The following is a 144,179-nucleotide window of genomic DNA, read 5'->3' as shown; positions in this document are numbered from 1 at the left end:
TATAGAAAACTCTGATAAAGCTATGCTGGAGACTCTAGGCTTGCGGTTGCTTCGGTGTACTGAGCAAAAGACTAAAACAAAGGGGGTCGCTAACCTGTCAAGTAATACCAAATGTATAGTCACCCGGTGGAAGGTGGATCAGTTTGGAAGATGGGTGGTAGTAGAATGTTTGTTGGGTAAAGTAAGGTTTACGCTATGTTCATTGTATGGCTCGGTGGACGATGATCCATCATTATTTGATTTTATTTCAGCAGAATTAGCAGTATGGCCTGCCCCGTACATTGTATGCAGTGATTTGAATTTTAATGGGTCATGGGATGAACTGCAGAATTTAAGTGATGCTAGGAATAAAAGCTACTCGGGACGCAAACCTAAAGTCTATCAGGCCCTTAAGAACTTGCAAAGGGAAGTTGGATTGGTAGATGTATGGCCAACACTGAAACAGCCAAACCCGGGATATACATACTTTTCAGCTCCCCACCGGAAGTTTGCATGGTTAGATTACTTTCTTATTTCATCTGTAATCCTAGAGGGTTTGGAAATAAAGCTATACCCCCGATTCATGGAAGATCACAACCCTCTACTTCTGGAGGTTAAGATAAAGGACCTAGGAAGGGTTGGATGTTTGAGAGAGCTCTGCTGAACGACCCTCTGTATATTCAGCATATGAGTATATGGTTGAAGGAATTTTTGGAATTCAATATGGGGACTGCTTTAGTTGAGATAGTGTGGGATACAATAAAAGCTGTGATAAGAGGCGAAACACTTGGCTTTAGTGTTAGACTCAGGAATTAATGGGAAAGCTGCACACAGCAGAAGAGCAACTCATTAGAGCGGTTGAGTATGGCATGGGCATTGAGTATGCTTTATATCAGATAGCGATAGCCAACATTTTAATAGATAAGTGCTTAGTGGAAAGGGTTGTGGAAAAATACCTGGCAAGGCGGATGGAGTGTTACGAATTCAGTGAGAAAGTGGGGCATATTTTAGCAGTGCGGGCCTGTCAAATGGCCTCTATTAGCTCAGTCTTGAAGGTTCAGAATAAGGCAAGAGCGATAGTTACAGGCTCAGGCGCAATCAGGGAAGCCTTTCGGGAGTACTATGCAGAACTATATAGAGCCACCCCTACTGGTATGGAACAGTCCGATGGTAGGTGGGTGAGCGAGATTATGGGTGGTAGGATTACCTCAGAGGAGCAAGCAGAACTAGGACATGAGGTTATAATGGAGGAGTTGGAGGACGCGCTCTGAGGGCTCCCGAATGGGAAGGATGCAGGTACAGATGGTATTGAATTATATAAATATTTTAAGAACATGCTTTCACCAGTTCTATTGAAGGTGTTAATTCAAGTACAGCAAGGGGGTAATCCTCCACCATCTTGAGGCACCGCTAATATAGTAGTGTTCTTAAAGAAAGGCAATGACCCGCTCAGCTTAAGCTCAAACCGCCCAATTACCCTTATAAATAGTGATGCAAGAATTTACTCTAAAATACTTGCAACTCGCTTGACCTCCTGTATTAGCAAATTGGTAACTCAGAATCAGCATGGGTTTGTCAAATCAAATCAAATCATTAACATTTATAAAGCGCGCTACTCACCCGTGCGGGTCTCAAGGCGCTAGGGGGGAAAGGGGGGGTTATCGCTGCTCGAACAGCCAAGTCTTTAGGAGTCTCCGGAAAGCGGAGTGGTCCTGGGTGGTCCTGAGGCTGGTGGGGAGGGAGTTCCAGGTCTTGGCCGCCAGGAAGGAGAAAGATCTCCCACCCGCCGTGGAGCGGCGGGTGCGAGGGACGGCAGCAAGTGCGAGGCCAGCGGAGCGGAGGGGGCGGGTGGGGACGTAGAAGCTGAGGCGTCTGTTGAGGTATTCCGGTCCCTTGTTGTGGAGGGCTTTGTGTGCGTGGGTGAGAAGACGGAAGGTGATCCTTTTGCTGACTGGGAGCCAATGCAGGTGTCTCAGGTGTGCGGAGATGTGGCTGTTGCGGGGTACGTCGAGGATGAGGCGGGCCGAGGCGTTTTGGATGCGTTGCAGGCGGTTGTGGAGTTTGGCTGTGGTCCCGGCGTAGAGGGTGTTGCCGTAGTCCAGGCGGCTCGTGACGAGGGCGTGGGTCACGGTTTTTCTGGTGTCGGCGGGGATCCAGCGGAAGATCTTACGGAGCATGCGGAGAGTGAGGAAGCAGGCGGAGGACACGGCGTTGACTTGCTTGGTCATGGTGAGAAGAGGGTCCAAGATGAAGCCGAGGTTGCGGGCGTGGTCTGCGGGGGTCGGTGCGGTGCCGAGGGCCGTGGGCCACCAGGAGTCGTCCCAGGCGGACGGGGTGTTGCCGAGGATGAGGACTTCCGTTTTTTCAGAGTTCAGCTTTAGGCGGCTGAGCCTCATCCAATCTGCAACGTCCTTCATACCCTCTTGTAGGTTGGTCTTGGCGCTGGCGGGGTCCTTGGTGAGGGAGAGTACAAGTTGGGTGTCGTCGGCGTAGGAGGTGATGATGATGTCGTGCTTGCGTACGATGTCGGCGAGGGGGCTCATGTAGACATTGAAGAGTGTCGGGCTGAGCGATGAGCCTTGAGGTACGCCGCAGATGATCTTGGTGGGTTCTGAGCGAAACGGAGGGAGGTAAACTCTTTGGGAGCGGTTAGCGAGGAAGGAGGCGATCCAGTCCAGGGCCTGGCCTTGGATCCCGGTGGAGCGTAGGCGGGTGATTAGGGTGCGGTGACAGACGGTGTCAAAGGCAGCCGAGAGGTCGAGGAGAATGAGGGCGACTGTTTCACCGTTGTCCATCCTGTTTGTTCCTGGGAGGGACACAACTGATCATATCAGAAGAGTTATAGCTTTATTTGATGCCACACATGTGGCAGAGGAGCCCGTTGCTATGGTTCTGCTGGACACTGAGAAAGCATTCAACAGAGTTAACTGGGAATATCTGTGGGAAACTTTGTGGGTATATGGTCTAGGGGACAGATTTATCACAGCTGTTAAGGCGCTGTATAAACATCCAAGTGCTAGAATACAAATGTGTGGTGACACCTCAAATGATCTCAGGATTGAGCGTGGTACGCGGCAAAGATGCCCGTGCTCGCCTATATTATTTGCATTATATTTAGATCATTTCCTGCAATATTTAGAAAAGAATATGATTATTCAACTGGTGATTCGCAATGGGTGGGGTACAAAAATGTTGGCTTACGCGGATGATGTTGCAGTTTTTACCACCAACCCAGATTTGGCCCTCAAGGAAATTGAAAAGGCTGCAGAAAGCTTTGGGATAGTGTCTGGCTATTCACTCAATAAAGATGAGACCCAAATCGTATTAAACGAGTATTGAGGGTCAATAGATATATGAAGGGTTGACCATGCATTTTATTTAGGGATCGATATTAGACCGCAAGTAGAGCAAATAGTCCGGTATAATCTTACGCCGATTGTCAAGAGAGCTAGACATAATTTCGGTAGATGGAACAATTTACATATGACAATTAAGGGGCGGTGTAACATGATAAAGATGATGTTTTTCCCTAAGGGTTTATATTTATTTCGGGCCATTCCACTAGAGTTTGAGAAATCTTGGTTTAATATGCTGGATCAACTGATAATGAGTTTTATTTGGTCATTTGGAAAGATTAGGAGGGCCAGTAAATATATGACACTGCCCAGGGAGAAGGGAGGTTGGTCTCTTCCTAATTTTAAGTTATACCAGATGGCAGCCGCACTACAGTATATGCATCCATTGTTTAATATTAGCGGTCCGGTGAGGGGTGAAGGGTATGTTCCGAATATTTATGAATTATTAATTGGTCCTGCTGCTAATGGGGAATTGCTGGTATTTTTGGAACCCAGCTACTATAAGAAGGTTCAGTTTAAAGTCCTAAATGCCGCTTTTAGATGCTGGGACCCCCGGCGGAAGAGAATAGGGCTTGGCAGTTATAATTACTATACCCTGATTGCGAATAACACTTTGCTCCCTGAGATATTTAGAGATAATTATATGGTGAGCTGGAATCGACAGGGGATACAAAGATTAGGAGATTTTTTTGTAGGATCCACAATCGCTACATTTGAGAATCTACGTGAGAAATTTGGTTTGGCTCAAAGAGGATTTTTTAAATACCTACAAGTAAGGGATTTTATTCATAGGAAAACTGGGGGGGGGCGGTAGGATTTTCAAAGTGTTCTTTGCTGGAGATGGTGATAACTAGCGACAAGATTACTATAAGGTCAGTCTATGCCAGATTGAATGATGAATTGCCAGAAGATTTGGCGAAGCATAGCAAGAAGTGGGGCATCAAACTTAATATGAAAGAGTCTGATTTTTATGAATCCCTTGGGTTAAGGTATAATACCCTGATCTCTGCGTCCCTCCAGGCACAGCATTATAAAACGATCTTTGATCTGTATTTTACTCCGGGGAAGATACTAAAGTGGGGTAGGGTAGAGGGGATACACTGCCCAAGATGTCAGCTATATGGAGCTGATTTAATACACATGTTTGCTACATGCACAAAGTTGTCGACTCTGAGGAAGAAGGTTGAACGGTTTATCAAAGATGTCGCTAGTCAAGATGTTGAACTAACCCCCGGAGTTGTAATACTTGGGGTACCGGATTTAATTGAGCCACGTGTTTCTAAGTTTAGTTTTGCAATTATGGCTGTGTATCGACTCAGCATCTCTACTGTATGGCTGGATCAACAACTCCCCACATTCCAACACTGGCTAGATCACCTCCTTTTGATGTATCAGCTGGAGTATGCATTGTATGAGCGGAAAGGGAGGGAAGGGAGACAAAAGGGACAAGCCACGTGGGGAGTATTGGGTAGATGGTTAGCTAACTGATAATGTAATGGCAGAGGTGATGTAGATCTGGATGAATGTTCTTTTGTATATTGTAATATGAATGCTGGAAATGATGAATTTGTGTATGTATTCTCTTGGGTAAATAAAAAAAAATTTAATGTGTTGATTCCTTCTGCAGGTCACTGGATGGTTGGGTGAAGGGCAGTAAGGTGACAATGTATGACGGGCTTTACAATTTGATTGCTTGGGAGCACTTGTACAGTTTATGTTTTGCAGAGCTGTGCCAGCACCTATTTGACAGCATTATGACTGACCCCAGGAAGCTTGCGCAGGAAGTGGACCACTAGGAGAGCACCAGGGTCCAGAAGAGGTATGGGGGAGACCACACCAAGGTTGGGCAAGGTCCCTCTCAGAAGAAAGGGGGTAAGGGTAAACAGCGTGAGTTCTCTAAAGGGCCCCAACCTATTTCCCAGGGTAAGGATTCCCAGCCCCCCAGTGAAACGAAGCCATGGTTCTCCAAAGGGAAACCTGTGGCAGGGGGTCCCCCACGTAAGTGTTATACATGTGACCAGCTGAGTCATGTGAGGGGGACACCAAATGACCCAAGAGTACATTGGCACCCACTGGTGCGCATTCCCAGGGTTTGGCTAGGAGAGAAGTTGATTCCAGGTGGGTGGGAGCCAGCTGAGATGACCCTTGTCTCACTTTGGGACAGTGAGATGGTCCAGAGAACCCTAGTGCCTGAGAACACTAAAACGTACAGGCAGTGGGTGATCATCAATGGACAGTGGGTGAAGGCTCTGAGAGACAGAGGAGACAGTGTGTTTACAGTGAGGAGTCACCTAGTGCCTGAAGAGCAGATAGATCCCAACGTACTTCACCAAGTAGCTGTAGTGGGCAACTCAGAGCGCCTGTGCAGAGTGGTGCAGTTTCCCTTTGAATGGGGGAGGGGAGGTCTCAGGTTCCTTGCAGGTAGTTGTGAGTCCAACCATGCCTGTGCATTTGTTGCTTGACAATGACCTTGAGTATTCCCCTCCGTCGGGAGGTGGAACACAGGTCACACTTGGAGATATTGGGTCTGCCTTGGTGGGTATGCGTATCTATCAGTCAATAGAAGCCTGTCAGGGTGGTCAGGAGCCCCTGGAGCCTGAAGCAGTATCCCAGGGGACCACCAAAAAGAGTAAGGGCAGGGGGCATGGGGCATAGGAAACCAGCCCCAGAAGTTCCCACGGTCCTGGAGAAGGCAGAGCCTGAGGGTGACCATAAGGAGCCTACAGGGGAACAGTTGGCTGAACTGGGGGATGTCCCTGAGCTGTCACAGTGGCATCAGGAAGGGGGACCCACCAGGGAGGCATTCTGTGAGGCACAGAATACATGCCCTACTCTAGTGGGTTTGCAGCAGCAGGATGCAGACCACACGGCTGGCAAGGAGCCAGGATCTCACCTGATCTGCCGGGAGGACGGCCTCTTGTATACTGATCCTAAGGTTCCTGAGCATGGGTCAACCCATGTGCTGGTGTTACCCCAGTGCTTCAGGGCCTTTCTACTGGGGTTGGCTCATGATGTGCCTTTAGCAGGACATTTGGGACAGGACAAGACCTTTGAATGGCTTTTCACCCACTTCCATTGGCCCTTAATGCGCAGGCACTCAGATGCTCATTGTAGGTCTTGCCAAACTTGTCAGGCAAGTGGCAATAGTAGGAGGAAATGTAAGGCTCCCCTATAACCTTTTTCTTGTCAGGCAAGTGGCAAGAGTAGGAGGAAATGTAAGGCTCCCCTATAAACCTTTTCTGCAGTTAGTACCCCCTTTGAAAGGTTCGGTATTGACATTGTGGGGCTTTTGGATCCCAAGACAGCCATGGGCAACAGGTTCATCCTGGTCTTGGTGCCCAGAAGCCATTTCTCTGAGGTCAATCACTTCCCCTGTGGTGGGTTGGGCATTGTTGGTGGATTTTACTCGCATGGGGTTCCCCAAGGAAGGGGTATCTGATAGGGGTATCAACTTCATATCTACTTCTATGACGTTTCTGTGGCAGGAGTGTGGGGTCACATACAAGTTCACCACTCCTTACCATCCCAAAAGCAATGGTCTGGTTGAGAGTTTCAACCGCACCTTGAAAGGCATGATCATGGGCCTGTCAGAGCCCTTGAGGCATAAGTGGGATGTCCTCTTGCTATGCCTTCTGTTCGCCTATAGGTAGGTGCCTCAAAAAGTGCTAGGATTTAGTCCTTTTGAGCTGTAATATGGCCACCCTGTAAGGGGACCTTTGAGTCTGGTTAAGGAGGATTTGAAGAAAGCCCCTAGTAAACCCCCAGGATGTCTTCAGTTCATGCTGGCTCTGAGAAACCAGACTGCCCACTTCTGGGGTCTCGCACAGGAGAACCTAGAAGGAAGCCAGGAAGACAAGAAACGCTGGTATGACCAGAATGCCACTCCAGTCGAGTTTTAGCTGGGACAAAAAGTGTGAGTAATGGTGCCAGTGGAGCCTGGAGCACTCCAGGACAAGTAGACTGGCCCATTTGAGGTGGTGGACTGCACAAGAGTGAAGTCACCTACCTGGTGGACTTGTGGACTCCCAGGAACCCTTTAAGGGTCCTGCATGTGAACCAGCTCAAACCCCACTTTGAGTGGACTGAATTGTCCATGCTCCTAGCAACAGATGATAGGGTGTAGGAAGAGAGTGAGCATCTTCCTGACCTTCCGTCTGCTGGAGAAAAAGATGGGTCTGTGGAGGGAGTGATACTCTCCCCCTCCCTGACCCCAGAACAACAGAGGGACTGTCGCCACATGTTGGGTCAGTTCGTCTCACTGTTCTCTCTGATCCCAGGGATCACATAATTGTGTACACATGATGTGGACACTGGGGACAGTCCTCCTCTTAAACACAAAGTTTACAGAGTGACTGACAGAGTAAGGGCTACCATTAAAGACGAAGTCTGTAAAATGTTAGCTTTGGGGGTGATTGACTTTTCCAGCCGCCCCTGGACAAACCCTGTGGTGTTGGTCCCAAAGACTGCTGCTCCAGGCTTTGGGACTCTCCAGAACTCAGATTCTGGCCCTCATTACGAACATGGCGATCCGTTCCGCTACTCCGGCGGTGGCTGTAGAAACCACCAATTGAGGAGCGGTCCAGACCACCAAATAATGAAGCAAACGAAACACACGCATCCCGCGAACCACCCACTGCCAGGAGAGGAGTCCCACCGACGACGGCAGAGTCCTCCCACAGGCCGTTGGAAAGGCCTAACCCGCCCATCAAATAATGAACCACGATTCCACCGCCAGTTCCGGGGCGGGAACCACCGCCACACAAAGCAAGGCGGAAATGAACCAAATATAAGGAACCACGTACCGGAGTCCCACAGAACGTGCAGCAGCAGCCATGGAAAGAGAGCTGCAGATCACGCCAGCCCTGCTCCTTACCATATACCTACATGACTGATACCGCCGACGAGGACGAAGATGGTAAGTACCGCAACCTATGACACAAGGAAGGAAAGGGCACAGTTACATACCCACCCACTCCACCCATCAGGCAATGCCCCCCCAACCCTTCCCAGCAGCACAAGTCATACACCCCACACCAAGAGGTACGTACCCGACCGAAGGCTAATGCAACTTGACCATAGTAAATACAAAAGCCCCACACCCATAAAAAAAGTAAAACAAACACCAGGGTGTAACTGTGTGCAGCCCATACACAGGCAACACAGAAACTTTAATAAGAAGCTCACTGAGCCAAACACTGCAAACAGGGCCAATGGCCAGTCCATAAAATCCCAATCGTCATGGGCCACAACGGGCCCCACCTGACTCCCACAAGTGCTGGGTACTCCACAGAATGGGGCACCATATGGGGATCCAGGCACCTCACGGAAGGGGGGCAGGGGTTGGTGGGGGTGGGGATTTACGACGGGGTGGGCCTTTGACTTCCTTGTGGAGGGTGAAGGGGGGGTGGGCTTCTCCTTTGAAGGGGGTGGGGCTGTTTGGCTCGGGTGGAGCTGGATGGCCTAGGCTCTGACCAGGCCTTCTTCTTCTCTGGGGAAAGGCCACGAGAATGTGAAGGGTGGACCGGGATGGGCTGTGATGTGGAAGGAGTGGAAAGGGCAAGGAGGTGGGCACATCTGGGGACAAGCGTGGTGGGCCAGTGGGTTGGAAGAGGTCAGCACAGGAGGGGAAAAGTTTCTTGGGAGCAATTGGGGTGGGCCTGGATGAGGGCGTGGGAGTGGAGGCAGAGGGAGTGGATGTATGGGGTGTAGGGGTGTGTGTAGTGGGTGCAGGTGACTGCTCAGTATGCTGTTGTGTGGTGGATGTCTGATGGGTGGGTGTTGGTGCGTTTGGGTGTCTTGGGAGGTGGGGGGTGGACAAAGTGGGAGAAGACAGACAGCTAGTGTGGATGTATGTTGTGTGGGTGTCTGCAAGTCTGGTGAGTGTGCTGCATGTGTCAAATACAGTAGAGGTAGTGAGTGCAGGTGTGGCATATGGGGTGCATGAATGGCTGTCTGAGATTGTGGTGAGTGCAGGAGGAGGAGCAGTAACAGTGAGTGAAGGTGCAGTGCATGAGGGTGTGGATGTAGAGGGGACAGACAGGGAGTTGGAAGAGGTGTGCACACTGGGGGAAGTGGACGTTGTTGTGTGTACAGGTTTCTGTTGGCTGTGTGAATGCTTGTGGTGGGAGGTGTGGTGCTTGTGTTTTGCAGTGTGCTTCTTCTGTGTTGATGTGCCTGTCAGCGGGTCTGATTGAGTGCTTTGGACGGGTGAAGGGAGTGGGGTGCTAGAAGGGGTAGAGGAGGTTGGAGTGGGGACGGAATGGCCAGGGAACCAGGCTGCCGTCCAAGAGGTGGCCAGAGCCTAAAACGATCTCTGTAGGGCAGACACGGCACCGTGAATGCCATCCAGATAGGCATTTGTCTGCTGCATCTCTGATGCTAGCCCCTGGATGGCACTGACGATGGTTGTCTGCCCTACAGAGATGGTTCTCAGGAGGTCAATAACCTCCTCTGTGAGGGCAGCAGGGCTGACTGGGACAGGGGAAGAGGTGCCTGGGGCGAAGGAGATGCCCACCTTTCTGGGTGGGTGGGTACGGGCAACTCGTGGAGAGCAGAAGGGAGGGTGGTGAAGGTATGGGGGTGGTGGAAGATCTCACGGTAGTGGTGTGTGCACTAGGGTCCGCCACCGCCAGGGAACCCCCATCGGAGGAGGTCTCAGAGTCACTACCTCCTGTGGTAGTAGCCTCCCCCGTGGAAGTCACCTCACCCTCCCACCCACTGGTCCCCTGGGAGTCATTGTCTCTGCCTCTGAGGATCCGTGGGCCACTGCCTCCCCACTTGCTGATGCCGCAGCTCCCTCAGCTGATGTTGATTCTGTACCAAACCAACACAAGAGAACAGGGATGGGGAGACAAAACAGGAGAGGCACTTGTAAATAGCTGAAGGCAGATACAGAATGGCCAGACATACACCCACCCAGCAAACCCACCCAACAGGCAGCACCATACTCTATGCCCATGGCCACGCCCCTGACTACTGACCAGAATACTGCTCTACACCCATCCCCTGAAATACTTTTGGAGCTGAGGTTAGTGAAACCTGACAGGGATACCCCTACACCCTTTGGGGAACATACTGTAGATGGACACCAGTCAAATTCCCTGTCCTAAGCAGCATGAGCCCTATTGCACGCCCAGACATCCTTCCAGACTGACGTATGGTCAATGAGTACTCACCCCTGTGTGACTGCTGTGCAGCCTTCAAGTGCCCACCCAGATCTGGGTACGCCACCGCCTGGAGCTGTCGCATGAGGGGGGTCAGTGCCCGATGGGCACCCCTTCCACGTTGGGACGACTTCCCCAGCTGGGCCTCACTGATCTTTCACGCCCAGCGCCGCAGGTCCTCCCACCTCTTTCGACAGTGGGTGCTCCGCCGGTTGTAGTGCCCCAGGGTCCGCACCTCCTTGGCGATGGCATGCCAATGTGCCCTCTTCTGGTGGGCACTGACCTAGAAGGGCGACACAGAAATGGAACAAAGAGGTCAGGCACTTGCACGATAGGAACAGCTGGCAAATTGTTCAACATTGGACGGCAGTACTCTCAGACATACTGGACAGTCGCACGCAGCATTCCATGCCCCATGGCCCATGCATGCTCAGAGGAGCACACATATGTCCAATCCACACCATCCATTACACACACAGTGCCCTCCAAACCCAGACTCACCTGTACCTCTGGCCGTCCGTAGAGTCTGCCATGCAGGGGCAGGACCCCGTCCACTAGCTTCTCCAGTTCTTCCTGGGTGAAGGCTGGGGCCCTTTCACCTGCACCACATGGCACATCCATAGCCAGTGGCAGGCCATAGCAGTACACAGAGTGGCGTACCTGTCCGCATGAGATCATGGAGTCAAGTGATCAACTGATGACGAACGCGTGTACGTTCTGCGGCAGTATGCACCGTCAGCGGCGGCGGCGAACATGATACGCCAGGATTCACCATTGGCATCCATGTTAGCCAATGAGGGTGTGAACAGCGGTCAACACCGCTTCACGCTGTGACGTCAACCGCTAGCAGTATGAGGTCACTTCACAACAAAGGGGCAGATCTACAGTGGGCAGTCATTTTGCCATCACCTATGCATCTAGCATTTCCTACTACTCACAATGCAGGGCCTACTAGCCACATGAAGCACATAGGCCTCTATCCATTCCGTATAGTTGCACACATGAATTACTCTGTTCCCTCCTAGTATGGTACATGTACATCTGTCGGATAGCAGTTACTGTCAGGGCACTCCAATGAACAATGAAGTGCAGAAATGATAAGAAGTGTGCCTATGTATGTGTCTTCATCACACCTTTTTGTAACCCCTCGTAGGTACTGACCCTTGTGGAGAGGAAGGGCACCATCGGTGTACAGACCACTTGTGGATATGCAGACCATGGTGGAGCTCAGATCATAATCACCTACAGACTCACACATGCAACTATTCAGGACCTTTGTACATTACTGGATCCTGCACTAACTATGGGAAATCGTAATCAGCCTGCCATTCCAACTGAGGTGCAAGTGCTCTCCGCACTCCATTTCCTGTCCACAGGCTCATTTCAAGTGACAGTGGGCATGGGTGCTGGTTTCTCACAGCCAATGTTCAGACAGGTACTGACAAGATTTCTGAATGCATTTGTGCAACATCTGCAATCCTATGTGCGGTTCCCCAAAGTACTGACCTCCCTGCCATCAAATCTGACTTCTATGCCTTTGCAAACATTCCCCAAGTCATAGGTGCCATAGATGGCACAAACATACCCATCATCCCCCCAAGAGTGAATGAACAGGTGTACAGAAACAGGAAGAACTTTCACTCCATGAACATCCAATTGGTATGTACTGCAGACCAGTACATTTCCCATGTGAATGCCATGTTTCCAGATTCAGTCCATGATTCATTTGTGTTGAGGAACAGTAGTGTGCTACAGAAGATAGAACAACTACAAGAGGACAGAGGGTGGATCATAGGTAAGTTTGCCTGTCAATAACTGACACATTGCAGAAAACCAGCCTGTCTGACTAAGGGACATAACAATGACGAGTCTGTATTGAACCATTTTGTAGGTGATTCTGGCTACCCAAACTTGCGTTGGCTCCTGACACCAGTGTGGAATCCCAGGATGGATGCAGAGAGGAAATACAATGAGGCCCATGGACGTACTAGGAGGGTAATAGAGCATACTATAGGTCTCCTGAAGGCTAGATTCTGGAGTCTACATATATCTGGGGGTTCCTTGGCCTATAGGCCTGATAAGGTGTGTAGAATAGTGGTGGCTTGCTGCATGCTGCACAACGTGGCAGTGAGATATGCTATCCCCCTCTTGGAGGTGGAGGGTGCTATAGGTCCTGATCAGCTACCTCAGAGAGGTGAGGAGAGTGATGGTGAGGATGAGGAAGTGGAAGATGTCCATTCCAGGAACCAACTGATACAACTCTACTTCCAATAACTGTGTGGGACTTAAGCCTGTCATTGGGGTTAGTGACTAATAATGTCAATGTGCTCTGTCATATAGGGGGTGTTGGTCATGATAGGCGATACATGGACCACTTCTGCATGGTACTGACAGAAAATATATGCATTCCCTCCTTGCCACCATTTGGGCACACAGTACCACCATCATGCACAAATTGACTATAAATGTATTCTCTGCCAGTTGCATCCATACTCCACTTTGTTCACAATTTAAGACAGGGGACAGTGTTACAGGTGTGAAATGTGTTTTATTGGTAGAATTGAGTGAATTGTGCTATATACAGTTATGGGAGTCATAAGGGTAGGGTGTCCTCAAAACCAACTTGGTGGCAGCCTTGTTGGATGGTTTAGATGGGTCCATTTTGTTAAATAGTGCTTCATATTGCCCTCAGCTAAGTGTTGTTGGTGAATAAGTGGGATGGTTGCTTTGCATTAGTAGCAGAGTCAATTTTTTGGAGGGGGCCTTGTTCCTAGATGGGTTTCCAGTGCCATATCTTGGCCTAAGAGTACGTTTGGGCGCCTGCTGTGGAGCTTCTTGGGGTGGCATGGTTTTCCCTTGGGTTTCCTGGGAGGGTAATTCCTGGGATGTTTCTGCTGCTTGGGTCATCAGATGCTGGTTGTCCTGGCCTGTAGTGGGGGCCTCTTGTCCTGTGTGAGTGTCAGACTGTTTTTTTACCAACTGCAGCAGTGCTCCAGCAATGGTAGCCATTGTGGCATTGTGCTCTTTCTACTGCTCCATGGCCTGTTGGTGTTGTTGCTGCTGCATCCTCTGACTTTGCTCCAGGGTGGACACAATCTGTGCCAACCTGTCTTGGGTACGTTGGGAGGCCCCCAATACCTCTGCAATAACGTCCTGGTCTGCTGCATCCATCCTGTGGCCTCCCCCCTGGCCCACTGGGACACTTGAACTTGCCCTGGCTCCCTGTGCCTGTGTGCCCTGCACAGGTCTGGACATGCCACTTGTACTGGGGCACTTGCCTTCCTGCATGTTGGGAGTGGGAGACTGTGGTCTTTGTAGCTGTGTTCCACCAGTCTGTGCCCTGGGTACACTGGTGTGGGTACGCCTCCCCTGGCCTACTGGTCTTGACTGGGTGTTAGGGGTGACAGTGGTTTCCTGGGTGGGGCTGCTGCATGATGAAAATCCTGGACTGTGTGAGGGGCCTGCCTGCTCATCAGTGTCCAGGGATCCTTTGCAAAGGTCTTGTGAGGTGGTTCTGTCTCCCTGGAGGGCAGTAGCACTCTTTGTCCCATCTGTTAGGGTTGCATGAGTGGTGGTGCCTGTTGGGGAACATACACATGTCTGTTACATATGCATGTAGGCTTGAGGTGTACAGGACTGTGCTATTTTGTGCTGGTGTTCATTTCAGTGGCCTTCCAGGGTGCCTTTGTTAGGTTGACATAGCAGTTAGCGCCAGTGGTGGGGTTGCATTGTGTTGGGGGGTATTGTTCCATGTGGGTACGTGCAGGGGTGGGTGGCTGTGCACAGCGGGAGTGATGTGGGCCTGTTAGTGGGTTGTAGGTCATGCAGGGTGGTAGATGTTGTGGGTAATGGCTGGGTGGGGTGTAGGTCCAGGTGAGTGTGGGTAGGGTTAGGTGGTGCATGCATTGCAGCTGTGGTGTATATGGGGTAATTGTAGATGACTTACCCGAGTCCATTCCTCCAGTGAGTCCAGTGAGTCCCTCTGGGTGCAGGATGGTGAGGACCTTCTCCTCCCAGTCGGTGTAGTCGGGTGGTGGTGGTGGCGGCCCTCCCTAGGCTTCTGCACTGCGATGTGGTATGTAGATGCCATGGCCCTGACCTTCCCCCCGCAGGTCGTTCCATCTCTTCCGGATGTCGTCCTTGGTGCGTGGATGGTGTCCCACTGCATTCACTCTGTTGACAATGGTCTGCCACAGCTCCAATTTCTGGGCGATGGGTGTGTGCTGCACCTCAGCCCCGAATATTTGTGGCTCCACCTTCAGGATCTCGTCCACCATGGTCCTTAGCTCCCTTTCGGTAAAGCGTGGATTTTTAGGGGGGGACATGGTGAGTGTGGTGGATGGTGTCGGGACTGGGGACGGGATAAGGGTGCTCCTCTGCGGGCCGATGTGCGTCTCCTGTATGCTACCATTCGCTGTCTGGCTCTGGTGCTCTCAGTCTTCTTGGCCTACTTTCATTGCAAGGGATTGTGGGGCATGTCTGGGGGTGTTTTATGGGGTTCTGGATGTGTGTTAGGTGTGTGGGTGATACACCTATCCATTGTGTGCACTTGTTGCTGTTGAGCCCACTTGCCGCCCATGGCGGTCGCAGCCGCCAATGGTCGTCCGGCCTTCGCTGTCCGGCGAGGTGATTTGTCCATCATTATTTGGAGGGTGGGATGTGGGTGTGCTTGGCGGTGGCGGGGTGGGGTGGGCCGGGATTCCTGCCGACAGAGTCCTGGTGGGGAGTGGTGGTCTGGGAATTTTTGTCAGGGTTGGGTTTTTCGTTCATTATATGGCTGGTTTCCATTCACCGCCAACGGCAGAATTCTGTTCACCGTCAACACGGCGGTCTTTCCTGCCATGTTCCTAATGACCACCTCTGTGTGGATTACTGGTGACGCAATGCGGTCACCAAGACTGACGCGCATCCTATTCCCTGAGCTGATGAGCTCATTGACTGGTTGGGAGCTTCCAAATACCTAAATACATTTGATCTTACCTCTGGGTTTCGGGAGATCACCCTGACTGAGAGGGTTCAGGAGAGGTCGGCATTCTCCACCCCAGATGGGCACTACCAGTTTAAGGTGATGCCCTTTGGAATGAAGAATGCCCCTGCCACCTTTCACAGATTGGTCAACCAGGTTTTGGCTGGACTGGATGAGTTCAGTGCCGCCTACCTGGATGACATTGCTGTCTTTAGTTCCACATGGGAGGAACATTTGAACCACCTCTGCAAAGTGTTTGAGACCCTGCAAAAGGCAGGCCTCACTATTAAGGCAAGCAAGTGCCAAATAGGGTAGGGCTCTGCAGTGTATTTGGGACACTAGGTGGAGAGTGGCCAGGTGGCACCCCTACAGCCAAAGTTTGACACCATTCTGGCTTGGGAAGCTCCCAAGTCCCAGACTGAGGTGAAAGCCCCTTTAGGCCTTACTGGCTATTACAGGAGGTTTGTCAAGGGGTATAGCACCATTGTTACCCCCTTGACTGAGTTGACTTCCAAGAAGCAACCAAAGAAGGTGATGTGGACCGTGGCTTGCCAGACTGCTTTTGATGCCCTGAAGGATGCCAAGTGCCCAACACCTGTGCTGAAGGCACCTTACTATTCCAAGGAGTTTGTTGTGCAAACAGACACCTCAGAGCATGGTATAGGAGCAGTACTCTCATAGCTTAATGAAGAGGGTGTAGATCAACCTGTAGCCTTCATTAGCAGGAGGTTACTTCCCAGGGAATGTAGGTTGAGTGCCTCAGAGCGTGAAGCTTTTGCTGTGGTCTAGACGCTGAAGAAGCTAAGACCCTACTTGTTTGGGACTCATTCCAGGTTGAGGCTGACCACAGGCCCCCCAGATGGATAATGCAGATAAGGTTTGAGTATCCAAAACTGCTGAGGTGTTCCATTTCTCTACAGGGTATGGACTTTATAGTGGAACACCACCCTGGTGCAGAGCATGCCAATGCTGATGGTCTGTCCAGATTTTTCTGCCTTAGTGATGAGAACTCCCATGAGTTTGGGTAGTTTCTCTCCACTTTCAGCTCGGGGGACTTATGTTAGACTTGGCATCCTTGGCGTGGTCATCCCTAACTTTTTGCCTCTGTTTCCCAGCTGGTGATGTGTGCTGGACTCTGTTTGCTGTTTATGTTACTCCGGGCACTTTACCACTGCCATCCAGTGCTAAGGTACACCTATGTAAAATATATCTGCAATTGGATTTCAATGATTTGCGTATTTGATTTACTGGTAAGTCCTTAATACAGTGCACTAGAGGTGCCCAGGGCCTGTAAATCAAATGCTACTAGTGGGCTGCAGCACTGGTTGTGCCACCCACATTAGTAGCCCTGTAAACATGGCTCAGACGTGCCACTGCAGTGTCTGTCTGTACAGTTTTAAACTGCCAATGCGACCTGGCAAGTGTACCCACTTGCTTGGCCTAAAACCTTCCTTTTCTTACATGTAAGACATCCCTAAGGTAAGCCCTAGGTAGCCCCATGGGCAGGGTGCAGTGTATGTTTAAGGTAGGATATATACTAATGTGTTTTTTATTTCCTGACAGTGAAATACTGCTAAATTCGTTTTTCACCGTTGCAAGGCCTATTTCTCTCATAGGTTAACATGGGGCTGCCTTTAAATATTATTAAAGCACAGATTCCCTTTGGGAGTAGATGGGCATGTGGAGTTTGAGGTCTCTGAACTCACAATTTAAATATAAATATTTTAGTGAAGCTGGTTTTGAGAATGTGTGTTTAAAAATGCCACTTTTAGAAAGTAGGCACTTTCTTGCTTAAACCACTCTGTGACTGTGCCTGTTTGTGGATTCCCTGTCTGGGTTAGTTTGACAGTTTGGCTGTTTGCACCTCTCTCTAGACAGTGACACAAAGGGAGCAGGGGTGTAGCCTGAATATCCTGATGAGCCATCTGTGTTAGTAGGGAGGGGAGGAGTGGTCACTTACACCTGAAAGGGCTGTGCCTGCCCTCACACAATGCAATCTCTTACCCCCTGGTGTGTGTCTGGGGCCTGGGCAAGGCAGGATCTCACAAACAGGACATACTTTCCTTTGAAGTAGGCCTACTTCAAAGGCAGAAAGAGGGTATAAGAAGAGCACCCAAACCCCTAAAAATTAGATCACTTCTGGAATCAAGAGGAACCTCTGCAAGGAGAACATCTGAAGAGCTGAGGAGAGGTGCTGCCCTGCCTGTGACTGTGCTTTGTGGAGCTATCCTTCCATTGCTGCTTCTGCCTGTGAAAGGGGACAAAGACTGAACTTTGTTGTGCATTCCTGCTTGTGAATAATCTCCAAGGGCTTAAACTGAGCTTGCCTCCTGTGGTTGAAGTCTCACTGCCATCAAAGACTTCCCCTGCCAGCACCTGGACTCTCTGCTGAGACTCTTGCCCTGTCAAGTGGTGCCCTATCCAGTTCCTGGGCCCTTGGTAGGTGAAGCTGGCATACCAAGACTGATATATGGCCACCCTGTAAGGGGGCTTAGAGTCTGGTCAAGGAAGCTTTGGAGAAAGCCGCTAGTAAACCCTCCCAGGATGTATTCAGTTACATGCTGACTCTGAGAAACCAGATTGCCCGCTTCAGGGGTCTCGCACAGGAGAACCTAGAAGCAGGCCAGGAAGATATGAAACACTGGTATGACCAGAATGCCACTCTGGCCAAGTTCCAGCCTGGACAAAAAGTGTGGGTAATGGCGCCAGTGGAACCTAGGGTTCTCCAGGACAAGTGGACTGGCCCATTTGAGGAGCTGGAGTGCAAGAGTGAAGTCACCTACCTGGTGGGCTTGCGGCCTCCCAGGAACCCTTCAAGGTCCTGCATGTGAACCGGCTCAAGCCCCACTTTGAGTGGACTGAATTGTCCATGCTCCTAGCAACAGATGATGGGGTTGAGGAAGAGAGTGATCCTCTTCCTGACTTTCTGTTTGCTGGAGAAAAAGATGGGTCTGTGGAGGGAGTGATCCTCTCCCCCTCCCAGGCCCCAGAGCAACAGAGGGACTGTTGCCAAGTGTTGGGTCAGTTCTCCTCACTGTTCTCTCTGATCCCATGGGTCACACACTTGTGAACACATGATGTGTACAATGGGAATAGTCCTCCTGTTAAACTCAAAGTTTACTGAGTGACTGACAGAGTAAGGGCTACCGTTGAAGACAAAGGCCCTCATTATGACATTGGCGGTAAGTTCCGCTCACCACCATGCCGACTGCCCCCAACATAACGCTGCCGCAGCATTTTACCGCTACCCATATGATGACCCACACATAGCAATCCGTCACTATACAGCCACACTCACAAGTCCGCCAGACCAAAGGTCAGTGATAAACTGGCGGTAGCAAAACCCACACCGTTATGCCTACAGCATTAAGACCCACAAATCACCACAGTGGACATTCAACTGCGGTAAACCATTGGCGGCACATACCACTGCGCTCAAAATACCCACAACCTAACAAAACTACACTACATTGGACAATTCAAACTACACACACCTGGCACACATACACACACCAAATATCCACACCAATATAAAACACACACACTACCACAACCCTTTACGACTCAATTTTTTTTACAACAGAGAGAGAGAGACACCAAGAGCAGCCACAGAACTAGAGCCACAGACCACCATCACCCATACACCATCCACACACCTTACAGCACACACCTAACACACCACCTCACACACCCTCACACACACCACACACACTACACCCATGGCACCACAAAGACATCCTAGGTTCTCAGAGGAGGAGCTAAGAGTCATGGTGGAGGAAATCATCCGGGTTGAGCCACAGCTATTCGGATCACAGGTGCATCAGACATCCATTGCTAGGAAGATGGAGCTATGGTGGAGAATCATGGACAGGGTCAACACCGTGCGACAGCACCCCAGAACAAGGGATGACATCAGGAAGAGGTGGAACGACCTATGGGGGAAGGTACGTTCCGTGGTAGCAAGACACCAGATAGCTGTAGAGAGAACTGGTGGTGGACCCCCACCTCCTCCCCCACACCTAACAACATAGGAGGAGCAAGTCTTGACAATACTGCATCCTGAGGGCCTGGCAGGAGTAGCAGGAGGACTGGACTCTGGTAAGTCAACTCTTCACTACTTTCACCCTCCCCACCTGCATGCCATCACAGACCCCCATCCCTACCCTCACCACGATCACCCCACCACCTCACATGCACCCCACCATCACAACCCACCCATCCCAATACCAAGCGCTGCATACACCACCAATGCATAGACATCACTCACAGCCCTGCATGGGCACCCATCACTAAAGCAGGCACATTGGAGAAAATCACCTAGCCCACAAAATCACTACTCACACAAGGCAAAGCTGACAGGGCAATCACAACCATACAGGGCAACACACCAATGCACAAGATGTCACACGCAGAAACAATAACACTGCATTCACATCCCGACAGGTCCCCCACCCAACATCACCGGAGAGGAGGTGCCAGCAACATCCAGTCCCCCTCCAGAAGAGGCCAACAGTGATGACAGCAGCTCTGGATGCCTGGATCTGGATGACCAACCTGGCCCATCAGGGACCTCCGTACAGTCGGTTACCCCAGGCACAGTCCCATACCACCACAAAGCCTCCCCCCTCAGGAAACACCAGCACAGTACCCACCGAGTGGGCCTATACCTCTTTCCCCAGGACACGTCAATCAGCAGTGTGTCCACCACTACAGGGACCCCAGGCAACCCCACTAACACAGGACGATCAGGGACCTGGGGTCAGTGGCAGTGGGCATACGGTTCAGGGGACAGAGGCACAGGGAAGCTGGGAGGACTGCTGTTCGACGGGGGGAGGACAGGCCCAGGGAACTAACTCTCCACGAGGCACTCACCAACATCCTGGGAGCATACCACCATTCCCAGGAAAAGATGGGCCAGATACTGGACAAGTTGCAGGAGACCCAGCGGCTGCAGGATGGACAATACCTGAGGAACAGGGAGGACCTGAAGGACATCCACACCACCCTGGTCACCATTGCAGGGGTCCTGGCAGACATGGCAAACACCATGAGAGAGGCAGTGGCACACCACCGGGCCCCTGACATTAGCCACACCGCTGAACAGCCCTCCACATCCGCTGCCGCTAGTGGACAAGAGGCCCAGCCACAGGACCAACATGCCACCAGCAGCCCTCTGCCTGCAGAAGGAGAACCACCCCGCAAACGGTCCCTGTGATCCAGGCAGAAGCCAGAGAACATTGTCAAGACCCCTGCCAGGAAATAAGACTCTCCTAAATGTCACCCTTGCATCCCACTCTGTCACCCTGTCCACCTTGAACTGCCATTGCTCCACTTCCTATGCCCCCTTGGACAATGCACCTGTGATACAAATAGACTAGACTCTATCCTGGACTTTCCTCCACATCACCCCAGCCCATTGCACATACCCCTCTACTTATTAGCACTTAAATAAACACCATTTGAATAAATACAAGTATGGAGTCTGTCAAATGATTTAACTATGTATTTGTTTAACAAGGTTTAAACACTGCAATACAACCGAACAGTAATGTATACATAGGAATGACCTGTAGTTGGCTGCAGTCAACACAGGAGGTGCCAGAGTGGGACACAGATATCTGAAAATAGAGATACCAAAGGGTACAGTAAGTGGCCATAGAATTGGGAGAATATGCCTGCCATGTACAATGTCAAATACAAAACTGTCAATGCAAAGTGAGGTTACAGTGTCTTACCTGTGTGTCACTGGAAGTACTGTTAAATAATAGCTGTTCTGTTGTCCTCATCCTCATCCTCTGCCTCCCCATCTTCACTGTCCACAGGGTCCACTGCTGCCACAAGCCCATCTCCAGCCTCATCCTCCTGCAGAAAAGGCACCTGGCAACGTAAGGCAAGGTTATGCAACATGAAGCATGCCATGATTATCTGGCAGACCTTCTTGGGTGAGTAGTACAGGGATCCACCAGTTAGATAGAGGCAACAAAACCTGGCCTTCAGGAGGCCGAATGTCCTTTCTATGATTCTGCTTGTCCGCACATGTGCCTCATTGCAACAATCCTCTGCCCTCGTCCTTGGATTCCTCACAGGGGTCAGTAGCCATGAGAGGTTGTGGTAACCAGAGTCACCTGCAAATATCGAGGGATACCTGTTAGCCAAACACTAACCCTTAGGGCCAACACCATACCCATACACCAACTGAGTGGGAACCATGGGCTCACCTATTAGCCACACCCTGTGCCTCTGGAGTTGAGCCATCACATATGCGATGCTGCTATTCCTCAGGATATAGGCATCACGCACAGACCCAGGATACTTAGCATTGACATGGGAGATGTACTGGTCTGCCAGGCACACTCATCGAGTGAAAGATCTTTTGATTTCTGAACACCTGTTCATTTCTCCACTGGGGGACAAATGCAATATGTGTACCATCAATAGCCCCAATAATGTTGGGGATATGTCCCATTGCATAGAAGTCAGCTTTCACTGTGGCCAAATCTTCTACCTGGGGTAAAACAATGTAGCTGAGCATGTGTTTAATCAGGGCAGCCAGCACTCTGGTCAGCACTATTGAGAAGATTGGCTGAGACACTCCTGCTGCCAAGCCCACTGTCACCTGGAAGGAGCTAGTTGCCTAGAAATGGAGCACAGATAGGACTTGCACAAGAGAGGGGATCCCGATGGGGTGACTGATAGCAGATATGTGATTGTGACCCTGTCCAGTCTATAGGTGAGGATAATGTACCTGTATTCCATTGTTGCCAAGTCCACCAGTGTCTGGAATCGACCGTGGCTTGTGTCACTGGGGAAAGGGCCCCTTCCTTCACCGCTGTGGAATTGGAGAGACTGGTGGATGGGGTCCTACCTTAGTTCCGAATGCTGTTTGGGCCTCCAGACAAAAAGGTGAGTACACTGGGAGCATGATGCAAGGGGCATGAATGTATGGAGGGCTGTGTGTGAGGGCCTCATGTGGGGGGGTTGGTGGGAGGGTTCTGGACAGCATACTGCATGTATGGTGGGCATAAGGGGATGGGAGGGCTATGGTGGGCCATTAGTATACCAGGCCGGACTGTATGACTGATACCTTTTTCTATGTTTCTTTACCTGCAGGTCAGTGCCCATCAGAAAAAGGGTATATGGTGTGCATTCGCCAAGGACGTGAGGACCCTGGGGGTCTACGACAGGTGGAGCACCCACTGTTGCAAATGATGGGAGGACCTGAAATGCTGGGCAAGGAAGACGGTGGAGGCCCAGCTGGAGATGGCCTCCCAATGAGGAAGGGATGCCCGTCGAAACCTGACCACCCTGATGGCCTGCATACTGCCAGTGGCCTATCCAGAGTTAGATGGGCACTTGAGGGCATCACAGCAGCCACAAGGGTGTGTGTACAGTTTCACAATTTACTACTTGCGCATGGTGGAGTGGTCTCCGGGTGGGGGATGTGGGGCTGTGGGTGCCCCTAGGCCAAGCTGGACATTGCAGGGTAGGTCCCATGATGGGCATGGGCTGATGAACACCACTTCCTACCAAGCTAGCAGGCATCCACTACTGGGCAGGGGTCTGTGGGTGTCAGGTATACTGCTACTGGCATTACGTATTCCTGTTCATGGCCTAGTGACCTGTATTGTGACTAGTAGTGCTTTGCCTAGTGTGCAGGGCTGCTCCCTGTGCGTGTGTGTGTCGTGTACACCAGCGGTGGTGTTGTTGCTGCCATTGACCAAGTGTATCCTTTGTCTATCCCCCCTTTTTGTTTTGTCACCCTGTCCTTATGTGCATTAGTATCATCTGGCAGAGGAGAAGAGGCACCGGCACTGGAGGGAGCTGCATCCCACAGTGTCCAGGAGGCTGAATCCACTGACGGTGAGGGCACCAGTGGGACTTAGGGCGAGCGGGGCACCATGGCGGAGACTAGAGGGGACAGTTCTGACAGTGATACCTCCTCCAATGGAAGCTCCCTGGTGGTGGCAGACACCTCTGTGCCCAACCCAACTACAGGTACAGCTGCCACCCCTGTACCAGCACCGCCCTTCCAGCAGCCCCTCAGCGTGTTTCCCGTGCCCGTTCACCCAGGAGGGTGGGCATCTCCTTCACCCCAGGCACCTCAGGCCCTGCCCCAGTGAGCCCTGCTGCCCTGAGTGAGGAGGCTATTGACCTCCTGCGATCCATCTCTTTTGGGCAGTCAACCAAAGTGAATGCCATCCAGGGGTTGGCAGCCCATTTGCAACAAACAAATGCATTCCTGGAGGGCATTCACTCAGGCATGGCGTCCCAACAGAGATCAGTTTCAGGCTCTTGCCTCCTCCCTGATGGCAGCCATTGTCCCTGTTTCTAGCCTCCCGCCTCCAATTTCCTCTACCCTGTCCCATTCCCCTCAACCCTAACGATCCCATTCAGACCAGTATGCACCCAAGACAACACACAGGAGTGGCTCAGGCAAACACAAGCACCACACATCATCCCGCAGGCACTCACCCAAACACCATCCAGAATCAGACATACCAACATCAACTGCCTCCACTGTGTCCCCCTCCTCCTCCTCGTCCACCACCCTCCCAGTAGCGTCTCCACTCACACCTGCATGCACTACATCCTCATCCACTACCCCCATCACGCCTATCACTACACACCCCTCACTGGCAGTCACCACCCCCACATCCATGCACATATCCCCTGTGTCCTCTCCCACTGTGTCTGTGCCCCCTCCTCCCAAAGTACACAAGTGCAAGCATTCAGACACCCAACAGCCATCCACCTCACAACAGCATCCACCCCATGCACCTGCACCCAAACACAGCAGATTGACACCTCCTACAACCACTTCCTCTTCCTCCACTCCCAAACCTTCTCCCTCTTCCCACCTCAGTGTTCCTAGGAAGCTTTTCCTCTCCACCGTTGACCTCTTCCCTACCCCTCCCCCCTGTCCTTCATGTCAGGCCAGGGTTGTCAGAACCCAGACGAGCACCTCAGCTACCCAGTCCACAGCCACAGTAGTGTTGGCAGCTACTGGAGGTGGGTGAGGCTGCAGGGAGCCAGCCATCAGCACTGAAAGTGTACCTGCACCAGCTGCCAAAGGGAAGGGCAAGGAGGCACCGCCAGCTGCCAAGGGGAAGGCCAGCCATCAGCACTGAAAGTGTACCTGCAGCAGCTGCCAAGGGGAATGGCAATGAGGGACCCCCAGCTGCCAAGGGGAAGAGCTAGGAGGCACCACCAGCTGCGAAAGGGAAGGGCAAAGAGCCTGCACCTGCAGGCTAGAAGGACAGGAGGCCTGGTGCTGGGATTGATTCTGAGCCCCCACCACCAACCATGGCTGTTCAGCCATCTGAGGCTGTAGGGGAAGGGCTGGAGCCTCCCCCCACCACTGCCTACACTGCCACCAGCACACCACCAGCAGCCCCAGTGGGCAGCCATCGAGGCTGCAGGGGAAGGGCTGGAGCCTCCCCCCAACACTGCCTGCACTGCCACCAGCACCACCAGCAGCAGCCCCAGTGGGCAGCTGTCCGAGTTTGCAGGGGAAGGGCTGGAGCCTCCATCCACCACTGGCTTCCTCGGCACCAGCACCGCCACTGCCACTACTGAGCAGCCTTCACCGCCGGCAGGTAGTATGTAGTCCTGCCTCCATGGGCTGTGTTGCGTCCTGGACCCTGTAAATCCTGTAGGTGTGACACCCAGGTGAGAGACTGTGACCTTGTACTCCTCAAGTGCTGCATCACAGGACACAAGGCCCCATCAAGAACCAGTGGAAGCAGCCATCCACTCACCCCCTCCTTGCCAGGATGAAGCATACTGGCACAAGGCCCCCTCCAGAACCAGTGGAAGAAGCCATCCACTCACCCCCTCCTTGCCAGGATGAAGCACACTTTGCACACCCTCCCCCCAGAATCAGTGGAAGAAGCCATCCACTCACCCCCTCCTTGCCAGGATGAAGCACACTGTGCACAAGTCCCCCTCCAGAACCAGTGGGCAAGCCACCCACTAGGGAGTCTGTGTCCTTGCACTCCCCAAGACCAAGCAGCGAGCAAACCACCCACTTGAGAGACTGTGGCCTTGTGCTCCCCAAGACCAAGCAGTGGCCAAACCACCCGCTAGAGAGACTGTGGCCTTGCGCTCCCCAGGACCAAGCAGTGGCCAAACCACCCACTAGAGAGACTGTGGCCTTGCGCTCCCCAGGACCAAGCAGTGGGCAAACCACCCACTAGAGAGACTGTGGCCTTGCGCTCCCCAGGACCAAGCAGTGGCCAAACCATCCACTAGAGAGACTGTGGCTTTGCACTCCCCAGGACCAAGCAGCGGGCAAACCACCCACTTCAGAGACCGTGACCTTGCACTCCCCAGGACCAAGCAGTGGGCAAACCATCCACTAGAGAGACTGTGGCCTTAAACTCCCCAGGACATCGCATGGGGCATGTAGCCCCCTCCAGGACCAGTGGTGTTGTACCATCTTCCAGCTGAGGTGCCCCCCCATTCCCTGTCCTACTGAGGTGCCTGTGTATTTTCGACCTGATGCCCTGGCATTGTTCTCTCCGTGTTGTTGAAGGATTGAGGTGGGGCCTTGGCCTATGTGATGTGGCCCTGTGGCCCACGGACATTGAGGACTGGGCAGTGTTCCTCCATTTGTATATATGTATATACTGTTTTGATTTTGAAGCATGTATTTTTACTAATTTATCTTATTACACTCACTTTAATCAATTTCTTTTGTCTTTGCATTATTCCTGAGGGGTACCGGGTAGATATGTGATGTTATTGCATGTGTTGGGGGTGTTGCGTGTTGCGTGTGTGTGTGTGTCACTCTCTTTATCCTCCCCCCTCCCTTGTATGCTAGGTGGCAGTACTCACCTTGGTCGTCTTCGCCAGCGTTGATGTTTGTAATGCATGAAGAGGTATAGCAGCATGGGGAAGATGTGCAACTCGGGCTCCATGGTGTTGTGGTTCTTCCTTGAGTCTCCAGAGGTGAGTCCTTTGCCTTCTGTGTACTGTTTCTGCTGTGCTTTTGATGTCATTGGTACTGCCCCAGAAAAGGTTGTCATATTACTGTGGACGGAACATTGTCTTCCGCCTGGCTGTTGTCGGTTACCACCGCAGTGCTTGTTGTTACCGCCGTGGCGGTTGGTGTGTTAAAGTGGCCGCCTGTGTGGGCGGTTTCTGCCGTGATCATAATTCAATTTTTTTTACTGCCGGCCCTTTTGGCAGTATTACTGCTGCTTTATCACCGACCGGCAGGGTTGTAATGAGGGCCAAAGTCTCTAAAATGTTGTCGTTGGGGGTGATTGAATTTCCAGCTTCCCTTGGGCCAGCCCTCTGGTGTTGGTCCCAAAGCCTACTGCTCCAGGTGCCACTCCAGAACTCTGGATCTGTGTGGATTACCTGGGAATCAGTGCGGTCACCAAGACTGACGCGCACCCCATTCCCTGAGCTGATGAGCTCATTGACCGGTTGGGAGCTGCCAAATACATAAGTACATTTGATCTTACCTCTGGGTATTGGCAGATCGTCCTGACTGAGGGGGCTCAGGAGATGGCGGCTTTCTCCACCCCAGATGGGCACTACCAGTTTAAGGTGATGCCCCGTGGAATGAAGATTGCCCCTGCCACCTTTCAGAGGTTGGTCAACCAGGTGTTGCCTGGACTGGATGAGTTCAGTGCCGCCTACCTGGATGACATTACTGTCTTTAGTTCCATATGGGAGGTACATTTGCACTGTCATATAGGCTTTCATTATTCTGATGAGACTACTGGATTTTGAGTGGAAGAATCGCCCGCAGTTTGGGAGACTAAGGCCCATATTCATTCTTTTTGACGCAAATCAGCGCCAGGGCAGATTTGCATCAAAAAGTTTACCGCCGGCTAACGCCATTCCAACTCTCCAGCTGGGCGCCTGATTTATGGAATGACGCTAGCTGGTGCTGCAGCCTGTTTAGCATCAAAATAAATGATGGTAACCGGGCAGTGGAGGCGAAGGGAAGGCTGGGGGTTGTGCGCCAAAGAATGGTGCAATTCAGGTTAGAGTCAAAAATATTGGCTCAAACCTGACTTGCGCCTTTTTTTGATGCACAACCCCCATGGAAATGACTCCTGTATTGGCAAAGACAGGAGTCATGCCCCCCTGCCCAATGGCTATGCCCAAGGGACTTCTGTCCCCTGGGCATGGCCATTCGGCACAGTGGCATGTGGGGGGCCCAAGTTAGGCCCCCCATGCCACTGAAAAAAATATATATATACTCACCTGCACTTACCTGCACACACCATGCATGGGTTCCTCCATCCATGGGTGTCCTCCCGGGTGGGTTAGGGTGGCAGGGGGTGTCCATGGGTGCAGGGAAGGGCACCTGTGGACTGCTTCCATGGTCCGTTAATGCCTGCCCTGACCCAGGCGTTAAAAGACAGTGCAAATCCGACTGTGCACCAGGTTTTATGGTCCGCCTCCTCCTGTGCGTAATTTTGACAGCGGAGGATAAATAAAGCGCACATGCCTTAGAGTCATTTTTTGCACGGGAATGCCTACCTTGCATGTCATTAGCGCAAGGTAGGTTTTCACATCCCAAAAATGACTCAAACTCATAACTTTGGCACTGGACAGGTCTATCATCGAAGTATAAATATGGAGTTAAGTTTGCGCCGAATTGGCGTGAAAAAATCCAGCGCAAACAGAGTATAAATACGGGCCTAAGTCTAACCCACTCCAGGTGACACCTGTCGCTCCAATCCGGGTTTTGCTCCGGCTAACTAGCAGTGCCTCATCTCTACCCGAGGGCAGGGATGACTGGGCAGCCAAGCGCATTAAATAATTGGTTTCTTAGGGAAGCCGTGGGCACTCAGGTCTCACCCGTTTCTCTCAGTTACATTAGTCTCATATATATAATGAGAAAGAGAGGCAGTATATGTTTCAATAATGTTTTTAATGAAGCACTGCATCTTAGATAGCAAGGCTTGTGCTGCAATAACCAGGAAGACACAGCATGACAGTATTAAAATTGTGACAAGGAGAGTGAAGCATAAGAATAGCGCTACCATATTGTCACTACAGTCAGTAGACTAACTCCTACCTAGGCCATAATAGAGCACAGCATGTTCAGCTCTGATTCTGCCCTTCAGGTTCCCTTGGGAAGACATCATCCCCCATACCTGAGAAAAGGCCTGCGGTCTGCAAAACAGCAATAGCGAAGCATTCGGCAATCAGCAAACAGACGTGGTTCTGTGGCTGGAATCTCCCTCTAACGTGTAAGGGACAGGGAAGTATTTTTATAATAAAACAGCTGATGTTCTGAGAAAATGTCCCTACGTAAGGATGTGTGTTTTCTACGAATGACGGAGACTAGACTAATACCACGTTCACCGGCAATGTACCTTGCTGTAGCCTTGGAAGAAACACAGAGTGAGCAAGAATGTCTTGTTTGAGAACAGAGTGCCGGCCTGGGCAAAACAGCTAGATAAACAGAAAATAAAACAAGACCGTAAAAGTTGGTATTGTAACAATAATAAAATAAAGCTGAATAAAATATATCTAGGTTACAGTGCACTACGGCTTGGCCTAGTGTGTTAAAACAACACCACCTCTGCAAAGTGTTTCAGGCCCTGCGAAAGGCAGGCCTTGCTATTAAGACAAGCAACTGCCAAATAGATAAGGGCTCTGCAGTGTATTTAAGACACCAGGTGGGGAGTGGCCAGGTGGCACCCCTACAGCCAAAGATTGACAACATTCTGGTTTGGGAACCTCCCAAGTCCCAGACTAAGGTGAGAGCCTTTTTAGGCCTCACTGGCTATTACAAGAGGTTTGTCAAGGGGTATGGCACCATGGTTATCCCCTTGACTGAGTTGACTTCCAAAAAGCAACCAAAGATGGTGATGTGAACCAAGGCTTGCCAGACCGCTTTTGATGCCCTGAAGGCTGCCTTGTGTACAGCACCGGTGCTTAAGGCACCTGACTATTCCAAGGAGTTTGTTGTGGAAACAGTTGCCTCAGAGCATGGTATAGGAGCAGTACTCTCACAGCTTAATGAAGAGGGCCTAGATCAACCTGTAGCCTTCATTAGAAGGAGGTTACTTTCCAGGGAACATAGGTGGTGTGCCATACAGTGTGAAGCTTTTGCTGTGGTCTGACCGCTGAAGAAGCTAAGACCCTACTTGTTTAGGACTCATTTCAGGGTTCAGACCAACCACAGGCCTCTCAGATTTTTGATACAGATGAGGGGTGAGAATCCAAAACTGTTGAGGTTGTCTATTTCCCTACAGGGGATGGACTTTACAGTGGAACACCACCCTGGCACAGATCAGGCCAATGTGGTTGGTCTATCCAGATTCTTCTGCCTTAGTGATGACAACTCCCATGAAGTTGGGTATTTATTCCCCACTTCCAGATGGGGGGCACACATGTTAGACTTGGCATCCTTGGCATGGTTTTTCCTAACTTTGGCGGTGATTCTAACCGCGGCAGGCGGCGGTCGCCGCCCGCCATGCGGTTACCACCAAATGACCGCACCATTCTGGCTTTCCCTCTGTGCTGGCGGGCGACCGCCAAAAGGCCGCCCGCCAGCACAGCGGGAAAGACCCAGCAACGATGAAGCCGGCTCCGAATGGAGCCGGCGGAGTTGCTGGAGTGCGACGGGTGCAGTAGCACCCGACGCGAATTTCAGTGTCTGCTAGGCAGACACTGAAATTCTTTTTGGGGCCCTCTTACGGGGGCCCCTGCAGTGCTCCGCCGCCATGGAGGATTCTCACAGGCAGCGGAAAGTCGGCGGTACACCGCCGACTTTCCGTTTCTGGCCGCGGCTGAACCGCCGTGGTCAGAATGCCCAGCGGTGCACCGCGGTCATTCGCCCTGGCGGTTTTTACCGCCAGGGTTAGAATGACCCCCTTTGTGTCTCTGTTTCCCATATTGTTGATGTGTACAGGACTTTGTTTTTGCTGTTTTTGTTACTCTGGGCACTTTACCACTGCTAACCAGTGCTAAAATGCAAGTGCTCCCATGTTAAATGTATGTGGAAATGGATTTTCATGATTTGTATATTTGATTTAATGGTAAGTCCCTAGTACAGTGTGCTAGAGGTGCCCACGGCCTGTAAATAAAATGCTACTAGTGGGCATGCAGCTCTGGTTGTGCCACCCACATTAGTAGCCCTGTAAATATGGCTCAGACCTGCCACTGCAGTGTCTGTGTGTGTAGTTTTAAACTGCCAATGTGACTTGACAAGTGTACTCACTTGCCAGGCCTAAACCTTTCCTTTTCTTACATGTAAGACATCCCTAAGGTAAGCCCTAGGAAGCCCATGGGCAGGGTGCAGTGTATGTTTAAGGTGGGATATATACTAATGTGTTTTATATGTCCTGACAGTGAAATACTGCCAAATTTGTTTTTCACTGTTGCAAGGCCTATCTCTCTCACAAGCTAACATGGGGGCAACCTTTCAAAATGACTAAAGCGTAGATTCCCTTTGGGAGCAGATAGACATGGAGTTTGGGGTCTCTGAGCTCACAATTTAAAAATACATCTTTTAGTGAAGTTGATTTTGAGATTGCATGTTTGAAAATGCCACTTTTAGTAAGTAGGCATTTTCTTGCTTAAACCATTCTGTTACTCTGCCTGTTTGTGGAATCCCTGTCTGGGTTAGTTTGCCATTTGGACTGTATGCACCTCTCTCTAGACAGAGACACAAAGGAAGCTGGGGTGTAGCCTGCATATCCTGATGAGCCATCTGTGCTACTAGGGAGAGGAGGAGTGGTCACTCACACCTGAAAGGGCTGTGCATGCCCTCACACAATGCAGTCTGCAACCCCCCTGGTGTGTGTCTGGGGCCTGGCCTGGGCAAGGCAAGATCTCACAAACAAGAGAGACTTTCCATTGAAGTAGCCCTACTTCAAAGGCAGAAAGGGGTATAAGAAGAGGACCCAATCCCCTAAAAATTAGATCACTTCTGGCATCAAGAGGAACCTCTGCCAAGGAGAAGAGCTGAAGAGCTGGGAAAGAGTGCTGCCCTGCCTGTGACTGTGCTTTGTGGAGCTATCCTGCAGTTGCTGCTTCTGCCTGTGAAAGGTGACAAAGACTGGACTTAGTTGTGTATTCCTGCTTGTGAAGAATCTCCAGGGGCTTGAACTGCGCTTGCCTCCTGTTGTTGAAGTCTCAGGGCCTTCAAAGACTTCCCCTGCCAGCACCTGGACTCTCTGCTGAGACTCTTGCCCTGTCAAGTGGTGCCCTACCCAGTTCCTGGGCCCTTGGAAGGTGAAGCTGGCAGACCAAGACTGAAAATCCATGCACAGACCGCCATGCAGGGAAAATTTTCAATACACCTTCTGAGACGCGGCTGAGAAATGACGCGCCGCCAGCTTCACGGCTGAAATCTATGCTCCACCTGCATCGTGGCTGGAAGATCGATGAAACGTGGCTGGACAAACAATGCGCAACACCTGCTAACAGAGGCTGAAAATGACGCAAACCACATGCAGCGCGTTTTTTGGATACCGTGCGATCGAATTTTCAATGCAAAATCACTGGGCACGGAAAACAATGCAAAGTTCTGCCAGGACCCGAGTGTGCCTGTCTGGATCGATGCATCGCTCTCCTGCGAAGAGGAAAAATTACGCACGTTGACCCGACCACATGAGGAATGATGCTCGGTCTCATTTGCGAGTGAGAAATTGACACATCACTGGACTTTTCCAACGCACACACGCCCATGCACTGTTTTCTGAAGAATTTAAGACTCTTTTTGCTTTTTAATTCATAACTTATCGTTTTAAACCTGTGTTGTGTCATTTTGTGATGTTTTCACTAAGTTACTGTGTGTGTTAGTACAAATACTTTACACCTGGACTCTGAAGTTAAGCCTGCCTGCTTGTGCCAAGCTACCAAGGGGGTGAGTGGGGGTTAACTGAGGGTGCTTCTCCTTTACCCTGACTAGAGGGAGGGCCCTTGCTTGGACAGGGGGCCACCTGACTGCCAACCAAAGACCCCATTTCTAACAAAATGAAACACTGTATTGTGTGATCATTTAGACCTATTGAATGAACGTATATGATTGACTAGATTACCTATGAGTAACACATGATCTGATCACATAAATAAGTCCCACAAGACAATTGTTTGATTATACCCTTTGGCAAGCTAAGTTCACTCTGTAGCAGACATTTTTATTCCTTTCTTTTGGATTTTCAGCATATGAGATAGCAGTCTCCCTATCAGTGACAATAACTAAGAGCACTTGTGTTATATTTGACTTTCTTGCAGCTGCACCTATTTTACTACATATTGATCCATGCATAGACCCAGCAATGCTGCCACTCTCGTCAATTCTTAAAGCAAGAAATTCCTGTGTAAAGAGCAATTACTGCAAAGAGATTAGGGTCATGTGATTCTGTGTTTGGGCAGTAAGTTTCTTTACCACTCAATCTGAATTAAAAGTCTGGTTATGGCTATAACAAATCTCATGTTAAAAACTCCAGTACACTTCATGCTTGTGTGAAGACCTTTGGCATCCACCAACATGGAAATCAAACACAACACCCATAAGTTGAATATGCTCACTCTACTCCACACTCTTCCTTTGAAGCCAGAAATCCTTGTGATGTGTGTATATATATATATATATATATATATATATATATATATATATATATATATATACAAATATATATTATACATATTTACAAATATATATTATTTTTTTACTTAAAAAGAAACAAACGTTTACAGGACGTTATAGTTAAGCTCCCATTTTAAATGTACAAAACCAAAGAAATTCACCAGTTGGAGTTATCTCAAGTAAATATAACTTGTGCCCCCTGAAGTAACCATATCTCAAGCCCCCACAATGCACAGTTTTTCCGTCAAAAATCTTACTGCAAATATTACACTGATATTATCAATGATGTTAGCAAAGATGTCACGAGTACCGTAATTTGTGGGCTAATTAGCAGTGCATGGTGAGTGTGCAAGTTATAGTTACCTTAGGGCACGAGTTATAGTTATTTGAGATAACTCTCCACCTCTGCACACTGCCTTTGGCCATCCTTTGTTGTAGCTAAAGGGGGCCTGGCCTAAAGCCAGTCCCTGCGGCCAACCCCTATAACCACCCAAAACCTGCGCTGTGCACAGCCTTCAGACATGTGCACTGCAATTGTCTGCAGGGCCTGGCCTGTGCCCAGGCCCTGCAGCCAACCCCTATAACAACCAAACCCTGCATGGCCTTCCTCCCCACTGCTGATCTTGGCCTCAGGGATCCCATCCCTTGGGTTTCAGCCGACGGTTGGGGACCGTGAGGGGAGCCTTAAGACCCCCACAGTCCCAACTGGCTCCCCACCTCCTGTGGGAGCCAGCATTGCTGTCAAAGAGAGGGAGATGCTACAGCAGCTTCCTCTCTGTTAGAGCAGTTTCCTCTGTGTGCTTGACTGCATCTCTGCAAGCAGGCAGACAGAGGAAACCCTGCTCCGATGAAGGGTTGAGCTCTTGGACAGAGGTCCCCAGGACTCAATGAGGGGGGCTGTGTGGTCCCCATCCAAAATAGATTTTGGGGTCCCCAGGGCTGTGGGGGTCTGCTACCGACACCCTTTCTATTTTTTACACTTTGCTCAGGGGAGGTGGTGGTGGTCCTTGGGGCTGTTGGGAAGCCGCGCGGCCCTCTGCCCACCTTTGCAGGAACAATCCGGGGAGGTGGTGGTCCCCTGGGCTGCGAGGGGCTACATGGCCCCCGCAGTTAATTTCAATAAAGCCCCAGGAAGGTGGGCAGTGGGGGGCAGCACAGCCCTCCCACACCATATTCCCTTTATTCTTCAGGGAGGTGGTGGTCCCCAGGGCAGCGGGGGAACCAGGCTGCCCCCTGCATTAAAATAACAATGCCCCCGGAACCTGGCCCACCCAGTGGCTTAGTAAGAAACACTCGCAGGAGCTCGCGCTTGTTTTTTTTTGTTTACATTTTTACCAGCTCTGTGGATCCACTGCGAAGTCCACCAAAATGTATTTTAAAATGCCTTTTTTGCTCTGGAGTAGTCCCTCTGGGACCCCGCCATCAGAGCTAAGCTGTCAGAGTGTCCATACCCTGGCTCCTTTAGATATTTTTTTACTTTTTTTTGGGGACTCGCTGAAGCTGAGCCCCAACATGGCTGCAACACTTCCTTGTTGAAGTGTTGGCAGCCAATCAGATCTCTGCATGAGATCAGGAGAAGTCATGAATCATTGCGTCCCTATATACACACATTTGGACTTTCTTTAATATTTCAAAAACTACTGAACAGATTTACACCAAACTACAAAAAGGAATTATTTTGTTTGCATTGCTGAAAGAGCCTTCTGAAGAGACTGCATAAGGACATTTCACTTCATGGAAAGTCTTCAAGATAGCATATAAACTGCAGGCAGCGTACCTCGGAAAGTCAGAATGGCAATTAGCGCTCATGGTTTCCAAATGTTGTTGTCTTTGTTGTCTACAAATCAAGGTCAAACTCAGAGTTTTGAGTTAATGTGTGCGTTGTCAATAGCACAATTACATGAAAAAAGACATATACCTGTTGTGCATTTGTGCAGCAATGAAAAAAACATCATGTAACTGCCCTTAAGAATTAGTAGCAAATCATGGGCTTCTTAGCACTTTTTGTTGCACAGACCTTTAACTTTAATTGGCACAGGATACAAGTCACATTAAACACACCCAGGGCTTTTAGAGGCACTAACTTGTGTCCTTTTTACTGGATGAAGATGTTACGTTGCATTCTAACTGCAATATTAAGGTACATTTCTTGATGTATCCTCAACTGTGTCAAGAGATATTATCTAGGTGTGCACTCGTAAAGCATCTTAGACCAGAAAAGATGACAACGTCTGACAAAATTAACTGAGCTAGCAGAAAGCAATCACAATAAGGAAGCTCTAATAAAAAGGAATTTATTTTAATGTAGATTAGAAGTCAGGATTCACATAGCTGTTGCGCAATTTTTATAAACTCCTCAATATTGTTGCGGACACAAGGTGTATCTGAAGTATATAGGAACCGTTCCTAAAGGCACATAGTTCAGTTGTCCTGGGTAAGTGTGCCTACCATGACGTTGGTAATGCTAATTTGTTTCTCGAATAACTAGCATGAACTTATTTCACTCTTTTATTTTATGAATGGAAGTGCGTGTTTGAGATGATTAATATCTACCAGGAAAAAAGCATGATAATTCTGGCATCTTTTGTCACGGTTTATCCTGAGTTTTCTTTCATTTCTGACCTCCTGTTTGACTGTGCGCTGAACTTCATTTTTGCTGGCTTTAGGACTCTGCACACTTTACCACTGCTATCCAGTGCTAAAGTGCATGTGCTCTGTGTCATGGTAAATTGGCTTATCAGTGCTTGGCATATTTGATTTACTAGTCAGCCTCTAGTAAAATTCCCTAAATGTGCCCAGGGCCTATAAGTCAAATACTACTATTGGGCCTGCAGCACTGGTTGTGCCACCCCCTATGGTAACTTTTCAAACATGTCTCAGGTCTGCCATTGCAGAGCTTGTGTGTGCAGTTTAAACTGCCATTTCAGCCTGGCAAGTCACCTACATCAAAGAAATGGTAGAGTGCACAACTGCTCTTATCAAAAGTTCCATTGAATGCTCCTAGTGTTTCCAAGGTCCATGCAGAAGCAACATAATTCCAATCTTTTAATGTGAAAGAAATGCCCATCCAGGCTTGTTTCTTAAACACCTCAAAAAACATTCCATCCAAAGGAACCTCGAGTTTAAATATTATAGTTACCACTAACCGCCTGAAATGCATTGGGTGTTTACCTTGGATTCAATGTATTCTGACATGCTTAAGAAACAAGCCTGGATGGGCATTTCTTTGACATTTGAAGATTGCGATTATGTTGCAATATGTCTGTCCTTGGGGCAGAGTAAGAGCACAGCCTGCACGCTACCTTTTTCGCCTATGAGCATTCAGTGGAACCTTTGATAAGTGCAAGTGTGCACTCTACTATTTCATTGAAATATATTTATTTCTGTACTGCTTGAAGTTTGCACCCTGATATTCTGGTTTATAAATTAGTAAAGATTAGCATAACATCATTGCGGAGGCCACTTGGTAACACAGACCTGTATAACATTTATCAGTGACCCTTTCATATCTTTTTCAATGATGTATTACCCAGTGCTTAATTTGTAAATAAAACCGTACCAGCGCTGAAAGCCCTCTTAAACACACGGCTGCTGCAATTAAATGTGGAAACATAGAACATTGATGCAGTGTAATCCTGAAGCCATCTCGGGCCTCTTCAATCCATTTAAAGCCAATCTGTGCCCTTTCAGCTCACTCTTGCAGCTTTCTGCTTTCTCCCACTGTGACGCTTTTTCATTTTTCTCTTCCTCCGACTTTCTCATATGTGTCTTTTGCTCGCAGCAAATGCATGGGGCAGAAGAATAAGCGCCGGCCCTCAAAAATACGCGCTGGTGCTCAGCACCGGAAACAACAAGCACAAATTAAGCACTGGTATTACCAATCAAGTACAGTTTTTTATGCCAGTTCGTGTTTAGAATATGAGTAACACAAATGTTTAAAATATATAACTAAATGCTGTGTATTATATGTGAATCTGAGCGCTCTTGCTGAGGTGCTCTAAACATTGGGGATAATTTTGCTAGTTTAAGTATGAACAGAACAGTCATTATTAACCAACATTTATTGCTTTTAGTATCTTTTGGTGGCTCCGTGGTGTGCCTGGCATGATTACACATTGGGGTTTACGTCTCTTCATTTTCTTTTGGATTGGTTTTGGGTCACGTGCTTTTGTTTCACTTCACGGCATGGAGTTTTTTTCACCTGTGCTACTCATGCAGTGCTTAGCCCCTTCGCTGCCAGGCCTTTTCCCCCTCAGGTGCCAGGCCTTTTTTTGGCTGTTTGGGGCAGTTCGCGCTTAGGCCCTTATAACTTTTTGTCCACATAAGCTACCCTTGCCAAATTCCCATCCTTTCTTTCCAAAATCCTAGGGATTCTAGAGGTACTCCAACTTTGTGGGTTCCCCTGAAGGAGACCAAGAAAGTAACCAAAATACAGAGAAAATGTCATTTTTTTCAAAACAAATGGGAAAAAAGGGCTGCAGAAGAAGGTTTGTGTTTTTTCCCTGAAAATGGTACCAACAAAGGGTTTTTAGTGCTAAAATCACCATCTTCCTAGCTTTCAGGAACAGGCAGACTTCAATCAGAAAACCACAATTTTCAACACAATTTTGGCATTTTACTGGGACATATCCCATTTTTACTATTTTTTGTGCTTTCAGCCTTCTTCCAGTTAGTGACAGAAATGGGTGTGAAACCAATGCTAAATCCCAGAAGGCTAAACATTTCCAAAAAGTAGACGGAATTCTGAATTCAGCAAGGGGTAATTTGAGTAGATCCTGCAAGGGTTTCCTACAGAAAAGAACAGCTGACATTTAAAAGAAAAAAGAAATTGAGGTAAAAAAAACAGCAATGTTTTACTCTAACTTTTTCCTGCGATGTCAGATTTTTTAAAACAATATACCATTAGGTCTGCTGGACTCTTCTGGTTGTGGGGATATTCAGGGCTTGTAGGTGCATCAAGAACCCTAGGTACCCAGAGCCAATAAATGAGCTGCACCATGGAATGGGTTTTCATTCTATACCAGGTATACAGCAATTAATTTGCTGAAATATAAAGAGTGAAAAATAGGTATCAAGAAAACCTTTGTATTTCCAAAATGGGCACAAGATAAGGTGTTGAGAAGCAGTGGTTATTTGCACATCTCTGAATTCCGTGGTGCCCATACTAGCATGTGAATTACAGGGCATTTCTCAAATAGACGTCTTTTTTACACACTGTCTTACATTTGGAAGGAAAAAAAATTGAGAAAGACAAGGGACAATAACACTTGTTTTGCTATTCTGTGTTCCCCCAAGTCTACCAATACAAATGGTACCTCACTTGCGTGGGTAGGCCTATTGCTCACAGAGGGAAACGCAACATGGCCACATCACATTTTTACATTGAAATCTGACATGTTTTTTGCAAAGTGCCTAGCTGTAGATTTTGGCCTCTAGCTCAGCCGGCACCTAAGGAAACCTACCAAACGTGCACATTTTGAAAAACTAGACACCTAGGGGAATCCAAGATGGTGTGACTTGTGGAGCTCTCTCTAGGTTCTGTCACCCAGAATCCTTTGCAAACCTCAAACTTTGGCCAAAAAACACGTTTTCTCACATTTCGGTGACAGAAAGTTCTGGAATCTGAGAGGAGCCACAAATGTCCTTCCACCCAGCATTGCCCCATGTCTACTGATAACAATGGTACCTCACTTGTGGGGGTACGCCTACCGCCCGTGGCAGGAAATGCCCCAAAACACAACGTGGACACATCACATTTTCCCAAAGAAAACAGACCGGTGTTTTGCAAAGTGCCCAGCTGTGGATTTTGGCCTCTAGCTCAGCCGGCACCTAGGGAAACCTACCAAACTTGTGCATTTTTTGAAAACTAGACACCTAGGGCAATCCAATATGGTGTGACTTGTGGGGCTCGCACAAGGTTCTGTTTCCCAGAATCCTTTGCAATCCTCAAAATTGGGCCCAAAAAAACCTTTTTCCTCACATTTTGGTGACAGAAAGTTCTGGAATCTGAAAGGACCCACATATTTCCTCTGGGTAGGCCTAGTGCCTGTGAAAAGAAATGTCTCAAAACATTATCTGGACACATCAAAATTATCATTACAAAACTACCTGTTTTTGCGGGGGCGCCTGTGTATTTGGTCCTGATCAAACCTACCAAACACAGACTATTCTGAAAACTAGACACCCAAGGGAGTCCAGGGAGTTGTGACCTGCGTGGATCCCCCAGTGTTTTCTTACCCAGAATTCCCAGCAAACCTCAAATGTAGCTAAAAAATCAAATTTTTCCCACATTGCTGTGTGGGATCACTGCACCGGGACAAATTTCCTACCACCCAACGTTCCCCCCAGTTTCCTAGTAAAAATGATACCTTACTTGTGTAGGTGGACCAAGTGCCTGTGACAGGGAAGAGCCAAAAACATGTCAAAATTGAGAGGGAACCAAAGCGGGTCCAAAAATGCAGTTTGAAAAAATATATTTTTAGGCTGACAAGTGCAGCAGAATTTTTATCGGTATAGATGAGACAATGCTGGGTGGTGGGAATTTTGTGGATTCCTGCAGATTCCGGAAGGTTCCATCACAAAAATGTGGGAAAAATGTGTGATTTCCAGCAAAGTTGGGGGTTTGCAGGGCATTGTGGGTAAGAAAATGGTGAGGGCGCATTTGAAGCACACCACCCTGGAATCACCCAGATGTTTAGTTTTCAGATGTGTCTAGGTCTTGTGGATTTTTCTACATGGCAGCGCCCCAAAGTCCAAAAAGTGCAGCCCTCACCATTCCAAGTGGGGCGATTTTGAGAGTTAGCCAAGATCTCATGCCCTAAATGTAAAACCAAAACCCAAAATAATCGAATGTCCTATTGCTTGCCATGGGATAAGATGTTTAGTGTGCCGGGGGAGAGCTGAAAGACTGTTACCCCCTTCACTTGGGGTAGGGGCATAACCAGGCCTATACTGCACTGGTTGGTAGCCACCACCCACTATTTTCTTTTAATTCCCTGACATCTAATAGACTTTCTGCCCCCCGGGGTGTGGTGTGCACCAGGGGGCAGTACAACTTTGGCCCCATTTATTTTGGCTGGGGGTATGGCAATACCCCCACCCTCTTATTTTGGAAAAAAGATCTTCCCTGGTCTCTGGTGGGCTTTCTGCTCACCCCTCCCGGGGGCAGATGGGCCTTCCAAAAATAGGTGGATCTGCCCCCAAGGGTGGCAGATATGGCCAACAGTGATGTGCCCCCATGGGGAGTGACCCTTGCCCAAGGGGCTGCCCCCCCCAAACAAAACACACACAGGCACACACACACACCAATCCGTGCCTAAGTGGTTTCTGCCCCCCCATAAAAATATTTTATGTCCCTGGGGAGCGGCCTAAAAATAATTTGCCCCCCTGGATAATGGCCCTTCCCCAAGGGGCCACACCCCTCATGTCAACCTCCCTGGTGTCTAGTGGACATTTCTGCTGCCCGATCGCATCACAGAAATGCTGAGAAAGACATCAATGGAAGGGAAAAACCTTTCCTTTCCTTTGATGCCTTTCTCGGCCCAAAAGCATTTCTCCTTCGATCCGCGCTGGAAGCTGATCTTCCATTGCGGAGGGGCAGGCCTCTGATGAGGTCAGCGCACAATAGCACGCTTACATCATCTGATGCCACGGGGGTAGGGGTGGGGGTTATGTCCTTGGCTGCTAAGGGGTTAATAATGTCGAATCTGTTTTGTGGATGTCACATTGACCTTTGGCAGCTGCAGCAGTTATGCCGCTGGCTATGGGTTTAAATTGTGATTTATATTTCAGCAGTTTTGGAGTATAATCGCAGAGAAATTGTAAGTTTTTCGTCTGTTTCATTTTCATTGAGTTCTTGGTTTGGGTTGCTTTTTCCACACGTAATTGTTTAAGCATGGGGCACCTCTTTTACCTTTCGTTTTTCACTTGTCCTGACGATGTTGAGGATATATTTGTTCCACTTCCATCCACTTCCATCTCTTAGTACAATCAATTATTTTGTGTCAGGAGTCCGCTTCGGTGATGGTTTCCCTGCATTAACCTTTATGCATTACATGGTAACAAGGTGCTCAAATGTTTATCTATGTTTGCAATCATTGATGGTCACTGATATCTCTATGTTACAGTTACCTTTCAGGATGGTCTTTCAGCCTGAAATGCATTGGGTGTTTAACATCAAAGTTACCTTGGGTGGAATGTATTCCGACATGCTTAAGAAACAAGTGTGGATGGACATTTCTTTCACATTAAAGATTGGAATTTTATTGCTTCCACATAAACTTTGGAAAAACCTTTGAAGCAATTTGAATAAAAGACTGAGTACTGTGGTTACACGGATTAAAAGAATCGTATGTTTGTCGACTGTACTGCAATGTGCATCTTGGCTTTGGTGCACACAACGCGCACCACTTAGTTATGAAGTATTGCCACTTGCCAGGCCCAAGCCTTCCTTTTTATTACATATAGGTTACGCTAAGGTAAGCCCTGATTAGGCCCAAGGGCAGGATCCAGTGCATTTAAACAGTTAGACATGTACTGTTAAGTTTAAAATGTTCAAGTAGTGAAAAACTCTTGAATTTGTTTTTCCTCTGCTTGAACCTTGGAACACCTTCTAAGTGTAATTTCCAATTGGGAAAAGATTGAAAAATAGAGTTTAAAGTCTCTGAACTCACATTTTAAAAATACGACTTTGGGTAAAGTTGTTTTTTACATTGCAGGTCTAAAAATACCACTTTTAGAAATGTGTTATTTTCTTACTTTAAACATTCTGTGCTTTGGCCTTTCTCTAAATACATGTCTGGGTTTAGGTCACAGCTACATTTGTGCATTCTCTCCAGACAGTCACAAACAGGAAGGGCTGACTGACACAGGAGATACATCTGCATACTGATAGCCGTTCTGGGCAGGGGTAGGGAGAGGCAGTTCACACTTACATCTAAATAGGCTGTGTCAAGCCCTCGCGCAAAGGGCTGATTACCCCCTACTTGTAGTCTGGAGCCAGGGATGGGTTGAAAGGGAACCTTGTGCACTTCAGAGAATTCTTTTAAAGTTACCTCTACACCAAAGGCCATTTTGAGAATAAATACTGGGCCTCTGACACCATATACGAAGAACACTTCTGAACCGAGGACATTCTTTCAGGAAGAAGGGCTGCTGTGCTATCAGGGGGGACTACCACTTTGCTGTTTGTTCTTCTGTGTTGGCCTGCTGCTTGGTGCCTGGGTGTGAAAGGATTGGATCTAACTCTTTATATCCTGCAATCTAAAATGTTCTCCAAGGCCTGACTGAGCTTGCTTCCTCTTTGTGAAGTCTTGGGGCTATCAAGGACTTCACCTGTATCCAACTATCAGCACCTGGACTCCTCTGTTGTGAGTCCTGCTTTGCCAAGTGGTGCCAGATCCAGTCCTGGGCCCTTGGAGTGTGGTGCTGCAAAACAAGAACTGACGCAACAACACAGGCGAGTCACTAGGAACCGACGCACCCCACTGCAGAAATGCTGCTTTGCTGCTGCCTGCGCCAAAGCTTTGAGCACCGCTTGCCAGCTGTGCAACACAACTACCTCAACTTACAATGCAGCCCCTGCTTGGCCAACACATCACTGATGCATTGAAACCAGTACTCATTGCTTCTGGACATCGACACATCACTGACATTGCCCGGTCAGGAAACAATGCAACCCCTCATCTGGATCAATGCATTGTCACCCAGCATTGATGCAACAAAGGTACTGTCAGCGGGTCAGTGTGTCTCCTGTACCCGGCCCGTGCTCCATCGGGGTCGGACTGCACTATTGGATTTGCCCCAGTTCAGTGTGACCAATAGTTCGGGTTGGAGCTATTGTCTTCTAAGCACTGCATTGTGATCTAACCTTCAAAAAATCCTAACTTGACTTGAGTATGTTGAATCTTTGTCATTTTGGTCTTGTTTGACTTAAATTAATATTGGCTATTTCCCTACACTGGTATAGAGTACTTTTGTGGTGTTTTCACGGTGTTACTGTATGTGTGTGTGTGTGTGTGCACAAATACTTTACACATTGCCTCTTTAATTTAGCCAGACTGTTCTATGCCAAGCTACTAGAGGGTGAGCACAGGTAAAACTTTAGTGTGTACCTTACTTGCCCTGACTAGGATTGTGTCCCTGCTTGGACAGATTACAAACCTCTGCCAACCAGAGACCCAATTTCTAACATTGGTGATCAGCAATGAGGATAGGGCTTGCAGTTGTGCATTGCATACAGCGATTGGTGTACACTACTTCCATATCTCAGACCATTATACACCAATATATGTTATTGTTCTCTTTGGCAACTTTTTTGAGTTTATTCACAACCATGTCTCAATCTGGAGAGCCAACAGCGTCAATTGAAGGAGTAGAAATTGAGCAGAAGAAATTGGAAACCTACATGGTGTCCCAGCTCAAAGGTTTCTGCAGAGATTCCAAGCGCTTTTTTAAAGGCCTTACTAAAAAGGAAGAGCTGCAAAAGGGACTGAGGGTCTGGCTGGAAGCCAGGTAAGCAGCTGCATGTTCAGAGGAGGACAGTGTTGTGAATGGCGAGGAGGACATGCATCTGGAGTTGTTGGACAGCCCCAAACTGCCTTTGTGCGGAGAGGGGCAAGCGTCAGTGGAGAGATGGTACCCTTTAAAGCAGGCAGAAATGTTTCCTCCAGAGGTCTGTCACCAGAGGAGCTGGAAGACCGACAGGAAACCAGGAGGTTCAAGCTGGAACTGGCAAAGCTTAAAATTTAGAATGACAGGGCGAAAGCTACAGCAGAAAAGAGATTGCCCATTGAGGAAAGGAAAATTATTTTAGCTCATGAGCTGAGCATGAAGGAGCTGGACCTAAAAGCTCAAAAGGCTGAGTCCTGTGCAGATTGTGGCAGCATATGTTCAGTGTCCTCTGACAGGAGAGTACATATATCCAAGGGCCTAATAGCTGACTACAAGGTGAGGGGGACAGTTTGTTTAAGCAGTTTCCAGCAGAGGGGAGGGACACCTCACTAACCTTACAGGGGGAGGATTAGATGAAGTATTTCCCCCTGTAGGAGGCCTTTATCAGGAAATATGGGTTGGGCCCGGAGATGTATAGGCAGAAGTTTAGGGAGAGTGTGAAGCTTCTTCCTCAGACCTGGGCAGATTATGTAGACTCTTTTTGCGAGGCACTGGATAGTTGGGTGAAGGACTGTAACATGACAGACTATCAGGGGCTGTACAATTTGATTGCACAAGAGCACATGTTTTGTTTTTGTTTTACAGAGCTGCGCCAGCACTTGCTTGATAGTAAGCTCTCTCACCCTATGGAGCTTGCTAAGGAGGTGGACTGCTGGGTCAGCACCAGGGTCCACAAGAAAATTTCTGGGGGAGATCCAGCTAATAGTGGGCAGGGTTCCCAGCAGAAGAAAGAGGGGGGACAAAAACAAGAGTAAGGAGTTCTCAAAAGGGCCTCAAAGTCATTCCCAAGATCAGGATTCCCAACCCCCTACTGAAAGAAGAAATGGTTTCTGAGAGGTAAAACTGCAGGTGAGGGACCCCGAAGGGCTTTGACTGCGGTCAGGAAGGGCACTTCGGAAGGGCTCCCACATGTGTTACGCGGAAATAGCCCTCCACTGATTGGCAGTCAATGAGTATGGTGAGTGTAGCATTTGGGGAGGAGTTGGTCACAGCTAGTGGTGGAGAAACAGCTGAGATTACCCTAGTGTCCATGGGTGGCAGTGAAATGGTACAGAAAACCCTCATGCATGACAATACTTATAATTATAGGCAATGGGTTACCATTAATGAGCATAGGATGGGGGCTCTGAGAGACACAGGAGCCAGCATGACCTAATCAGGGGTCACCTGATGTCTTCAGAGCAGGTAGACCCTAATATGGTCCACCAAACTTACTGTAGACAACAGTGAGAGCCGGTGTATGGTGCTAAGGTTCCCTTTGAATGGGGGGGTCTCAGTCTCCTTGAGGGTAGCTGTGAATCTGTCCATGAATGTGTATTATCTGCTGGGCAATGACCTGGAGCATACCACCTTGAAGGAGGTGGAGATAAGGTCACACTTGGAGACGTTGATGTTGCCTGAATGGGTTTGAATGACCACACGGTCCATGGCAGTACACAAGGGTGGTCAGAAGGACTCGGACCCTGAAAGAGTGGCCTAGGTGTTTGGCAAGACGAGGTGTGGTAAGGAGAGCAAGAAACCCATTCCTAAAATTTCCATGGTCGGGAGGTCCGGGACATGGCCGAACTGGTGAGCCTGCCTGAGCTGACCAATTAGCAGTAGGAAGAAAGTCCCTCCAGGGATAAATTCTGCACAGTGCAGAGGGAGTGTCCTACTCTTGTGGGCCTTCAACAGCAGGCTAAGGTTCAGGCAGCTGGTGACACCTCGGTCAGGCACATGATTTATTAGGAGAATAGTGTCCTGCATGGTGAGCCTAAGGCTCCTGAGCCTGGTACAGTCCATGTGGTGGTAGTACCTCAATGCTTCAGAGCCTTTCTACTAGATCTGGCTCATGATGTGCTACTGGCATTTGGGACAGGACAAGACCTTTGACAGGCTTGTCACCCACTGTTATTGGCCTCAAATGCGGAAGACCTCAGATGCATTCTGCAGGTCTTGTCTTACCTGTCAGGCCAGTGGCAAGACAGGGGGGAATGCTAATCTCCCTTAGAACACTTTCCTGTTTCTGAACACCCGTTTTGAATGGGTTGGCATTGACATTGTGGGGCCTCTGGTTCCCAAGACATGGACAACAGGTTCATCCTGGTCTTGGTGGACCATGCCACCCGGTCCCTAGAGCCTATCCCTCTGAGAACAGTGACTGCATCCGCGGTGGCCAGGGCACAGATGGGAATCTTTACCCAAGTGGGTTTCCATGAGGAGGTGGTTTCCAACCATGGTACCAACTTCATGTTGTTGTACATGAAGGCAATGTGGAGGGCTTGTGGGGTTACTTACAAGTTCTCCACACCTAACCACCCCTAAAGCAATGGTGTGGTTGAGAGATTCAACCAAACCCTGAAAGGCATGAGAGTGAGTCAACCCGAACCCATGAGCCGTAAGCGGGACATCATCCTTCCATGTCTGCTATTTGCCTACAGTGAGGTACCACAGATGGGGTTGCTTCAACCATTTTGAGCTTCTGTAAGGGCACCCTGTGAGAGGACCTCTCAGTTTGATGAAGTGAAGCTGGGAGCAAGCTCCCATGAAACCACCCCAGGGTGTATTTAGCTACTTGCTGACCTGCAACAAGACAGCCCACTTCCAAAAACTCACACGGGAGAATTTGGAAGCTAGTTAGGAGGACATGAAATGTTGGTGCGACCAGAACAACTCTCTGGTTGAGTTTCAACCTGTTCTAAATTTGTAGGTATTGTTTCCCATGGAGCCCCATACTCTGCAAGACTGATGGCCTGTCCCATTTGGGGGGAAGAAGCTCGTGTTACCTACCTGGTAGACATGCAGACTCCTAGGAACCATTTGAGAGTCCTGCACATGAACCGCCTCAAGCCACACTTTTAGAGGTCTGAGTTGACCATGCTCTTGGTCGCTGATGATGTGGTGGAAGAGGAGAGTGAACCTCTCCCTGACCTTCTATCTTCTAAAGAGTAGGACAGGTCAGTATAGGGTGTGAGCCTCTCCCTTACTCTGACCATAGACCAGCAGAGAGACTGTCACCAGTTGCTGGGACAGCTTGCACCCATGTTATCACTCCCCACAGTGGTCACCCATTGATGCACTCATGTTATAGACTCTTGGGATAGCCTGCCTGTAAAGCACAAACTTTACAGGTTGTCTGGCAGAGCTAGCATCAAGGAGGAGGTTGCCAAGATGCTAGAGTTGGGGGTTATAGGACACTCCTACAGTCCTTGGTCCATCACAAACCACATGACAAATACTTTCCAAGCTTGGTTGTTTAGCTATTAGTGTGTTCTAAGATGTATTTATATTTTTAACTGATGCCATTTAGTTGCATCACAGGTTACGACACCAAGGATCATAATCCTATTTGTATGTGTATTACTGCACAGTGATGGTAAATTGTGTTGTAGCATTGATGAGAGGGGTCTTTTTCATCTTGATGAATGTCCAAGGCTATTAGTGTTAACACTTGGGTAGAAAAATCGAGACTTTTTCGAAGACTGAATATGGCCCTAATATCCCACCAGATGTCTGTTTTCAATTTACTAACAGGGAGATTAGAATGAAAAAAACCATATAAAATGTCCCTCTGCATTCGTTTAAATAATCTAACCTCATGAGCGAATAATAAGCAGCTTCAAACACCCAACAGCAGCTCACTGTGTCCGGTAGTCCACATTAGGTGCCAAAAACAAACTCTTAAAAATGTATTCATTCATCAAATAAGATAAACCATGCGGATGTATATCAGCGGGACAGTACTCATCACGTACAGCTTTATCATACTCATTAATACATTGTAGATGGTATATTTTCACTAAGATTACCTCAGCACTGGCACATACTGACTCCGGATCTTTTAGCACCCAATGCTCATGTTCAGTCGCATCAGCTTTTTGACCTCTGATCCCAGTAAGAAATCTCATCTTCCACGTCTCTGGTCAGTTTCACCCTTTATATGCCATACCTGTATAAGGTCTGAATTACCTTTAATTTCCTGATATTTCCACCATTTGGGGTGCTTAATGGCTTTAGTTCTATGATGGATCAACACGAGCACATATGGGCGAATTATAAAATCAAGAAGTGATTGACGAGGGTCCCTATCTAATTCGATATTTTTATGATTTTCACAATACAGTTGAGGGAGAATTACGGTCAGTGACGGTCTGTTTTCTTCAATGTTAAAGTCAATAAAAAAAGAAAATAGTTTTCGTCCTTTCGGGCCAAGCAGAACCATCAACAATTCTTAAGCTGGTCTCATGCAAATATGGGAGTGGCACTTCTTGTTGCATCCCAACACGTGCATTCTATATTACAAAGGAAATATTGATCCCTGACCCTTGTCCTGTAATATCAAGGATCCTCTGCTTTTGAGACACTTACTTATGTGGCTGTTTTATTACCGACGCATTAAAAAAAACAAAAAAACTTTCAGTTGTGGTTTGCATTTTACTATTTTTTTGTGAAGAGAGCAAGAAGAAATAATCTAAAAAGAGAGGCAAAATAAAGAATTGTTAGTTAAGGAACGAGTTCAAAAATAAAATTGAAAGAACACACTTTTAAAGTGCTCTGCAGATGAAGATAAATGAACTATTTTTAAGCATATGCGAACAATAAGCCCAGGTTTGTGCAGTCAGTCAAACCAAAGGCGACCAATGGGAAAAGTGGGATAGCCTTTGCACCATGTTCTGGTGGGCAAATCAAAAAGTGAACGACAATTGAACAGGTCAATGGAGGAAACCTGCGAACCAAATGCCCCTCAATATATGTATATTATGTATGATTTTTTGAGGTTAACAATTTTCCGGTGAGACGGAACGAAGTTTCCGGAACCCATCTGCATTACTTTTGATATGGATAAGTGACTAATTATTGAACTGTCTCCCAGCAATGAAGTCCCTATATCGTCTACCACAATACAAAGTAATACGGCTACTCACATGTAGCCACAAACACCTTACGTTAAAAAATTACAACATTGTTTTCTTCATATTGTAACATTCTCTTTTTGTAACATTCAATATACAGAAAGTTTGGCAATACTAATGTTAGAGTTAAGCGCAGAATTATTATCTAATTTTTTTTCAGTCATTATAGTTCATGTTGTCAAGTATCTCTTACAAATACATAGTTTTATGAACAATACTGCAGATGTGCTATGATACTTTTTTAATCATCTTGAAAAACAGCATTGAAACCTCACAACTACTAGAACGTTGTGCCTCTGTAAAAAGTGACCTGAGGCAGCTGCAGTTGTTAAGGCTGCGTCTGGTCTGTGGAGATGGGCGTTCCTGATGCCTCTTCCAGCGGGATGCTATGTGCAGAGCCCTGGTGAGCAGTTCTCTGACTCACATGATTGGTATTGATCAGCTCCAGAACAAGGTCGAGGCCTTTAGAACAAGTGAAGTGGATCTTGCGTGACTCCCCAGAGCTGCCACTGATTGCACATACTTATAATGGCACTCTGGCACAAAGATGAGAGACTACTGGTAAAAGCAATAGCATTCCTCACATGGTTGGATACTATTCAAAGGGCTTTGGTAGTTCAATGCACTTCCATTCTCTAAATTTAAATCTGTCACAAAGTTGACACCTCGCGTCAGAGGCTGTATGAACTGTATTTGGACGGGCCTAACGTCCTGACAGAGGGTAAGAACAAAATAAAGTAGTGGTATTTTTCTGAAAGTAGCACTTCAGCCAGTAGCTGCTGCTGTTTTATTTATGTATTTTTTTATTTATGATCCTGTAAAGCACAAAGGGGATAAAGTACCCAGGGATTTCAATGGACTGCACATACAACTAAGTGAAGTAAGACTTAACAATGCAAAGAACGCAGTATTAAATAAAATGGCAATTTAATAGTAGATATGGTGAAAAACGAATTCACGAGTGAAGACTGAAACACGAGGCAAAGAGATAAAAGATGAACTGATTTGTGGGTGCCGGAGGGGAATAGAGCTGAATGGCAGAAGCAAGGAAAGCAGAGGAAGTAGTAGAGAGATTGTAGTTACACAGAAAAGAGGAGGAAGGAGATACAAGATAAAAGCAAATAATTCAGACGAGATAAGAAAAAGGGCAAATAAATAAAAGGGAGGGAAATGTATTTTGAGGAGAAGTAAAAGTGAATTGTTAAAATCATAATTAATCAAACAGGCTCAGGTTTACGCAGATAGAGTAAATTTGACTCTATCAACAGCATAAACCTAGCAGGCCTCTAGACTGGGAGGACGGACTGAGAGTTTTGCTGAGAAGCTACTTCATCATTGTTGTGACGCAGTACCCTCTCCTCTAAACTTTAAATCAGATCCTTGGTTCAGGGTAAGTTATTTTAAGTTATTTTCTGAAGTTTAGAAGGGACATAGAGAAAGTGAAAAATATTAGAACAATTTCTCTGTGGCAGTTGTAAGCAATAAGAACTGGCAATACTTAGAAGGATTCCGTTTATGCCACATGTGTGAGGTGCGGTGTGAATGCACCAATGTATTCATGTGCCTGTTGGCTTATCGAAATGCCTGAAAATATAATGGCACATACAGATATATTGTAAGATTTTTTTTCCAATTCTATCTCTGTCTGATAAAAAAAGTAACGTTTGCAATGTCAACATCCACCATCCATTCATAGAGATGCTGAGGGGTGTTCAATGGAAAACATGGCACCAAAGCTGGGAACTTAAGGTTAGTCTATAAACTATGAAGGATGACATAGGTGGGCTTTAAGCCATCAAGTGTTTCATGATTAATATTGCAGATGTGCCTCTGGGATGTGCAAGGGCAACTGCAACCAAAATGGTCTTTGTACATCTATGTATATGAGAGATGGAGACACCAACGTCTGTAGGAGGGTTCAGGCTCAATGGCAGTGCATCCATAATTACCATGAGGTGAGTGCCACTGCACAGCCCTAGCCAGATTTATAAATGTAACTGATCACCCTAGGACAGGTTGAAAGTGCAAGTCACACAAAGAGACGCTCAAAACCCTGTTAAAATGTTGCTCCATTGTGCAGAAACGTTCCTATAATGCAGAAACGTTCCTGTAACGCATACATCGCTCTGGATTTACATTATTTAAGGGGTTTGAAAGGAGCTAACATAAAGAGGATAAAATTAATATCTTAGACCAGCTGAGGTCCATTTTGAGGGGTTTGCTATATTCCATAGAGCTAGCTGAGCGCAGAACACCATCCATCCTGTCCCAGAAAGAGCAGAGTTACTAGCGAATAAACAGGAGCGGGCAAAAAAACTGGTCCATCCCAAGATATGCATATCTTGAGGTATATATATAAGAACACATTTTGTGAATGCCCCTATCTTAATATGTTTACCTGTCTAGCAGAGACAGCATACACAATTTGTAGTCTTTTGGTCGACAAATATATGTATCATAGTATTGCTTAAGGCACAATGCACATGGGTGGATTAAAATTATTGTTTAGCCAACCAGATCAAAGGGTATTTTATTGCACATACTGGTCTTAACCACAAATTGGGAGTGAAGGGCTACCTAGAGTTACATTAAATGGCAAAGGTGAAAGTTAAACAAGTTACTACTTTAGCCTCCAGGCACGACATGGCACTGACATTTCTCACAAACAAAATCAATGGCTAAAATGAATTAAAAGTCAAGAAGTGCATTTACTGCTCTACCATCAGATAAGGGGGCATAATACCTACAGTGCCCCAGGGCACAAGGTGGGTGTGCATCTATTCTTTGCACACCTGGGCATTGCAATATTACAGAAGGGGTCAGATGTTTATGCAATCTCTTCTGTAATATAGATAGTGCTGCACGCACACAAGCCAACGGTATCCTAAGATGGCATTCCCTCATTTGAATGTGGGTGTGGCCCTATGGAAATGAGGGAAACACTATGGGGCATATTTATACTCTGTTTGCGCCGGAATTGCGTCGTTTTTTTTGACGCAATTCCGACGTAAAACTAACTCCATATTTATACTTTGGCGTTAGACGCGTCTAGCGCCAAAGTCCATGAAGTTTGCGTCATTTTTTAGCGTGGACACCTACTTTGCGTTAATGATATGCAAGGCAGGCGTTCCCGTCTAAAAAATTGACTCCGAGGCATGTGCGCTGTATTTACACTCCCGGGCAAAACTCATGCCTGGGAGTGGGCGGGTCAAAAAAAATGACGTCCAGCCGCTTTTGCGACGTTTTTTAGCGTCTGGACAAGGCAGGCGTTAAGGGACCTGTGGGCTCGGAAGGAGCCCAGAGGTGCCCTCCCATGCCCCCAGGGACACCCCCTGCCACCCTTGCCCACCCCAGGAGGACACCCAAGGATGGAGGGACCCATCCCAGGGACATTAAGGTAGGTTCAGGTAAGTATTTTTTTTTTTCTTCTTTGTGGCATAGGGGGGCCTGATTTGTGCCCCCCTACATGCCACTATGCCCAATGACCATGCCCAGGGGACAGAAGTCCCCTGGGCATGGCCATTGGGCAAGGGGGCATGACTCCTGTCTTTGCTAAGACAGGAGTCATTTCAATGGGGGTTGGGAGTCGAAAAAAATGGCGCAAATCGGGTTGAGGCGAAAAATTTGCCTCAGCCTGACTTGCCCCATTTTTTGGCACCCAAGCTCCATATTCCCCTACGCAGGCGCTGCCTGGTGTACGTCATTTTTTTTCACGCACACCAGGCAGAGCCGGCGGCTAACGCCGGCTAACGTCATTGAATAAATACGGCGCCCGCATGGTGCTTCAGAATGGCGTTAGCCGGCGCTAATTTTTTTGACGCAAAACTGCGTTAGCGCAGTTTTGCGTCAAAAAGTATAAATATGGCCCTATGCTTCATGCACCACATAATATTGCACATAGTCCATGCATACCCTGGGGGCAGCCCTCCAGAGGGGGTGAAGGGGATCTCATGGATACTCCAAATATCTCCCTACAGGTGGGTGCAGCCTCTCATTTCAGCTCCTGCAGGGAGATCACTAACCCCCCTTTGAAGTGCAGGTGGGTGCTACTTGCTCAGTGAAAATCAGACAGGCTGATTAAAGCAGCCATTCCATCCTTCTCTAATGTTATGTCCCCAGAGAATCCACGTGTATGACACTGGCCTGGGGGCAATGTATTATCATTAATAGGGCACACTGTCCCTGTTTGTGTCGAGAACATCAATCTGAAGGTTTGCCGAAGGTGGAAACAGAGACAGTGTACCTGCAATACAGTCCTGGATTTGGAATGTCAAACTGAGAATTGAAAATGAGAACACAGTTACGCATGCTTTAGTTCAGTCACATACCACAAAAAGCAGCAAGAAACTTAAGGGTATTACCAAAATGCATTTTGTAGTGTGCTTTCAGATATTACAATAGTACTACACCAAAGCATACTACAAAATGCTATTCACAAACTAATGTGTGGGGTTACACATCTCCTATCTTTTTCTGTGCTGAGATCTCTGCCTTGACTTTAAGGATCAGATGTAGGAAGCATTTTGCATGGTGCAAACTGCGAAAATCGCAGTTTGCGCCATGCAAAATGCTCATCGCAATGCTGATTCACAATTTGCGAGTCGGTACCGACTCGCAAAATGTGAATGCGACTCTCAAATAGGAAGGGGTGTCCCCTTCCTATTTGCGACTCACATTGCGATGCTAAATTGCTTTGTGACCGCGAATGCGGTCGCAAAGCAATTCGCAGTTACCACCAGTGTCACACTGGTGGTAACCCATTCGCAAAAGGGAAGGGGTCCCCATGGGACCCCTTCCCCTTTGTGAATGTTGCCCAAAATGTTTTTTCAGAGCAGGCTGTGGTCCAATGGACCACTGCCTACTCTGAAAAAACAAAACCAAATGGTTTCGTTATTTTTTTTATTTTGCAACTCGTTTTCCTTCAAGGAAAACGGGCTGCAAAATAAAAATAAAAAAACTGCTTTATTTAAACAGCAGTCACAGACATGGAGGTCTGCTGTCTTCAGCAAGCCACCATCCCAGTGAGTGCAGGGACTCGCTATGGGGTCACAAAATGCTACCCACCTCATTAATATTAATGAGGTGGGTCTTTGCGACCCCATAGCGAATCGCAGACGGTTTCTGAGACACCGTTCTGCATTCGATTTTGCAAATCGGAAATTGCGAGTCGCACCGACTCGCAACTTCCAATTCGCAAAATCGGAACTTCCTACATCTGGGCCTAAATTCCCTGCCCATGTAAGTGTACATTTTAGTAATAAATGTGGAAGAGACAGAGAAGTGGCTGGAAAATGGGAAATATTGATGACAAAAGAGAAGGGGACTAAGGAGACATAAGCAGGGGTTTAGGGAAGGTTAGGGAGGGGTTTAGAGGGGCATGTGTCTCTACTCACAAAAGAGTAAGCTTATTGCTATTCACAAACTGCACTTTTAAAGTTACTACAGCCAAAACGGAACCCGAAATAGGAGTAAATTATGGCAGCTCAGACCTACCATACTTCCAGCACCACACATGGTCTCAACTGGTACTGCAACACCCTTCCATGGTAAATAAAGAAGTTAGGGACTTAAAAGGAAAGCCCATGGGAAAAAATGGGAAATAAAATTAAATTGTATGAAAAAGTTAAAAATATAAATAAATACAAAATGTTGTTTATAAAATTAAAATAAACATATTTAAATTATAAAATATGTTAACAACATTTTGAAATTAAACATGAATTTAAAATGAACTTTTAATAAAAGTTAACCTTTAGTTAATTCTGTACATCACTTTTGATAATTATTAATGCATAACAAAAACAGCATATTTTACTCTAGATAGAGATAAAAAAAGTTATTTATACTTATTTAAAATAATCAAAGAATTAATTCAAAATTAAGATATTATTGAGGGTGTGTTTTCCATTTGTTCTATATTTAAAATAAATGTAGAAAATCAATTTGCAGTTGTTTTTAACATGAGAATATACTTACAAATGTTCTTCAGCTCGCATATGTTATTTCTAATTATTTCAAATAGGTTAATTTAATTAGACATTATTTTCAATGGACTTTTTTTTTGGGCAGTATTGATGTTTTGGCTTAACCCCCTTTTTAGAGAGTGGAGATGTATAAGTCTTCATTTTTTAGTAACCCTACATTAAGATTTTGTGACTAGCCAAAAGTAGTAAAATTACCCAAAAGTGTATCAATAAAGTTACACATGTAACTTACTCACAAGTGTAACATACCTTTGTGAATAGCCCCACACAGGTCTAGCTCTCTTATGAGAGAGAACTTCCATGTATAAGTATGTATGTGAACATTATAGGTGCAGTTGCACAGAGAATACACTGACAGGCACATTTACAGATAAAGACAACATTTTCAAACAAACATTTTTTGTGATGTGCTTTTATTGAAATACATGAAATGGCGTATAAACTAAACTCCTAATAAGGTAAGGTTTTAAACTTGTTAAATTGCTAAATAAGTTGGGTGAATGGCAATCAGCATAATGATTGGAAATGTGTTGCTATTGGGTTATGGAGAAAAGGAAGAGAAACCAATTTTGGGTACCTGTCACATTTGTAAAATTGCTGGCTCATGCCTGACTTTTCAGAGCAATGCAGAGATCTGTAGAGTATGTGCACAGTTTGAAGCAATGTAAATATGCCTGAAAATGGCCAGGCATTGAAAGGACCAGTGATGTGGAGAGACAATGGTTACATAGCACACACTATTACTGTCATGGCTGCTGGGCAGCTTTTGAGGAAGTCTGCAATGAATGATAAAGATGCCTCTGCCATTACCAGTGTCTAACCTAGAAGCAAGAGCGCCATCTTATCCAGGGGTAAGCAGTGATGATAGAGATAAACCTTTGCCAATATATTAGTAGCAATAGAAGTTAGAATATGTTGACTTACAAACCTTCAATTAAAAGCCTATCAGGTAAATAAACATGGAAATGTAAAATGTGCACATTTGAATTATGGTAGACAATGTGGCCTCCAATCGTATTTTGACATCACATTTTAACATGAAAGATATTGTGATTTATATTTGAGTGAATTACTGATAAGAATTAACTTTGAAAGTATTATATTTGAAATAAAAAGTAGAAATGAAGCATATTATGAGTTCTAAATGAACATGAATTAATTGAACTTATACTGATTTCTGTGAGTTACATGTGTGCAGAAAAATTAATGCACATTTAAAATTGTTGTAAATTTTTGCAGTGAAATAATTTGCTTTGCATATATGATCCAAATTGTAAAGTGCGCAATAGGATTTATGTCTATTAATTGTTTAAATGTGTTTTTAGGTTTTCTTAGCTTGATTAGGCTCAAAGATTCACTCGTACAGCAGTAGAGGAAAATTACTTCTTTATTCTGGTTACGCTGACCTGAATTTTCCTAGGTTGCTGATGTAATGTTGAATGTCATATTGTATTGAAGACGGACAACATGTTTCAGTGTTAACTAAGTAACAATATTTGTTCTAGTTGTATAACAAAACAGGAAGCCTTATTAATTTTCATGTGAGAATTGTTCAGCTCATCTTGCATACCCCGAAAAAAGGATCTCGAAGTGACAGTCAACAAAAAAATGCAATTATTTTGGCAGAACTGTATGAACTCATTGAGATGACCATGCGTTTTCTCTAACAAATCCAGAATAGTTGCAAAATTAATGGTGTCAGCGACTACCAATGGATGCTGAATCTTAGGCGTAAGATGAGCCCACCTGGAGGACCAATCGAAAACTCCTGGATATTTCTAATTAGTGAGAGACTTTGAAACCTTTAGTCAGTCTACTCCTGCTTTTGACTCTTCTGCTGTCTGCCAAAGCCTGAGAGTTCTAATTGGGTGTTCATGCTATCACCTCCTATCCCTCTCCAAGTCTTCTGCCATATTTAATCTTTATGTTACAAGTTTACTGTTAGTTCTAAATGCCCCACTTGCTTACGCTGTTCAGTAATATTATGTCGAACTGCTGACTTTGATTGAAATACTTTATTTCGGAGGTTTGCCCTAAAAGCATGCATAAAAAATACATTATACAAAACAATACATTAATAAATATAGAATTATATATTACTAACATAAAAACAGTAAAAATCTAATTCTCATAAAAGACAGCAAAGACTAATCTATCTCTAGTCTTTTAAGGTGCTCCATTTCTAATATACCCTATATTGCTTTTCATGATATATCACTATGGCCATCTCCCTGAGGGTTTTGTTAGCTCCACATAATCAACTTATAAATCCTTAAAATATTTTCGGCAATTAAAAACACCAGTTTAAAACATTTAGGCTCTCATTATCACGTTGGCGGTAAGTATCGCTTACTCCCATGCTGACTGCCGCCAACAAACCGCCGCCGCAGCAGATTACCGCTAACAATATCATGACACAAACAAAGCAATACGTCACTATACAGCCACACACACAAGTCCGCCAGCCCAAAGGTCAGTGATAAACTGGCAGTAGCAAAACCCACACCGTTACTCCAACAGAACTAAGCACACCACATTATGACCAGAGAATCACCACGGTGGACATTCAATGGCAGTAAACCATTGGTGCTATATACTTCTGCGCTCAAAATACACACACACTAACAAAACAACACTACATTGGACAATTTGAATAACACACACTTGACACCCATACATATACCACATCGAGACACCCACACCACTACAAAACACACATCCACATTACCCACAACCCTTTACGACTAAAAACAATTGCCACAAGAGAGATAGCAAGAACACAGACAAGACCACAGCCACACACCACCATCACCTATACACCATCCACACACCTTACATCACACACCTCAAAACATCACTCCACACACCCTCACCCACACCATTACACTACACCCATGGCACCACAACAACACCCCAGGTTCTCAGAGGAGATGCTAAGGGTCATGGTGGAGGAAATCATTCGGGTAGAGCCACAGCTGTTCGGATCACAGGTGCAGCAGACATCCATTGCAAGGAAGATGGAGCTATGGCGGAGAATCATGGACAGGGTCAATGCCGTGGGACAACACCCCAGAACAAGTGATGACCTCAGGAAGAGGTGGAATGACCTACTGGGGAAGGTGCGTTCCACAGCAGCAAGACACCAACTCGCTGTAAAGAGTCCTGGCGGTGGAGCCCCACCTCCTCCCCCACAACTAACAACATGGGAGGAACAAGCCTTGGCAATCATCCATGCTGAGGGCACGGCAGGAATAGGAGGAGGACTGGACTCTGCTAAGTCAGATCTCTATTACTATTACCCCACCTACCTGCATGCCATCTCCTACCCCCACCCTCACTCCCATCACTCCACCACCTCACACACACCCCACCATCACAACCACCCCTCCAAATACCAAGCCCTGCATGTAACACCAATGCACGGACCTCCATCATAGACCTGCATGGACAGCCATCACCAAAGCATGCACACTAGAGAGAATCACCTTGCCCACCAAATAACAACTCACACAAGGCAAAGCTGCCAGGGCAATAACAACCATAGAGGGCAACACACCCATTCACAAGCTGTCACATGCAGAAACAATAACACTGCATATATATCCCCACAGGTCCCCCACCCAACGTCACAGGAGAGGAGGTGCCAGCAACATCCAGTCCCCCCCCCAGAAGAGGTCCACAGTGATGACAGCAGCTCTGGATGCCTGGATCTGGATGACCAACCTGGCCCATCAGGGACCTCCGTACAGTCGGTTACCCCAGGCACAGTCTCATACCACCACAGAGCCTCCCCCCTCAGGAAAAACCAGCAGAGGTACCCACCGAGTGGGCCCATACCTCTTTCCCCAGGACAATAAGCAGTGTGTCCACCATTACAGGGACCCCAGGCCACACCACAAGCACAGGCAGATCAGGGACCTGGGTTCAGTAGCAGTGGGCACACGGTTCAGGAGACAGAGGCACAGGACAACTGGGAAGCTGGGAGGACTGCTGTGCAACAGGAGGAGGACAGGCCGAAGGAACCGACTCTCCAGGAGGCACTCATCAAGATCCTGGGACCATACCACCATTCCCAGGAGACGATGAGCCAGATACTGGACAAGTTGCAGGAGACCCAGCGGCTGCAGGAGGGACAGTACCTGGGGATCAGGGAAGACTTGAAGTCCATAAACACCACCCTGGTCACCATTGCAGGGGTGCTGGCAGACATGGCCAACACCATGAGGGAGGCAGTGGCACATCAGCGGGCCCCTGACACTAGCCAAACCACTGAACAGCCTTCCACCTCCACTGCCGCTAGTGGACAGGAGGCCCCACCACAGGACCAACAGGCCACCAGCACCCCCCCCAACAGAAGGAAAACCACCCCACAAATGGTCCCTGCGATCATGAGTTTGTAAAAAAAGTTTGGGGTCTATATGCAGAACTTCAAATTCATCTAAAAACTGTACGAACCACTGATAGATCTCAGCATGCACTTCCCGATCAGCCAGGACTCTAGGCCACGTTACTCGTCGCTGATTATTGGAGATACTAGGTTCCGGCAAGTCTGAAAGTCCCCAGATGGGAGACCTAACAAATTTCCATCCTTTAAGCCATACTGCTAGCAGGGATGGTCACTCTCAGTGGGGCCATAATCGCACATACAACAAAATATAATCAATCACATTCCTCTGGTGCCCTCTTCTAAAAGTGGCTGCTCGCGTTTGATCCAAGTTTGTTTTCCCATTACAGGCACGTAGCCTGTGGGCCACCACGATTGCCACTATCTGCAGGGCCATGTGGTAAAGATGACTTATTGGGCTACCTACCAGCTGTGGGACACTCCATTGCTCATCCTCTTCCCTGATTACCATGTTGAGAGCAAGACATGGTTCAAATGAGGTATTGAAGTCTCCAGCCACTATTGGGCTAGACTTACTTTTATTACTTTCCACTAGCGTTTCAAGCATTGTCAAAACCGAGGACTCTCTATTTGCTGGCAAAGTACGTGCATACACATTTAATATAACCAAGGTTAATCCCCTTGGGAATCATAAGCTAATGCCCATTAGGTTGGGGGAGTCTATATTCATGCCAACAGACTATGGTCCTCATTACAACCCTGGCGGTCGGTGTTGAAGCGGCGGTAATACCACCAACTGGCCAGCGAAAAAAAAAAGGGGATTACAACCACAGTGCAAACCGCCAACACAGACGGCCACTTTAACACTCCGACTGCCACAGTGGTAAAAACAAACAGCACGGAGGTAACCGCCAACAGACAGGCGAAAGACAATGTACTGCCCACCCTATCACAAGATGCCAATCCGCTACCTTTTCAGGGGCGGAACCAACGCGAACAAAAACATGCCGGAAACAGTACACAGAAGGGGAAATCAATCACCTCTCCACACCCCACGAGGAACCAGGACGCCATGGAGCCAGAACTGCAGATCCTGTCAGCGATGTTCTTCCTGCTCCTCTATCAGGAGCTCCAGAGACGGCGGCGACGACCACGGTGAGTACTGCACCTACAACACAGGGGAGGGGTTAGGGAAAAGAGAGTGACACACACACGCAACACCCCCAACCCCACCCTCACCCTCAACACCATACACACAAATACATGCTGCAACATTACATATACAGTCTCCCACCCCCCTTGAATAATGGAAGAACAAAGGGAATTGGTTTGAACGATTGTAATCAATAAAAATCTAGTACTCAAAACTCTAAATACAGTATATACAGTTATGTACACCAACTACACAAGTCCGGATAATGCACCTCATTGTCTGTGGACCACTGGGCCAAAAATACATGGGCGAGGCCCACACAAGATTCCTGACTCCAAACGGAGAGAACACTGGAGTGGCATCAGATGGAAAATAAACAGGCACCTCAGGGGGAGGGGGGCACCTTAGCCTAATGAACGCACGACGCCACTGCTCCATGAGGGGGCCCCATGCCCATTGCTGTATCTTGGGGAGTGCAAAGCCACAGTCTCTCAAGTCTTTTCAGTGGGTGGGTTGCCCACTGCTTTATGCTGGGGAGTGCAAAGCCACAGTCTCTCAAGTCTTTTCAGTGGGTGGGTTGCCCACTGCTTTATCCTGGGAAGTGCAAAGCCACAGTCTCTCAAGTGTCTCAAGTGGGTGGGTTGCCCACTGCATTATCCTGGGGAGTGCAAAGCCACAGTCTCTCAAGTCTTTTTAGTGGGTGGGTTGCCCACTGCTTTATCCTGGAGAGTGCAAAGCCACAGTCTCTCAAGTCTTTTTAGTGGGTGGGTTGCCCACTGCTTTATCCTGGGAAGTGCAAAGCCACAGTCTCTCAAGTGTGTCAAGTGGGTGGGTTGCCCACTGCTTTATCCTGGGGAGTGCAAAGCCACAGTCTCTCAAGTCTTTTCAGTGGGTGGGTTGCCCACTGCTTTATCCTGGGGAGTGCAAAGCCACAGTCTCTCAAGTACCTCAAGTGGTTGGGTTGCCCACTGCTTTATCCTGGGGAGTGCAAAGCCACAGTCTCTCAAGTCTTTTTAGTGAGTGGGTTGCCCACTGCTTTATCCAGATTCACAAGTGGATGCTTTTCTCCACTGGTTCTGGAGTGGGCTTTGTGCCCAGAGTGCTTCATTCTGCCAAGGACTGAGGTAGTGAATGTGATACTCCACTGGTTCTAGAGGGGGCTTTGTACCCAGAGTGCTTCATCCTGCCAAGGACTGAGGTATTGGATGTGATACTCCACTGGTTCTGGAGGGGGCTTTGTGGCCAGAGTGCTTTATCCTGCCAAGGACAGAGGTAGTGGATGTGATACTCCACTGGTTCTGGAGGGGGCTTTGTGCCCAGAGTGCTTCATCCTGTCAAGGACATAGGTAGTGGATGTGATACTCCACTGGTTCTGGAGGGGGCTTTGTGCCCAGAGTGCTTCATCCTGCCAAGGACATAGGTAGTGGATGTGATACTCCACTGGTTCTGGAGCGGGCTTGGTGCCCAGAGTGCTTCATCCTGCCAAGGACGGAGGTAGTGGATGTATCTCTCCACTGGTTCTGGAGGGGGCCTGGTGCCCAGAGTGCTTCATCCTGCCAAGGACAGAGGTAGTGGATGTGTTTCTCCACTGGTTCTGGAGGAGGCTTTGTGCCCAGAGTGGTTCTGGAGGGGGATTTGTGCCCAGAGTGCTTCATCCTGCCAAGGACAGAGGTAGTGGATGTGTTTCTCCACAGGTTCTGGAGGGGGCTTTGTGCCCAGAATTCTTCATCCTGCCAAGGACATAGGTAGTGGATGTATCTCTCCGCTGGTTCTGGAGGGGGCTTTGTGCCCAGAGTGCTTCATCCTGCCAAGGACAGAGGTAGTGGATGTATTTCTCCACTGGTTCTGGAGGGGGCTTGGTGCCCAGAGTGCTTCATCGGACAAATGACCACTGGGGATGGCAGCCATGTCTGCGGTGGTGCCACTGGGTCTGGCTGTCGCAGGCAGCTGGTGGCGCTTGCGGCGGTGTCAGTCACGGCGGTGCTTGTGGCGGTGTCAGTCACGGCGGTGCTGGCAGCGTGCTCTGTGGCGGCGGTGCTGGCTGCGGGCTCTGTGGTGGCAGTGCTGGCTGCGGGCTCTGTGGTGGCGGTGCTGGCTGAGGGCTCTGTGGCAGCAGTGCTGGCTGCGGGATCTGTGGCAGTGGTGCTGGCTGCAGGCTCTGTGGCGGTGATGCTGGCGGCGGGCTCTGTGGCGGCAGTGCTGGTGGCGGGCTCAATGACAGTGGTGCTGGCGGAGGGTCTGTGGCAGCGGTGCTGGTGGCGGGCTCTGTGGTATTGCAGGTGGCGGTGCAGGTGGCAGTCTTTTCCACCGTACAGGTTGGCGTCAACGTGGACAGAAGGTTTGACACTGGTCCCTCAGTCAGTGCCACCATGCCCTCTCCTGACCTGCCCTTCTGTTTATGGCCCTTCCCCACCCTGAATGGTGGCGCAGCTGTCTTGCCACTATCGCCTTTCATTTTCCCTGAGCCCTTGGTGGCAGGTGTTTTCTGCTTCTCCCTCCGGTATGTGGGCAACTTTTTTAGCTTTGCAGGTGGTGGAACGTCCTTGCCCTCGCTCTGTGGCACACTGGCAGCCCTGATGGTTGGCGCGCAATAATAGCCCGCAGTTGCTGGCACCACTGTGCCTGGGGATGTGGTGGCTGAGGTGCTGGGTTGGGACCTGGAAAGCCTGGCCTTAGGGGACGGACGAGGGAGAGGTGTAGGGAAGAGGTCAATATTAGCCAGGAAAAGTTTTTTAGACACACTGGGACGGGAAGAAGGAGGGGGTTTGGGAGTGCAGGAAGAGGTAGTGGTTGTAGGAGGTCTGCTGAATTTGGGTGAAGGTGCATGGGCTGGAGGCTGTTGTGAGGTGGATAGCTGTTGGGTGTGTGTGTGCCTTTGTTTGACAGGTTTGGGAGGAGGGCTCACAGACACACTGGTAGAGGACACAGGGGATGTGTGAATGGTAGTGGGGGTGGTGAGTGCACGTGAGAGGTGTGTGGTGATGGGCGTGCTGGTGGCTGAAGATGTAGTGCATGCAGGTGTGAGTGGAGACGATACTGGGAGGGAGGAGGGAGACGTGGAGGAGGGGGACACAGTGGAAGCAGTGGATGTTGGTATGTCTGCATGGGTATTGTGCTTGGGTGAGTGTCTGTGGTATGTGTGGTGCTTATGTATGCCTGAGCCACCCTTGTGTGTTGAGGTGTATGCGTGCTGGTCTGATCGTGTGCTTGGGATAGGCTGAGGTACAGGGGATTGAGTCTGGGTGGTAGAAGTTGGAGTTGGGAGGCTGGACACAGGGACAATGGTTGCCATCAGTGCTGAGGCCAGAGCCTGAAATGCTCTCTTTTGGGCTGCCTAGAAAGAATGAATGCCCTCCAGGTATGCATTTGTTTGTTGCAAATGCCGCCCAACACCCTGGATGGCATTCACAATGGTAGACTTCCCAACAGTGAGGGACCTCAGGAGGTCAATAGCCTCCTCACTGAGGGCAGCAGGGCTGACTGGGGCAGGGCCTGAGGTGCCTGGGGCAGAGGAGATGCCCACCCTCTTGGGTGAGCGGGCACGGGGCACACGCTGAGGGTCTGCTGGGGGGCAGTGCTGGTGGGGGGGTGGCGGCTGTACCTGCTGATGCAGGGGGCACAGAGGGGCCTGCCACCGCAAGGGAGCTCCCATCAGAGAGGGAGTCGCTGTCACTGCTGTCACCTCCTGTCCCTGCCGTGCAGCTCCCCTCGCCCTCCGTCCCACTGGTGGCTTCAGACTTTGTTGTTTCGCCCTCCAGGGCCAAGTGGGATGCAGCTCCCTCCTGCTCCGGTGCCACTGCTCCTCCGGACTGATGATGCTATTGCACACAAGAACAGGGAGACCACAAAAAGGGGGGGTACAGAAGAAATACTTGTTCAGTGCATGCAACACCACTACCGTTGGCGGACACTACAGACACAGCAGACCTCTGCACTATGCCATGCACTTATAGTTCCTAGATTATTCACTGAGCCATGGGGTACAAGGCCTATGACTGCTTGCTGCACACATGGAAGTCACAGGAGCCTGACTAGATGTAGATGGCATTAACCACTATTCAGGTTGGGGTGCCACTGAGCCTGCCTCACAAGGGACCTTGCCTACCAAGCTCGCCCTGGCCTAGGGGAACCCACAGGCCACCTCCCCTACCCAGACACCTCGTAATGTGCGCAGAGTCAGATGATTGTGACTGTACTCACCCCCTTGTAGCTGCTGTGATGCCCTCAAGCGCCCATCCAACTCCGGATACGCCACCGCCAGGATCCGGAACATCAGGGGGGTCATGGTGTGACGGGCACCCCTCCCACGTTGGGAGGCCATCCCCAGCTGGGCCTCTGCCATCTTCTTGCTCCAGCGGCAAATGTCCTCCCATCTTTTTTCGGCAGTGGGTGCTCCGTCTATGGTGGACCCAAAGGGTCCAGACATCCTTGGCGATGGTACGCCAAATATCCTTCTTCTGGTGGGCGCTGACCTAGAGGAATAGTACAGGGGAAAAGGATAATCTTTACCTGTCTGGACCATCGTACTCCTTGGCCCCACGTTCCCACCCTTGCCCTGATGCACATACACTCACCGTCCGGCATGCAGGCCTCAGTCCCCCCCATGTATTTTCCATCCACACCACTCCAAACAGGCATTGCCCATGCAGCATTCTCACAGTGTACTCACCTGTTTGTCTGGAGGACCGTAGAGTAGCGTTTACTGGGGGAGGACCCCATCCACTAACTTCTCCAACTCCTCCAAAGCGAAGGCAGGGGCTCTTTCCCCAGACACATGAGTCATCGTCGCTTCCAGACCCAGGTCGCAGCAGCACTTGCAGTGTAGGTCCTCTCCTGTCGAAGGTCAGTTATCAAGTGAGTGAACAGACAGAAAATGGCGGTCACGTCTGTGGCGGCGTGTACCGTCACCGCCGGCGTACATTGTCATTGGCTCCTGGGACCCATAGGGTCCAATGTTAACCAGTGCAGTATTGCGCATCGGTCTTTGACCGCCTACCGCGATGGTGTTGAACGCCAGCGTAGTTACCTCATATCCTCTTGTCCCACCTTACAGGTCAGGCAGGCGCCATTTCAGGGGGCCACATGGCATTAATAATAACTGCGTCACACCTATCTAGGCCTTGCATACACACAGGAACAGGCACATTGCGGATTAATAAATGTGTACAAATGACATTTTGTAATTCCTCAGTGTTGGCTGACTCTCTGCACGCTGTTCTCGTCCATAGAGCACGTCCGCTGGGGCAGGTGATGAGATGGCGGCATCCTCCAGTGTACAGACCCCTGGTGGACCTGTCGACAATGGAAGAGAGACACGTAATAGTCACCTACAGACTTGATTGTGCAACAATCTGTGAACTGCGTTCCCAGTTGGAGCCAGACCTGATGTCAACTATCCGCCATCCCATAGGGATCCACCCTCTAGTGCAGGTCCTGTCAGTACTCCATTTCCTTGCAAGTGGGTCTTTTCAAACAACAGTGACCATTGCATCAGGGATGTCCCAGCCAATGTTCTCTAACGTGTTGTCCAGAGTGTTGTCTGCCCTGCTGAAACACATGCGCAGCTACCTCGTTTTCCCTCAGGTGGAGGATTTGCCTACAGTGAAAGGTGACTTCTATGCCCTGGGACATATCCTCAACATCATAGGTGCCATTGATGGGACACATGTGGCCTTGGTACCCCCCTGTAGGAGTGGACAGGTGTACAGAAACTAGAAGGGCTACCATTCCATGAATGTGCAGATGTGTGTTTGGCCGACCAGTACATCTCCCATGTGAATGCCAAGTTTCCTGGCTCAGTGCATGATGCTTACATTTTGAGGAATAGCAGCATCCCTTATGTGATGGGGCAACTCCAGAGTCACCGTGTGTGGCTAATAGGTGAGGACAAGGACCCTATACCCTGTGAATAGTTGTCTGGGTCTGGGGTTGTCCCCACAGTTTAGTGTGTGTTTAACAGTTGTCCCTCAATATTTTCAGGTGACTCTGGTTACCCAACCTGTCATGGCTACTGACCCCAGAGAGAAATCCCAGGACAAGGGCAGAGGAACACTACAAATGAGGCACATGGGTGAACAGGAGGATAATAGAAAGAACCTCCGGCCTCCTGAAGGCCAGGTTCTGGTGTCTCCATATGACAGGTGGTTCTCTCTACTACTCACCAAAGAAGGTGTGCCAGATCATCGTGGCCTGCTGTATGCTGCACAACCTGGCTTTGCGACGACAGGTGCCTTTCATGCAGGACGATGGTCCAGCTGGAGGTCTTGTGGCAGCTGTGGAGCCTGCGGACAGTGAAGAAGAGGAGGCAGAAGAAGAGGATATCGTCCACAGAAACAACGTAATCCAGCAATACTTCCAGTGAGACATAAGTAAGAAGATATCACTGCCTCCCACATCTCATACTATTGTTTGACCTATCATTAGTCTGTCATTTTCACCCAGTGTATGGACCCTGACCTGTCACTTTTCCTTTCCATTTAACAGATGTGGGTCCCACTTTGTGACCTCTGCTATATTTCCTCATGGACTAGAGCTGTGTTACATTGGTATGTTGACATTTAAATTGACATTGCTATATTCCATAGTTATAGCATATACACAGTTGTGAAAGCACAGATTGACTCCAGAATGTTTTGTGATTGATGTGTGTTTATTTTTTTGCAAATAAGTGGAGGCTGTTGTAAAATGGTCAGGGGTGGTGGTGGAGGAATGTCAATGGCAGAGTCCAGTCTATTTGTTTCACATGTGCATTGTCCAAAGGGGCATAGGAAGTGGAGCAAGGGCAGTTGAAGGATGGACAGGGTGACATAGTGGGACAGAAGGATGACATTCAGGGGGGTTCTCATTTCCTGGCGGGGGTCTTGGCAATGTTCTCTGTCTTATTCCTGGATCTCAGGGACTGTTTGCCGGTGGCTCTCCATCTGCAGGGGGTGGGGTGCTGGTGTCGTGGTCCTGTGGCGGTGCCTCCTGTCCACTAGCGCTGGCGGATGTAGTGGGCTGTTCATCATCCAGGCTAGAGTCAGGGGCCCCTTTTTGTGTCACAGTGTCCCTCCTGGTGTTGACAAGGTCCTGCAGCACTCCTACAATGGTGACCAGGGTGGTTTCGATGGACTTGAGTTCCTCCCTGATCTCCACATAGTGTTCCTCCTGCAGCCGCTGGGTCTCCTGAAAGTTTGCCAGTACTGTTGCCATTGTCTCCTGGGAATGATGGTACGCTCCCATGATGTTGGAGAGGGCCTCGTGGAGAGTCAGTTCCCTGGGCCTGTTCTCCCCCTGTCGCACAGCAGTCCTCCCAGTTCCCCTGTTTTCCTGTTCCTCTGTCACCTGAACCGTGTGCCCACTGCCACTGCCCCCAGGTCCCTGATTTTCTTGGGGTGGAGGGTTTGCCTGGGTTCCCTGTAGTGCTGGACACACTGCTGCTTGACATGTCCTGGGGACAGAGGGATGGGCCTGCTGGGTGGGTGCTGTGCTGGTGTTTCCAGAGGGGGGAGGCTCTGAGGTGGCTTGTGCCAGTATCAGGGGAACCGACTGTCCTGAGGTCCCAGATGGGCCAGGCTTGTCATCTTGGTCCAGTTGTGCAGAACTGCTGTCATCACTGTGGGCCTCTTCTGTAGGGGGACTGGACATGTCTGGAACCTCCTGTCCGGTGATGTTGGGTAGGGGTCCTGCAGGGGTGTAAAGGCATGATTACTGCATCTGTGTGTGCCATCGTGTGCAATGGGTGAGTGACCCTGTACTCCAGTGCTTGCATTGTTGTTTAGGTCCTTGTGTGATATTTGGTTTGGGGTCTGTGTGGGTATCTGTTGTGAACATGCTTTGGTGATGGGTGTCCATGCTTTGATGTTGCATGCAGGGATTGGTGTTGGTATGTGTGGGTTGTGATAGTGGGACATATGTGAAGTGTTGGAGTGATGGGGGTGAGGGTGAGAGTGGGGGTATGTGATGGCATGCAGGTAGGGTGGGGGATATTATATTTAAGAGTTGCCTTACCAGAGTCCACTCCTCCTGCTACTCCTGCGAGGCCCTCAGGATGCAGTATTGCCAAGACTTGCTCCTCCCATGTTGTTAGTTGTGGGGGAGGAGGTGGGAGTCCACCGCCAGTCCTATGTACTGAAATCCGGTGTCTTGAGACCACGGAACGCACCTTCCCCAGTAGGTCATTCCATCTCTTCCTGATGTCATCCCGTGTTCTGGGGTGCTGTCCCACTGCGTTGACCCTGTCGATGATTCTGCGCCATAGCACCATCTTCTAGCAGTGGAGGTGTGCTGCACCTGTGATCCGTATAGCTGTGGCTCTACCCGGACGATTTCCTCCACCATGACCGGGAGCTCCTCCTCAGAGAACCTGGTGTGTCTTTGTGGTGCCATGGGGTGGTGTGGGTGATGTGTGAGGTGGTGTGTGTTGTGATGTGTGAGGGGATGTGTTTGTGTGTGTTGTCTGAGGCGTGTGGATGTTGTGTGAGTGATGGTGTTGTGTGCCTGTGGATGCTAGTGTTGTTTCTGGTGGTGTCTCTCTCTGGCCTTCTATCGCAATTCTGGTCGTAAGGGTTTGTGGGTGATGTGGGTGTGTGTTTTATATTGGATTGGGTGTGTGGGAGTGGTGTGTGTATGTGTATCAGGTGTGTGCATTTCGCATTGTCCAATGTGGTTGTGTTTTGTAAATGTGTGTGTATTTTGAGCACGGCGGGGTGTACCGCCAATGGAACACCACGGTTGAAAGATCGCCGCATGGATTCGTATGTTGTGATAGTGTGGGCGAATTCCTGTTAGCGTGACGGTGGAGGTTTTGTTATCGCCAGTTTATCACTGTCCTTTGGTGTGGCGCACTTGTGTGGGTGTCTGGATTTTGGCAGATTCCGAGCTGTGGGTAGTAATAGCTGTAGTAGTAAACTGCTGCCGCCGCTGTTGGCGGTCTTCTGCACGGCGGTAAGCAGCATTTACCGCCAGGGTTGTAATGAGGGCCTATGTCATTTCTGACCAAGATCATAATCCCTCCCATTGCCCGGCCCATTTGCCTTGGTGGCAGGGCCTCAACTCTATAAGTGGTAAATCATCTAACAAAGACCTTGTTAACAACCCATGTTTCTTGGAACATACAGACATCATATTTTCCTATAGGGGAGTTCCATGCTTTGTCAGCTACCTTAGGGTTCACCCCGCCACATTCCAGGAGATTAGTGATAAGTTTGTCCTGTATTCAGCCACCTTTTCGGGAGGATCCCCCCTTTGTCCATCGCCAATCGATGTACAAGATGCCCCCCCTACAGGAGCCTCTAGGGTTGATTCTATGACAGTTGGTCCTTGGGTTGTAAGAGTTCCCCTGTCCTTCCGTAACCCCAAAGGGCCTAGTCAGTCTAACAGGTCCAGTGTGGATAATGTCTAGTAACGGTTCTGAATAGGTAGCTTAAAGGTAGTATGTTGTATACACCCGGTTTGTAGTGATTGATGTTGGTCAGACAGTATATTTCCAAAACCCCATGTTACTGGGGGATAAAAAAAAAACCCAGGGGTAACACTCTAATACCCCGATTCAATTGGGTTTTAGCACCAATCATATTTAACAGGGATTGGACATTGCTCAGTGACTTGAAGTTCACAATTATACAGTCCCCATTGTCATAGTTTGGACTCTTGCTCTAGGCAAGACTGCTGAATAAAGGATGACAGTACTTTTGCTTGTAGTCGACCATGCCTATCCTACAACAAGCCGCAACTGTTGTCCCAACCTTACCGGCTCACTAGCAGCACCTCACCAGAAACACAATAGTAAAAGGTGATTTGTGGCAGCCTTTACGCATGGACTCGAGAACAAGACATCTCAGGGAGTGTTGTGGTTAAACAGAGATTACCCCTTTCTCATAGATATATCATGTCTCATACAAACACAGGCAATGACAAATATTCAGTAAGGTTTTAATAGTTTTTATTTAACACAACTGCAGTTTGCGATATGTTGCATGGGCTGCAATGATTAGGATAATGAATAATGCAAGAAACAGAATTGTGAAGACTTGAGTCATTATTACAAAGTCCCCCACCATTTTTCAATGCGTGTAAAAGACATACGAGATGTAATATGGCCTAATACCCTAATGTGATAGGCCTAACCTGCTACCTAAAGAAGAGCTGGGTTTACTAAACCTAATCTGCCAATGCCAGGTCCATGAGAGGAGCCCCCAACCCTTGTTACCTTAGAATGAGGTCTCTATCTCAGACTCCGCAGTGACACAAAGATATCAGCGATGGTTGCGATGCCCTCTGGTCGGAATCCCTCTGATTATCTGTCTAAAGTGCAATGTATTTATACAGATCTTCCAGGACCCCTGACGTAGGTGTGTTCCCAAACAATAGATAACAGACATGCTTGGGACTGCAATTATTATAAACAATCCCTTGAAAGTATAGAGAGGGAAAATCCCTAAGTGTGAACACCTACTATTTGTTTGTCTTTATTGCTTGATCTTGACGCCTTAGCACAGTGGCACTGATAATGCAAAGCATAACAAGTGGCCTAACTTTAAACAAGGCAGCCATCTTAGATTAATTAAATAATTAAATGGGCTAAGACAGAGCAAGCTAAGTAGCTTAAAGGTCACTAGGTGATGGGGGCACAAGTCTGCAAGCCAAAGGCTAAGCTAACTCCTGTGAAGCTTTTGGCGTAGGACCCACCCACGCCACCCTTCAGGTAGTGAGAATTTCCTCACAGAGGACCTGTGGCCAGCCCGACTGTTTTCGTAACCAGTGTGCAACTTTATTTAATAATGAGTTATGCGACTCACTTTTTCCTCTAGGTAATCAAGAAACATTCTCTAGGATAATAATGTAGGGGGTACACTCCGGAGGAAAGCTAGGTCGTATATCAAAGGTGTCAATACGCAAACACACAGACCTAGCTTCCTCAGATCCGCTGCCATAGTCTCCTACCCCTTCCTCATCACCCACAAGGAGTCCACTACTTGGGTGTTAAAAAAGTCCCTTAGGGGGTTCATTAAATACAGGTGGACCTCTTCCTTTACTTGTTGTTTGGTTGATCAACAATTCCTCTCCGTTCCCTCTCGGGAGTGCTCATGGATCCTGCCATAACCTCCCTCCCTAGGCTTGGTAAAGGGATCTCTGTTGTCGTGGCTAAACTCAAATCATTTAATCATAGCCTCCATTGAGTTGAGATGCACGATTAGAGGCTGCAACTTTAAGTCACGGATGCTACATAATTTTCCTTCCATCTGTACAAACATCTCCCCCTGATCCTACCCTCATCCCTGCCTCTTCCCATTACCTGCCCCCTCTTTTTTACAATGGATGGAGCATTGGGCTGCCCCCTCTTTTTTTGGAAGGAATAGAGTGTTAGGCTGCCAACTGGATACTACCACAACTTAAGCGATTATCAATCCTTCCGGGATCTGGTTGTCTCCTCTTCTCTCTTGTTACCAGCTCATCGCCTGTATTATTTGTGGGAACTAAATCAAGGGCTCCAAACTCAAGGGGATCATACTCCTGTCTCTGAGCCTGATCTGACTCGTCCACATTCCCCTGAATCCCAACTGCAACAGGATCATCACAGGGCATCACCTCACTACTACCTATCCTCCCAACTAGCTCCTAATAATGCGGCCCCCAACATCCCCAGGGGTGGGGAATGTAGGGAGGATACAGAAAGCAGATGCTCTACCAGCTCAATTTCCTTATCTATTATCCCCACAGCCCTAGACATAGATTTTTCCATACTCAATTTGCAGGGACCTACTTGACCTATTGCTAGTTGTCTCACGACAAGATGTTTTAGCTCTAGGAATGCACTGAGATTAAAGTAAGGGGCCCCTACAAGCACCAACCAGAGGCTCAAGCACATATCTTCTAGCAAACTTCCCACTGCTCATGAGATTGCAAATAAGAATCAAATAAGTGAGCATAGCCCCTTCTGTGGCCCCCAGCTGCCGGAAGCGGAGATCATTCAGTGCAACTACGGTCACTGCAGGAGCTTCCCCCACCACCTGGACTGCTGTGGGACATAGTGTGGACCCGTGTCGATTTGCCAAGTTCTTAATGATGGATGTTAGAGGGGGGGCCCAGCCCAGTCTTCTTCTGGCACTGACGTGCGTGGACGGGCCCGCCCTTGGCCCGGGCGTGTCCTGCATTGCGTTGTCACCCTGGCGCTTTATAGCGCTGCTGGCGAGGTGATTAGGGACAGCTGGTGCAGTGAGATGGCCGCCTCATAGGGCCTAGAGCAGTCTGGGACTCGTAGTCTCCCTTCCAACGTTCAGCACGTCCTGCGCTGTATTATCCCCCTGGCACAATATAGGGCTGCTGGCGAAGTGATTGGGGCAGCTGGTGCAGTGAGATGGGCGCTGCCTGGGGCCTAGAGCAGTCTGTGACTCGTAGCCCCCCTTCCAATGTTCAGCACGTCCAGCACTGTGTTGTGCCCCTGGAGCTTTATAGCGCTGCTGGTGAGGTGATTAGGGACAGCTGGTGCAGTGAGATGGCCGCCTCCTGGTCCCTAGAGCAGTCTGGGATTCCTAGTCCTTCTTCCAATGTTCAGCATGTCCCACGCTGCATTGTCCCCCTGGTGCTTTATAGTGCTGCTGGCGAGGTGATTAGGGACAGCTGGTGCAGTGAGATGGCCACCTCCTGGGGCCTAGAGCAGTCTGGGACTCATAGTCCCCTTCCAATGTTCAGCGCGTCCCGCTCTGCGTTGTCCCCCTGGCGCTTTATAGAGCTACTGGTGAAGTGATTAGGGGCAGCTGGTGCAGTGAGATGGCTGCCTCCAGGGGCCTAGAACAGTCTGGGACTCGTAGTCCCACTTCCAATGTTCAGCGCGTCCAACTGCTGACTTATCCTATGTGCAGCCCGTGTTCTGCACTGTCCTGATGCTGCTGTCTACTGATGTTGTGAGAAGGTGAACCATCTACTCGACAAAACTTTCCTGTCTGTTGTCCCATGAGGATAGGTATAAACTAAAGGTTGTTTCTTGTTTCCCTTTCAGCCTAGATAATTACAACAGCATATTTTTAGAGAGTTACCCTAGTTAAATGTTTTATCCCAAAATTTTTTTGTCTTTCCCTTCTGTTTTGTCTGCATGTGTTAGCCCATTCCCGCACATGCAAGTCCAAATTTGTGTTAGAGATAAGGATGGGTCAGCACTGAAAACTGATTGTTAAACTTGAATTTTGATGTCACCGTCATCTGCTTTGAAATGTTGTGCATATTGTGGTTTTGCTGATTTATGTTATTCTTTTGGAGTGTCTAACGGTATTGATGTTCAGTAGACTTAGGCCCTCATTATGAACCTGGCGGTAAACACTGTTGACCCCCATGGCAATGGCGAACAGAAGACCTCCATTGGCGGTGAACAGAAACCCACCATATAATGAATCAAAAATCTGAATCCAACAAAAATCACCCTTCCACTAGTCACCGCCAGGACCTTGTCGGCAGAAATGCTGGACCTCCCACCCCCTCGCCCCCCCACCCCCACCGCCGAGCACACCAACACCCGCCCTCCAAATAATGATGCACAAATCACTGTGGCAGTCAGTGGAAGCTGAACGACCATTGGGGGTGCAGACCGCCAAGTGCGGCAAGTGGACCCAACAGTGCACACATTGGATACGTTAGCAACCCACACACCTGACACACATCCACAACACTATAAAACACACACAGACAGACCCCACACTCCTTTGCAACGAAAGTAGGCCAACTAAGACAGAGAACACCAGAAGCAGACACCAAACGCCACAATCCACGATACTTACACCCAAACACACAAGAGCACCCTCGACTAGATCCACACAAGACACCATTCACAACACTCATCATGGCACCCCCCAAACACCCACGCTTCACAGAAAGGGAGCTAAGGACCATGGTGGATGAGATACTGAAGGTCGAGTCACAACTATTTGGGGCACAGGTGCAGCACAGGCCGATCGCCAGGAAGATGGAGCTATAGCAGACAATAGTCAACAGGGTCAATGCAGTGGGACAACATCCACACACCAGGAACGACATCTGCACGAGATGGAACGACCTGTGGGGGAAGGCCAGGGCCATTGTATCTAGGCACCACATTGCAGTCCAGAAGACTGGGGGAGGACCTCCACCAACACCACCCGACTACACTGACTGAGAGGAAAAGGTACTGGCCATCCTGCACCCTGAGGGTCTCACTGGACTCACTGGAGGAATGGACTCGGGTAAGTCGTCTACAATTACCCCATATCCATCACACCTGTAATGCATGCACCACCCCACCCCTCCATCACCCACCAGGACCATTACCCCACCCAGCCCACAGGCACTGAATCCACTCCCCCTGCATGCCCACAAACCCGCTAACAGGCCCACATCCCTCCCACTGTGCACACCCACCCACCCCTCTCTGAGGAAGTTGGTCTGGTTATACAGCACCCTCCTCCTCCAAGAGGGGGATAGAATTTCTCACAGCCACGTTGTGCAGCATGCAGCGGGCCACCACTATTCTACACACCTTTTCAGGCCGATAGGCCAGGGAACCACCAGAGATATGTAGACAACGAAATCTAGCCTTCAGGAGACCTATTGTGCACTCCATCACCCTCCTAGTACGTTCATGGGCCTCATTGTAATTCCTCTCTGCATCTGTTCCAAGATTCCTCACTGGTGTCAGGAGCCAACGCAAGTTGGGATAGCCAGAATCACCTAGAAAAAGGTGCACAACACAACTTTAAATGACAAGCCCCAGAGGCAGATAGCATGGCTAGGTGGCAATAAGTTACAGACACACCTACCTATGATCCACCCTCTGTGCTCTTGTAGTTGTTCCATCTTGTGTGGCACACTACTGTTCCTCAGCACAAAGGAATCATGGACTGAACCAGGGAACATGGCATTCACATGTGTGGTCTGCAGTACACACCAATTGAATGTTCATGGAATGAAAGTTCTTCCTGTTTCTGTACACCTGTTCACTGACTCTTGGGGGAATGATAGCTATGTGGGTGCCATTGATGGCACCTATCACATGGGGTATGTTGGCAAAGGCATAGAAGTCTGACTTGATGGCAGGGAGGTCAGCACTTTGGGGAAACCTCACATATGTCTGCAGGTGTCGTACAAATGCATTCAGGAATCTTGACAGTATAATGCTAAACACTGGCTGTGAAAAGCCTGCACCCATGACCACTGTCACTTGAAATGAGCCAGTGGCCAGAAAATGGAGTGCAGAGAGCACCTGCATTTCAGTAGGGATGGCATGCTGATTACGATTTGCCGGAGTCAGTGCAGAATCCAGTAATGCGCAAATTTCATGAATAGTTGCACGATTGAGTCTGTAATTGATTATGATGTGAAGCTCCACCATGGTCCGCAAATATACAAGTGGTCTGTACACTGATGGGCCCTTCCTCGCCGCAAGGGTTTGTACCTAGAAGGAGTTGAAAACACATGTGAGGAACGCACATACATCAGCACACATTGTGATACGCCGCTGCTGGCATGATTGTCGTCGCCACTAATGCATAGTGTGTGTGACATAACAGCAACTTGAACACAATGCTAGATCAGGACTGGTCAGGTGAGGTAATGTTAATTTTCACATGCGAATGGGTGTTTGGGCAACAATAGGGCCTGTATTGTGCAGATGGGAGTTTTACAAATGCGTTGTTTTTGCCAAAATGTCTGCCCCATGTAATCCAGAACTGTTGTTGTGTACTTGACCTCATACCGCTAGCGGTTTACATAACAGCGTAAGGCAGTGTTTAACGCCATGCGCAAATTCATTGGTTAACATGGATGTCAATGGGGAATCCTAGCGTATCATGATAGCCGCCGCCGGTGACGGTGCACACTGCAGCGGTGCGTACGCAAACTCGTCACCCCAACTTCACTTGACTCCCTGATCTTGTGCAAGCAGATACTCCACTGAGTGTACTGCTGTGTCCTGCCTCTGGTCATGGAAGTAGCACGTGTTGCAGGGGAAAGGGCCCTGGCCTTCACCTAAGAAGAATTGGAAAGGCTTGTGGATGGGGTCCTGCCCCTGTACGCCAAGCTCCACGGATGGCCAGCGGTACAGGTGAGTAGGAGGATTGGGGGACATGGATGTGTGTAATGGTTGGTGATGGCTGCATACATGTGTGCACCTCTGACACTAGATGGGCCTGGGTTCCTGACATGCTGCGTGTGTATGTGCTGTTAGTCGGTTTGTACTGTCCGTCCCATAGTGGATGTATAGCCAGCTGTATATGATTGGCCAGTGCCTGACCTCTGTATTACATTTAATTGTGTCCATTTTAGGTAAGCGCCCACCAGAGGAGAAGACTTTGGCATGCCATCGCCAAGGAGGTGTGGACCCTGGGGGTCTACAAATGGCGGAGCACCACTGCAGGAACAGGTGGGAGGACCTGTGGCGCTGGGTGCAAAAGATCTGTGAGGCCCAGCTGGGGAAGTCCTCCCAACAAGGAAGGGGTGCCCGTCGGGCACTGACCCTTCTTATGCTACGCATCCTGGCGGTGCCATACCCGGACCTGGATGGGCACTTGAAGGATGCACAGCAGTCACAGGGGGGTGAGCACACATACCATATTTTTGACCCTTGATGCAGGTGTGTGTGTGTGCATTCGGATTTATGCTGCCTAGTTGCAGGGACTATGACTGATGTCCATCTACATTATGGCCCCTGTGGGGAGTAGGGGTGTTTTGATCAGGTCTACTACACGTCAGGTCCTTAAGTTATTTGGGGAATGGCTGTAGAGCAGGCTTCTGGGTACTAGTAAGGGGCATAGCCATGGGTATAGCAGTAGGTGCTGCCTGTTGGAGGGTCTTCTGGGTGGCTGTATGTGTTAACCACTACTGTACCTCCAGTCAACTATTTACAAGTGTATCTCTTGTTTTGCCTCCCCATCCCTGTTCTCTTGTGTTGTCTGTGTACATCAGCATCATCTGTCAAGGGAGCTGAGGCACCAACGAGTGGGGATGCAGCGGCACATGGATCCTCAGAGGCAGAGTCGTCCGACGCCAAGGGGACCAGTGGGTTGGAGGGCGAGGGGAGTACCATGGGGAGGCAACTACCACTGGAGGTAGTGACTCTGATACCTCCTCCAATGGGAGCTCCCGGGCGGTGGTGGACCCTAGTGGGCCCACACCTACTGTGTCATCTTCCACCACCCCCATACCATCACAGCCCTGACATTTGCTCCCCACCGAGTTGCCCGTGCCCACTCGCCCAGAAGGGTGGGTGTCTCCTTCGCCACAGGCACCTCTTCCCCTGCCCCAGTCAGCCCTGCTGCCCTCACTGAGGAGGCTATTGACCTCCTGAGAACCATCTCTGTATGGCAGACAACCATTGTCAATGTCATCCAGGGTCTAGCATCGGATGCAGCAGACCAATGCCTATCTGGATGGCATTCACGGTGCTGTGTCTGGCCTACAGAGATCTTTTCAGCCTCTGGCCTCCTCTCTGACAGCAGCCAGTGTCCCTGTTCATTCCGTCCCCCCTCCAACCTCCTCTATCCCTTCCAGCACCCCACTCCCTTCACCCGTCCAAAGTACACATTCTGACACGCAGGCACACACCTCAACACACAAGAAGCACACTTCAAAACACAAGCACCACACCTCCCACCACAAGCATACACACAGCCAACATACACATGCACACACAGCAACATCCACTTACCCCAGTGTGCCCACCTCTTTCGCCTCCCTGTCTGTCCCCTCTACATGCACACCAGAGGTACTGCACCTTCATTCACCTTTGCTGAACCTATTCCTGGAGTCACCACAATAGCACACATCCGTACATGCACCCAAGACACCACACCTGCACTCATCACATCTACTTTAGTTGACACATGCAGCACACTCACCAGGCTTTCAGACACCCAGACAACATACATTCACACTGGCAGCTTGTCTTGTCCAACTGTGTCCACCCCCCTCCTCCCAAGACACTCAAACGCACCAAAACACCCACCCATCACACATCCACAACACCTCAGCATACTGTCCATTCACCTGCACCCACATCACGCACACCTACACCACTTACGACCACTCCCTCTACCTCCACTCCCACGCCTTCCTCCAGGTCCAACCCAATTGCACCAAACAAACTTTTCCTCTCCCGTGCTGACCGATTTCAACCCGCTGGCCCACCCCGTTGCGTCCCTAAACGGGCACGCCTGCCTGCCCTGTCCACTCCTTCCATGTCACAGCCCGCCCCTATCCGCACTTCACATTACCATGCCCCTTCCCCAGAGAGGTAGAAGCCCCGTGCTGAGCCTGTTCCATCTGCCTCCACCTGGTCCAAGCACACTCCCCCACCTTCCAAGGCCAAACCCAAACCCCCTCCACCTTCCAAACCAAAATCTAAGCCGCACCCCCATAGTAAATCCTCACCCCCACTACTCCCTGCCCCTGTTCCCTGAGGTGCCTGGATGTCCCATTGCTGCCCCATGAGGTGGAGTACTGTAGTAATTGTGGGAGTCAGGTTGGGGCCTTTGCGGCCTATTGTATTATTAACAGAATCTGTATGAAAATGAAATTTTTCAAGGCTTTAAGAAGTGCCCTGAGAGGAGATGTGTTTATTCCAATTTATGAGGGTGCACAGGTAGCACCCAAAGAACACCAGCACATGAGGTGTCAGATGAGAGAGGAGTTTCAGCATGCATTTGAGTTAAACAGTGGTGTAAGATCACTGAGAAGGAAGGTTCATTAGCTTTTCCTTGTCACAGAACTTTTAATTTGAGAATTTTAGAACAGAGTATTGGGCGAATTAAAGCCCTCACCAAGACCCGCACAATTTGAAGTCCTTGCTATTTAGGAACTTGTTACTAGACAAAAAGAAACCATAAGAATTTGAGAGCAGAATGAAAAAAGCAGCTAAGACACTAGTGGAAGCTAGATGGGCTGCAGAACAGAAAATATGGAGAGCAGAGCTATTAGATGAAGTGAGAATGTTTCCAGCTATCACAAAGCGAGGGATGGGAGAACAAAACCTAAAATGAGAAAGAAGCAGACACAGAAGGCAGAGCAGACAGTGGATGAAGGTAAAAAGACAGCTACACATGAAAGTGACTCAGAAGATGAGTTTATAAATCAGCTTTTAATGAGCCCCCGGCCATACCATGTAGTTTAGGGAGCAGTGCAGACTGTAGCCCTGAATGGCTCAACAGCTCCAGTTTCACAAATCCTGGTTCAGGGAGCTCCAAGTACACCTGTGACTTCAGTGACCCAGGTGCCCGTGATTTATCCTCCAGTTCCAGTTGTTAGTACAGCACAGCACATTAAGAGTCCACTCATGAATTAGCAAATGACAAACCCTCATGTGAATCAAAAGGTGTCTACACCTAATGTGTCAGTACCTGTGCAAACTTTTAGTCACCAGCACACTATGGCCCTCATTATGACTTTTTCAGTCTTTTTACAAGACTGCCAATGCCACGGGAGCTAGAAGACCACCAGTGCTGGCAGTCTTCTGACCGCCATATTACGAGTACTTAAGGATTTCCTCCACAATTTGGGTGGAAAACTTCCAGTAGTTGTGCTTGAGGTCAGAGGCGCAGGAGCGGTTCCACCACCGGCCTGCCCCACCAACACGATTCCACCAGCCGTATTATAAGCTGAAATACGGCCTCACAGTGTCCTGATGGCTAGGCGCTGCCGGCGGTGGAAGTGCCTGTTCTTGTTCCCTGCCAGACGACCTCCTTGCCGGACAAGGTAAGTCGAACATCCAACAGGGTTGGGGGGGTGTTGTGTGTGTGTGTGGGTGTTGTCTGCATGTGTGAACGTTAGTGTGTATGCATGTGTATGGATGTTTCAATGCGTGTATGATTGTTGAAGTGAGTGCATGTTGGAATGTTTCTGTGAATGTGTGTATGGATGCATGTGTGTGAATGCATATATGTTTACTTGTGAGTGAATGTGTGTATGTAAGTGTTGTTGAATAAGTGTATGCTGAGTGCGTGTGGTTGTGGGGGTGTGTGTGCATGTGCGTGTATGCGAGGAGGGGGGTGCTGTTCTAGAAATGGGGTGGGGGAGGGGGTGCTGTTCTGGAGGGAGGGTGCTATTCTAGAAGGGAGGTGGGGGGTTGCTGGTATGGAAGGGTGATTAGGGGGTATTGGGATTGCAGAGGCAGGTTGGGGGAGTCACCTGCCAGTGACAGGAAATAAATTTACTGTCACCTGTAGCCTTTCCTCCAGGGTTTTTGTAGCAGTGGTACCGCCACAGAAACCCTGGCAGAAAGCCGACTCGTGGTGCCGCCGGTGGTCTTTAGTGGACCGCCGGGTCGGAGATGCTGATCTACGGCCAAGCTTTCCAACCACCCTGGCAGAGGCCAACCCGCCACACTCATAATGTGGCAGTCTTCACCGCCGGCCCTCCGGCAGTGAGACCGCCACTGGTGGTCTTAGGACCAGGGTCAATATGAGGGCCTATGTCCATGTCCATGTATACCCCAGTGTATACAACACGAGATCTTATACTGAGTCAATCAGGAGAGACTTTCAGTATATTCTTAACCGGTCAAAGTGCTGCAGTGGCAATTCCTCAGAATGACACAAGTTTGACAGGACCTGATGCACCGATAGTTCCTGTGACCATAGGTCCAGTTGTTCCATTGTATGTTTCAGGTAACTCCAGAAGTAATACCCAGACAACAAAGGCTGTATCTGCAGGAATGTCACCATGTGATATGCAGAGATCAATATTGTCAAAGTATTTGGAAATGGAGAGAATAGCTTTGTTTGTTCCAACTGTGGCCCCTACACAAATTGCAGATCCTAACCAGATGATAAATCAAGAAGGACTAAGAGTTGATGTGAGATGTCCGCAGGGAACTCCACTTCCTTGCATGCCCACACCAAATCAGATTGGCACTGTACATAGCAATACACCACAAAGTATTACCCAGAGAAGAAATACTAGTTTGCAAGGTTTTTCAAGGCAGCAACTAACTGAGTGGTTAGACACTCTTAGTCAAAGAGGAGCAAGTAGAAGTGTCAGAACAGAAGAAACTCCAGAAAGAGACAGAACAGTGAATGTGCCCAGAATAAAATTAGAATTAAATGTAAATTAGTTATTTCTTTCCTTTTTTTTGGACTTTATTCAGAAATGTCATATATCCATAAAAGTATACAAAACACAAAACGTACATAAATAGCAATCAAGGAATAAAAACATTAAAATTGAATAGACCTATGCACACAAACAGTGGACTTTAAAAAAGGCCCAACGTAAGAAAGCACTTCCTCGTTACTGAGTAACAATAACAATCTAAAATCAAGTCAAGCATTGAGCAATGTCGTATTAGAAGTGGAATTAAAAAATGCTTTCTACAATTACCATAACATTTCCCAAAAAAACATAAAATGCAGCAAAGACTGACCATGTACATCATTACAGGGACAAGACTTAAAGTTGAGGTAATGTGCAAATTCCACTGGAAAACACAGCATATATTGTAACGTACTAGACCTGAAGCAAAAGAGAAAGAATGCTCCCAACTCATGCAAGCCAACTTAATATAAACATTTGAACATTTCACCTAAAGAAAGATAGTGGTCCACACTGGACTTCCCTCCCTCCCCATTATCATAAAGTCCTTTGGCTACAACTTTCTTATTTACTCCCATACATGAGGAAGGGTCAGAGGGCAGGTTTTGCTTCCCAATTTTGTTAAGCTCTCTTTTTACAAAGGCGAGCAAATGAATAGACAACCCTTTTGTGTAGCCATTTTAGTTATAGCTTCATACAAGTTATTTTAGCACACTAGGCCTGCCGCTGTGCACTTTAACATAGATATATTTTCTTCAGCTTTGTTTTATTATTTTAGCAATAGCCACATTTGCGGCCTGGTTTATTTTCTCTATCTAGCTGTTCTTTGCCTAGGCCACCACTGCGTTCTTAAACAAGACATTTCTTTTCTCAAGGCTGCAGTATAATAGGTTGCCAGCAAAAGTGGTACGCTTTGTCTCTAATATTCACAAAAACATACACGCTTTTACATGGGGATCCTTTCTTGGAACATCAGCTGATTTATTATAAAAACACTACTTTGACCCATGTGCATTAGAGAGAGATTCCATCCAGATGACCACGACTGTATGCTGATTGCTGAGAGCTTCGCTGCAGCTGCTTGCTCAGGTAAGAGGGATGATGTCTTCCCAGGGGAACCTGAAGAGCAGAATTAGAGCTTAACATGCTGTGCTCTAACATAGCCTAGGTAGGAGCTGTTTTTTATGACCTTAGTGACAATATGATAGTGTTATTTTTATTATCTAAGATGCAGTTACTTCAATAAAGCCTTATTGAACTATATTCTGCCTCTGATTGTCCTTGCATACGTGAGACTAATGTAACTGAGAGAAACAGATGAGATCTGAGTGACCACAATTTCCCTGAGGAGTCAATTGTGTCTTGCGCTTGGTTTCCCAATCATCCCTGGTCTTGGGTGGAGATGAGGCACTGCTAGTTAGCCGGAACAAAATCCGGATTAGGCAGACAGGTGTCACCTGCAGTGGGTCCAGTAGTCTAATTAGGATAAAGAGATCCTACGTGACAACCCCTTATCAGAAGACAGTCAGATATTATCTCTTTGGTCAGGACGGGCTGTGAATTACACCAAACAGCAAGCCACAGCGTTACTGGCTGCACCCATATTAGATCTTCTAAATAGGGGAGTCCTAATTCACTGTGGCAGATAAAATGGGGGGCAAAAATAGGAACTGCTAAGAGCTTTCCACAAATTATATTCTCTTAATGTTGTAAAGCCATGCAATTAGTGATTCCCCATACCTCTGCCCCATATATGACAATAGGGGCACACTGAGAACTATAAATTTTGAACAGTAATGTCACAGAGCCCCTGCCCTTAGGCTGACAGATACTACATATTGACCCGTTGGCTGAAGAACATTTAGTGGCTCTCTGAGTAATAATAGTTATCCAGGTACCCAGAGCAGAAAAAATATTACCAAGATAGAGAAAATGGTTGATACTTGTCAGATGTTTATTGCCAAATGACATATTCGACAATGAAGAATGCTTAGGGCCACAAGCCATGATGTGGGACTCACTAAAGTTGACATGGCAGTCCAGGGAAGTCATAAAATCACCAAACACATTAACTAACTGCCGCAGGGCCCTGGGAGTATGTGCCATAAGCACTGCGTCACCTGTGCACAATAATGTGGGCAACGGTTTACCCTGTATAACCGGGACATTGGGAGTGATGTATCAAATGTGGTTGCAAATCATTAACATAAAGAACAAACAAAGGAGGGGCCAAAACACACCCTTGTCTCCCTCCATGGTATATTCCAAGGTCACCTGATACAACCCCTGCTTACTAATGCGAACCCAGTCCCTCATATGTGAATGCATACACGCAAGGAAATGAACTAAGATTATGTCCAGACCATTCACAACAATTAAGTGCCATAGCTTAGCTCTATTCACACAATCATATGCCAATGAAAGGTCCATGAACACCAAATACAGCAGAGACTGCTTCTTTACAATATACTTGCCTAGGACCAGGTTAAGATTGAGTCACTTCTCAATAGTGTCAATTTTAGGTCTAAATCCATATTGGCAGTTACACAAAACAGACTCTTCCACAGCCCACGCCATAATCGGATTATAAATAATTCAGCTAAAGATCTTAACTGTTCTATTGATTAAAGATATTGGCTTATAACAGGCTGGTGACGTGTGATCTCCTTTTTTAAAAATAGGAACAAATATAGAAGTGCCCCAGCTAGCAGGTAGTGGGCAACATGATAAGTTATTAAAAATATTGGCAAGTAAGGAACACAAAGGGAAGTGATACTTATGAAGAAGTCAATAGGTATCCCACCAGTACCAGGGATCTTTCCAGCCACACTATGACCAATAGCATTTTCTACTTCCTCTATAGTTGTCCGAAAACAAGCTGCTGCATTATAATCAATAGGAAACAAATCAAATGACATATGAACCGCATAAATAATACTAAAGTGTTCTTATCAGGCACTCACTACACTATGGCATGAAATTGCACTATTCAAACCATTTGCACACTTAACGTCACTTGTAGCCGCCCAGAACATAGCACTATTCCCCTGCATAGCGGCCTAGGCTAACACTTCTCACTGAGCAGACACAAACTCATACCAGTGCTTACGTGTAATTTCTTGATACTGCTTGCATTGATGAGTTACTAAGACAGGGTCCCTGGGGTTAGCAACAAGTGTGCAACAAAGAGCCCCATTTGCTTCAGAACAATCAGCATTAAACCATCTTGGAATGTCCATCGTATGCTTGACTGGTATCAGCAAAACCTTCCCAATCCCATAGCACAAGGTAGAGAAAGCTTCTGCCACATATTGTCCATAAAGATCTTCCAACAAACCCAAATTAAAAATTCTAGATTTTCTTTATTATTCTCATTTGGAGTTAACTTAGGGCTCACCATTCTCCAAGCCAAGCTTAGATTGTCAGTGCTAGGTTTCAGGAAGCATGCTCCAACATCCCCCTCATACTTCCCCTTAGAAAGGACAGAAAGTATAACTTCAATCGGATTGTGATCACCATAGATGAAATGGATAACCCTCACAGACCTGACTACTTCCTCCATATTACGTGCAAAAAATGCATAATCTATATTGGACTGCCTACTATGCCCCATAAAGGTGGGAACACTGCATTTGAGGGAACCAGAGCAAGCCATCATAATAATCAAGTCCTCAGACCCGAGGAAGGAAACCAGCCCTGCACAACGTGGATCAATAGAAAAGTGAGAATCCAGCATATAGTACTCATGGTGCACCAGTAGGCATACATTAAAATCACCTGCAAGGCAAGGATTCAATGGACGCTTAGAAGTAACCACATCTTCAGCTAGGTCAGCAATGAATTTAAACAAAGGGGGAATCTGGGGCAGGGGATGTCGCGCCGCGCGGTGCGGCGCGAGCCGAGAGCTCGACTTCGACCGGGCGTTCGGCTCGGGCCGCGCACCGCGTTATTAAGACGCGGCGCGCCCCCAGCCTCTCCTGCGCGTTTCGAGGCCCCAGATTTGCTTGGGGCCTCGTTCTTCCTTCTGCCTTTCACTGTCCCAGGGGTCTCTGAACCCTCTTACCTGTTTTTCTTCGTTTCTTTGTCCTTTCTTCTGTTTGCAGTCTGTTGTGTGCCTTTCTTTATGTCTTTTCCTCCTTCCCAGATTCCTGTGCTTTCCCAGCATTCCTTGTTCCCTATTCTCTATGGTTCCTCTACTATTCTGTTCTATATATTGTTTCCCTATCTAAGATGGTGTCCTTTTACTTCCTGTGGGTCACTTCCTGTTTGTTGGTATATAAGGGCTGTGTTTTTCCTCTTTCCTTGCGCTGCAACACTTTCTGCTCAGTTGGTGTCTTCGCTCCTGATTTCCTTGCCTTTTGGTTTTGGACTCAGCATTCTGTATTTTCTGATTTTTGCTCCTTTTGGATTCCTGTTTGTTGTTCTTGTTTTTCTCCAGGACTTTTCCTGTTTGGAGGTTTTTCCCCTTGGAAGGGGTTTTTCCCTCTGGCGCTACTTTCTGAAGGGCACGGTCTGTTCTTGGTGTCTCCATTGCCTACAGCACCGTGGCTACCAGAAAGAGTCGCCCCTTTTTGGGCCAAAGCCGAACATTGAAGATTCACGCCACCCGATCTGCAAATTCCAGGCGCAAGCAGCACGTGAGTCGTGACAGATTGCAGCGCCTAACCATTCCGACGTCCTCAAACACCATGGATAATACAGTGGCGGCTGCTGCAGATCCGGAGCAATCTCTGTTAACCACGATTCAGCAACAAGCCCAGGAGTTGCAACAACTACGTAATGAAAATGCTGCGTTACGACAGGCTTTGGCCCTTCGCACCAGTGATGTTCCGACAATCTCCGCTTCTACCCCTTGTTTCTCTGGTGAACCAACCAAGCTTCGCGAGTTCTTGGATGCTTTAACGGTGTATTTCGCCTTCCGACCTACTCAATTCTCCCACGACAGGACCAAGGTGGGTTATCTTATCAGTGCCTTATCCGGCCCAGCCTTGGCCTGGGCAACCCCGATGGTGTCCTCCGACGACCCTGTATTGTCAGACTATTCCGCCTTTGTGAGTCGCTTCAAACAAATGTTTAGCCGTCCTGGATTGGAAGCCTCCGCTGAAGAAGCCTTGTGCGACATCCAACAAGGCTCCCAAGACGTCCTGCAATATATAACCCGTTTTCGTCAGCTGGCGGCAGAGACCACTTGGGTGGAACGTACTCTGGTAACATTATTTCGTAGAGGACTCAAAGAAGAAATAAAGGATGAACTAGTGCATTCTACCAGAGCGGAAGATCTTCGTGGCCTGATGGATCAAGCACTGTCCATCGAATATCGTCTTCGGGAACGGAGATCGGAAAAGAAAAGGAGTAGAGGGTTTACCCAACCAAGTAGCTCCCGTGCATACCTGCAGCGTTCCGAGGAACCTCGCACTCCTGCTAGAGACATCGAAGGGGAACCCATGCAGGTGGATACTACCCGAGGTCCGCTCTCTGCTAGTGAACGAGAAGACAGACGCAAGAGAGGGTTGTGCCTGTATTGTGGTTCTGCTGGTCACATACTCCGTACCTGTCCAGTACGTCCGTCCAGACCTTCGGGAAACGCCACCTCCCGTCCTCTGTAAGAAGGGAGAGGACGGGATCTACAGCTATACCTTCCATCAGCTCCTTTAATGACAATACAACTGCCTTGTTCATCTTTCCTGTCCTGTTACAACTTCCTGACGGTCGTCAAGAAAAGACTATGGCATTACTAGACTGTGGTGCTAGTGGTATATACATGGACAAGACATGGGCTGCTGCTAACCTAGTTCCTACTCAAGCAAAAGAAGTACCCGAACAGGTACACACTGTGGATGGATCTTTGATATCCTCTGGTCCTGTAGACACCACTACCCTGATGTTAAGTCTACAGGTGGGAAACCATCAAGAACACATCTCCTTCGATCTTATTACGTCCCCTAACCATACCATCATTCTTGGAATTCCGTGGCTCATTAGACATAACCCATATATAAATTGGGTTACCCGGACAGTCTCTTTGTCTTCGCAATTTTGTCACGAGAACTGTTTTACTTCCGACAAGTATTGGTCTCCGAAAAGATCCTTAGCTACTGAAGGTGCCACTGGTATGTCCATTAATACGGTCCAAGGGGTCCCAGACCACTATTTGGAGTTTCAGGATATTTTCCAAAAACCGTCAAAACCTGTGCTACCTCCACATCGAGAATATGATTGTGCAATTCCATTAGAACCCGGCACAATTGTTCCTTTTGGGAGGATGTACTCCCTCACGGAACCCGAAAGGGAAGTTCTAAAGGAGTATCTGGACGAAAATATACAGAGTGGTCTTATTGTTCCATCGTCGTCTCCGGCTGGGGCCCCTCTCTTTTTTGTGCCCAAGAAGACTAAGGATCTTCGTCCGTGCCTGGATTTTCGAGGTCTGAATAAAATCACCATTAAAGATCGTTATCCTTTGCCTCTCATCAGGGACATACTGGAAGCAATCAGAGGGGCCCAACGTTTTACTAAATTGGATTTACGAGGAGCCTACCACCTTTTACGCATAAGAGAAGGCGACGAATGGAAGACAGCATTCAGGACCCCATTTGGCCATTTTGAATATAGGGTTATGCCGTTTGGTCTTACTAACGCCCCGGCAATCTTCCAGAGATTTATGGACTCAGTGTTTTCAGACCTACTTAATCAGACAGTCGTGATCTACCTAGATGACATTCTTATTTATTCTAGAAATCCTGAACTCCATACTTCCCATGTGAAACAAGTTCTTCAAAGACTTCGTGATCATCAACTATTTTGCAAACCAGAGAAATGTGAGTTCGACATAACGGAAGTCAAATATCTGGGCTATCATTTAAGTCCCACCGGCATAGCTATGGACCAAGAAAAGGTACAAGCTATCCTAGAGTGGCCTTCTCCTTCTACCATAAAAGAAACACAATGTTTCCTAGGTTTAGCAAACTTCTATCGACAATTCATTCTAGACTTTGCCAGTCAGACTAGCCACATAACTCACACCTTAAAGAAGGACAATTTAAAGAAGGGATTTGTCTGGACTGAGGCTGCTGAAGCAGCCTTTCAAAGCTTAAAGAGAGCCTTCACCCAAGCCCCCATCTTAAGACATCCAGATACCACCAAGCAATTTATAGTAGTAACTGATGCTTCTGAGAGAGCCATCGGAGCTGTCTTACTCCAACGACAAGAGGATGATGGCCTTGAACATCCTGTTTTCTATTTGTCTCATATCCTTTCCACAGCTGAACAACATTATTCCGTACTTGAAAGGGAATTATTGGCTCTGAAAACAGCCTGCCTTGAGTGGAGGCAGTTTCTGATGGGTTCCAAGGAACCATTTGAGGTGAGGACAGACCACCGTAATTTACAATGTTTAAGAAATTTTGTATGCCAGAATAGTCGTCAGGCCCGCTGGGCCTTTTTCTTCAGTCAGTACGATTTTTATATTACATATATTCCAGGATCCCAAAACATTCTGGCTGATGCTCTGTCTCGCCGATATCCAGAGTGTTCTCCTTCCTCATCCCAGTATCTTCTAGAACCCAGTAAGATCATTGGAGTGGCTCAGTCTTTCCTGGAAGAAGTACAACAAGAATACGCCAACCAATCGGACCATGACATGGAAGAACTAAGACCATTATTGTACAAGAAACAAGGATATTTTTATTACCAAGACCTGATATTCCTCCCTACAAACAAGGTGCAAAAGAAAGCATTACAAATGTGCCATGATTCCCCTGTAGCTGGTCACAGAGGCATCAAAGCCACACAAGAATTACTTTCACGATTTTTTTGGTGGCCTACCTGGAAACTGGATGTGGAAAGATACGTTCAGGCCTGTCCCATATGTGCCCAAGTCAAAATACCTCACACCAGACCGGCAGGATTACTACAACCTTTGCCTGTTCCATCGGCCCCATGGCATACTATCTCTACTGATTTTATGTGTTCGCTCCCACCATCAGCAGGAAACCGGGTTATCATGGTCACAGTGGATTCTTTCACAAAGATGGCTCATTTCACTGGCCTAAAAAAGCTGCCTACTTCCCAAGAACTAGGTCAAATATTCATAGATCATGTCTTCCGTCTCCATGGACTTCCACATACCATAATCTCTGATAGAGGACCTCAGTACATCTCCCGATTTTGGAAGCATTTTTGTAAAATACTGAATATGAATAGAGCCCTGTCTTCAGGGTTCCATCCTCAGACCAACGGACAGACTGAGCGTCTGAACCAAGGACTAGAGCAATATCTTCGATGCTTTTGCAATTCTACCCAAAGTAACTGGAGCACTTACCTCTCTTTAGCTGAATTTTCCTACAATAACTCAGTCCATAGTGCCTCCAAGGTCACTCCCTTTTTCTGTTCCTATGGTTTTCATCCTACCTCTTTCCCTACTTCTCCACAATCCAACTCTCCTCTACCTGCTATTAACTATTTCTCCAAACGCCTTCTCCAACTCCATAAACTAATTCGATCTAATTTGTTACATACCAAGAGGTATATGAAGAAGGCTGCAGACAAGAGACGTACAACCAATCCAAATTATCATCTGCAAGATAAAGTCTGGCTCTCCTCCAAATTCTTGCCCTCACGTCTCTCTCAAAACAAGTTCACACCTCGTTACTATGGGCCTTTCCGTATTCTCCAGTTGGTCAATCCTGTCACTGTCCGTCTTCACTTACCCCATACATGGAAGATCCATCCGGTTTTTCATGTTTCTCAGCTTAAACCTTATGTGCCTGATCCTTACTCACGTCAGTTTCCTTGTCCACCTCCTGTCCTTGTGAATGATGCACCTGAATATGAAGTGCAGGAAATCTGTGACTCTCGTCTTTTTCATAAACGACTTCAGTATCTGATTCATTGGAAGGGTTATCCTCTCAGTGAATGTTCATGGGAAGATGCCTCTTCCGTTCACGCTCCTCTCCTGACTCAACGCTTTCACTGTTTATTCCCTCTTAAACCTGGGCCTTCGGGAGGGGGACCTACTGTCGCGCCGCGCGGTGCGGCGCGAGCCGAGAGCTCGACTTCGACCGGGCGTTCGGCTCGGGCCGCGCACCGCGTTATTAAGACGCGGCGCGCCCCCAGCCTCTCCTGCGCGTTTCGAGGCCCCAGATTTGCTTGGGGCCTCGTTCTTCCTTCTGCCTTTCACTGTCCCAGGGGTCTCTGAACCCTCTTACCTGTTTTTCTTCGTTTCTTTGTCCTTTCTTCTGTTTGCAGTCTGTTGTGTGCCTTTCTTTATGTCTTTTCCTCCTTCCCAGATTCCTGTGCTTTCCCAGCATTCCTTGTTCCCTATTCTCTATGGTTCCTCTACTATTCTGTTCTATATATTGTTTCCCTATCTAAGATGGTGTCCTTTTACTTCCTGTGGGTCACTTCCTGTTTGTTGGTATATAAGGGCTGTGTTTTTCCTCTTTCCTTGCGCTGCAACACTTTCTGCTCAGTTGGTGTCTTCGCTCCTGATTTCCTTGCCTTTTGGTTTTGGACTCAGCATTCTGTATTTTCTGATTTTTGCTCCTTTTGGATTCCTGTTTGTTGTTCTTGTTTTTCTCCAGGACTTTTCCTGTTTGGAGGTTTTTCCCCTTGGAAGGGGTTTTTCCCTCTGGCGCTACTTTCTGAAGGGCACGGTCTGTTCTTGGTGTCTCCATTGCCTACAGCACCGTGGCTACCAGAAAGAGTCGCCCCTTTTTGGGCCAAAGCCGAACATTGAAGATTCACGCCACCCGATCTGCAAATTCCAGGCGCAAGCAGCACGTGAGTCGTGACAGGGGATGCCATTAAAATCTTAGTTATAAAAATTCACGATATACAATTTTAAAGCTGTTTAAAATGGTATTGTTACATCTCACAGCAGAAACAGTACCCCCTATTGTTGCATTGACCCAGATTGCCAGCCCCCCCAAAGCATGCCCGCTGCATGATGGGATTGAAGGAATACTAAAGCAATGAAAACCATCAACCATTAAGGAAGCTTTCTCCCAGGTGTCTTGGAGCAAAAAAATATCATACTCCTACACAAATGTCAACCAATGACTCAGGTCAACCTTGGATCTGAGACCAGCCACATTCCAATTTAGAATTCTGAGAGAATAGATATCTCTACTTAGAAATGTATTTCTAATTTGTTCAGGATCACTAGGGGTAGTCCTATTCTATGTAGTGGCTGGAACCAGATTTAATACATTAGGTGAAGAATAACATGAGACCCCATACTCTGCATCCACCTCAGTAAGGGGTGCAGTGGCTTCCAAGAGTCTCTGTTCTCCTGGGCACACCAGGGTGGTAATAGCTGTGCACCTCAGCTAAACTATGAACGCCAGTAATGTGTAAAATCTCACAAACACAGGCAGGCCTTTGAAAATATAATACGGTCCCCTTTAATGTTTTTAATGGAGCACTCGATCCAGCCTACTCACCTCACCACAATGATCTCATTTCAGCCCCAGGTGCTAACGGGTGTATGCACATGTAACCAATGGGCAATCTTATTGTTGAGTTGTTCCCAGAACTCCTCCTGACTACATTTAAGTAGAGTTAGCCCCATCAAAATTAGAAAATATGTGCCGGAGGCTCAAAATCATTTCAAAAGGAGCAACAGTATTGTGCTCCCGCTGATGAGCAAGCAGAAAGGCAGCAGCTCCTGCCACAATGTAGTGGGGCCCTATAGTCTTACTGGCCCCCTCTCTGCATGTTAAAAGCACGGGAGCAGAGGGGAGAACTACTTCAAATTTATATCAGGAGGATTTAGAGAAGTCAAAGCCCTTAAGAAGGGGTTACAGGTTAGAGTTCAGTACCAAAGACAGTGCAAACATGAGCTCACCTGGCATGAGAATGCACATTAAGCAATTACTTACGAACATTCAAACATGAGGAGCATTACATAAATGGAAAGGCAGACTTTGCAAAGAAAAGAGATCAAAAGAAATCAAAGCAGAATGTGCCTCCAGCTGGAGGAAATCAAAATGCTGCCAATGAGGGCAACACTTTTACCAATTACAGTCGAAAGTCGAAATGATCACGAAGGTGAGGTGGAGCATGACTGTCTCGATGTGACTGAACTGTGCACCAAACCAAGACCTGATATTCAAGATATCCCACTAGACAAAAATGAGTATTGCCATGTTCATTAATGGCTGCTGTTTAAGAGATACTGATGGAACTTTGAGAGATGGTTATGCAGTTTGCACAGTCTCAGGAGTGACAGAAGCTTCATGGCTTCAAGGAGTTTTTTCTGCCCAAGTAGCCAAATTGGTTGCTCCTACTAGAACAGGCTGTGCCTCTGAACAGCTCAAAGTGACCATTTTCACTGATCGGATGGTTTTGATGCTGTTCATGACTTCGGACAGTTATGTTCCCAGAGAGGCTTTATGACTTCTTCTTGATCACTTGTCTGGAATGGTGATAGAGTTTATCAACTATTAAAGGCATTGTAGTTACCTGTGAAAATTGCAGTTGTTAAATGTGCAGCACATGAAAATCAAATAATTACCTAGTGATGGGCAATGCCTATGCTGACCAAATGGCACGTTATTGTGCCCTTCATGGCACATCATTTAATGGGGAATAGAGCGATGGAAGCAGCACCAATGGGACAAACCAAAGTTTCTTTATGACAGCAATTGATACTTGGGAAGAAGTTAGGAGACTACAGGGGGAAGTGGTAGAAGAGGAACACAGAGGTTGGAGTAGAACAGGCTGTGTTCAAAGAGATGAGCACGATGTTTGGGTTTCCAGTGATGGAAAAGCAGTGTTACCAAATAGTTTGTTACCTTCAATAGCTAGGTATTACCATGGACAGGCAGACATTGGCAGATATGCCATGATCAGAACTTTCAGACAAACATGATCCAACCCCAGATTCAAATTGGTTGCAGAGCTGTGTGTCACAGATGTGTAAACTGTCAACAGGTGAATGTAGGGAAACATACTGTGGTGAATCTGAGCCTCAGGAGGTCATTTCAACAGAATACAACTTGATTTCATTGAAATCCCTGCCTGCAATGGATTGAGGTATGTATTGGTGGTGGTGTATTCATGCATTAGGTAGAGGCATACTCAACCTGCAGTAATGATAGCCACACAGTTCAAAATCTGCTTTTGAGAGAATGAATTCCTTGATTCTGATTTCTGACTTCTTTGGAATCACACTGAAGATATAATTTCAATAATGAGATCATAATATTGTGTGTGGCATCATAATTTAGCAAAGATTGCACTGCAGTTACAGACCAGAAGCCTCCGGATTCGTTGAGCAGATGAATAGAACTATAAAGTCTCGATGTGTACATCTATACATTGAAATGGCTAAATGCATTGTCTCTTGTTCTGATGAGCATGTGCAGCACACCCCGCAGAAAGACAGGACTTTCCTCTCATGATATCATTATGGGGTGTGCTATGATGTTGCCGGCTGTGTCTGCAAGTGTCTTTGTGAACATTGCATATGACCTGTATAGGAAAGTGCCCCTTTTGGCATGGCTACCCCCCACTTTTTGCCTGATATCTGATGCTAACTTGACTGAGTGTATGCTGGGATCCGGCTAACCAGGCCCCAGCGCCTGTGTCCTTTCCCTACACTGCATGATTGCTTTCACAATTGGCACACAGCTAAGTCCTTTATAAAATGTACCAGTGGTAACAAGGTCTCTGTGGCCAGGGAGAGTCCCTGAGGGATGCAGCATGTATTATGCCAACCTAAAGGACCCTTCACTAAAAACATACACACTCCCTTTGCAGCTTCTGTGTGCTGGTGGGGAGAAAAAGGTAAAGTTGACATGGCATCCCTCTCTGGGTGCCATGCCCACAAACCACTGCCTGTGGCATAGGTAAGTCACCCCTCTAGCAGGCCTTAAAGCCCTAAGGAAAGGTGCACTATGCCACAAGTGAGGGCATAGCTGCATGAGCAATATGCCCCTACAGTGTCCAAGTCCATTCTTAGACATTGTAAGTGAAGTGTGGCTATATTGAGTACTTGGGCTAGGCCACTGTGAACTCCACACCTCCTGGACCAGGCCCCACTTTTGGTGGCCGGTCCGGCTGGAAAATTAGGAAGTACCTGGAGAAGTGTCCATCCCAGCTGGGACCATCCCTAGGGTGCCCAGAGCTGAGGTGAACCCCCCGTGGCAGAATCCTCAATCTTGCTTTGGAGGGTGTAATCTAATAGGGTTAGAAATGTGACCCCCTCCCCAAAGGGAGTGCACACAGGAAGGGGGATAGCCACCCTCAGCGACAGTAGCCATTGGCTACTGCCCTCTGACCCCTGTAACACCTCTAAATCTAGTATTTAGGGGCACCCCTTAACCTTGCTCTTCAGAATCCTGGTGACCTGAAAAAAAGAAGAAGGACTAAAAAGCCACACCAGCAAAGAAGACTCCAGACGACAACTGACTTGGCCCCTGCCCTACCGGCCTGTCTGCAGCTTCAAGACTCCTGCTACAAGAAGATGACTCGTCCTGCAGGACCAATGACCTCTACAAACCCCCAGAGGACTGCTTGCTTAATCAAGGGTCAAGATCTCCAAAGGACAGCGGACATGTTCACAACGAAACCTCCAAGAACTCGATAATCGCCACGGACCCGCATGTCCTGCCCACTCTGCACCTGATGCCCATGGCCCATGTTCAAGTGGCCCACCAGTCCAGAGAAGGTCCCCTGGCAATTAGGACCTCGAGTCCACCCTGGGTTGAGCCCTCCTGACCAACACAACAATGCCTGCAGCCTAAATCCAGAGGACCTCCCAGACCATGACCAGATCAGGTGAAGATTCCCTGACGCATAAAGATAACTCTGCTTCTGAAGCTCCCTGGCCATGGGGAACTCAACTGATGGTCCATCGCTGTCCAGTTGGCTCTCTACTTACCTGTCCAGCAGTTGGTGCTCTTCAGTCGACTCCCTCCACCAAGCAAGCAGCATCTTTGTGACCCCCGGGGTTCTCCCATTGAAAATCAGTAGGTGCCCGATGCTGTGTTTGCACCCTTCACCCAGCCACCCCTGTGCTGCTGATGGTGTGTTTTTGCTGCTGACCTATTTCTCCTCCCACCCCCCAGTGCTGAGCTAATCCCCCCAGGTCTGTGCCCTGTAAGCTGTTTCTTTCTGAGTGACCTCTGTCTCCATAGGATTCCATTGGGTGCCAAACACCAACTTCGACTCCTGAACCCGGCCGGCCCTGTGTTGCTGGTGGTGCAAACGTGGTGTCTTCCTAAACTTTTCCCTGTGGACACCTTAACTCCCAAATACTGGGATCAGAAGTCCAGTACTTACCTGCAAATTGTGTTGTTGCTTTTCCTTCCCTAGGATTGAATTGCTTTTTATGAGAAATTGCAGTCTACTTTTGAAATTGAAGAATATTACTTACCAGTTAACTGTTTTACCTGTGAATTCTAAACAAAGTGCATTTGCCTCTTGAAAGCGATCCATTCTTGAGATGGTACTTACCTTCAACAAAAATCCTTTTGGTTCTAGAAATAAAGTAACAAAGTATACTGTTTGATCCATAAAACATTGGCCTGTGCCTAATTTCTTGACTGTGTACAACAAATGCTTATCAGTACTCTCTGATAAGCCTAACTGCTAGACCACACTACTACAAAGGAGAGCATTAGTATTATCTACTTTAGCCTCTGTAAAGCCTCTGGGGATCCACTGTACTCTGAGCACACTACATCTTACTTTGGTATAGTGTATACAGAGCCAGCTTCCTAAAACCTGGCACTTGATTATTGCAGAGGACTAACTGATGTGGTTTGCCCTTTGTCTCATCAGGTTGAAGAAGCAACTGCTCAACCACCACAAGAACATTGTCACAACTTAAGTCCAAGAAACTGGGTTCTGGTGAAGAAGCATGTCAGAAAGTTATGCTTAAAGCTATGTTGGAAAGGGCTGTGCCATGTCATATTGGTGATAACAACTGCTGTGAAGTGTGCTGGTCTGTGGAAATGGGTTCATGCAAGCCACAAATGCACAGTTCCAAGTTGTCTTGAAGATAAAGTGCTTCCTCTAGGGTCTGATACGATGAGGGAAGGGGTCCAGGTTAGCCAAACTGTGAGGACTGGACAAGTGGCTGTCGCAGAATGTGCACAGTCTGGTGAAAGTCTGAGCGCATCAAAGACAATAGAAGGTGCGGGAGCATCAAGTCAGAGTTATTTGCCCCCTGCTAGCTCAGTGAACACTGAAACCCAGTTGTGCCTGACACGACAATTGTGATTGGAGACCAGTGGCCCCCAAAAAGTCTAGACCCAGAAGTAAATGTGCCTCCAGCTATAGCTGAAGTGACTGAAGAATCTGATCAAAGTGACAGTGAAAATTATGCCGCAAGAAGGCAAAAAGAAAAAGAGTGCCAAGTTGAAGATACTCAGCACCTGAATGGACATATTACACAGCTAATGAATAGGAAATTCATTGGCTTTTGTGTTGAACATTTGGATTCAACTGAATATTTTGGAACTTGAAATTGCTTTAGAACTGAACTTTGAAATTACTTTGCCACTTGATGAACAGAGACATTATTTGCTGGAAGTGCTAATTAGTGATTACCAGATTGTTTATTATTAGAGATATTTGAACTTTCAGCAATGACTTGAATTTGCAAATAGAAAACTTGATGAACTTTCTAGAATATCAAGAACTTGGTAAGTAAGTGCAGAAAGACTTTGAGAAGATATTTTTTATTTTGTTTTGCTTTGCTTGCCTAAATAACAGAAAAGACACTGTAAATAAGTGTAAGCTGCTTTGCATTTTACATTTTTGAGTTAGATTTTTGAATTTGATATCTTGGTCTGACTCTAGATAAGCCATGAGTTTAGATCAAAGTAAACACAGTAAATGTAAGTATATGTGTGTAGGCTTTGCAATAGTATGCATGATTGTAAGTATTTTTTAATAGTTGACTGAGTCTGGCTGTGTAAGACAAAATTGAGAGCACAATTATACCAGTGTTGAAAAATTTACATATAGAACAAGATCCCCCGTATGAGGATGAGAGATTACTTCACCTTGATGACTCAAAGGGAGATTTGTCTTCTAATGTATAATACAGGTTACTATATGAATACATTGAGACTATGAAGGTGTGTGATTGTTATGTTTGCACACAGATCCCTTCATCAGTACAGGAAGTAATCATATATCAAACCTTGCCACTAACACTTGGAATTTCCTGCTGTCTGTTACTAACACGTTTGAAAAACATGAGTATATACAATATTTCTGTTCTAACTATGACCTCATGTTTTCTTTTCAGCCTATTAATCAACATCTGAGTAGTATTGCCTAAGCAAAAACATTGATATTGTGAGAGGTTTCGTTGAACCGACCCTGACTTCTGGAAATGCATATGCTGACAAAAACAATTTAACATGCTTTCTCACACCACTAGAATTAATTGGTCAAGTAGATGACAGAAGAAAAGCAATGAAAACCAAAAAAGAAAACATAGTAGTTTTACTGAATTGTCATAAAGATGCTGCACACTTTACAGGTAGTGATGCACAAGGACACTTTGCATTAGACTGGTAACAAGTAGGAAAGCTATGTATATATAGACCTCAATCAAAGACGGACACACATTTTGTAGGGACTAGTGAATGTAGACACTCATTTTTGTTTAAAAGTGTTTGGAATTTTATGCTAAATCTACAGTACTTTGCCATACCCGGTGTTTATTTCATTAATGGAAAGAATGCCTCTTACAAGCTGCTAAAAGGCTGGTTTGATACATGTTAACTAGGGGTAGTTTTCCTGAAACTATGACATGTGGACAATTTTGACAATCCAGTCTGGAAAAAGAAACAAAATTCCAGAGTGAGGTAAGGAGCTAGTACAGCAGAGAGTACTGATAATATATTTGATGGCATCATTCCATCAGTTGGTGTGATCTTGAATGATATCAAGATTAGGAAGTTGTCAACTATACTATACACAATGTTGACTGATTATGCTGGAGCAATGCTGCTAATGGATGTGGAGATGTTTGCTGCGAGATCAATGGTTTTGCTAAATCATCTTGTCTTAGACATATTATTGATGAAGGAGGGAGGAGTCTGTAAAGTTTTGCATGTGCAGCTTTGCTGCTCTTACATACTGGATAATAGTAAGTAGATGAGGAAGTTTATCTTTAACATCATTAATCTGAAAAATGACCTAAAAGACTTGGAAGTGACAGCAGGTGCCTTGGAAGCATTAGATAAAGGATTTTCTACCGTTTGATGATGGTTTGGAAACTTGGGAAAGGGAATAGTAAGGATGATCTTGAAACCTGTGTTGATTGTGGATTTATGTGCCCTTGTTGCACTTGGATCAAACAAACTACAGAAATTTTGGAAAGAGAAAAGAGGTAAGAGTGCATGGAGGAAAGAAAAGATTGAAATGGAGAAGACGAGGAGCATTTATTACAAAACCTTGAAGGGAATTAAGGCCCTCATTACAACCCTGGCGGTCGGTGGTAAAGCGGCGGTAAGACCGCAAACAGGCCGGCGAAGAAAAAAATTGAATTATGACCGCGGCGGCATCCGCCACTTCACCATTCCGACCGCCACGGCGGTGAAGACCGCTGGGCTGTAGATTGCGGTCTCCAGCCCGGCGGTCGTCACTAGATTGCCGACGGTATCAGGACCCTGCATACTGCCATGGATCACGGGTAGTTGGGAACCACCATGAGATCCATGGCGGTAGGCACTATCAGTGCCAGGGAATTCCTTCCCTGGCACTGATAGTGGTCTCCCCCACCCCCGCTACCCCACACAAATTCTCCCCCCACACCCCTCACCCCCTGCCAACCCCCAAAGGTGGCACAACCCCCCTCCCCACCCGACGCCGAACATGCACATATTCACACCCCTACATGCACACACCTCCAACATGCACATACACACATCCCTACACGCACACACCCCCAACATGCACATATACACACCCCTACATGCACACACCCCAAACATGCACATATAAACACCCCTACACGCACACACCCCCAACATGCACATATACACACCCCTACACACACACATACACCCCTACAACACATACCCGCACACATACAAACAGACATGCACACCGTCCGACCCGCACACATTTCCCATACACACAACACCCCCAGCATGCATACACTTACTCACTCACCCCTCTACACTTTCACACGCACATCCCTATGCACGCACACAACACCCGCCCACCCCCTTCCCTAACGGACGATCAACTTACCATGTCCGTTGATCCTCCGGGACGGGACGGGATCCATGGGGGCAGCTCTGCCACCAGCACACCGTCACCAGAACACCGCCACACCGAATTATGGGACGTGATTCAGTGGGCAGTGTTCTGTTGACGTGGCGGTGGAGGTTGAGCAACTTCCACTTTCCCGCCGTCCGCCAGTATGGCTGCTGGCGGCTTTCCGTCCGAAAAAGGACGGCGGGCTGCCAGCGGTCATAATATGCGGCGCGGAAGACCGCCACCATTGGCGGTCTTCAGCACGGCAGTACCTCGGCGGGCTTGCGAAAACACCGCCGAAGTCGTAATGACCCCCTATGTGCTGCAGTCGGCCAAAACCAACATGTTGTCAAATTACAAGGCTTTGAGTTGTCTCATTGAAATAAGAGTGTCCTTTTTGTGATGGCATAGATTGCCTTCAGAGGAGGGACCGTTGGAGTGCAAATTTTAGTAATGCTTTTAGTGATCAGACATCAGCAGTAGGTGACATTTTCATTCATATTTAAAAGCCTAACATTGAGAACTGCACGAACACATAATTTAAAAGTGTTCATGTTTTCATTCTGTATTGGTCTTCATTGTGCTTACCGGGTTTACCGATGTGCTAACAAGTTTTAAATGATGCCAAAGTATATTTTAAACATTAGAGTAACTGCAAGTAGTCAACCAAATTATGATTTATAATGTTTAATGTATGATTTGTGAGTGGAAATAGATGTGCGCATAAAAATAAATGCACAATAGCTAACGTGATGCCTAAACAAATTTACAATTTATAATGAAATGTTTTTGTTATGCCTGAAGATGTATAAAACATTTTGAAATTAGAAGTTCTAATATTATGCATGTTTACTTACTACTATACTGATGCATTCATATGTCTAGTGTTAGCATAATTAGGCCTGCAGACCAGTCATGTAAAAGTGATGAATCGTTCTTCTTTTTTTAACATACATTTTTCCATTAGATTGTTCTTTTGTTTAATTTTACAAGACTTGTTTCTAAACGACCTTGGTTCCGGAACATTTAGGTCTGTGGAGTAAAGGTAAAATAAATTGTTTCGATAGACATGTGCTTTCACATGGGAAGAGGACAAGTCTGTTGTATACCATGGGAAGAATGTGTATTGTTGCAACTGATAGAAAAATTGTAATTGACTGGTGGACTCACAATGAAGGAAGAGATGACTCCAAACCAAACCTGGTAAACATTTGTAATGTTGCAACTTTGATTTGAGTTTGGACTCTGATTGGATATTGCCTTTTTGCGTGATGCGGGTCCACTGAATTGGTGAATCAGAGGGTATTATTCCTTTTCATTTAGGGTTGGACTTCGTAAGTTTAGATAAAATGTACCCTTGTCTTTGTGCTCACTCTGTCATGTCTTGACCCTTGTTCTCTGTTGTTCTCTGTGCTGCTCATGTTCTGCACTTCCCTAATGGTGCTTCTAACAGACTTTGCTGATGATCTACATATTTTGCTGACCACGAATCCTTGAATGCTGACCCTAGGAGATGTAAAGATCCCCGCTAGTGCTATTTCCCTTGAAATGCTCTTTCTTTAGTAGAAGCTAGCATGCTGACACCTACCTATATTATTCTAGTTAGTTTTTTTCGCATCTGTTAGTCCGTTCCCACACATGCATGTCCTAGTTTGGTTACTCATTCTTGATCTCTGTTTAATTTGATTTGACAAATGACAACACACTCTGATTTGAGATATGTTTGTATTTTACAGATCATTTCTTTAATGATATGTATCATTCTTCTTGAATGCTTAATGGTGTTGATGCTAAGTAGATTAAACTTGTTTCGCCAATCATGGCAACCAATGGTGTTGATTTATCTTTACAATTTGATTTTGCGCACAGTTTATGTGACTTTAGCTTTGTGAATGTAAATTAAATCTTTGAAACTTTTACTGATCAGAGTTTTCCTTCAGTGGCCACATTGGTCATGGAGTTCAAATTTGTTGGGTGGGTTTGAAATTGTTGTATATGTTTAACCACTCTCTACTGGGTCAAAAGGTCTGTTGACCTTAGTGAAGTGTTTGATTCCTCTGAAGGGGATTGAAAACGCATTAACAACAGTAATTGGCAATACATTTTGGACAATAAAATATTCCAGAGGGTTTCACTCCCATTACCAGTGGTACGATAACTTCCACTACTGTTGGTGAAAGAAGGGCTAAACCTGATAGGAACCCACAAAACCTTTATGGCCACACTTTATGCAGTGTTATAATGTGCAAAATGGGCCTTCGACAGGGACTGACTTGCTGCCTTTATAATAGGGGTCTATTAAACAAACACAGTTCCAGTCCTCAAAATTGTTTGTTGTGCAACAATTTCTAGACATATATTGCTAATGTTTTGAGCATAAAGCATTGAACTGACGTACCAGGGATTTAAAAAAACATAGGTGATCATTATGACATTGGTGGTGACTGTTAAAGTGGCAGTAATACCGCCAACAGGGTGGTGGTAATTACCGCCAAATTATGGCAATGGCAGTGATACCTCCCATAGTCAGCCAATGTACCACACCAACCGCCAGGGCGTTAACACCACTGACCACGACGGTGGCCATCAATAGCCAGGCGGAAGACAAGGTACTGCCCACCCTATTATGACAGAGCAATCCACCATGATTTCTGGGGCAGTACCAACATCATCAAAAGCCTGGCGGAAACACTGCAAAGACAATGAAAGACTCAACATTAGAGACACAGAGAAGACCTCTGCTGCCATGGAACCGGAACTTCAAGTCTTCCTGATGCTCTTCTATGCCATGGTCCACCAAGAACACCAACACCAATAAAGATGATGACTGTGAGTATGGCCACCTAGCACACAAGGGAAGGAGGGAGGAAAAGGAGAGTGACACACACAAGCACAACACACACCATACACACAACCAGCTGCAGAGTAACAACAATGTCACAGGACCCACGTCTAATTAAAACAAGGACCTCATTGAGCTTTAACTAATACTGTAATATGATGCCAACAGCCACCATATTGTCCATGTGATAACAAAAACAGGCATCAATGTCTAGAAAGGGCGAATGGCCAGTCCAAAGTACAATAGGCCTGCATGGCCACGGGGCACAGTCCAAGCCCCAATTTGATTCATGACAATATCCGGACTCCACTGTGCAGAGGCATCATGTTAGAAATGGGCAGGTACCTCAGAGGGAAGGGGTGGGTGTGGGGGGCACCTCAGCTGAAGTCGGTAACATGTCACTTGTTCTGGAGGGGGCTCCTTGCCCAATTCTCTCTGGTGTGGAGTGTAAGGCCATGGTCTCTGAAGTGGGGAACATGCCCACTGGTTCAAGAAGGGGCTCCTTGCCTAATCTTCTCTGGTGGGCAGTGTAAAGCCACAGTCTCTGAAGTGGGGACCATGCCCACTGGCTCTGGAGGGGGCTTCTTGTCCAATTCTCTCTTGTGGTGAGTGTAAGGTCACAGTCTCTTAAGTGTGGAACATGCCCACTGGTTCTGGAGGGAGCTCCTTGCCCAACAGTCCCTGGAGGGTGGCCTACATGCACTCTGCTGGAGGTGAGAGACGCTGTGCCTGTGCTGGAGGTGAGGGCTGCTGTGCCTCTGCTGGAGGTGAGTGCTCCTTGCCCACTGCTGGTGGAGGTGTGACCCTGGCTGCCTCTGCTGGAAGTGAGGGCTCCATGCCCACTGCTGGTGAAGGTGTGATACTGGCTGCCTCTGCTGGAGATGAGGGTTCCTTGTCCACTGCTGGTGGAGGGGGGCTCTTGCCTCTCTTTGCTGGTGGAGTGGGATCCTTTTTTTTCTTGGGTGGTAGAGTGGGATACTTCCTTTGCTTGGGTGGTGGAGTGGGATCCTTCCCTTTCTTGGCTTCGTGGCTAGGAGGTGCCTCCACTGTCCCCGTCTCATGACCCTTAGTTTTCACCACACTAGTCCTCCCTTTCTGAGGCAGAGGTGTGCTCACCCTAGGAGTGGCAGCCGTCACACTCTGGGACCCCTTTGCACCAGTAGCTGAAAATTTAGTGGGAGCAGTGGCAGACTGTTTGGCTGAAGTGCTGTGCTGGGTGGTTGGAGCCCTGCTCTTACGGACAGGAAGGGGGCCGGAGGAGGAGGAGGGAAGAGGTCAAGTTCGGCAAAGAAAAGCTTCTTAAGGACATTGGGGAGGGATGTGGGAGGAGGGATGCGAGTGGAGATTGAGGGAGTGGTTGTTGGAGGTGTACGTCTGCTGGACTTGGGTGCAGGTGCATGTAGAATGTGCAATTGTGAGGTGGATGGCTGTTGGGAGTCTGAGTGTATGCGTTTGTGTCTCTTAGCGGGGGCAGACAGGGTGGGAGAGGATAAAGGGGGTGCATGGATGGATGTTGTGGAGGTGTCTGCAGGTGAGGTATGTGTGCTGCTTGATGTGGTGATGGTGGTGGTGGCTGTTGATGCAGTGCAGGCAGGTGTGAGTGCGGATGTGACCGTGAGGGAGGAGGAGCTGGAGGAGGATGGGGAAACAGTAGAGGAAGTGGATGTTGTGTGTCTGTGCTTGTGGCCTGAAGTGTGCTGCCTGCGTTTGACTGTGCTACTCTTGTCTGACTTTTGTGTGCATGCATGTCTGTATGTGTGCATGGGATGGGTCGGGGTTGAGGAGACTGGGGCTGGGAAGTGGTAGATGGAGGGGGACGGTATGAACGGGGACACTGGCTTCCAACGGAAAGGCCAGAGCCTGAAACGATCTCTGAAGGGCCGCCAACCCACCGTTGATGCCATCCAGGTATGCATTGTATTGCTGCATCTGGGATGCCAGCCCCTGGATGGCATTCACTATGGTTGACTGCCCTACAGAGATGGATCTCAGGAGGTCACTAGCCTCCTCACTGAGGGCAGCAGGGCTTACTGGGGCAGGGCCTGAGGTGCGCCTGAGGTGCCTGGGGCAAAGGAGATGCCCACCCTCCTAGGTAAGCAGACACGGCCAACTCATTGGGGGGTTACTGGGAGGGCGGTGCTGCCACGGGGGATGGCGGCTGTACCTGTAGCTGGGGTGGCCCCTGAGGTGTCCACCACCACCAGGGAGCTTCTATCGGAGGAGGAACCAGAGTCAGTGTTGTCACCTCCTGTCTCTGTCAAGGTGCTCCTCTCACCCTCCGTCCCACTGGTCCCCTCAGCGTTGGTGTACTCTACCTCCTGGGTCCTGTGGGATGGAGATCCCTCAGTCGCCGGTGCCCCTGTTCCTCCGCCAGATGATGCTAATGCACACAGACAGGATGACAGAAGAAAATAGGGGGTAAAGAGAAAGGGAGCACTGGGTCAATTACAGTACCGACATCACAGATGGCATACACATTACCATCACACACAGGGATCAGGATTGAGCACTATGCATCACACTGGCATTCCATTGGCTAGGTACCACAGAAAGATCAGAGCCAACCACTGCCAATTGCACCCCTCCTGGGACCCACTAGGCCCTTTCTGACCTGGAATGCCACCTAGCTAGACTACAAGATTTAGCTGTACACCCATTTACATTGAGCTGGACCACGCAGCAATGTCTGAGCTGACATTAAGGGGTACCCACTAACTGAAACCCACCACCAGGATCCCATGCCAGCCAGCAAACATGGTTGTCACTCTCACTGTAGTCACCCCTTGTGGCTGCTGTGCTGCCCTCAAATACCCATCCAATTCTTGGTAGGCCACTGCAAGTATGCAGGCAATCAGGGGGGTCAGGTTCCAACGAGCACGCCTCCATCATTGGGAGACCATCCCCAGCTGGGCCTCGCCATTCTTTCGTGCCTAGCATCTCAGGTCCTCCCACCTTTTCCTACAGTGGGTGCTCCTCCTGCTGTAGACCCCCAGGGTCCAAACGTCCTTGGCATTACTTCACTGCAATCCCTTCTTCTGATGGGCACTGACCTGCAGACGTAATGGTGGACAGGAGAACTCCATTTGAACATACAATCCAGCCTGTCACACATATGGCCCACAAATAAGATTTCCATCCCCATTGGTGCCCACCATGTACATTACCACCAGACATCCCCCCCAAATGATGTGCTGCTAGCACACACTCCATGCAACCTTGTCACATGCATTGTGCCCATGGTGTACTCACCTGTTGATCTGGAGGCCCAATCAGCTGTCCATACAGGGGTAAGACCCCATTCACCATGTGCTCCAACTCTTCCTCCAGTGTAGGTGTTGTCCTGTGGAAAGTCAGGAATCAAATGAGATTTTAGACAGAAAATGGTGGTCACGTCCACAGCGGTGTACACCTTCACCGCTGTCAGTGATCCTCATTGGCCACTGTACTCCATAGAGACCCATTTTAGCCAATGACAAATAGCACAGCGGTGCAAGACCACCATCCGCTCTGATGCCCAGTGCCGGCGGGGTTACCTCACTTCTACCTGTCCCTACATACAGTACAAGCGGTTGCCATTTTATGGTGGTGGACAACATTCAGAAAATTGAGAACTGTGTAATTGCTGTAAATTGCACATACATTGCAATTCACATTGTCCCATCACATAAATGTTCTATGTACACTGAGGTGGCGGTTCCATTGTTCATTTTGTGATACCCTACTCACTCTTGTGTCCCTTATATACCTACCATTGCGGAGGTATAGGAAGAGGAGACAACACCCCGTTTACAGACCCCTTGTGGACTTGGTTATACTGGAGGACAGGCACATAATACTGTCATATAGACTAGACAGAGCCACAATCGCTGAGCTGTGTGCACAATTGGAGCCTGATCTGATATCAGCTATTCATCATCCCACTGGGATCCCCCCTCTTGTGCAAGTTCTATCAGTACTCCATTTCCTGGCAACTGGTTCTTTCCAAGTGACAGTGGACTTGGCGGAAGGAATGTCACAGACAATGTTCTCAATTGTACTGGCCAGGGTTTTGTCTGCCTTGGTCAAAAATATGTGCAGCTATATCACTTCCCCCGGGTGGAAGATTTGGCCACTGTCAAGGCAGGATGCTGTGCAATGGGACATATACCAAATATTATTGAGGCAATTGACAGAACACATATTGCATTTGTCCCCCCCGGGCCAATGAAAAGGTGTTCAGGAATAGGAAGACTTTCCACTCACTCAATGTGCAAATTGTGTGCCTGGCTAACCAGTACATCTCCCACGTCACTGCCAAGTATCCTGGGTCGGTGCATGATGCCTTCATCCTGATAAATAGCAGCATCCCAAATGTGATGGCACAACTACAGAGGCACAGAGTGTGGCTAATAGGTGAGTCAGAGTTCCCATCCACTGTATGTCAGTGTATGCCTTCAGGGGTCATCCCCCATAGCATTGCGTAAAGGTAATGTTTGTACCTCAATGCTTGCAGATGCCTCTGGCTACCCAAACCTATTGTGGCTCCTGACCCCTGTGAAGAATGCCAGGACAGGGGCTCAGATTCAGTATAATGATGCACATGGGTGAACCAGGCGAATCATAGAATGTACCTTTGGCCTCCTGAAGGCCAGGTTCAGATGCCTCCATCTGACAGGTGGATCCCTGTGCTAATCCCCTGAGAAGGTATGCCAGATAGTAGTATCATGCTGCATGTGGCACAACCTGGCCCTTAGACGACATGTGCCTTATCTGCAGGAGGAGGAGATTGGAAATACCCCTGTGGCAGCAGTGGACCCTGAGGACAGTGAGGATGAAAAGGCATAGGATGAGGATGTGGACAACAGAACATCAGTTATATGTCAATACTTCCAATGACACACAGGTGAGACAGTTGAACTGCCATTGCTCTGATTATGTTACAGTGTGGCTGCTGCAGGATGACATTCACTTCCTTTGCACCTCAACTGACTGTCACCAATGGCTTCTCATTTTGCAGATGTTGGTGTTGTAACAACTGTGTACTGATGTGATGACTACAGACAGCTACAGGTCATTATTTGTATGCTGTCACAGAATTCGAATAATTTGCTCAAGATGTGACTGTTTCCATATTTGCACATTTTCATCACACAAAACACTATCACTCAAGTTGTCTTCAAGGGAGTTTACTGTAGTGAAATTTATAGACGGAAAAGTGCAATGGAATGGGGTGATGGTAGAGGAAAGTCCAGGGTATTGGTCAAGTCTGTTTGTTACACAGGTACAGTGTCCAAGAGGCCATATGAAAGGGAGCAGAGGTAGTTCAAAGTGGACAAGGTGACAGGTTGGGGCACAAGGGGGACATTCAGGAGGGTCTCATTTCCTGGTGGTGGTCTAGGTCTTGGCTAGTGTCTCTGGCCTCTGACTGGGTCGCAGGAAATGTTTGCAGGGTTGTTCACCCAGGGGGAGGGGTGCTGGTGGCCTGTGGGTCCTGTAGCAGGGCATCCTGTCTACTAGCTGAGGCATTGTGGTGGGCTGTTCAGTTGACTGGCTAGTGGAAGGGGCCCACTGGTGTGCTGTCCATTCCCTCAAGATATTGGCCATATCAGCCAGCACCCCTGCTATGGAGACCATGTTGGTGTTGAGGGCCTGAAAATCTCCCCAGATCTCCTGATGGTGTACCTCCTGCAGCAGCTTGTTCTCCTGCATGTTGTTAAGAATCTGGCCCATCTTGTCCTGGGATTGTTGCTAAGCCCCAAGGACATTAGTAAGTGCGTCCTGGAGAGTTGGTTCCCTGGGCCTGTCCTCCCCCTTGTGCACTGCTGTCCTCTGTGTGTCCCTGTCCCCATGTGCCTGTGTACCCTGAACGGTGTGCCCACTTCCACTGACCCCAGGACCCTTATTGTCTTAGCTGCGAGGTGTGGACTAGGGTCCCGGTACAGGTGGGCACACTTCTGATTGATGTGTCCTGGGGACAGAGGTGTGGGGATGTTGGGTGGGTGTTGTGGTGTTGGATAGTGAGGGTGGAGGCTTTGTGGTGGACTGGGAGTGGGCTGGGGTGGCCGACTGACCAGTGGTCCCTGATGGGCCAGGTAGTTCATCCAGATCTAGAAGTCCAGAGTTACTGTCATCACTGGGGGCATCTTCTGTTGGGGGACTGGATAGTCGTGGCACCTCCTCGCCTCTGGGAATGGCTGGGGCACCTGCAGGGATGTAAGTGATGTACTATGCTTCATGTCTGTGACATATTGTACATCCCTAGCTTCCTCATTATCGTTGCTGTTGCTCTGCCACCTTTGTTTGTGTATGGTGATATATTGTGGGACTGTTAGTTCTCCATGCTGTGCATGCTTTGGTGTTGGGTGTACATGCAGGGCTGGGAGGGCGGTACATGCATTGGTGTGTCATGCAGGGCTTGGTATTGGAGTTAGTCATATGTGTAGGTGCACTGTGTGGGATGGAGTGGAGTGATGGGAGTCGGGATTAGGGGGTGAGATGGCATGCAGGTATGGGGGATGATAAGTAGCAAATATTAACTCACCAGTGTCCAGTCCTCCGGCTACTCCTGTGATTATCTTATGATACGGGATTGCCAAGACTTGCTCCTCCCATGTCCGCTGTGGGGGAGGAGGTGGGCTCCACCGCCTGTTCTCTGGATTGGGAGGTGATGCCTTGCTGCCACGGAACGTACCTTCCAGCATAGGTCGTTCTATCTCTACCTGAAGTCTTCCCTTGTTCTTGGATGCTGTCCCACGATTCTCGGCCATAGCTCCATCTTCCTGGCAATGGATATTTGCTGTACCTGTGCTCCAAACAGCTGTGGCCCTGACTATTTCCTCATCCATGACCCACAACTCCTCATCTGTGAAACAGGGGTGCCTTAGTTCGGGCATGGGTGTTGTGTGGTGTGTGTTGTGCAGAGGGTGTTGAGTAATGTGGTGGGGTGTGGGATGTGGGGTGCGTGACAGATGAATGGGCGTTTGTGGTGTGTGTGTGTTGTTGCCTTTGTGGTTTGCATGGTTAACTATTGCAGTCTTTTCATGTTTGTAAAGGGTTGTGTGTGATGTGGGTGGTTGTTTTATAGTGCTTTGGGTGGGTGGGTGTGGTGTGTGTATGAGTGTCAGGTGCGTGATTTTAGTTTTGTCCAATGTTGTGTTGTGTTGTTTTGTATTTGGATGTCCATTCTGACCGTGGGTCACAATGTGGTGGGTGTAGTTTTGTTGGCGTAGTTGGCGTAACAGTATGGGTGTTCGTACCGACACTTTACCACTCATCGTTGGTCTGGCGGATATGTATTTGTGGCAGTATTCTGTTGGTTTAGTGTGTGTGTCATAATATGGCGAACTGATGTTCGCCTTTGCGACGGTATGTTGGTGGTCATCACTGCGGCGGTAAACAGGATTTACCACCAATGTCATAATGAGGGCCATAGAGTAAAGAAAAATGAGCAAGATTGTTGTACTTGGCTGAAGAAATATAAAACAGTTTGTGGCTCTGCATTTAACCTTCTTTCATAATAAAAACATGGCCAATTTGAATATTTCTCAAGATGCAAACACAGACAATACAATGTGTAGTTTTCTTCCCAATTTATTGTGCTGCATTGCTGTTTCTTACAATTAATGTTTGCTCCATTCCCTATTGCACAAACAATAAACATCATGAAAGATATGATATAATGAGTGCAGCCTTTGAGCTGACAAGTTCTTTCAGGGAAGAGGCTCTCAGCGACACTAGGAGGGTGAATGCTAACCAGATTACTGTGTGCAATTGGTGCCCGTCACAGAGTGCTCCTGTTTTTGGAAATATTTTTAATAAACCGTGATTTGTAGATAGAGTGATAATTCCCCAAATTGGCTAGAACTGGTACCGCTTTTTAATGGCAGGGAGTGTGAGGTATTCGGTGCATAATTAGGGCTCTGTCACAAACATGACAGGTATCCAGTCTGCCCTACTGCAGATGCATTATATCCTGTAGAAATTGGAATAAGGTGGACGGTACATACTTCAAGGTTGTTACAAAGTAATTTGACCCCCAAAATCTAAATGAGGCCTTTATCATTGGGGTGCAGTTATGTGAGTGAGTGATGTTTTATCTCAGGAGATTATGATAGGTTATGATGTTGAAATGAATGTTGAGTAGTGTTAGATAGCAAGTGACTTTGCAATCTTTTTTACCTGGTGCAAGCCACTTGGCACACTATTGTGATTATAAGAAATGTCTGCTCGAGGAGCCTGGTCCACAAATGTTTTATTAGAAGATGTATATTTGCTACAAATGTTACTCCTGACTTTGGGGTGAAACATCTAACTTTTTAGGAAATCACTAAATATTGTGTGGTGCTTGACTTATTCCAAGGATTTGCAGCAGTACAGTTGAGTCTTTTGTGGCTACCTTTAGATGTGTAATACCTTTATAAGTATAATAATATGTGAATATAAATATGTTTACTCTTTCGTTGGTGCATGTTTGAATTTGAATGTCCTTCTCTAAACTGCTCCTTGAATTTCAATATAGATCTCCCATTTAATAGTAAGTGTTCCCTATTTTCCAGTCACTCACACTAGTCCCTCCCACATTAAGGTGAAATACATTCCTGGGGTGAAGAGATATAAATTACTATGGTGATCTCCATACAGAAAAGGTACTAAAAGCATATGTGGGCATACGTTTGTGAGTAGCATGTTCAGGTATGTGAGTAGTAATATTGTACTATTAATTTACATACTACCGAATGCAATTTGTGATAGGTCTTTGTTCCATCTTCATTCTATTAGATCACACTGCAGAACTTAGCATGGGTGATCATGCAATCCTGTTTAAAGTTGTAACCTCTTTAAAACCGCTTTCAAAGCTGTTTCTGAGTCTCACTGGGTTTATTTACCTTGTTTTTTCTCAATACCATCTCCCTTAGAGATATAAGGGTAGAGTGACCATATAGAGTGACCACATAGAGGAACAAGGTCCGAGGCCAAGTTCCTTTATATGAGTTTGCAACTCTGATATGACTTATGGTAGAGAGAGGGCATCATATTCATATTATATAGTACATGGTCACATCATCAGCAGTCTCAAAACTGCTTAGTTCCATGGTCCGTTGCTTCTTCATATGAAAGAGATAATATAGTTTCAGACATGAAGAACAAAATCAGAATCTGTTGTGTGAAATTAAACACACCCGAAAGCAGTTAGTATTTTTTTGCAAAGCAAATTAGAACCATTTTAATGCAAGACAAACTAAAACATGCTGTGGCTGTAGAAATATGTAGAGACAGTCTATATTTCCTGTAATGGATCACTGTTCATTTTAGAAAAACAATCATATTCCTCGCTTATACAGCCCACTTTCTATCTTGGCAAAATGCATTTCCAACATTCAACAGCAAAGCCATTTTATGGATGGATGTATGCATCGTTTAACATATAAAATATATGTAAAATGTCTCTCATGTGTCTTTAGCATTTGTTCCCTGGAGAAAGCCCACTTCTGTTTTATGCATCAGGATTAAACTATGTTTAAAACACTTATTTGCAAGAATTTGTCATTACATTTAAATCCAAATTATTAACTATTATTAGTTCTTACAATTTGAAAAAGTGTGTCTCAGGAAGGTGACCGATGACATGGTAAGAAGAGGGCAACAGGACGAGGCAATTTGTTAATAGAGCACAGGTGTTATCTATGAGACAGGAATAAGTAAAGCAGTAAGGTTGTGCAAGTAAAAGTAAAAGGACTTAATAAAATGAGGATTAGCCATTAAAGGGGTTTACCAACTCCTCCTAGATGAAAGGCCTTGATGAGAAGAAAAACTACCATAAAGCTATCCTCATTCCTGGGAGAAGGAAGAAACACATTGCGAGGAAGTAAATAACTTTTTAGTGCATACGAGGAGGCGTTTACACCCTCTGCAGTATCACTACAATGTAGAGGGTTCGAAGGTCTCCTCTTCCCACTAAAGATCGGAAATCTCGCTGCTGCTCTCAGCAGAGGGATTCCCTTTTCAAACTGACTCATCGAGGTGAAAGGGAAGATGTTCCTATTCAGGCAGAGGATTTTTTTAAAAAAAATTGAGTTATCACTGCGCACATTATGCTGACATTGTCAAATTTAAAGTGATAGCAGCTGGGGCTTTTCAGCTTCGACGGCTTTCTCTTCAATCAAGTCGATGAAGCATATCTCTTCCCGAAGCACTGATTGAGATGGGAGTAGCATATACGGAAAGACATGTGGAACTTGGGTTGAGGAGGGGGTACAGTTATTTCTTATTGCTTCCCCCATCAAGGCAATATTTCTGCCACCAAAAAGGTGGTGTGGCTGGCCCAAATGTGTATTAGGCTGCAGCCATACAACTCCAGGGGCACACAAGGACAGTCTTACTGTCCCCAAGTAAGTCAGATTGGAGGAATTTACTACTCTCTGCTCTCCCAAGTGGATTCAGAAGGCACAATTAGACACCAGGGATTCATTTATTATTTCTCTTTTTTTAAATAAATAAATTATTGGCTGGACCATTTTAGTATCAGGCTGTACCCCCTCCAATCAGGGCCCCACAAACTTTCTGCCCCAGGTGGTAAAATTGGGATTTTGCTACTGTCTATGAATGCTGGGGTGAGGAGAGAATGCACAACAAGTTACATGGAAAGTGTGTTTTTTAGTAAAGGGGTTAAGGACCAGATTCCGCCTCTGAGCACTAAATAGTCAGAATATCCATTCCCAGGGAAGTCATAATGGAGGGTTTACCACCACTTGCTAGCTCATATATAAAATTTTCACCCAAAGAAATCCTACTTGCCTTTTACAATGGCTGCAGTATTCTAGCTCAGGGCAAAGAGGCAACCAACAGAAGCTACCAACCCCGGGAATTTCTGAATCTTAGAAATCTAAGGGTATCTAGAGTGGTGTGGGTTGAATGGATTTCACATGCTTTCTTACTCTTCTGGGTACATTTAAAAATGTATAGGGTTCATTCATAATTGTTTTGCATTCTTTAGATTTTACTATATGAATTGATGAATGGAGTAGACAATGGAAAACATGAGATAGAGCTCATTTGATGGCTCTAGATACCGCGTCTTCCTGAACAGCCAACTAACAATATATAAATAGCCCTGTAACCAGAAGAGTCTGATGGACATAACAGTATATTAATTTTGATATATCAACTATTAGGGCCAAAAGTGACAGATGAAAATATTTTCACCTATTTTAATGTTCTTCCTTATTTTTATCAGTTTTGGGGTCCAACAAGACGATTCTTTGAGAAATCATGAGTGATCTACACAAATATTCCCCTTAATGAATTATGGATTTTATACTCTTCAAAAATATCTAGCACTTCGAGTTTCCCCCATTGCTTACACACCGGTTTTCGCCACAGACTGCGTGAATGCAGAAACCACAAAACAGCAAACTCTGACTACCATTTAGAAAATTTCAAAAACTGTGGCAAGAAACCATTTTTAGAGCCCTGCCAGTTGCTCTTCATGTGACTTTTCATTTAGTTCAATGCCAATAATAAATATTTTAAATTATTTTGCTTTTAAATTTTATATTAAAATATTTGCAACTTTATTCATGTTCTTATTTGTTTCCACTGGGAGATCTCTGCCACAGTGCAGAAGATCTTCACCTATGTGTGGAAAGTTACTATCAGTAAATGCACTCTCTTAAATTCAGTTAGATGTCTCCACCCCCTGAATTGACAGGGTGGAGGTAGGTAATTTTTTACGTGGGTGTCAATTTTCACTTGAAAATGGTGAATAGCACCAATGTGTAGATTTAGCCTAGGTGCAGGAGTAGATACATGTGAGTAAATTTACACATGCACATTTATCATTTTGAATAGTCCTCTTTGTTTTTTCTGTTTACATGTTTAACCTACATTCATTTGCACATTGATTTACTTGTTTCTCTTGTAAACTATGCTGCAGAGATGGCACAACTATAAAATTCTACTTGTGCATATTAATTTAGCCCAATTGTGCCCCGTTGGGAACAAGTGATCTACCAGTTCTTCTGACAGTTGCCTAACTTGACTGTATTTCTGATAAATATTTATAACACTTGCATGTATGCAGGCACAGTGCCCGATGCTTCCCAGCTCTGTCTATGTTCAATATAATATATCTAGTTAACTTCTTAAGTGTTTTAATTGTACAAATCAACAACCAACAACCTAACATAGAGGAATCAATCCCTTGTGGGCAATGGTTAGCGACCTTGGATGGAGAGGGATATCATGGATAGATATATCAAACTTTTATGTAACTTGCCTGAGTATATCCTCCTAAACCACATCTATAACGCTAAGTGACAGTGACAATGGTGTAGGTAAGTTTTTTCCTTTTTGAGAGCCATAAAAGAACCCCAAGATAAAATAACACTGGTGACACAGAAATCAAATGTACTAAAGCATACAAAATATCATAAAATCCTAAATGTTTTGCATTACTACAATGCTTCATTAAGCTCAAGGCAAGAATACAAAATAACTGTTAATGATTATTTAGATTCCAGTTACTACCCCCTTGCTTTCAGCATCCAAAATAAACTCTTTGGGGTTTTGGTTTGATAGGGAGCTTTTTAGTTTTAGCTCAAAATAATGTATTTTTCTCCTCCTGCTTTTATTTAATGAAACTTTCAAGAATGATGCTTTCTTTTTTGCCAGTTCATATTTGTAAGAAATTAGAGCATTAGTTGATGGGGTGGCAAACCACTTCAAATAATTATTAATAAAGTGTGTGCTCAAAACTCTAGCAGCTTGGCAGAGAGCAGTTAGCCCTAACTTAGAGGCAATTTGTACAGTATTTGTGCAGTTTTCAAAACATTTATAAAGTGAAAACACAACACAAGAAAAATCCTAAACCAATTGTAGACAACAGTGAATATTATATTAAATAAAATGACATAAAATAAGACAAAAATCCAATAACTAGAAACAGAGATATGCAGTTTTAAAATTTGAGTTAAAATGAGCACAAAAAAGTGCAAAACTTCAGCCACGGGTATCAGGCCAAACACCTGTCTCCTCATAGCAGAAGAGAGCTCTTGAGAAGTAATTACTGGATAAAAAAGGGATCCAGACTTCTATAATAAGAAATAACTTATGTCTTACCCCCAGCGTATTGCCTTTATTAGTGAGGAACACAGGTATTTTATTAAAACCAAAAGAAGGTGACATCACAACAGTTATGTTTTGAATCACCTGTTTACTTGAGCAAACATGCCCTGATATGACAAAGCCCTTGCTGTTATTTGAACAGAGATGAATCTACCATCTTCGGAAATATTTGGTAGGTCTGAATGCTGAGGTCCCTTGGGAGGACATGACAACTTGCCAGAGGTTTTAAATACTATCCTGGATATAAGACAGAGGAAGGTTGACTCAGGTAGGATTGAGGTACCTATGACTTGTTAAGAGGATTGTAGCCAGTCCTCCCATTGGGATGGAGCTCTTAATTGAGTGGTACATTGAGAAATAGGCCTTGAGTAAGCTCTTGGTTGACTCCCTGTGTGCTTCTCACACTAAACCCAACCTTTTGTTATATACCTATCAATAGGTATTAACTGGAAGTTGCCCCCCTTCCATACACACATACACAACATTAAAGCAGACTTCACTTGTCATCCATCTATGGCATGCACACATGAATGATGCACTTTCTGTGCAACTGTGGCAAGGTATTTGCCTACAATTAACTGACATTGAGACAAACTATGAATGGTCCGAGCGCTTCATAAAGAAAAGCTGATTCAGCGATCGCCATGGTGGATATGAAATATAAAATAAAAAAACCTTTTTAATATTATTATTACCTGCAATTTCATTATTTTCTATGTCCTTTAAGCTTGAAACGGTGAGGCGGACTACATGTACATATACTACTGGTAGGAATATGGCCACCAGGACGGACTCAACCACTTACCAAGAACTTCTTTCTGCTCTGAGGAGACAGGAGGTTGAGTCCACACTGGTGGCATCATCCCTATCAGGGTGGGAAGAGGAAGCCAAGGATGAATGATGACACTATTAGTTGTGTGAGGCTTACTCTTCCATAAATAGGAATGACCCAGGTGTGGCCACAAGAGAGCAATAACTAACCCTGATTGGTGGATTCCTTTTTGCAGGAACAGGAATTAGGTTTCCCTATTTGGAGCAGTCATATTTGCTTGTGTTGCTTTAAGCTATTGGTTTCCTATAATTTTATACTCCACATGGAGTGACCAGTGTTTGGTTTAGTGACAACTGAGTGGTAAGCTTTATTACTTTGAACTAACACACTTTGGGTCTATATTTCGGATAGAGTAAATATGTATCTTTGCTTACCTACTCTCTTTCCTAATTGATTTATAGGAAGTAGATTGATTTATTTTGCCTGACACAAAAGAGGATGAACGTAGGTACTAGCAGGTTATTGGTTGCCCACAAACTTAGCTTAAAAGATAGACACTTTTTTAGTTTAACAACACATGGTTTGTTTATGCACGGCCATTTTTGCTGGACTATAGGTGGATTATTTTTATTGCAAGATGCACTCACACCTACTAACGTGTCTCAATTGCACATGTTTCTGCACTTTATAGTGACATTCTTCAGCATGTCTATAAATATTAAGGTTTTTCATTTAGATTGTAGAATTACCTATCAGTCATAAGTCCTGATGAGGCTGGTAAATTATGCAGGCCGAAATGTGTCAACAAATTAGCTGAGACACCTAAAGAAACATATATGCGTCTATGTATATGGCCACCTGATGAGTGGATTACCATTTGGGAACTTCCCTGCATAACCACCAGTGGACAATTTAGTCCAAAAAATTATGGTTTTGATAGGCTGAACAATTTTAGGACTAAATGAATGGCAAATACCAGATACATAACTGTATGAAGACTGACATTATTTCAAAACATTTGTGTGTTTCAATAAATCCAAAACTGAATGCAAAGTTCACGACTGCTGGATTTTGAAAGTTATAATGTTGAAATATGTGATTTATTCTACACGCACATTGATTTGTGCATCTCACAAACACATTTTTGTAGTGTTTGGTTGAGGAATGATTTACTAATTTATTGGTCCTGTTTCTCATTTTTCCAGTTTGTTAGGCCATTTGGTTTTAGGAGGAAAAACACAAATTTCTAAATGTGTCATTTCTAAAACAGTAACCTGAATCTGGCTTTATAATTACATTGGATTTTTAATTACTAATAAAATGAGTGTTTGATTTTGTTCTACCTGTTCCCTAACTGAATTTAGCATTTATTGAGTGTAATATTGTAAACCATTGCTAGCCTAAGGGAGAGACAGCCATGCCACAGTCTCAAACGACTTTGGAGGTTTCCACTGCCAGAACATGTAAAACATTGAATATACATGTCCCACTTTTACATAGCAGGCAGCTTGCTCTTTGGGAATATAAAGCCTGTTTTAGGGGTAACATATCATTTTTAAGACCCTCTCAGTAATGCATATATATATTTATAATAATAAGACAGGGAATTCACAGCTATCTTTGTGTTTCTCCCATTGTGCGCCAGCTAAATAGCTATGTTCCAGCAGAGATGTGCATATGTATATTTTGTGAAAGTCATCCTTTTAGCATGTTCACCCCTACTTTCTCTGACTGATGCTGGTGGTAACTGACCTTCACTGTGCCCTGGACTCTGCTAATGAGGACCAGGGTTAGGGCTCTAAGCAACGGGTATATGGTAAAGTGGTACCAAGTACAATTGGCAATGATAGACTTCTGTAAGTCCCTAGTATATTTAGGACAAGGGGGATTTAAACTACCTGTGAGTCCCTAGTATATAGTGGGGCAGGGAAGTTTAGAGGCTCAGTAGATTTCCTGAACTGGAGTGTGCACTGCTGTGTTGGCTGCTCCATAAGTGGGCCAACCCGATTTAGTTAGTCAAGCTGAATACCTTCACCCACGACCTTGCCTGGTTTTTCAGGTTCATCTCGCTGAATGCTCTGGTGCTCCAGACTTACAGGATTTTACCAGGGCCTCATGGAAAAGCAATCCTATGATGTTGCATCAAAATCAGCTTGCTGGGGGAACTGCATGACGTTGAGAGAGAAAATCTCCAAAAAAGTTTCTAAGTACAAGACCGCCAGCTCAATGTATCCGAGAAGGGCTCCATCGCGGTGTGCCTCAAACTTTGACTTTGTCCCAGTCAAGTGCAACAAGCTGTCCCTGGTTAGCGCTGTGGTTTTCTAAGAACTACAAAGCACATTTTTTATTTAATCTTTACAAATTCATAACTCAAGTTCCGTATATTGGATTTTGGTTGTTTTTGGTGTAATTTTAAAGACAACAATATTTACTTGGGATTTGTATTGTGTGTTGTGTCTTACCTATTTACTGTATTGGTGTATTTAAAAGGTTTACATACCTGTCTCCTAAATTAAGCCTGCCTGCTCATCGCCAAGCTACCAAGGGTTGAGCCAGTGGCTAATATTTTGAGGCCTTGACTGGACTTAGCATTGGATTGGGGGCGTTGGTGCTAGTGGTAGGTGTGTACTTACCATTACTGATAACTAGCTCCAATACAGCTTCCTATCTATCATTTAGGAAAGCCTGAAAACATTCCTCGCCTACTAGTTCTTCACAGTATTCCTCAACTACATTACTAGTTTCTTTACTGCCAAGTTGCCTGTATTGATTATCATGTGCTGTATAAATGTTTAATCTAATCTAATCTTTGTTAGGGTTTTCCGCAGAGATTTAAGGATTACAATAAAATTGTTAGTATAGTCCACACGATTATTCACTGTCAACTGAATGTCAATGCTTTTAGTTGAAGGTCCCAAAGCTAACCACCCAGTTCAAGAGCAGAAATTAGTTGCTTGATTATGAAACTTTGAAAGAAAGTTTCAAAACTAAACTATATGCAGGGTTATGCACACTTAAGCAGCAGGGTTCAGCTTCTAAGACCCCAAATAGTCCAATTAAGGAAACAACCTACCTGGTGCAGTGAGCAGCTATCAACCACTACACTGAAGGAGCAACAGCAAACACTGCTCCTAGATAATGGAAGCATGGTTGCAGATTTTTAATCACACTGCTTGAGGAACACAAATTGGTTTCCCTGCAATATCGCATTAAGACCTACTGCCTATGCATACTGCATCATTATTTATATCTACTGCATATATTTATGGGTTATTCTTTGTGCGCAACCTTTTTGGACTGTGTGTGGTACAGTTGTTTTACTTGGATCCTTCAAATGTTTCATGCTATTATCCATCATTCTAGTGATAAAGGTGTGGTGGTTAGTTAAGGAGGTCTTCTCACAGTTAGTCCTCTTTGTCTGTGGACACATCCTACATTGAAGGGTATTTCTTCAGCAGACTCACCATTTTAACTACCTGTGATTATGATTGTTCTTGCAGTGCCTCAGGTTACTTCTAAATGATGTGACAAGCTCTTTTTTATCCTGTCATTCCTGTTACATTTGTTTCCATCTTCTTTTTGTTCTTTTCCTAATTTTGTGGCATTGTCTCTTTTTCTTTGTTGGAAACAACACCATCCTGAGTCCTTCAAGATAATACCTTGAGAAAGTTGAGCAACCGAAACCTGGACTGCCAGACACGTGGAGAGGAAAACACTCCCGCCCCCACCAAACCCTATTACAAGGTTTCTGACTGGCAGAAACCTCATAAATCTGAGGTTACCTCTGGTCAGCCCAGGGGAAACCATGCAGCGAGGCCAATGCCATAGCACAGAGAGTCCTGGGCACGGTGGCCCCTGCACTGCCCACAACATAGTTGTGGGCAGTGCAGGGGCCACCATGTGGCCCCCCAGGACTGGCTTTCTACCAGCCGTTTTATGGCAGGGACTTCACCACGAAAAGTCTGGTGGAAAGTGAAGTCGTTATCAGCACGGCGGTGGTGTTTTCAGCACTGCTGTGGCTGAACATGACTTTGTCTGCCACCTACCTATTGGGAACCATGTTCCTGACGGTAGAGGTGGGCCCTTGTCGGTAGGATCACCAGGAGCACGGCGGTCCAACCACCACTGTGTGTCTGGAGGTCTGAAGACAGCCAGACTCATAATCAGGCCCTTAGAGTCCATTTTTGCATGTTACTCCTGGGTGTCAGTGCGATAGGTAGAATCTGAGTCCTGAGTTATCTATGGAAATTCCACTACATGCTGTATTTCCCCAGGGCGATGTGTATCAGATTAGACCAGCATACTTTTAATTGGGCCCTAACTATATATTTCTGGAGGATCAGTTTTTGTATAAAGACATATGTATTACACATTGGCGTAAAAGTCACAATTTTCATGTGAAAAACTGGGAAAGAGTCAAATTTAAAAAGCTTACGGTAGAGTTGGACAAATGTTTAAAAAATCTTTGGGATCCCTTACTTTGAACCCCCATGCAGTTCAGCAGTATTCTGGTATTTTTTTATTTCTTACCAGGTTTGGACTATCTCTGCCTTTCAGACTCATTTCTAATTAATTCTCCCCCTCCCCCGAGCCCTCACTAGCAAGCACTGTTAGAACATTATTTCTAGTTTTATATTTTTGCATTGATTTTGTCTTTATCTCCGGAAAGGTGTTATTGCCCATATTTTTTGGCATCTACTTGAAACATTATCCTCAAACCCAGAGCTTACCTTTACACCTGTATAAAGGGCGTACCTCATTCATGTCTTATTGATAGGTGAAACCCAGTATTTATCTGTTAAATGACAGATTTCACTGAGTAATCCATAATTGGTGATAATTATAGAGCAATCTGCGCGTGGAAGAGACTTTTACCGCCCTCCGAGCTGTAATTTTTAGCAAATCCATGGTTGTTTGAAAAGGGGGGTGTTCAGTATGCCTTAAAGCAAATCCCACTTGACTGCTGGATGTGATGGAATGCAACGGATAAGTGTACTTGAAAAATAAACTTCACCAAATGCACCTTACTGAAAAGCGAGGTTAGATTTGCTGCTTTATGATTTTTTTAAAAAACCTATTTCTTTCAATAAAGGTTACAGTTAAAAGCCTTCATTTGGGGCTAGAGCACAGGAGCACTTATAAAAGTGGCGGTCCCCGAGCCCTATTAAGTAATGTTGGATTGCTGGCACCTTGTCATGTAAGGAGCTGAAGAACTTTCTAGTCCGCATACGCGCGCTGCATGAACTTACCAGTAGAAGCACAGTAACTGTAGTTTGTCAGTCATGGACTCTTGTGGAAAGAAGGAAACGGCCTCACTGGGTGCTGTTTGAATGATCAAATATAGCAGTAATAATGGTTCAGTGGCCCACTAAGTCCTCTGGGCCCCGGTGCACTGCACCTGTTCCACCAATGGAAGCTATGTCCCAGTAGTTGCCAGATCTGGGCAGATTCCGTACAATTCTTGATTTAAAAAAAAAGCGAAAGCATTGTGATGGGAGCCCCAATTATTGCATTTCATGCGCTCAAATCAGCTGCTTGAATGGCATCGAGGACTGAGTTCTGAAGAAGCTTCACTGTATCGCTTGTTTTTGTCACCACTTGCATTTTACGACGAGTAAATTGGGTTGGAATAAATAGCCAATCAACGAGCAACAGCCTCGTATTTTATGTAATCGTATAATATTCATATTTAACAAGCACAGATAGTCGGTCTGGTTTTAATCTCCTAACGCCTGCAAACACAGACATGCATAAATGCACACAGCCTATGCATGGCCATGTCTTTTCAACCGGCCTTTTATGGCTTTGCCCTGTTGTTTTATCCCAGACAGGAGCCTGATTCTGATGATTCTGTGCAAAAAACAGCATGCACTCCAGAAATGTGTTTGTGACCTCATGGTCAGCGGTGTGAGTCCTCACAGGACCACGTAGTCCTTCAGACTTTTGGGGTCAATCAAAAGAGTACCATTGACCTGTATACATCCGATACTCAGTGCCAACATGCCCCAAGATGTGAACCTGTGCTATACTAATACGTCATGTTATCGCATGCAAGGTAATACAGCTTTAATTTGATGCCAAACATAATAGATGAGAGATTTGCTCTCTTGTCAGTTGTAGGTGCAGTAATAAAGTATGAGGTGAGTAACCACGTCCTGAAATTGAATCATGCCTATGGGTAGCTGGGCCCTTTAAAGAGTCATTTTGTTTATGGTGTCTTCAGTGTAGTTGGCTAACAGATGAGAGGTTTGAAAAGAAGTGTGGTGGCTGCCGGAAGAGCAGTGGGTGTAATCCTGATTTTGTCAGTATCAGTACAGAAGTATCGTATTTCAGTTTGTAATCTAACCTACTTTGTTTTATGCTTGCATTTTGCTCTCTGGTTTCATTCCCTGAAAAGTGTATCGGTGATAACAGGAATATGGGTGGAATGAAGGAGGATCAGCTAGTGGTGCTTTAGTTAGTAGAGATGGTGGGAATGGTTCACTTACAACTTGTCTAGCTATGGAAAAAGTCTATGAGTTGATAACCAGGAGTTATAGAAGGGCCGTTTCATTTTCAAAAGCTGGATGTGTAGCTCACATTTTATGCTATGGCAGCATGAGGCAGTAAGGGTCTGATTGTGAGTTTGGCGGATGGGGTTACTCCGTCACAAATGTGACTGATATCCCGTTCGTCATATTATGATCCCATTGTATCCTATGGGAATTGTAATATGGCAGACGGGATATCCATCACATTTGTGATGGAGTAACCCGTCTGCCAAATGCTACATCATGCCCAAAGTTTATTTTCCTGAGTAAGGGTTTTTTGTGTTCTTTGACAATAAGTAGTGTTAGACCTGACAGCCTTAGGGTGTCCATCCCCCATCATTTTGCTTGCCTCCCTCCACTTTTCTGACACTGTTTTTGCCGGTTTTAGGACTCTGCTCACTTTACCACTGCTAACCAGAACAAAAGTGCATATGCTCTCTCCCTTGAACATGTTAACATTGTTTCATCTGCAATTGGCATGTTTGATTCACTTACAGGTCCCTACAGGGCCTGTAAATTAAATGCTAATAGTGGATCTGCGGCACTGATTGTGCCACCCACTTAAGTAGCCCCTTTACCATGTCTGAGGCCTGCCATTGCAAGACACTGTGTGTGCAGTTTCACTGCCACTTCGACTTGGCATTTAAAAGTACTCGCCAAGCCTTAAAAATGCCTTTTTCTACATATGTCACCCCTAAGGTAGGCCCTACGTAACCCATAGGGCAAGATGCTATGTAGGTAAAAGGCAAGACATGTACAGATGTGTTTTATATGCCCTGGTAGTGAAAAACTCAAAAATTCGTTTTTCCACTACTCTGAGGCCTACTCCTTTCATAGACTAGCATTAGTACTGCCCACATATTCTTTTTAATTGGTAGATATTCTGATCTGAAAGGGGTAACCAGGTCCTATTTAGTGTGGTCAGAATGGTAATGGAAAATCCTGCTTAATGGTGAGGTTGGATTTTATATTACTATTTTAGAAGTGCTACTTTTAGAAAGTGCAAAAACAACAGGTGATGGACGGAATGCAGAGCAAATCAAACATTTCACCCCCAGTCACAGGTCTGGGTTTAATCCATCAGTTGTTTTGCTTGCCATACCATTTGTGTTTGTTTACTTTTAGAAAGTGAGTGTTTCTCTGAACTTAAACCTATCTGTGCATTACAGCCTGTCTCCAATCAAAGCCTGTTCTGTGGTGGTTGACAGCTTGACAGCTCCCTTGTGCATTTCACCTGGACAACCACAAGCACAGGACACTCACACCTACATTCATCTGCATATTGAATAGGTATTCCTGGGCTGGAAAGGTGGAGGGCCTGACACTTACATTTCAAAGGACAGTTGCCTGCCTTCACACAATGAACTGCTAAACCCCCTACTGGGACCCTGGCAGACAGAACTGAACTGAAAGGGGAACTTCTGCACTTCAAAACCACTCTTTGAAGTCCCCCCACTTCAAAGGCATTTTGGGGTTTATAAACTGGGTCCTTGATCCCCACCAAACCAGACACTTTTGGACCTGCACCTGCACCCTGTCAAGAGGAGTTGCTTGGCTGCCCAAAGGACTCATCTGGCTGCTTTGCTGAGAAGGACTGCTGCCCTGCTGGCCTCTGACTTTGCTGAGAAGGACTCTGCCTTCCCCAGAAGTCCTCTCCAAGGGCTTGGAGTGAGCATGCCTCCTGTTTTCTGAAATCTCACAGACAGTAAGTCTCTTCAGGAAACTCCTTGTGCATCAAAAATCAACACTCCTCCTGACAAAATGGATGCGAAGCCTGCATTGCGACTGAGAAATTGCTGCACAGCCAACCAGAACTATAAAGCCCTGACTTCTGGACTGGAAATTCGACGCAGCACCTGCCTTGTGATGGAAAATTTGACGCATCACATACCGGATCGGCACAAGCCTTTGCTTTTTTAGAGAGCATCAAGGATTTTTCCTGCATCGTCCTTGGGTGTCAAAATATCCCTGCACCTTAGTGAGGAACCAAGGCTGCGTGCCGAAAAACAATGCAAACGTCTTGCAGCCTGGAAGGAAAGGACACATTGTCTGTGCTGCTTCAGAAAATTTGACGCAACACCCTATTTTACCATGCATTTGCTCCTCTACGGTTTCCGGCGTCATTATTTTTGGCGCATACCAGATACTGTGTGTAACAAAGAGACAACTGTTTATTTCTAAGGAATAAGACTCCCTTAAACCTTTTAAAAGTGATATTTCAACTTGTGCTTATTGGATCTTTGCCATTTTGATCTTATTTTATTCAGATAAATATCATCTATTGTTCTGTGTGTATTTTCGTGGTGTTTTCATTGTGTTACTGTATGATTTATTGCACAAATACTTTACACATTGCCTTCTAAATTAAGCCTGACTGCTCAGTGCCAAGCTACCAGACGGTGGGCACACGATAATGTAGATTATGTGTGACTTACCCTGACTAGGATTGTGGTCCCTACTTCGACAAGGGTGTATACCACAGCCATCTAGAGACCCCATATCTAACAATTAGAAAAATCATAGAACATCAGTTTAGGAAGGCATGCCCTCAGGAAAACATAATAGGTTAGTATTAATGGAGCTCAGTCTGATAATATGTTTTTGTCACTCATTATTGTGTCTGGCTTGGACACCTGGGCTAAGTGTTTGTGATTTGTGAAGGTCATTGTTTGATAGGCTTGGGATATTAGCTCAAGGGTGCTAGTAAATTAATTATTTAGTCCGATGTGATATAAAACACTTTGGTTTAGGTTTGGTGATTATAATAAGACTTTTAATCATGAGAAACTGATTCTTCATGAAACAGATGTAACACATAGATGTGGTTATCACTCAGTACAACAACAAAAAATGCAATAGCAAAATGTCACATTACGCGCAAAAAGTGGGTCTCAGCATGGCCCCAGAATGGATGACAGTCCATCTATGTGCAAAATGTATGCAATATCTGCATCAGTATGAAATACATTAGGTTCACAAATCAAATTTATGCGCAAAATCAAATTCAGATGCAGCTATCATTTAGGTGTGAAACTACCTGTAAATGCACAATCAGAGTTGCAGTAAAATAAGCACAATTGTGGCATCACTTTTAGAAGCAAATCCTTTACAGTTTCAAAGTCACATTCAAGTGCAAAATCACCCTTGGTGCAACATCATTGAGACTGTGAAAACACTTTTAGGAGCACAAATCACATTTAGGAGAAAAACACATTTAGGTACAAAAATGCATTTAGCGAGAAAAACAAATCACATTTATGTGTTTAAACACAGTTATGAGTGAAATCACCCTTGGTGCAAAGTCATCAGGATTGTTACATTGCCTTTATGAGCAAAAGCACTAAGGACAGAGAGAAAATGCAATCATAAAAAGGCATATTAAAAATACAATTTAGGAGCAAAATCCATTTTTGGTGCAAAATCACTTTTAGGTGCAAAGTGAGCAGCATTGCAATGCCACATTTAAGAGAAAGATAACATTTAGGTAAAATCATCTTTGTGCAATATCAGTGCAATATCAGTAGGAGTGTATGGACACTTTTAAGAGTAGAAATCACATTAATGCAGGAAAAACACTTTCTGTTGCAAAATCACATTTAGGTGCAAATTTACTACAAACTTGTGAAATCACTTTTTTGAGCACAAATGTGCCCCGTTTGCAGTTCATTGATGATTTGGTTCACCATCAGTTTATAGCTTACAATGTCAAGGTCAAGAATGTTAACCAACACATATATGAACTCTAGAATACTAACAACAAAAATGTCATCAAGATAAGTTTGTATAGGGTAGCATTGATTTTACTACTCCACATGAACCTACGTAGATAATATGTTGGTAATCAATACTGTGGAGTCAATATAAGTCCATGTTGTGATAATAAAATGCAGGCCCAGGTTTACTAAGGTTTTGTGCAGTTGCATAGCAATGTAAGATGATGCAAAATGACACATTGGTGTTTACTTTACAGCACAACATGTATTTTACTTGGGAAAAATCACTTTGGGCTACATCTCAAATCATCATTTTTTTGCCCACCATAACGGGTCAGATTAAATCCAGTTGTATGCAAATCAGCCTTGGTCCTGCTGAGTGTGTAGGAGTCCAGCCCGAAATGCCAAGCCAGGCCCTCTCTTATTCTTAATACAAGCAATGGAAGATGGGTTCAGCCATTTGAGTCTCTTTAGTTGGGTGTTGCTTGGTTCCAGTGGTAACGTGAGCACATGATCCAAATATGGGCATGCATGTCACAATTAGAGTGGCAACTTAAACAAAGAACAAGGTAATGGATGTAGTGCAGAAGATGGAATGCAGGAATTAAACTGAGCAGCTAATTATCACTATGGATCCTTTGTTTTTCCCTTCTCCTGGAGAGTACCTTGCTCAGCAGTTCAGGAAGGACTATTACCATGATGAACAGGGTTGGGACTGATTGGCTTAAGGTGGGCCTTTGCCAGGAGTATGATGGTGGGTGAATAACTAGGAATGGAATGCGGTCACAAGTAGGCACCAGTGGGTGATATTAATTCAAGCCATACATCCATCACCTTGATTGTACTGTTTTTTGTCACTTTACATCAAGGGGCATTACTCTGGCATTACCTGGACAGGTCAGTGCAAGTATCCATAGATTTTGAGACAAAGCATGATCTACCAAAATAGTCAGACCAGGCAAGTGTAAAAAAGTAATACCTTCTTGAAACAGATGCTAGCAAAGGCGTGCCAAAAATGAATACCTTATTGAAGCAAATGTTAGCAAAGGGAAATATTTCCATTTCTTAGCACACATTCAATGTGTGGAATCCTCATAAAATATGTCCAGTGAGAGGAATTCCTATTGGAAGGGTATGCTTCTAGTGCAAATCTTATTCTAGAAAGCACGCAGTCACCTACTCCTCAAGGTGTGAGGCTGTGTGTTGCACAAGGCAGTCTAATTAGAGCACCAGCACAAGAGATGACACCAGACGTTGGCCAATACTAGTATCTTTGGCTCTGCACTGGATCTTGCCCCTTTGTACAATGCAGCACGGCAAATTTGGTTTCTGAACTGCATTCTGCAAGAAATTTGTATAAACCTATCAATCGATATTTTGGTAGAACATCTGACATGTCCATATTCTGCAATGGAAAGTACTCTTTAGGCAGGCAGACTAACTCACATAATAGCCAATATATATACGTGAGACTTAAATAGTCCTCATGCTTGATCCAAGATATGAAGGGCTGAAGGGGATGACCCAAACACACTAATGGTGGGAGGAGACTGGCCAAATGATCTGTGTGTGTGGTGCTCATTATTTGGGCTTTGGAAGCCGTCTTGAAGTGCCTGCCTGCATGTAAACATGAATACAACTTTGAAAAATTGAGCTTTCCATACTTAACAGGGATCATTTGTTCATCTACTGTTACATATATACAAGCATGCTGAATTAGACGAACAGATTAGAAATGAATAAAACATTCAATGAGAAAAAAATTGTTGTAGTGAAACTTGGCTTTTTATTTTTCGTAGGGTCGCATGCCTCCATTATAGGGTTTGAGGTGTCAAAGTGAAAAATACTCGTATGTGTTATGATTTTTAAACATAAGAACTAATATAAAAAGTCTTTGGTACAGTATGAGCCTGCTCAAAGTTGTTATTACACAGGCTAAGCTTCACGTACATCACAAATACTAGAGCTTCAGGCTTTTTCTATACTGCACTGTGGTGGCTTGTCTTCATGCGAATTACCAACTCAAAATAGATGTGTGGTTTTCTAACATGTTAAAATGAAACACGTTTTCTCCCAACTTTGAAACTGGATGAATGTTGTCAATAGTTTTTCTTGAAACTGATTAAAAAGGGCACAACACTTCCAGCTTTAACGTGTAAACTGCCAGGCGCATAGACAGCATCAAAATATGGGAAGCTTTCATAGTGTATATATGACTTAAGAGAAGTTTGTAAGAAATAAACATTGCAACTGCGTACATCCCTAGTATAGAGCACAACTTCAGCTGATGTTATAATTGACGAATTGTTTTTTTTTTGTCTGCAACGGATGGCAAGTGTCAGCATCAAAACGTTTCTGTATCTAAAGGCATAGAAACCAAATGGGACACAGAAGTGGAGATGCACACCTTAATGACGACGTTCTAAGTTGAAGCGAAGTGTTGGCAAGGCCTCTCACAAAGGCCATTTTACACAACAGTTGAAGTCCATTCTTATGAGATAGCCCGTGACTCTGCACAAAGGTCGATTGTGGGTTACACTCTAATACTGTGTCTGAAAATGCCTGTGGTTTTCAATGCATTGGATCCACAGGGCCATGCCTGGCAGTACCCGTACAGTTAGGAGAAATGTTTATTTCCTGTCGATGAAATTGTTTAACTGAATCAAATCTCGGGTTGGAGATGACTTTTTAGGGATTCAGTTATGCCCTCCACAGGCAGAAATAATGTGGGAACAACCATTGCTATTAGATAGAGGGCCGATAGTTCATGAAAGGTTGCTGTCCACACACCCAGTGGGACATAGGTTGCGATTTAGAGATTGGCAGACAGGGCATTCCATCACAAACATGGCGGAGTGCCCTCTATTTGGAGATGGGCAAATAATCATTCTTTCCGTGACAGTGTCCATCTGACTTTGTTGTCGGAATGCTTACAGCGTTTGGCCGTCAGAGGGAGCTTTCCGTCGATGGAGTCAACTAGGACTCCACTGGCAGAAAGTTCCACATTTCTCTAGATCCTTAACATTCTGGGCAAACCGTCAGTTTGCCAGACAAGGTGCTCCGTCATGTTTCTGACAAAATGTACTCTCTGGCAAGCCCTAAATCTACCCCAGTATTCTTATTGGCATTGCAACAGAACAAAAGCATCATGAAAACAAGTGCATGCTATATGGCTATTCTTATATGTTATATTTTCATGTTGCAAGATTATTCTTAGATTAAATCTAACATTCATTTAGGAGAGGAAGACTTCTCAAATGATGGTACTCAAGAAATGTCCACTTCCTGGTAGTTATTGACTAGAAGTGAGGTCAGAGGGTGTAGGGCAATGTACCCTTAGGCAATAACGACTTGGCAGAGTCCCTCTCTTTTTATAACATTTCCATTGCAAACCCGGACCATATAAATATTTGGTGTTACTCACAACACGTGTTGTGTTTATCATACCATTAAGTGGATGTTTGGAACTTTGTTGCACTTTGCTTGACAATTAAACACTACCACATGTTTTCCTGGAGTAAAATGAACATTTTATAACGCACGTCTGTTTTTGAGGAACTTAAATGTGAAGGGACTTTTATGAAAGATAACTTTCAGACGCAAGTTGAGTTTTGTAACACTGCAGTGATATCAGGAATTGTGACCTTTTTATAACTATTTCACCATATTGAACAAGCAGATCCTGTACTTCAGTTTAATGCTTGGTGTTCACATAACAAAAATGTTATTAAATGAAATATGGAGTGGCTTAGACATATATATATATATATTTCTGTACCTTGACAATTATCACCATCACTCATGTCAGAAAAACACCTTACATGCTGGGTGAAAGATAATGTCTTTCAGTCTGAAGGGTCAGATCATACAGTCCAGTAGGAAACTGTCTCTTTGCATGCTCACTCAGTTCTTTTTTATTCTGTTCTGGTGCTGCTGTTTTTTGACTCTGCACACTAGGACCCTGCTAACCAGGCACCAGAGCATGTTGTCCGGCACCTAAAACTGTTACTGCTAATTGGCATAGCTACCTTACATTGAAGTCCATAGTATATATTAAAAAGTGTACTCAGTGCTTGTAAGATAAATGTCACTAGTGGACAGCAGCGCCCATTGTGCCACCCACCATCATGACAGTGCAAACATGACTGCCGTCTTACCCTATCACAAATGCTAGCTGACACCTAAGTAGGGTCCTCTTTTGTCCACCTAGTCAGCAAGTGCCAATCCCAGTGAGAGAGGAGATTCCCTCAGAACTGGTTTAGAGTGACCACACAGAATAGGTTGTTCATTATTATGGCCACTCCTCTGGGATGGGCACAGGAGCTGTGCTCAGCAGAATAAAGGTTCTGCCATCTTGGATTTAGACTGAGGGACAGTGTGGGATTGTTTGCTGTAGGACACACCAGAGCTGCTGAAAAAGTGTTTAGAGTTACCCCTGGGAGCTTTTTCCTTATTGGTTTGAGACAGGAAAAGTTCACCCTCGCTCACAGGCCAATGCTAGGCATAAACAAGGCAACCCTGGACATCCTCTTCAGAACACTTCTGGACCTGTGGAAGAAGAAGGACTGCATCAGCTGTTAAAACCTGTGAGGAGACCTGAAAGGCTGGGCCTGTTCCCACTTGTACCCAGGATGAAGATTTCGACTCCAAGGGTCAGTTAGCTGACATCTTGTTAAGCAATATGGACATAACAAGCTGCTAGATGCCCTTCTCCTGCAAAGGACAGCTGACCAGGTCCAACTGGACATTCCTTGAACATTGCTGATGGCTTCTGATGGACTGTGTCTTGACCCCAAAAGTGCTGTTCCTGAGGTCCTGAGATCTCTGACTATGTCAAAGTGTACTGCTCCTAATATCCTGAAAAACCCGAGACTTAAAAATTCTCTAGCTCTGAAGAACTCTGTAGGACTGGGACAAACCTGCCAAGACAATTGCAGGAAAGGTAAGTTGCAACTGGGTCAAAGATTGAAGTTGATCTAGCTCAGAGATTTTCTAAAGCAGCAGAAACAGGACAAGCAAGAACATATACTCAACCATCATAATGAACACTAACCCACTAAAGAGAATATACAGCTAGATCCTCCATAGACTTAATGTTTTCTATGACCAGAAGTGGCAGTCATGACACATTGTCATGACATCAACTTTCAGTTCCTTAATCAGAACAAAAATAGCTTGTTGACTGAAATACAACTAATTTCACTATGCATATGGTTTAAAGGTTTAAAGTGAACATCCTCTAACTCAATTGGATCTATTTTCTTTTGAGCCAACCTAACTCATGTTCAGTAAATATCCATATAAGTGTATTAAATACCCTTTCAACTTGGTCACCCTGCAAAAAGCTCTTTTCAGACCTTCCTTTTTTAGAATGGTAGAGATGACGTGAGTTATGCCTTCAAAATTATTAATTGATTGATGACATAAATCTGTAAATTCAAGAAAGCTCTGAATGTCTTCAAAACAAGTAGTTGAAGGCTATTTCAAAATAGCTGAAACCTTTTTTAGCTCCTTAGAGAGGCACAAATCATTGAATCTAAATTCAAGGTTAACAATCTCATCCTTTTCAAATACACACTTTCCAAGTTTACAAGACAAATTATGCTGTTCTAGTTTACTTAACACTAGAGAACACTAAACTCACACTTTTATGATGCTCCACAAGGGTATTTTAAACCTCCAACACATCATCTACATACATAAGTAAAACCGATTCACAACATCTGAAAATATTGAATCCATAAAGCACTGAAAAATGAAAAGGGCACTGCACAGCCAGAATGGCTTGATGTAATATTCATAATGACTAGATTGGGTGTGCAAACCTGTTCTCTACTCATCATCTTCTTTTATAGCAAAAGATGATCGTATTAAATATAAGAGAGAAAGACTCCGTACCTGTATAAATGAGCAACGCTATAATTATGATGAAATCTAAGGCAAACTAGTCTCTGTCAGAAAGCATGAAGGCCACATTTACATGTGAAAATGTTTGGTAAGGTACAAGCTAATAGGTTGAAGATCGGAATAATGGGGTTAGGACACAATGGTCAATGATAGAGCAACATAAAATGTTCTACATTTGACTTGTATCATGGGGAAACATGTGGGAGGCACAGAGAATTTGGCATTGACCTCATTGTCACTGTGCAAGTGTAAGATATTGATAAATATTGTGGTGTTATTTATTTTTTAACCTTTGCTCCTAATATATATTGTGAATCAAGATACTGTATGGTCAACCCATTGTTTGAGCTGGACAACAATGAGGTAAACCTGTCCAGATTGTCTGTTATGTCCACTGATTGTGTGCAATGGTTTGGAGTGAGAAATAGTTAAGCACTTGGGAAAGCTACTCAGCAGTCTGGAGCTGAAAGAAACAGAATTGCAACACTGTTAAATATCACTGCCAAACAGAGGCCCAGTGAAAAGATACACCATACTTGATTATCCATGGCAGGGGTGTAACAAAGGCTACTACAGCCCCTGTGGCACCAAATGGAAGGGGCCCCTTTTCAGTGGTGTAGCTTCATCAGTAAGATGAGGGGGCGAGCTTCAGATTTTCCCACAATCCGGCTGGAAAATGTTAAAATACATGAAATGACAAGCAGGGCACACAAGAGGGGCTTAAGGGGCAGTGGAAAGAGAGTGGAATGCATATTGGTGGGGGGTGAGAGAAAGACACTATTTTGTTAAATAACCAACATTTTGAGGCCTTTCCAAACAGAGAGCAGAAGAGAGTGTTTGTGCATTTTTGTCTGTGTGTGTAAAAATTCTGACAGGCACCTCACCATACCCAACTGAAAGCACCTGCACCCAACTATGTATCACAAAATACATTTGTTAGGATGGGTGTAACACCCCAAACACCATCATGAAGCTACACCCCTGCCCACATTGAACCCCAGACCAATGGACAGCTGTGTGATCTGGGAGAATCTGCACATCTCACCACATATTGTGGGGGGCATCATTCTGCATTTTCCACTGGCTGATCGAATATGAGCATGTCCCGTGTTTGGATAAATCTAGACCAATCAGTATTGCTTAGTTTAGGAGTGAATCAAAACAGGAAGCTGGAGAAATAGACAACCGGTGTTATGAGATAGGAACACATAACATAACACTTGACTGTTTAGGTGTGAAAGTGAAATGCAACTAAAGTAGGAGTGGGCAAAGTATTTCGCTCCACTGGCAGAGTTCGCAGAGTCTTCCCCTCTCCTTGCAGAGTTCCAAAAAACTGTGCAAAGCAACGTGGAGCATAATGTAATGTATTAATTTATTGTACAGATAATAAAATCCAATACAAATGATCAAGACAAAAGGAAAAAGGAACGAAGAAAAAAAAAAAAACAATCAAAAACCAATGCCCTCAAGAACTGAGTTCAAACTAAAAACACACCATAAATTGCGCATGCAACATATTAAAAACATTATAAAACAATACAGTACAATACCAGCCACCTGACCCAAAGCCCCAATAAACACAGGCTAATACACATGGGCACAGCCCTAAAGTGCATGGTGCATAAAATAATGATTTCACTGAACATCATCAAATACCGATAAAGTTCCTCGTCCTAACCAATAACTGCCAAAATGGCAAGAGCATGGAAAAATATCCAACTAAGCGTGTTCATTGCTCGCAGTACCATTAAATTTAGATCGTGCAAATTTAATAAATTTGGTCGGTAACACATTTAACATTGGATTGCCTGGGTCCAGAGACTGAATAATTGCTTGTCGGCAATAGCGGATTCCTAATTCATTCCATTTGCTCCGGAGCAAAAGTCTACGCTCCTTTGATACGGCTGGACATAGGCAGACCACATGATCAATGGTTTCCTCCGCATCGCTACAGCCTCTGCATATCACCCTGTCCCTAGGGGATAGCTGCCATTGAGTCAAATGTTTTAAAAAAAAACATCACCCATCCTTAGGGCCAAAAAGGCCTTTTTCAACCAAAACCCATATGAGCAGGAGAAAAAACTGGAGGACATACCTGGTTTAAAAGAGCCAATTACTGCCCAGGCATGCTTCCGATGGGCAAGAAGAGAACAGTCTGAGTGAGAAGAGTACAATTGAATAAGCCTTTTAATCTCTGATTTAAACAAGGAATATGGGGGATTGATTTCCCAGAGATCGCCGGCATCCAACCGCCGTTTGCAGTCAACCAAAAATTGGGAGTAAGTGCACTTCGATTTCGGCTCACTAATTTCTTGCCACAGGACTGCCTCCAGATGGCCAACTGAGGCCTGACACAGTTTATGACACAACTTCAGGAAAGCACCTGCATCAACTGCCACCAGATCCGGAAGCCCAAACTCCAACCCTACCTGTGCCGGTGAAGCCAGGTGCGGAACATGAAAAACTCTTTTATAGATTTTATTAACCAACCTATTTAACAGGCAGGAGCCTTTGCCCAACAAAATTTCTTGATCATAAACCAGCGTGGGGGCGATCTTTGCTTTCATGACTTTTATTAAGGGAATGAGGGTCGGCCCCTTTAACACTTTTGCAACTTGGAGCATAGTTTTTTCTCTCACTCACCAACATTAAGTTGTTGAGTGCAAGTGAGAGAAATCGCTAAGTTGGCAAATGAGATTTCTGAACGCGAGCAGTCATGGTAGGCCGTGACCGCTCGCAATTAGAAAGCTGCCGCTCACATTTAGGAAGCTGCTGCTCGAGTAGAAAATCTATTTGAGTGGAAGAAAGAAGTTAGTGTCCCCTGGTGCTCGCTGTGATGCAAGTCATGCTGATTTTACAGCACTGGAGAACCTCCTGGCACTGAAAATCAGCGCGAACAGCACGACCTACTGAAACTCTGCCGCACGCGGAACTCCGAGTATCGCAGCATAGTTTTTTTGGCACTCCGAAGACTTCCACATAGCAGAACTCCGCAAACTCCTTCTAGGCCTAATCCAAAGCGACTGCCATACACCTAATTTGCTTAAATACATAAATAGACCGAGAAAGCAGTAACATTTTGACAGACTTTAGCCTTACGCGTGACAAGAAGGATTGCTTTGGCAAATATAGTGGTACTGCCCTGATGCCTGTACTTATTTCAAAGGAGCATATACCCTTGTCATATTTCAGAAGTTAAACAGGATTTTAGCCTCATAGTTTTGGGACGGAAAGCATAACAGAGTGTCACGGCATGCTCTCAAATGAGCATAAGAAGAGAGCATCTAAAAACTGCCAGATGTGGAGCAATTATCTGGCTGTGGAGCTGGGATTTTCAGTGGGATGATCACAAATGACCTGAGAATCATAGGGAAGTCCTGAATGAACCCACATTCATGTAAAAGCAAAATGGCTGTACATGGAAGGGTTGAGGAAAGACACCTCTGTCCTGATGAGGTTGGGGTGAAGGCAGCAGACTAGCTAACTCACACATTTGCCCGTTGAACCACACAATATCAGCTTCTTTCATGCTGTCACCTATTGAGGAGCTGAGATCACATGGTGTGAGACAATATGAACTGGAAATCTCACCAGAAAGTAGATTTCAAGCTCATTTGTGGACTCTTCACGCAACTAATGTCCATGGATGTTGTTTATCAACCACTCCAGAACATGAGCAGCTTTGTCCAAGCTTTTACATTTCACGAGGGTATGGAGTCTCAGCAGGAATCTTCACCCCTTTCTATGGCCCTCTCTGATGCCCACTGATTTAATGTAAGACGCTAAGACCCTTATTTATGATAGTGTTGCATCAGCCTTGTGCCACACAAGGGGTCACACGGGTGACGCAATACTAAAGTCAGATTTATCAAGCCATGCGAGGGCATCATGCGTGGCCCTGCATGGCTTGATAAATCTGGAATAACGCAAGTCAGAGCGAATCTCTGCCTTGTGTTTCTCTGATACAGGTAGGTGTTCCATGGGTGGAGCTGTGTGTTCCCACGCATCAACCCATGAGTTCTGAAGCATTCAAGATTTACCAATACAGGAAGACCTGGGAATACATCACAATGCTACATCTTCCCAGGGGAGACAGAACAAGGAGAAAATAATTATTTCTCCTTGCTTTTTCTCTTTCTATATCTGCTGCATTCTGCTGCAGACATAGAAAGAAGAAAATGCCTCTCAAGATTGTTTTTGTGCAGAAATGTGTCCCTACCTGCACAAAAACGATCCTGTAGAAAGGTGTCCCTTCCTGCACAAAAGCATTCCTGCTTACAACTCAGGCACCCTTGCACCATGCTAGGCAGTGTTTTTTTGCACCAACCCAAGGAAATGACAGGAACGTTGTTAAAAATGGTGCATTCCTGCCCTTTCCCTTTCATGCTGGCAGCGCAGCAAGGTGGTGTGCTGCATTGCTCTGCACAGAAGTATGATAAAATGTCCCTAAATGGGTCAAGGCTCTGCCCACTATCACAGCCCCTGCTCTCCAAGGTCTTTTGCTTCCTCTCACAGGATAGGAATTATGTTAAATATGTCAGCAGACCAAAGACATTGTTGTGGCACTGGGTGCATGCACTAGATCAAAATATCTAATGCAGTGAAATCACTCTTTGGGTAACACCACACTACAGACAGCCAACCTTAGACATGGATATGTTAAGCTGGGTCGCAGGAGTGTGCAAGTGGGAGATCTGTATACGAAGAATAGATTATCGGCATTCAAACAAAGCCAGAATGACACTTCAGGTGGGACAGGAATACTACAATATGGCATCGTTACTAAGGCAGTTAAGCACAGGTTGCACAATTTTCAAATAACCTTCCAGTGAAGATAGAGTTAACAGAATCTAGGGGAGCAATCACAAGACTTTATCAGGCACTAAAACCTGATGAACCTAAGAGGGAACTGCCAGTATGGGGTAGATTGGGAACAGAGTGCGGAGAGGTCCTCACAGATTGGGAAGGGGCAAGACAATTATATTTAAAATATGGTGATTAATGCTAGGCTTTTTCTGGTGCCAACTGGTATACTAAACCAAACATATGTTACCCCAATGATGCAGTAGCAGAGAGGACAGAGACATGGCCGAAATCTAAAACATCTGGCGCAACTTAGTAACTTTCATTCTGGGTGGGTGTGTCAGACAGATATGCACACTACACCCAATTGTCTGTTAGATTGACTCTAGTGCATTCTTACTGGAGATGTCCCATTTTCAAAACAAGGTTAAACTTTAAGGAGAGCTGCACCATTTATACTATCACTGGCAAAAAGAGCAGTTGTACACTGAGAGGGAGGAGCTCCGAACACCTAAGGGTTGAAAAGTGGACTACAGGTTGGAGAAATCCAACTTAAAATACACACAGGCAATAACGTTGCCTAGGGCCTACTGGAATGCAATGCATACACAGATTATTGTACCTGCCTGACCTGATGCCTCCATGAGAGGGATGTAAGACTAAGAGAGAACAGAATTGTGAACTTGGTACTGATGACTTCGTAAGTACGATATGTAGGCTATCATTTGCCCTACTTGTGTCGTCGTGTGAACCATGATAAGACACCAAAAACCTGCTCTAAAACAGAAAAACCCTCCAGGTGTTGGGAGTTACTTGGTGCTGTTACCCTGTTAATAACAGCATCACTGAGGAGTAGCACTCTACCGTGTGTGGTGAATATTTATATCACTTTCACCATTTTGATATATTTAATGTTGCTGAGAAGAAATTGGAGAAATTGTGTTTTGTAGAAAAAAAATGACTTACTACATGGAGTGACCCTAGTTATACAGCTCCGGCAGAGGAGTAAATATACAATATTTATAGAGTGGTAATATATTGCTTTTCAGGTGTAAAATGCAACTATAATACCCTGGTGGTATTTTCACTAATTGTGACTATGATAATGGCTCACATTTAACCAAGAAATCTTAGCCCATTGAACAAAGGCGGAAACCCAGACAACTGGACCTAACCCAGTAGTTTGAATATTTAGTGGGAAGTACCCTGGCAGTCTTGTCAGCCAGGTCTCAGAGCTGAGGCTCTCAGAGGAGATGTGACCAGTGACTTCTGGATGGTGACATCTTGATCTTTTCCAGCATGCTGTGCAGAAGTATTAAGACAGGGATAGAGAGGTGGTGTGGCACCCCAGGATTGGGAACCCTAGGGCCTGGCTTCTATAACCGTTCACCCCCATTTAAGGGAGAGTGGGGTTTTTGTGCTTTTTGCTGATGGACTCTGGACACGGGTAATGTGACGACAGTAGCAGCCAGGGACAACTGGAAAGTTCAAAGGACTCTGCCACAGTTTACCCCAGGAACAGCCAGTCGCCCCAAGGGCCAGTGATGCTGGCAGACCCTGAGGATCAGTTGGGGAAAAGATCTGGACTTCCTTGTCCAGAAGGAGAAAGGAAGCACTAAAAACAAAGAACAGGATGAAAGCTGGCGCAGGGATCAAGTGGACCCAGGTCCCTGCAAAGTACACCATTTTGGGGGTGAAGCAGTCTGCTCAAATCGCTCCTTGCAGCTAGACTTCACCGGCAGCAGTAAAATGAGCCCACAGACTTCCAAAATGTCCCATCAGGCCAGAGTTGTGGGCTATTAAAGAATTTGACCTTTGAGCCTCTTGAGGAAGCTGGACGGCCACCACAGGATATTGCACCCAAGGATTGATGGATCCCGTGCTGGAGAGGATGTGCGGGAAACTGTCTGGCTTCCCCCAACTGATGGAAGGTTGGGAGTGTCCGAATGGGACCGAGCACTTCCTTGAACAAATGAAACTAAAATATGAGGCCCAAATTTGCAGATGAGAAGCCTGCTACTCTAATATTCTTTTTTTTTCTGCTGAAGTGCCCCATAAGGTCCTGCGGGGACTATTGGTTTATTGAGTTGCTGTTTGTGGAGGTCCTAAAGTGTGCAGACACCACCAACATTAAAAAGAAGATATCAAGGGAGGTCCAGAAGTGCAGCAGTTACCCCCTAAAAACCTTTAAAATTGACCTTATGAGAACAGGTAATTTTACTAAGCTCTCTCACGGCTATAGCTTTTGTTCCCAAGTAGGTGTGCAGCACAAGTTAGAGGCTGCTTCTATGGCTTCTGTGGCTTGGAAGTGTTTAAAAAAGGCATTAAAAAAGACATAGAAAGCAGGGGAGCACAGTGGCCTTACCCCGATATCCATCCCTGTGTCTGGGTGGCCACTACAGAATGCTGCACCCTACCTGCATGGAGCAAGTATGGTAATGAAGAGTGACTCCTGAACAGGAGAATGAAACTGGTTGCGTGGGGAGCCAGCTGGCCCACATGGGAGATTTTGCCTACATGCATGGGTATCCCTCAATATTGCTTCAAACCAAGTATCTAAGATCATTAACAGCCACTGGCATATCTTGAATAGTGGCACCTTACAGTTCTCAAAACCAATGTTTTCTAGTAAATGGGGACAAAGTCTCAGGGATTTGTTGGTACACACGTCCCATCAAGGGAACAACGGAGAGACCACAGATAATTATAACCCCCATCGTGGGACATCACCCACATGGTGGATGTAGTGTGTGCCACCTAACTAGAGCCACAAAGGCAATCCTTTTTAATACCAACTCCACTTGGAGCACAGAAATTTTACAAACTGAAACACACAGAGGGTTGTGTATCTCATAAGCTCTCCCTGTAACCTATATCACATGAACATGACAACCCACACTATTAAAGATAAGCATCTGCATTACAGCAATGTTAAATGTGGGCGTTCAACCACAAAAATGTCACCCCAGTAATTGAGATGAGACATACATCTAATGGGAGGTCTTAGAACATGTGGCTGAACCAGTAAATTGTCCAGACGTTTTTTGAAAAGGAACAGCAATGGGTGTTTAAATTTGGAACCCACATTAAAGGTCTGCACGACAACATGCCATGGGGCAAATTGTTGTCCAATGCCCCTGTCATCAAGAAATTAGACTAGTGCATGGGATGCATCACTCAAAATCCCCAGTGTGTGTAAGGCCACGCACCTGATCATAGGTAAAGTTGCGCATATAACATGAGAGATACAAGACTACAGTAACATACGTCATAACATCAGCTGTGTGGATAGATATATTAGATCACTAACAACTTGTGACATACATCCTACACCGGTGGATGACAGGCATGCAGGTCAGGTATTACACAACCCACACAGCTCTGTACAGGTGTTGGTGTAAGGTTCCCTAGTATATGCTGAATGTAGGTAGAGCGGATAGGTTGTTTTCACCTATTAAGGGTTGTGAATTACTGTTTTTCTCATTTATAAAATATTTTTTCTACCTTCTTCCTTCTTGATATCTGCCTCTCCTACTTCCCCCTCTTTTTCCTCCCTGCCTTGTTTTTCTAACCTCAGCTGAATTTAGTGCAAGTGGAACTAGGAAGTGGTTCAATTCGCTGCTGCCATCTTGGGAAGGTAATGGTCTAGTTTCCAATTGGAGACCTCACAGCAAGGATGTATTGCTGATACCAGCTACTTAAGGCAAACATGGGGACGAGACTGGTAATATCGGGACCCCAACGAGTTTTTCTCCTTAGGCGAATGGCTGAGGGAAGCCTTTGAGGAAGTGAGTACAGCATAGGCAACATTTGACAATAAGAAATGCTCCTTGGATATGAAGTACAGTACTGAGGCATCAGATAACATGAACATTTGTTTAACCTCTCATAGTGTGTCTACAAGCTCACTTGAACTCCCAGACGATCCATGAAACTGAGTATTTGCCCTATTTATGTCCCAAGTTTTTGTATGTTTATTGTGCTACGTGGTGTGTGTTGGAGGGTACAGTGCTTACATTATTTTCAATAGAAGTACTTACCATCATTTATATGCAGCAGCTCAGTAGATGTGATACAAAGTGTTGGTTTCTAGCATACATGTAATCAGCACGGATTTATGAGAGATGTATATACATGTTGAGCTTTATGCCATATCTGTGGCAGCTTAACCCTTTCCTGATTATATTTCATAGAGTATATCACAGTGACCAAAATGTGTGAATAACAAGTAGGTATAATCACTTACCTGTATATAGTATGCAGAGTCTTTGAGTGCTATTTACTTTAACAGCACCACAGAGTGGTGTCAAGGAAGGCTTGAAACATGTTTAACCTTAGGAAGGTAGGTACATAACTATCCTCCCTTTCTTCTCCCCATTTTTATTCATACTGACTAAAGGTGAGAATTAAAACAGCAGGTTACTCACTAGGCAGATATTTTTTTTAAATCCCCACATATAACGACCTCCCGCTCCTATTTTTCATCAATCTACATTCGTATTTCTTATAGTGCTCCCATATATTTCATAAGTTGCGGCACACCTCGTTCCAGTAGGGAACTGGATGGACCTAATGATGAAGCATGCCACCATGGAGTAACCCTGGTGGGTGAGTGTTTTATAAGAAAACAAATGTTTTCTACACTTTGTGAAGGGTTATTACCATCATTATCTATTGAACAAATATTGGTGTCTCAACAAACTGAATGGCTCCCAGTAATGGCATAGAATCACCAAGAAAGGACCTTCACAATTTCACCATCTGTGGTGCATTTAATGTGGGAGTTATAGAAAATTTGAGAGGAGTGTTGTATGACATGCAACCTCTCCCCAGACCAGCACAGTATGAAGTTTTCAGTGCTTTGGGAGCATGCTGTACCTGCAAAGGAAAGATCAACACTATAATAAGAGTGTGATGTGTAATTACACAGATTCCAAGTGTGAACAGCATAGGCGGAGGAGATGTATAGTTGAGGGAACTAGGATGTATCCCACACTGACATCCAAAATGTCTAAAAAGAAAGGAAAACAGGAGACAAAGATGCAGATGCTGCAGAGAAGTCTAGCACTGATAATAACTCTAGAGATGATCTCCTAGATTCCTTGTTGTCCTCACAGCCAGTACCTTATGCTGCTCAGTCCACAGATCAAGCAAGTGCTACTACTAATAGTAGTGCTATTGCCATGGCCCCTAGTGACCTGAATGCAACTCAGATTAGAGGACTGCCTTTAACCTTTTCTGTTACAGTTGAACCTACTGAAATAGCTACTACTGTAGTTGACCATTTATGTTTCTACCCCTGTAGTGCCTATTCCTACACCAGTACCTAAAGTCATAACAGCTCATACTCTCGCTATTGTTTCTGCCCAAGTAACTACTGTGTTGATTCCTGCAGTTTCAGGATCAGTAGTTAGAGTGAATGTGACATTGTTTATAGCAACATTGCTGAATTCACAGATTGTTGCCTGGAGCCCGCCACAAAATGTATGAGCCCTGAGAGAAGAAGGGAGACTTGTCTTCATGACACCAGTTGCCTAAAGGTGGGAGACTTGTCTTCATGACACCAGTTGCCTAAAGTGGGATGAGACATCTTGATAATGTCTTTTTGCCTCAATGGTTTGAGGAGTCACCCGAGAGTGGAGAGGCAGATGAGACGGGGTCACCATCTACGAGTCAGGGTAAAATAAAACCTTAGGTATATCAAACCTGAAGGTAGAATTGGAAGAGATTATCAGAGGTTGTTTAGACCTTTCACAAATGAAACAGTACCGATATACAATATGATATATTTGAGTAAAGACAGTACTAGGCATTCAGCCATGACATATGATAAGTTATCAGATTTGGCAGGAAAATATGATATAGATCTTTCTAGAAGTCTTCTAGGCAGAAGAGTTTCAGAACACAACTAGATGATGATGCAGTTGTTGCTATGCGATTTTCAGGGATGAGACATAATTTCTGAAATTGTTAAATACAATCAGAAATGGAGTGATTTTGATAAGTTAGAGGTCAAATGAGCAAAGAAAGATGAAAAGAAAAACAAGCAAGCAGAATGTGTATGGGTGGATGGAAAACTTCCTTCAGTACCCCCAGATAGAAATAAGGTTCAGATGTTCCCTGTGAGAGCTATACCATGTAGAGGGTGTTCGTGTGTCATGGAGTCGAAGTGATCTTGCATCATTTACAAGCAATTTTTCTCAATAGGAGAGAATCCTTCCCAATAGTACACCGATATTGATAGGTTTGTTAAACTCTCAAAGGGTTATTGGATTGGATTTGAATACCTTTTTTGACATTGTGGTACCGAGTGACTTATGGGCTGAGTGTAGGATAGCTATACAGTGGGCTCATACGGAACTCTCAAGGGATTCACTGACTCACACAAAATCTCCTAGGGTGAAAACAAAGTATGATGAGGATATTACATTTTTTAAAGGAAATGTTCTGATGTGGGATTTTTCTTCGGGCTTACAATCAACCGAATAACTTATGAAGCTAAAGAATCAGTACAGGCTTATTGCAAATTAATGCTGTAGGTGTTTAAGAAATATAGTGCTTAGGAGAACCATAAAAATGGATATATGGGAAGTTTTGTATCACAGTTAATTCTCAGATTACACCAGGAGATTAGCATGCATACCCACAGGAATGTGATTTGTTTGCGGTCTAAACCGCTGGATGAGATTTTGAAGTATAGCAAGTAATATAGTGATGAGCAGGAAATGAAACAGGAGACGTTAAGAAAAATACATGCTGGCACAGACAAAGCTAGCACAGAAAGATTCCAGAATCTGACATATGTGAGCAATGTTGGTAAATTGCAAGGTGTAGGACTGCAGAGTGAAACTCAAATGAGGCAAGATGGAAATGTGTTTTATTTGGTAGGGGACACAGTGTTCCAATTGATTAAAATTCAGAAGTAGATATTTTGACACTGAAGCGATTAACTCCATGTCATTATTGTAATAAGTTAGGTCATTATAAATGGGAACGCCATCAAAACCCCAGTCAGGTAAACAGCGAAGGTCACATGCAAAATGTCAAACCTACCCTAGTGCAGGATGTCCCAGTCCAAAGAATGGAAAGCTCAAATCAGTCAAAAGTCCAAATAGTACAAGTCCTACAAGTTCTGATGTCCTCGCAGAACATGGGCAATGCTAGGTTTAATGTGAAGC

Source organism: Pleurodeles waltl, chromosome 2_2, assembly GCF_031143425.1.
Source record: "Pleurodeles waltl isolate 20211129_DDA chromosome 2_2, aPleWal1.hap1.20221129, whole genome shotgun sequence".
NCBI classification, from domain to species: Eukaryota; Metazoa; Chordata; class Amphibia; order Caudata; family Salamandridae; genus Pleurodeles; species Pleurodeles waltl.
The sequence above is the reverse complement of the archived record's forward strand: the minus strand, read 5'-3'. Positions refer to the sequence as shown.